Source organism: Hyla sarda, chromosome 5 (assembly GCF_029499605.1).
Source record: "Hyla sarda isolate aHylSar1 chromosome 5, aHylSar1.hap1, whole genome shotgun sequence".
Taxonomy (NCBI): Eukaryota; Metazoa; Chordata; class Amphibia; order Anura; family Hylidae; genus Hyla; species Hyla sarda.
In genome coordinates this window covers 319724289-319865918 of record NC_079193.1, presented here as the reverse complement: position 1 = coordinate 319865918, position 141630 = coordinate 319724289, and the positions used below count along the sequence as shown (strand labels likewise).

At 44.5% G+C, this 141630-nt stretch overlaps 1 protein-coding gene across 4 annotated transcripts; it reads right to left on the bottom strand.

Annotated features, from left to right (window-relative positions):
* Positions 1-23192: 23192 nt before the first annotated feature.
* Positions 23193-105143, bottom strand: LRRCC1 (leucine rich repeat and coiled-coil centrosomal protein 1). 4 transcript variants are annotated; one of them, XM_056522251.1, is made up of 20 exons: positions 105014-105139; positions 96491-96574; positions 92546-92751; positions 90549-90614; positions 87285-87452; positions 85946-86118; positions 83922-84140; positions 83614-83819; positions 82827-83022; positions 82532-82680; positions 76812-77016; positions 73307-73446; positions 63736-63937; positions 46654-46839; positions 43821-43995; positions 39941-40104; positions 37830-38038; positions 37590-37727; positions 35775-35910; positions 23194-24336 (listed from the first exon to the last, which is right to left on the bottom strand). In XM_056522251.1, exons 2-20 carry the CDS (start codon positions 96547-96549, stop codon positions 24214-24216), a joined length of 3120 nt encoding a protein of 1039 aa, XP_056378226.1. In that variant the 5' UTR covers positions 96550-96574; positions 105014-105139; the 3' UTR covers positions 23194-24213. The 4 variants fall into 4 exon arrangements, with proteins under 4 accessions (XP_056378227.1, XP_056378226.1, XP_056378228.1 ...); XM_056522252.1 differs by lacking the exon at positions 87285-87452 and having other exon boundaries at positions 23193-24336; positions 105014-105140; XM_056522253.1 differs by lacking the exons at positions 23194-24336; positions 35775-35910 and adding an exon at positions 37397-37451 and having other exon boundaries at positions 105014-105141.
* Between the last annotated feature and the right edge of the window lie 36487 nt (positions 105144-141630).

The window sequence follows — 141630 nt, the reverse complement described above, 5'->3', positions numbered from 1 at the left end:
TTTGCGCCCACATATGGGGTATCTCCGTACTCGGGAGAAATTGCATTACAAATCTAGAGGGTCTTTTTTCCCTTTTACCTCTTGTGAAAATGAAAAGTATAGGGCAACACCAGCATGTCAGTGTAAAAAATTTATTTTTTTACACTAACATGCTGGTGTAGACCCCAACTTCCCCTTTTCATAAGGGGTTAAAGAAGAAAAAGCCCCCCAAAATTTGTAAGGCAATTTCTCCCGAGTACGGCGATACCCCATATGTGTCCCAAAACTGTTGCCCTGAAATACGACAGGGCTCCAAAGAGAGAGAACGCCATGCGCATTTGAGGCCTAAATTAGGGATTTGCATAGGGGTGGACATAGGGGTATTCTATGCCAATGATTCCCAAACAGGGTGCCTCCAGCTGTTGCAAAACTCCCAGCATGCCTGGACAGTCAATGGCTGTCCGGCAATACTGGGAGTTGTTATTTTGCAATAGCTGGAGGCTCCGTTTTGGAAACAGTAGCGTACCAGACGTTTTTCATTTTTTTGGGGAGGGGGGCTGTGTAGGGGTATGTGTATATGTAGTGTTTTTTACTTTTTATTTTAGGTTAGTGTAGTGTAGTGTTTTTAGGGTATAGTCACATGGGCAGAGGTTCACAGCAAGTTTGCCGCTGGAAGTTTGAGCTGCAGCGCAAAATTTGCGCCATCTCAAACTTGCAGCACTCACTGTAAACCTCTGCCCATGGGAGTGTACTCTGTACATTCACATTGGGGGAAGGGGGCAAACATCCAGCTGTTGCAAACTCCGAGCATGCCCTTTGGCTGTCCGTGCATGCTGGGAGTTGTAGTTTTGCAACAGCTGGAGGCACACTGGTTTGGAAACACTAAGTTAAGTAATAAACTTTCAAGTGTTTTGCAACCAAACTTAGTGTTTCCAAACCAGTGAGCCTCCAGCTGTTGCAAAACTACAACTCCCAGCATGCATGGTCTGTCAGTGCATGTTTGGAGTTGTAGTTTTGCAACAATTGCAACAGCTGGAGGCACTGAGGTAGGAAACGGACAATGTTTCCCAACTAGTGTGCCTCCAGTTGTTGCAAAACTACAACTCCCAGCATGCCCTGACTGCCCAGGCATGCTGGAAGTTGTAGTTCGGCAATATCTGAAAGATCAGATGTTGCCGAACTACAACTTCCAGCATGCTTGGGCAGTCTGGGCATGCCGAGAGGTCTACAGTTTGGAGACCACTGTATAATGGTCTCCAATCTGTGCTCTTCCAGATGTTAGAGAACTACAACTCCCAGCATGCCTGGACAGACTGAGCATGCTGAGATTTGTAGTTTTGCAACATCTGGAAGAGCACAGATTGGAGACCATTATACAGTGGTCTCCAAACTGTGGACCTCCAGATGTTGCAAAACTACAACTCCCAGCATGCCCAGAAAGCCAAAGGCTGTCTGGGCATGCTGGGAATTGCAGTTTTGAAACTCCCAGAGGCAGCAGTGAGATCGCTTTACGGCGATCTCACTGCTGCCAATGAAGATGCCGCCCTGCTGCTGCAAACTCACCGCCGGGACGCACCACCTCCGGGACCGCCTGGAGGACGACGCCCGCACCGGGACTGCTCAGGACACCGCATGGCTGGGTAAGTGACGCCGGGGGACGGGTCAGGGACACTTAGCAGAGCGGTGTGTGTTCGGATCCACGTAATCCGGACTCACAAACCGCGCTGCTAAGTATTCCCATAGCGAAACGCTGCTATCAGCTAGTCAGATTTGACCAGCTGATAGCAGCGATCGCTGGGGGGGGGGGGGATGAAACCCCCCGTGGTCGCATGGTAAGATGGCTGGCTATCAGTGATAGCCACCATCTTACTGGGCGCTGCGGGATGCCGCGAGTAGCGGCAAAAATGTTCATGACGTACCTGTATGTCATGGGTCGGGAACACCTTGCCACTCATGACGTACAGGTATGTCATAGGTCGGAAAGGGGTTAAGCAATAATAACTCTGGGAGGGATGCTTTTACTTTTCATTCTGATTCCGAGATTGTTTTTTTCATGAGATATTCTACTTTATGTTAGTGGTAAATTTTTGTCGATACTTGTATAATTTCTTGGTGAAAAATTCCAAAATGTTATGAAAAAATAGAAAATTTAGCATTTTTCTAACTTTGAAGCTTTCTGCTTGTAAGGAAAATGAATATTCCAAATAAATTATATATTGATTCACATATACAATATGTCTACTTTATGTTTCCATCATAAAGTTGACATGTTTTCACTTTTGGAAGACATCAGAGGGCTTCAAAGTATAGCAGCAATTTTGCAATTTTTCACAACATTTTCAAAATCTGAATTTTTCAGGGACCAGTTCAGTTTTGAAGTGGATTTGAGGGGCCTTCATATTAGAAATACCCCATGAATGACTGCATTATAAAAACTGCACCCCTCAAAGTATTCCAAATGACATACAGTAAATGTGTTTACCCTTTGGGTGTTTCACAGGAATAGCAGCAAAGTGAAGGAGAAAATTCAAAATCTTCATTTTTTACACTCGCATGTTCTTGTAGACCCAGTTTTGTAACCCAATTTGTAACCCAATTTCTCTCGAGTAAGGAAATACCTCATATGTGTATGTCAAGTGTTCGGCGGGCGCAGTAGAGGGCTCAGAAGGGAAGAAGCGACAATGGGATTTTGGAGAGTGAATTTTGCTGAAATGGTTTTTGGGGGGCATGTTGCATTTAGGAAGCCCCTATGGTGCCAGAACAAACCCCCCACATGGCATACCATTTTGGAAACTACACCCCTCAAGGCATGTAACAAGGGGTCCAGTGAGCCTTAACACCCCACAGGTGTTTGACAGCTTTTCGTCAAATTCGGATGTGTAAATGGAAAAAAAAAAAAAAATTCACTAAAGTGCAGTTTTTCCCCCAAAATTAACCATTTTTACAAAGGGTAATGGCAGAAAATGCCCCCCAAAAATTGTAACCTCATCTCTTCTGAGCATGGAAATACCCCATATGTGGATGTAAAGTGCTATGCTGGCGCACTACAATGCTCAGAATAGGAGGAGCTTTTGGAAAGAGAATTTGTTTGGAATGGAAGTCAGGGGCCATGTGCGTTTACAAAGCCCCCCGTGGTGCCAGAACAGTGGACTCCCTCCACATGTGACCCCATTTGGAAACTACACCCTTCACAGAATTTAATAAGGGGTGCAGTGAGTATTTACACCCCACTGGAGTTTGACAGATCTTTGGAACACTGGGCTGTGCAAATGAAAAATTACATTTTTCATTTTCACGGACCATTGTTACAAAAATCTGTCAGAGACCTGTTGGGCATAAATGCTCACTGTACCCCTTATTACATTACATGAGGGGTGTAGTTTCCAAAATGGGGTCACATGTTCATTGTTCTGGCACTATGGGGGCTTTGTAAACACACATGGCCTTCAATTCTGGACAAAGCTTCTCGCCAAAAGCCTAATGGTGCTCCCTCTCTTCTGAGCATTGTAGTGCGCCCGCAGAGCACTCCACATATGGGGTAAGTTCTTACTCAGAAGAAATGGGGTTACAAATTTTGGGCGGCTTTTTTCCTATTCTCCCTTGTGAAAACGAAAAATTTAGGGTAACAACAGCATTTTAGTGAAAATTTTATTTTCTTTATTTTCTCATCCAACTTTAATGAAAATTCTTCAAACACCTGTGGGGTGCTAAGGCTCACTATACCCCTTGTTACATTCCATGAGGGTTGTAGTTTCCAAAATGGGGTCACATGTGGGTATTTATTTTTTTGCGTTTATATCAGAACCACTGTAAAATTAGCCACCCCTGTGCAAATCACCAATTTAGGCCTCAAATATACATAGTGCGCTCTCACTCCTGAGCCTTGTGCGCCCGCAGAGCATTTTACGCCCACATATGGGGTATCTCCGTACTCAGGAGAAATTGCGTTACAAATTTTGGGGGTCTTTTTTTTTCTTTTACCGCTTGTGAAAATAAAAGTATGGGGCAACACCAGCATGTTAGTGTAATTTTTTTATTTTTTTACACTAACAGGCTGGTGTAGCCCCCAACTTTTCCTACAAGGTTGAAAGGAGAAAAAGCCCCCCAAAGTTTGTAGTGCAATTTCTCCCAAGTACGGAAATACCCCATATGTGGCCCTAAACTGTTTCCTTGAAATACCACAGGGTTCTGAAGTGAGAGAACACCATGCGCATTTGAGGACTAAATTTGGGATTTCATAGGGGTGGACATAGGGGTATTCTATGCCAGTGATTCCCAAACAGGGTTCCTCCAGCTAAACTCCCAGCATGCCTGGGCAGTCAGTGGCTATCCAGAAATGCTGGGAGTTGTTGTTTTGCAACAGCTGGAGGCTCCGTTTTGAAAAGAATGCCGTTTGATACGTTTTTCATTTTTTATTGGGGGGGGAGGGACAGTGTAAGGGGGTGTATATGTAGTGTTTTACCCTTTATTTTGTGTTAGTGTAGTGTAGTATAGTGTTTTTAGGGTACATTCGCACTGGCGGGTGTTAACAGTGAGTTTCCCACTAGGAGTTTGCGCTGCGGCGAAAAATTTGCTGCAGCTCAAACTTGAAGCAGGAAACCCACTGTAAACCCGCCCGTGTGAATGTACCCTGTACGTTCACATGGGGGGGGCAAACCTCCAGCTGCTTCAAAACTACAACTCCCAGCATATAATGACAGACCGTGCATGCTGGGAGTTGTACTTTTGCAACATCTGGAGGCACACTGTTTGGAAAACCTTCAGTTAGGTTCTGTTACCTATCTCAGTATTTTCCAACCAGTGTGCCTCCAGCTGTTGCAAAACTACAATTCCCAGCATGTACTGATTTCTGGAGGGCATGCTGGGAGATGTAGTTATGCAACAGCTGGAGGTACGCAACTACAACTCCCAGCATGCCGTGACAGCTGTTTGGGCATGCTGGGATTTGCAGTTTTGCAACATCTGGAGGGCCACAGTTTAGAGACCACTGCACAGTGATCTCCAAACTGTGGCCCTCCAGATGTTGCAAAACTACAAATCCCAGCATACCCAAACAGCTGTCTGGGCATGCTGGGAGTTGTAGTTTTGCAACATCTGGAGGGCTACAGTTTAGAGACTACTGTATAGTGGTCTAAAACTGTAGCCCTCCAGATGTTGCTAGGCAACACACCGGCTTCCGTAGGATCCAGGGGGCCGCATCACCGTCCTCTTCTGCCGATCTCCGCCCGCTGCCGCCGCCGATGGGTAAGTGGACTTCGGCGCCGGTCCCCGTCAGTTTCCCCGTTCTGCCTGGCCTACTGTGGGTTGGCAGAATGGGGAAACCGAAAGTTAACCCCCCCCCCTGCCCCCGATCTGCTATTATTGGTTGTCGCTTCTAGACGACCAATAGCAGGGATAGGAGGGGTGGCACCCTGGCCACCTCACTCCTATTCCTTCAAGGGGAATGTGGGTGTCTTGGTAACCCCGATCCCCCTTATTTTCCGGGTCACCGGAGACCCGTATGACCCGGAATCAGCGCAAATCGCCGGTGTGAATTCACTGGCGCTTTGCGGCGGTCGCCGACATAGGGGGTTTCCCCCCCCCCCCCCCCCCCGAGCATTTGCACGGGGTGCCTGCTGACAGATATCAGCAGTCAACCCGATCTGGTCCCCGCCCAGCGTGTACAGGTACGCCCTTGGTCCTTAAGGTTAGTACAAATGCATATACTGTCGTACTTAATATGCGTTCTACAAACAGATGCATCAATTACTGATACAAGTAACGTAACAGACATAAAGTTAAACTAACCATAGAGTTTGTGTGTTAGATACGTGTTGTAAATGTACACACTAAGTTGTGATTCATTTATTCCAAGGTAAAACTTAATTATCCTTCTATAACAGTGGATTTTTTCCTAGTTTTTTGGCACCCCATGGCTCTCACCCAGAGTACTCCTGTCCCATTTCATGGCAGATAGTTATACAGTTCATGCTAGCAGTGGTGCCACCTCGTCTTTCTTCTTCGCCTAAAAGTATTCTAAAGTTCTTCTCTACAAGTGCCAGTCTGGGAGAAGAATACTTCTTGTCTCCTTAGAATCTATTTATGGCTGTTTACATAAGACAGATGAGAGGGCTAGTTAGCCAGTCTTGTGTATGTTATTCAAACTAACAATTAATTACCCCTTTGACTGGACAGAGAAACATTTAGTACCACACTGGAGACAGACAAGCCCCACAGACATCATTGTTTAGGCTCACATCGCTCACCCTGCACTGCGCATCTTTGGCAGAACTTATAGAGACCTGCGCTGCCGAAGTGCACCGGAGCTCCACGCGCGGGATGCACAGAACGCATACAGCTCATTACTGCTAATACCTGCCAGCTCATCTGCTCGTTCCGAGCGGATCCACTGTACTATACAATATTGGCTAAAACTGCCCAGACTACAAAAGGGTAAGAGATGTCCTAGACCTACCCTCTCTCTTTTTTTCACAAAACCCTGTTGATATTGACTATTACTTTTTATATGGTACCAGAGTTTGGCATCATTTATTGCATAAAGTATATCTACTGGCTATACATTGAAAGTAATATAGTTATACTAAACCAATATCTTTTATTATAATATGTTTTATCTTACAGTATATTAGAGGAATACTTTCATGTAATACATAGGCTATTGTGGGACGTAAGGGCCCTGCGATTCCACATAAGCTAAAACGCTATTTATGTTATATTATATTATATTTTTAATAAATATTTAATATATAACTTAGAGGACTGGAATATTATTATTATTAGGCCCCAAGAAGTCTGGGGATCCACCAGAGTTGATTGCAGAAGTGTCAGAAGTAATCCTTATACTTCTAATTTAGGGTTCCATACGTCAAGTGTGGAATGTAGGTTTAAAATCAGCTTTGGACAGTTAACCCTTAATGGTAATGATGCTAAATGCTTATGCAATGGCACCCTCTATCGTATGGGTATTTGTTATTACACGAAGAGGAAATGTATTCTGGGTATTATAGTGATGTCATAGTCATTATCATATGTGTACGCCCAATCTATATTCATTGGGGAATTCCAATTTTGGAGGGTGTCTTAACAAAATAAAAAGTCTGGTAAACCAAATGTTAGACACACAAACACACAAAGAAAAGACACACATAGAGGAAAGACTAAGGCTGCATTGACACCACGTTTTTGCAATACAGTTCCCGTATCAGGTTTTTGATGAAAAACAGATTACTCAAAACCGGACTAAACTGTATCAAAACGTGTGTAAAAATCTTAACCCGTATATGGTTAAAAACCGTATACGGTTTGAAAAATAATGTCCGGTTGCATCCGTTTTTTTAAGAAAAAAATGTATAAGTTTTAAACTTTTCACTCCATTATAAATAAATTTTCACTTGTTTGATTGAAATTCCTACAAAAAAAAACTGTACAAAGTCAAAAACCGTATGATGCAAACCGGATGGAACCATACGCACATACAGTTCTGTACGGTTCCCATTGACTCCCATGTTAAAATAAAACGTATATGGTTTAATACGGTTTTTCACCCGGACCAAAAACCGTAGTAGGCTACGGTTTTGGGTACGGGAAAAAAATTGACAAAACCGTATAAGACACAAAACGGATGCAACCGGATGCATTGTTTGGCATACGGTTCCGTACGGTTTTCACATTGAAAACGTATACGGGAACTGTACTGCAATAACGTGGCATGAACCCAGCCTTAGACAGACAAAGACAAAGAAGTCTGGCACTGAAAGATTTCCACAAGATGGAAGCCATGATATCGTAGATCCCAGCAAGCTGGATTGATCATACAGTACAGACTATGGCTACCCATGACAATGTAATGATGGACCATCCAGCTTTCCTGGGAATATAAGCGAGGTTCTTACATAGACTTGGTAAGATACACAAAAATGGTATTCCATTTAATTAAGACTAATTTGGATAATGTGGATGGAATTATACCATTTACATTGGTGAATAAATTAATAAAATAAAATAATTAATTATCTCCATATTAAGATTATATTTTTAGGATATTGTGAGACTTCATTCTACCTGCAGAAGAATCAAGACTCATAATCTATCAAAGCATTAAATTACTGCTTATACATATTGATAGAATTCCTACTTGCCAAACTAGGTGTTATAAGTAAATTTCCCACATAGGAAACTTGATTCCAGTTCTTCCTTCTAAAATATAGTCTAGCAAGGTCATAAAACTCTGCTATCAATCTTAATAATCTTACCAAAGTCCTGTGTATAAAATAGTCCAGAATGGGGTGGAAGTATATAACATTTCTTCCATGTTTATATCCTTAGATGGATTTGCCCATTCAAGGAGTCATGTGATGTGTAGTTGGTTAGAAGGGGGCGGGGAGTGTATTTAGCATTCCATATTGAGATGTCTATGATTAGATATTGCCCATCTTGATATCACGAGGTTCCTCTGGACAAAGTGATGTATAAACCTTTTTCTTATATGATATCCTAACCTAGTAGCTTTTCTTTTGATTTATTGTAACAAATTACTCACTACTCACATGTATTGTTCTACTGTTATGTAGTCAATTAACAAGCTTGTAATGTTTACTAATATATCTAATTGATATTAATTTGCATATATCATTGTGTTTATTACTAATTTATTTTTATAACCTTGTAACCAATAAATCTGCATACTTTTATAATACCTGTGTATTATTGTAGATTGCAAAACTACATCCTTAAGCATTAATGTCATCCCTTCATAAAAAGAACTTGTTGATATCTGAGGAAATAGTCGGGCTCAGATGTGAATTGTATTGATCGGCTTTGTCTACAATTCACCAGGTCATAATTTGGAAATTTTTGATAATTTTCAACATTTTAAATTTTTCATAATTAATATTTTTATGACCATAATTCATAACTGATTTATTACCACACGACAATACACATATATACTGTATGCGTATACTAAATGTGTTTATACCAGACTACACACACATATACAGTAATCAGTTGTTACATTTCAGTACCACCCTAACCATACCCTGCCATACTCTATGGTCAGTTTCTATATTCGACGCATCAATGAAAATGGACAAGAATTCTTGCAGCAAGCAAAAGAGCTATATAACCCAGACCCTGGCAAATGCCCATTCTAGAACCTGTATATCTTTCTGTGGAAGACATAGAAGTACGAATCAGCAAAATAACAGCGTTCTTCCTTTTCATTCAGATTAAGTCCAAAGGTTACGAAAATAAAACAAATTATTGACAGGCATTCGTTTATCATTCAAAATGACCCAGAACATTAGTAGTAGGAAACCCCATTTCATTCAAAAATATCAAAGCATAGGAGATTTATTGTCATATAACAAACAAGAGAAGAAAACTAATGGACAATGTCAAATTCAAAAACTTTTTATATGTTGTACATCTTGGCAAAACATTAACCTTTCTAATATACAGTGGGGCAAAAAAGTATTTAGTCAGCCACCAATTATGCAAGTTCTCCCACTTAAAAAAATAAGAGAGGCCTGTCATTTTCATCATAGGTATACCTCAACTATGAGAGAAATAATGAGGAAAAAAAATCCATAAAATCATTGTCAAATTTTTAAAGAATTTATTTGCAAATTATGGTGGAAAATAAGTATTTGGTGAATAACAAAAGTTCATCTCAATACTTTGTTATATACCCTTTATTGGCAATGAACGAGGTCAAACTTTTTCTGTAAGTCTTCACAAGGTTTTCACACACTGTTGCTGGTATTTTGGCCCATTCCTCCATACAGATCTCCTCTAGAGCAGTGATGTTTTGGGGCTGTGGCTGGGCAACACAGACTTTCAACTCCCTCCCAAGATTTTCTATGGGGTTGAGATCTGGAGACTGGCGAGGCCACTCCAGGACCTTGAAATGCTTCTTATGAAGCCACTCATTCGTTGCCTGGGCGGTGTGTTTGGGATCATTGTCATGCTGAAAGACCCAACCACGTTTCATGTTCAATGCCCTTGTTGAAAGAATGAATGGCCCCATTCATTCTTTCCTTTACACGGATAAGTTGTCCTAGTCCCTTTGTTGAAAAACAGCCCCAAAGCATGATGTTTCCACCCACATACTTCACTTTGGTTTCATCTGACCATATGACATTCGCCCAATACCCTTCTGGATCATCCAAATGCTCTCAAGCAAACTTCAGACGGGCCCAGACATGTACTGGCTTAATCAGGGGGACACGTCTGGCACTGCATGATTTGAGTCCCTGGCGGCTTAGTGTGTTACTGATTGTAGCCTTCGTTACTTTAGTCCCAGCTCTCTGCAGATCATTCACTAGGTCCCCCCCCGTGTGGTCCTGGGATTTTTGCTCACCATTCTTGTGATAATTTTACCACCACGGGATGAGATCTTGCGTGGAGCCCTAGATCGAGGGAGATTATCAGTGGTCCTGTATGGCTTCCATTTTATAATAATTCCTCCCACAGTTGATTTCTTCACACCAAGCTGCTTGCCTATAGCAGATTCAGTCTTCCCAGCCTGGTGCAGGTCTCCAATTTTGTTTCTGGTGTCCTTCGACAGCTCTTTAGTATTGGCCATAGTGGAGTTTTTGAGTGTGACTGTTTGAGGTTGTGGACAGGTGTCTTTTATACTGATAAGTTCAAACAGGTGCCATTAATACAGGTAATGAGTGGAGGACAAATAAAGTCTTTAAAAATCAGACAATGGGATTTTATGGATTTTTTTTCTCATTCTGTCTCTCATAGTTGAGGTATATCTATGATGAAAATTACAGGCCTCATCTTTTTAAGTGGGAGAACTTGCACAATTGGCGGCTGACTAAATACTTTTTTGCTCCACTGTAGTTCATTATAAAAATGATCTCCTTTTTATATAAATTACGACTTCTAAAAAAGACCACTAGAGGTTCCCATACCTTCCAGAACTTATTTCTGCCTGACTGTAGCATAATTTTTGTCCAAGCTAAAGCATTGGCAGGGACAAAGTCCAGGAAGTGAGGGCAGGACTAGCACTCATCTGTGCTCTCTCCTGTCCTATCACACGCCTTTCTGAAAACAGAAAGGGGGAGATACAGAGTAGCCTGCAGAGATTGGAAGAGACCCATCACAGCAGACTCAGGGAGGAAGATGTGTCATGTAGAGTGAGGACACACCCCCTCCTAAGCACAGGATGAAAAACCAAGTGAGCAACAGAAGGTATTTGTGAGATAAATATCGGTGCTAGACACATAAAAAGTATAATACATTATCAGGATTAGGTACTTAGTAACATATTACATATTATTTTTTGTGGGATATGAAAGGTATGATATGACTCTTTAAAGAATGTTGGCCCTAAAGGCAATGTTAAATGTGGCACCTGTACATGATGCCCCTTTCTCTGCATGGATAAAGACATATCACTGTCAGCCAAACGGAATGGTATTGTCTGGGTGCTCTTGGTGACATTTTGGGGGCTCTCAGATTGCCTACCTAGGAGATTTAGGAGTAATCTGATTCTATACTTTTCCTCCCTTGTACCACAACCACTTTTTTGCGATTTTTGTACTTGCACTGTGTTTTACTGATGTTTCTATGTATGGTTCTTATATGTAGACTGTTAAGGTTATGATCATTGACTCTGGCTTATCCATCCTTCTGGTACCAATGTACATGAATTGTACTTGTATATTTTTGTTTGTTATTTTCTTGTTTATGGTAACATTTCAATAAAATGTGTTTGGAAAAAAAACAGACATATCACAGAGTGATGGTGTCCTTTTGCACACTCTCCATTGTATCTGTTGCTGCATGACTTGCCTTGTGTTTGTAATTCTCTGCCAATGTTAATGCTTTTACATTGGCTGCCCCATTCAGGCACTAAATACCCGATTAAGGAAATGTGTATTCCCTAAAGTTGAGCCTAGGAGCACCCTGGTTGATCTCCCACATTTTTCGGCATCTAAAGGATGTCTCCAAGAGAAGGCATAGGCAAACGCAGGATCCTATTGCAAAATGAAGCCGGATGAATCTTGGTAATTTAGGTTTAAATGACAGACTAGACCTTAACGTGTCTATTTAAATACATTGTGCCAGAATTCTGTCTCATGGCGCCAGAAATGAAAAAATAAAATAAAATCAACTCTCCATTTTACTGAGAAAACCTGAAAAAGGGAAAGGGGCGTGGTCACAGAAAAGGGGGCGTGTCCCCAACATTTTCACAAAAATCCAACATATTTACTAAGGTTTCATCAGAAAATGTGGTGGATTTCAGAGGAAAACCCGACAGATCAGAGCATGTGTAAAAAAAAAAAAAAATAAAAATAAAAAAAAGGAACGTAGGGAAAAGTGCAAAATGTAGAGAAACCTTAGTAAATACAGTGGAAAAAAAATTGTAGGGAAAGAAAACTAGACTCTACTCTTAGTAAATCAGGGCCATTGTGCTCAGTCACATTTTTTTGTTATTAAAGTTTTGTAACTTTTTAAAGTGTTAGAATCTTTGTACCCAGACAGATGGAAAGACATAGTCTGATGATACACTGTGATGGTGTGAAACAGCTGTTAACTACAGCACTGCTAGCTTGGCATCTGTACCTGACCCTGCCGGTATGTTTTTTTTTACTGCACAAAGAACAAAGTATGAAAACAGCACACTGGAGGGTGAGTGCCTCTTATTTTGTCTTCTGTTTTGGGTCTTTCATTTTGTGGAGATTGAGCGCCTCAGTTTGTGCAAATACCATTTACCATTGCCGTGACTCCCTTGAACTGTGAGTTAGAGGTGTAGAGCTGATGTCCAGATTGTGTCAACTTCTGTATCTCGTGAATCAAGCAAGACATTTGGTCTGGGTTGTATATTTTTTTGTTTCTCTTTTTAATTTTTGAAAATAACTTTTTCAAATGTTTTTCATTTTTTTATTTTTTATTTTTTTGCTGCTGCAGCAGATGCTATAATGTAATTAGCAAAACAGATGCAACGCGTTTCACTGCAACAGCAGCTGCAAAACAGATGCAACGCGTTTCACTGCAACAGCAGCTGCAAAACAGATGCAAAGCGTTTCACTGCAACAGCAGCTTCATCAGGCATGCCTGATGAAGCTGTTGTTGCAGTGAAACGCGTTGCATGCTGGGAGAATAAACTACCCTTGCTTTTACCTATCCATGCTTCTTCTGTGACCTGCGCCATTGAAAGCTGGCACCTCTGTCTGAAGTCTGCCTCCATATACCTCCTGCTCAGCTGGCTGGCTGCGGACACTACATGCGCTCACCATTGTAGTGTATGTGGGTACACAACACTTCCAGGTGAGCCTCCTCTTTCAGCGCATAAGTTGCCTGACAAGTTACTCTTTTAATACACCATGGACAGCTTTGTTTTTTGTCGTTTTTAGCCTATGTATTAGGCAGGGTTCCCATCACATTTTGCCCTATGTATTAGGACCAAAAACTGTCTTGGGCAGCTTGGCAGCACAAGGTGTTAAACTGTTAAATTGATTATGTATGTACTATAATATCAGATAATATATTTTATTAATTAATTTAATTTTTGTTATATGTATATATGTTTTCCATGTGAACTGTACCTTTAAATTGTGAGCAGTCAACCCCACATGACCCTGCCAAATTTTCAGTCATAATTTGCGCCATACCTTTATATTGTTTAATCCGTAGAGAAGAGAAAAAGAAACCAGGGCAACTCACCAATTACGTAAACTTCAAGCTTCTTTATTGATCCATGAAGGGTATAAACTGTGCAAGACACGGGTGGACAGACAACAGGGGGACGTTCGTTCGGGGCTACGGTGCCGTTTCGCAAGATATGCTTCAACTGGCCCACATCGTCTTCCAGCCGGAAACACATTTAAATAACCCTCCCCTCCGTTGCCATAGAAATGAGCCAAACAAAAGGTAAGTGCAATTAAAAATGTTAAAAACAACTGTGTGATACTCCTAAGATTTTCATTTATGTTAGTAATGCACTGAGCTCAGTACGTTCATTAAGACCCAAAGGCCCCATTGCTTCTAACCGAAGAATCCATTTAGTTTCATTTTTTAACAGTATTTCTTCTTTATTTTTCCCAGCAATACCATGTTCGATCCTCTCAAGTCCGGCAAAACGGAATCCATATTTTTCTTTCGAATGAACTTCATTAATATGTTGAATAAATCTAGTGGCTCCGATGCCGGTTCTGAGGGATCGAACATGTTCGCGGATTCTGTGAAATAAGGGCCTCTTTGTCTTCCCAATATAAAATAATTTACATTTACATACCAATGCGTAAACCACATGAGAGGATCTGCATGTAATACATTGTTTCACATTAATAGTATTACCTGCTAATTCTACAACTCTACATTTCATATTTAAAGAGCAAAATGAACATGAACCGCAACTAAAATTTCCTTTCGGGCGTAATTCAGACAACCAATTCTGTCCCGTTGCGTTTTTTCCTTTTTTCAATAAATCTCCAATTGTTTTCGTTTTTCTATATGTAACGATAGGTTTCTCACTAGTAGTTATTGCTATGTCAGCATCCTCTTGTAAAATATACCAATTATTCGTAATAGCTTTTTTAACTATATTATTAATAGGAGTATTTGAAAAAGAAAAAACGCAACGTTTATTGTTAATTCTATCTTTCGTTTTCAACAACACTTCTCTTGGTACTCGATCTATTTTCTTTCTTGCATCTAGAATTAAATTAAGAGGATATCCTCTCTGTTCCAAACGATATTGTAAATCATCTGCCTGTTTTTGAAACAGTATGGGATTGCTGTTGATTCGTTTTAGTCTGACTAACTGACTGTATGGGATACTATTTTTGACCTGGGGGGGATGGGATGATTGATAATGTAACAATGAATTTTTGGCAATCGATTTTCTAAAACCAGATGTCACTATATTGCTATCCACAATATCTATCTGTACATCCAGAAATTCAAGATGTTGATCTCCAAATACATATGTAAAAAACATATTAACTCCATTCACTTGGTTGAGATATTCAACAAAGGCAGCAAATTCCTTCTCTGAACCGTCCCAAATGATAAAGAGGTCGTCCACATATCTGAGAAAAAGTTTAATTTTACCAATAAAGGGGTTCTTGGATGTGAACACCCATTTGTCTTCCAACATGGAGAGAAAAATATTGGCATAAGCACATGAGGTGGGAGACCCCATGGCTGTACCATATGTCTGTCTATACCAATCCCCTCCAAACTGGAAGACATTATTACTCAACACGAATGTAAGGGCTTCAGTAACAAATTCAATAAAGTCGGGAGACTTACCTGTTTTCCGTAGGATAGTGGTCATAGCCTCCACCCCCGAATCCAAAGGGATTCGGGTGTATAGGCTCTCCACATCCACGGAACACAGTTTAAACCCAGGTTGCCAATGAAAATTATTCAAAATTTTTATTAAATCTCCGGTGTCCCTAAGATAAGAAGGTAATTCTCTCAATAGAGGTGACACTAGCCAATCAATATAACTGGACAAATATTCTGTCGGTGACCCAATCCCAGAGACAATAGGACGTCCCGGGGGCTGGGTCACCGACTTATGGACTTTCGGCAAAATATACCAAGACGGTTTTTTAATGTTCCTAGGGAGGAGGCGTTCAGCACTTTTTCTACTGATAACTCCTTTCTCATGGAATTTTCGAAGTAACGATCTCAAATTATTAAGTATCTGTGGACAGGGATCTTTTTTTAATTTACAGTAAGTATTCTCATCTCCTAACTGTTTAAGAGCCTCTGTGTTGTAGTCAGTAGTTTTCCATAAAACAACCCCCCCACCCTTATCAGCCTTGGTAACAACAATATCTTCCCTTTTTCTTAATTCATTTAGGGCTATTTGCTCTCTATCTGAGATGTTGCTCTGGACCTTCGGGTAAATGAGGGCTTTAACTTCTTTCAAAACTGACTTCTGGAATATATCAAGTGGACTCCCTGGTGTAACAGGAGGATTAAACATCGAGGGATTACCACCTGAAAAAAACTCATCATTAGTATTCTCTGTTCTATCAGACACCTGATCATTAATATCAGCAAGGAACGTGACTAAATCCTGCTCCTCCTCATTAAATTCACTAGGTACACAAAATCCTAAAGGTCCTATTTTACAGCTTGTTTCACCTTCAAGTAAGACTACATTTTTATTTTCATTATTTCCTGTAGAAAAAACTTTTTTTAAATTTAATTTGCGGACACCCTTGAATAAGTCCTCTTGGAACTGGACATAGTCGAATTTTTCTCTAAGACCAAAGTTCAGTCCCTTGTTCAATAGTGAAATCGTGTCCTCATCTAAATCTTCATCCATGAGGTTCACTACTATATTTTCAGAAATTACTTGCGCCAAGTTACATTCTTGCGTTTGGGTATGCGTTTTCTCAGAATTCTTTGATTTTCCTCTCCCTCTTCGGGTTCTTGGTCCAAAGGGATTCCGGCAGCCTTTTGTTTGATATCCCCCACATCTCCAGTCGATTCTGTCGAACCACTGCTGTCTGTGTCAGTTGTCATAAAATCCGAACTTTTCTTTTTATTTTTATTCCTGCTTAAATTAGACTTCACCGGGATGTTTTTAGAGACTTTTCGATTAGCATTAGACTTTTTATTCCAAGTGAAGACCTGATGATTCTCAAAGTCTTTTTTGTCTCTTATAAATTTGTCCCGTTTAATAATCTTAATTTTTTCTTGTACTAGACCCAATTTTTTCTCCAAGTTATGCAGGAAAGTATTAAATATTGGTTCAGAGAGTCTTGTTCTCAATTCACATTTAGCTTTGCAAAGGTCTGCTGTTACAATTTCATATTCAGTTTTATTTCTCTCCAGTACTAACTTCTGGATCTCCAGAGAATGTAGTAAATGCAATTCGTCCCATGCTTTTATAAATTCGGGATCATCTGTATACTGTGAAGGAGTTTTGTATACACGTAATCCTCTAGGAATGCGTAAATTGGTTACATAGGCTTCTAAGGAGTTAATAGTCCAAAAAAGCCTAGTCTCTTTTTCAGCCAGGGATTGAACCTTGAACTCCAGTGCTTTAGTACTTAGTAACGAAATTTCATCTTTGTATTCACAAGACGCGAAGAACATCCCCACGTCCACCCGGCCTGCACTAATAGCCGTCTCTGAGGCATTATTAGGAGAATCCATCTCCATAATGGAATGTGCTATTATAGAGGCTGTAGCGTGCTCAGAGTTTAGAAACGAAAGTCCATAGACAATATTCAATAGTAGAAAGAAACAAACTCGGCACTGCTTCCTTAATTATTAGCACCTGACATCCAATGCCTCTGCTGGCTCAACCACGTCTGATGGTGCTCACTGGTAATAGCAAAGTCCAATGCAAATAATCCGTAGAGAAGAGAAAAAGAAACCAGGGCAACTCACCAATTACGTAAACTTCAAGCTTCTTTATTGATCCATGAAGGGTATAAACTGTGCAAGACACGGGTGGACAGACAACAGGGGGACGTTCGTTCGGGGCTACGGTGCCGTTTCGCAAGATATGCTTCAACTGGCCCACATCGTCTTCCAGCCGGAAACACATTTAAATAACCCTCCCCTCCGTTGCCATAGAAATGAGCCAAACAAAAGGTAAGTGCAATTAAAAATGTTAAAAACAACTGTGTGATACTCCTAAGATTTTCATTTATGTTAGTAATGCACTGAGCTCAGTACGTTCATTAAGACCCAAAGGCCCCATTGCTTCTAACCGAAGAATCCATTTAGTTTCATTTTTTAACAGTATTTCTTCTTTATTTTTCCCAGCAATACCATGTTCGATCCTCTCAAGTCCGGCAAAACGGAATCCATATTTTTCTTTCGAATGAACTTCATTAATATGTTGAATAAATCTAGTGGCTCCGATGCCGGTTCTGAGGGATCGAACATGTTCGCGGATTCTGTGAAATAAGGGCCTCTTTGTCTTCCCAATATAAAATAATTTACATTTACATACCAATGCGTAAACCACATGAGAGGATCTGCATGTAATACATTGTTTCACATTAATAGTATTACCTGCTAATTCTACAACTCTACATTTCATATTTAAAGAGCAAAATGAACATGAACCGCAACTAAAATTTTAATTTTAGTTGCGGTTCATGTTCATTTTGCTCTTTAAATATGAAATGTAGAGTTGTAGAATTAGCAGGTAATACTATTAATGTGAAACAATGTATTACATGCAGATCCTCTCATGTGGTTTACGCATTGGTATGTAAATGTAAATTATTTTATATTGGGAAGACAAAGAGGCCCTTATTTCACAGAATCCGCGAACATGTTCGATCCCTCAGAACCGGCATCGGAGCCACTAGATTTATTCAACATATTAATGAAGTTCATTCGAAAGAAAAATATGGATTCCGTTTTGCCGGACTTGAGAGGATCGAACATGGTATTGCTGGGAAAAATAAAGAAGAAATACTGTTAAAAAATGAAACTAAATGGATTCTTCGGTTAGAAGCAATGGGGCCTTTGGGTCTTAATGAACGTACTGAGCTCAGTGCATTACTAACATAAATGAAAATCTTAGGAGTATCACACAGTTGTTTTTAACATTTTTAATTGCACTTACCTTTTGTTTGGCTCATTTCTATGGCAACGGAGGGGAGGGTTATTTAAATGTGTTTCCGGCTGGAAGACGATGTGGGCCAGTTGAAGCATATCTTGCGAAACGGCACCGTAGCCCCGAACGAACGTCCCCCTGTTGTCTGTCCACCCGTGTCTTGCACAGTTTATACCCTTCATGGATCAATAAAGAAGCTTGAAGTTTACGTAATTGGTGAGTTGCCCTGGTTTCTTTTTCTCTTCTCTACGGATTATTTGCATTGGACTTTGCTATTACCAGTGAGCACCATCAGACGTGGTTGAGCCAGCAGAGGCATTGGATGTCAGGTGCTAATAATTAAGGAAGCAGTGCCGAGTTTGTTTCTTTCTACTATTGAATATTGTCTATGGACTTTCCTTTATATTGTTTCTTGTAGCGCCATGGCTCACTTTACATATACTTGGGCGTATGCGTCTGCAGAAAATGACATATCTACCCCATCACACATGCAACATGAAGAATTTTCAGTGATTGAGTAAAATGCTCTATGTGCATGTGCTGGCGATAGATTACGTCCTACATCAACAGGCATATGTGGCTTGTACATTTGATGATGAGGTATCCTATACTAATTTGCACACGCGATTAGTATAGACACACTAGTTACATCCCTGTCTGTTTGTGGCCAGTACATATGCACTCATATGGGTCACACCATTAAAGATATAATGGTGTGCATATATTGTCATGTACTACTTGTACTTTCCACACATCACAATGCCGGTCAGCTAATCACTGGCTGCAGCAATGTTCCGTCTATGCAAGTGAGGGGATTGTAATGCAAAGGATCTCAAAGGAGACATGCCGCTTTATATTTCACCAGGTATTTACATAAATCCTTCATATAACACTCTGTAACATCTTAAAGGAGATATCCAATGCTGAAAAACTTATCCCCTATCCTAAGGATAGGGGATAAGTTTCAGATCACGGGGGGCCTGACCGCTGGGGCCCCGGCAGCCAGCAGGAAGGGTGCGTGTTGACGACCGCACGAAGCAGCGGCTGACACGCCCCCTAAATACAACTCTATGTCTGACTCCGGCCATAGCGCCGTGCGGTGGTCGACACTAGGGATCGACCGACATTGATTTTTTAGGGCTGATACCCCCCCCCCGCAGAGGCCGCTGCAGATCAATGATTTAAAGCGGGCGCTTTAAATCAATGAACTGCAGCCGCTTTTGCGAGGCCAGAGACCGCCTCCGCCGCCACCCACTTCTCTCCCCCTGCCTATCCTGGGGTCCTCCCTAGTCCAACCACCACCGCTGCCCCATTGCCTCCCCCATCCCCGGTTTTATAATTACCTGTTCCCGGGGTCTGCGCTACTTCTGGCTCCGGCGGCATCCTGAGCTGTCACTGTGCACACTGACGGTGACGTCGCGTTGAGGACGTCACTCGTCATTGCACAGCGCACAGCAACAGCGCAGGACATCGCAGGAGCCAGAAGTAGCGCGGACCCCGGAAACAGGTGATTCTAAAACCGGGGATGGGGGAGGCAATGGGGCAGCGGCGGTCTCGGGGAGGGGGCGGGACATTATCAGCATGGTAATTGCCGATACTGATAATGTCAAAAATCATGAATATTGGCCGATAATGTCACCCAAACCGATAATCGGTCGATCCCTAGTCGACACCCTGCTATCTGGTCAGTGAGCTGGGGCCCTGTAAAGGAAATCGTGGGGGGCCCCCCAGCGGTCGGACCCACCGCGATCTTAAACTTAGGATAGGGGATAAGTTTTTCAGCACTGGACTACCCCTTTAAGCAGATGCTTTAAGGGAGCTAATATTCCTGGCCAACCATCCACAAAACACATGACATCAATAAATGAGTTGAAAATGTTTCCATGGTTAAATTTTCATCCGAACCACAAAATATCAGATCTGTTAGTTGATGGTTTTAGTGTCAGATTTATCATTGCTAGTTTTTATGGTTCAGCCTTTATGTCTGTAGATAATCTGAGTTCGGTTTCAATAGAATTCTTCAGAAGAGGATTGTAAATAAGTTACAGGCAGGTACAGTTGCTGGTTCTTTTACTGAATGGGAAATTCAGCAGAAGAATTCCGCCGTAATTTACTGCATATTGCTTTCAATGGGATTTCACAGTCCAATTCAGACAGCATAAAATTCTACCACCGCGGAATTTTGCTTTCAGCATTCCGCAAAAATATGAAACCAGTCTTATATTTTGTGGAATTCCACAACGGAATCCCAGTAAAATCAATGAGGCTTGAAATTCTGCGTAATTCTATGTTCCATCGCAATTCCGCAATTTTCAACGAAATTTTGGCGGAATTTCAGAAAATCCGCTATGTAAAGAGTGCTAAAGTTTTTTAACAGTGAAAATCAGGCACATCTCCATTGGCAATCTCCAAATCTGCCTATTGTGGATTTTCAATGGACGTGAATGGTGTCAAAACCCGCTGCAAGTTTATCATTGTGTGAACGTACCCTAAAACTGTGTTGTCTATGTTGTACACGTAAAGGAGAGGAGGATGAGGGTTTCCCGGCTGGGATGCCTTTGTCTGAAAAATTCCGACTTCTGGAGCGCTCGACCAGGGATGACACAATTCTTGATTTGTTTTTTCAGTGCTTTTTATTAATACAAACAGAAGAAACAGAGGTGGTTACAATGGACAATGCATTTTAAAGGGTATTCCCTTACTTCATCAGGTACATAAACCTGGTTTATGGAATAAGGATTTCTAAATCCAAAACCGCGATGTGCCTGCCGTGCACCACTACCAGGTGAGCAACACACTGTTCACCACTCCCTCCTCCTTCTCATAACCGTAGATAACGGCACTATAAGTGCCACTCTCTGTCTCCTTTTTATCTCCAATACTTGTCTATGTTGTAGAACACTTCAGAAGTAGCTTACTTTTAAGTAAAAAATGTGTGGCAAAAAGGTGCACTTTTGGCACATTTAAGCCTTACCCTTTTACCAAAACCACATCAACTTGCCAAACTTATTGCAAATCTCAATTCTTTTTTGTCTAATTTGGTGTAAAGATGTCTAATAACATGTGCGCCAAACTGTGCCAAGAGTTTGGTGCACACACACTTTTATTCATCTCACCGTGTTATACCCGCTTACAGTACTCTGGTATTACAATTTACAATTGCGTAAACATTTCATTTAGTTTATTTGCAGAGAAGACTGAAAGCTGTAAGCTACCTACTGGTTCTCTGCATTGTAAGAAGAGGCAGTAAAAATTATTAAGTCTACCGAGTACTATTTTGTTGGCATTTGTATAAGTTGGCATTTGTCCGGATGTGATAGAAGATCAAGTAGTAGTCTAGATAAATCTTTTTGGCTGTTTAATGGTCGGGCTATTTGGCATCAGATTTGATCTCACCTAATGGATTACAATTATTCACAGATGCTGTCTGTGTTGTGGGTTTTGGTGCTTTTTCCCAAAAGCGAATCTTGTTTTGCTTGAATTACTTGCAGTTATTGTTTCTCTTACCTTATTGGGGCAATTTTTCAGGAACAAAAGCGTTTTGCTGCCCCTTGATAATAAAGGTGTTTTATGTGCCATTGCTTATCTTCCACATGTGGTTCAGCTGTTAATTTGTTGCATCCTTTAGCTCTGTTATGTCTTCAGTTGAATGTTTGGACAAAATGAATTAACATAACTGGTTCTTTTAGAAAAGTTTTTACCATTTCAGTTTGCCAAGTTCTAAGAATTGGTGCCCCAGACCAGGATAAAAGGGAAATATTGCCCAGAGCATCTCTAGGGCTTGATATGGTCATAAAGTTTCAAGTGCGTATCTCCCTCTACATGGTCTGGATGTGTTAGACCATGGAACAGATGGCATCATTGTGCCTCAAGTAATAGGGGAGCATTGAGCCTTGGCCTTCAGCTATCTTTATTTCAGAACACTTACCGTATATACTCGAGTATAAGCCGAGGCCCCTAATTTTACCCCAAAAACCCAGGAAAAGTTATTGACTGGACTATAAGCCTAGGGTGGGAAATACATCCTCCCCCCCCCCATGTAATCACCCAGACCCCCGTCATCATCCCCCCCACTTCATCATCACCACCTATCAATCCCTTCATCAGTGATCGGCTGTCCGGGCATGCTGGGTGTTGTAGTTTTGAAACCTCTGGAGGTCCACAGGTTGAAGACCACTGTGGCCTTCGTCATCATCCAGCCCCCCCCTTTTTGTTTTGTACTCACCTCCCCTCGGCGGGAAGTTAGGGTGAGCTGGTCTGGGCCATCTATGCTGCAGGGACCGTCCGGTGGGGAGGATTAGTCGTTGCGGGCTGTCCATTTTCACTTCTCCACGCTTCGGGCCCGGCCCAGGACTAGTGACGTTGCCTTGACGACGACGCACAGGGACGTTGCGCATGAACGTCCCTGTGCGTCGTCATCAAGGCAACGTCACTACTCCGGGGCCGCCGGTGAAAATGGACAGCCCACAATGACTAATCCTCCCCACCGGACGGTCCCTGCAGCATAGATGGCCTGGACCAGCTCACCCTAACTTCCCGCCGAGGGGAGGTGAGTACAAAACAAAAGGGGGTGGGGGTGGGGGGGGCTGGATGATGACGAAGGCCACAGTGGTCTTCAACCTGCGGACCTCCAGCCAGGGGTTTCAAAACTACAACACCCAGCATGCCTGGATAGCCGATGGCTGTTCGGGCATGCTGGGAGTTGTAGTTTTGCAACATCTGGAGATTGACAGGCGGAGAGTTCACTCGAGTATAAGCCGACGGGGGTGTTTTCAGCACAAAACATCGTGCTGAAAAACTTGGCTTATACTCGAGTATATACGGTAGCTTACTGCAATATAGACAGAATTTTGGCTGGCATTCTATTGTCAATTAAGGCAAAACTGACAGTCTGTTCACCCACAATAAACCCAATACATAGCGTTATAGTGCGGGTAAACCAGACTAAAATAAGAAATCTTTTTCAGCAGGAATTCGGGTTGCCTCACAATAGATCCTGCAAATTGTTTAATGGCACTGGAAAGATACAGTCACTCCTATGCTACAGGAATATAAGGTGTGGAGTGGGGTGTCTAGAGTAAATTTGACACTGTTTGGGTGTTGTGGTTGGAATACCCCAGGCCTCGCCCTCCTTATCCTTATTTGATGACTTACATACTGTATATGGCAGAAAGGAGGTCTTAGACTAGAGAATGCTTGTTGGGCTCCCCGAGAGGTCTTGTACCTGCTTAATAGTATTTTTATTTTACTCCTGTCTATACTGATATATCTGACACAGTGATGCATTAAGTTGTCATCTTCCTTTATACCTGTTGAAAATTGATGTTTTTTCTATACCCCTTGTGCTATGTGGAGACCGTGGATTAGGAAATAGTGCACAATTCCCTAACATTTCAGATAAAGTGGCTCCAAGGGTGAAGGTTCACTTCATATTTTAGCAATTTTCACATTGTGTAGTCTATAAAACACATTTTATCAGTGTATATACACAAAAAAATACACAAATCAAAAATATCAACAGACTAAAGTTATAATTTAAAAGCAAAACAACAACAACAACAACAACAACAAGACTAGTCAAATCTAAACTCCTGAATGAGTTGAATGTGACCTAAGTTATCAACACACCTATGAACAGATGTAATACTAAATTCAGTGCCACGCTCAGTCAATAGCTACAAATCTGCTTGAATGTCACATAATGCACCAGTAAGCCGCTTGATCTTCTCTTCCATGGCTTTCTTACTGTTCGCAGTTTCTAGGAGGAGCTGGCGCATTTCTTCTTCTACTTGATAAACCTACAATAGTAAGGTGGGAAAAACATAAGTATAGAACAGACACTAAAATGAAAGCAGTATGGATGCATCATCTTATTGTACGGTAGCTATAGATATTAGATCACAGTCCTGATATTTTTTAATTTATATGAAACACATAAGGGAGTGGGAAGATGTTTTAATAAACAATGCTAGGTGTTAGCATTAAAAGAGGCAGCTTTAAAGGGGATATCCAACATAAGATGACTTTACTACTTAACTGTCAGCCAGTAATGGTCATGCTTACTAAGAATCCGTGCTTGTGTTGGTGGTGAATGGTTGGTGGTAGGGTCCTGTGTCCCCCATCATGATGCTGGCTTGTTTGTGTAGACTGGCTATTTCCGGTTTCTGCGCCCTCCCTTCAATCACCAGTGTCCTTTGTTTCTAGGTGGGAGATAAATGATTTCCCTCCCACAAATCAGTCACCTCACCCATTGCAGTACAGCTAGGCTCACTTCCATATGTGCTGTGCTTGAAACTACAATTCCCTGCAGCCCTGTGGAGAATGGTCTCCCTCTCACCCAGCGGTCACTCCACCCTATGAAGCACAGACACGCTCCCATTTTAACACTGCAACCTGGCAAAGGCCTTAGACAATACGCATTTTGTATGCTGCTAAAAATAAACATCCAGAGCAAAGATCACATTGAATTGCAAGAGCAGCCATCAAATACAGGTACAGACACAATATTATGAACTACACTAACTTTACAGCCCCTGTAGCACAGTTGAATAAAAAAAATCCTGGAATACCCCTTTGGTCATTAACCCTTGGTAAATTACCAAGGACGTGTATACACTCCCTAGTGCCGTTAATGGGGAATGGCGCGGGCTCCCAACTCGAGCCCACGTCATACCGGCTGTCCCTCAGCCGATTCTTGTGGCTGAGGGCCAATCACCGTGGCCGGCTATTAACCCTTTAGATAGCTGGAGGGCTTACCTCTGCTCCTGTTTCGGCTGCTGCGCTATGAATGATAAAGCCTGGCAGGACCAAGCACTCCTCTGTGCGTCTGATAGGACAGGAGAGAGCACAGAGGAGTACTATCAGACGCACAGAGGAGTGCTATCAGACAGGAGAGAGCACAGAGGAGTGCTATCAGACAGGAGAAAGCACAGAGGAGTGATATCAGACAGGAGAGAGCACAGAGGAGTGCTATCAGACAGGAGAGATCACAGAGGAGTACTATCAGACAGGAGAGAACACAGAGGAGTCCTATTAGACAGAAGAGAGCACAGAGGAGTCCTATCAGACAGGAGAGAGCACAGAAGAGTGCTATCAGACACGAGAGATCACAGAGGAGAACTTGCCCACCCTCACTTACTGGACTTTGCCCATGCCTGAGCTTCAGCTTGGACAAAGCCATGATTTCATAAGCCATAATTTTATAAAAAGGAAATAACATTTTCTTATGAAGTATATTAAAAAGGTTAAAGAGTACCTGTCACCAAACTAAACTTTTAATAAGTTGTTCCTTATGTAATTATAAGACACTTTGCTATTTACTTGCTGTCAAAATTCTCAACCTTTATATGTTTTTAATGTAATTGAAAAATGGCCACTAGATGGCTCTGTTCTGTTCCCTGCGCAAGTCAAACAGTTAGTTTGGTCTCCTCCCAGCTTGGCAGGAGACCAAACTCAGGAAGTGTGTGCGGGGCATGGCGAGGTACAGCTCTCACAGGCATAGTGACATCGCGCTTGCTGGGAAATGCCCAATTTCTCTTGCCGGGAGCTCACAATGTTAGCAAGGATAAAGGTATAATACAGAGCTTTTTAAAGCTCTGCATTTTTTAAGGGCAGAAGGGGTGTTAGGAGTAGTTAGGGAATATAATGTAAACTAAAACTTTAAAAGGGGTTATCCACTGAATTTTTTAATCTTTCCATTCTGCCCAGGCTACAGGAAAACAACAAAACTTTTTAAAATTTACCATCTGCAGCTCCCCCGATGCCCCGTAATCGGTCTCCTATTTTCTGGGCCCTGGTCTTCTTCAGCATTCTGGGGCCCGACACATCAGACTGCGGTGAGCTTATCGACAGCTGCAGGGATGTCCCGTCTCGGCTGGTGATAGGATGAGCAGCAATGTGATGTGATGGCCATAAACAAGGAAGAAGACCAGGCCAGTTACGTCACACAGCTGCTCAGCCTTACATCAGTCCAGTTGGGACATTGCTGCAGCCGGCGATAAGCTCAGCACAGTCTGTTGTGTCAGGCCACAGAATGCAGAGGTAGACTGGGGCCCGGAAGATGGGAGACAGATATTAACTCACAGGGGGGAGTTGGCGGAAGGTAAATTAAAGTTTGTTGTTTTGTTTTTGCAGCCTGGGCAAAATGGAAAGATAAAAAAAATTCTGTGGAGTACTCCTTTAAGACAAATAATGCCATCAATGTATATTCCAGGGCAAACCTATTCAAGGCTATGCAGACAGAAACCATATGGCTTCAGCACCACTTTATACTGATACGAGCAATATCCTGAAGTAACTATGTCAGCTGATTGGTATTTCCTCCCAAAGATTAGTTTGCCATGGCGGCCCAATGAAGGCAATGCTGGCAGGATCTAAAATATTTTTAGTTCTGCAAAGAAGTAAGATAGCAATCAGATGGCGGGAGGGGTCTGGTGTCATCAGGGGGAATGTAGACACAACAATATATGTATAAGATGTCGGGTAGCTCATAATACTGGTAATACAAAATGCTCACTGCTCCCTTTCTGGTCCAAATGCAGGAGGAACCTGCTAAAATGGAGTACCCCAGGAAACTAAACCCATAGCCCATCCTTTCCCTCTCACCAACCTATTTAATTGTCTAAAATATAAATTATTAGCTATATAAAGCAATTCCAATCTTTTAGTTGTCACAAGCACAAAATATGGAAAATAAGTCATCCAGCCATCTACTGTGTCTCTGTCCAAATGCCTCTCTGAAAGCAGCCCCCACTCTCCTGAGAGACACAGATGACAACGTTTTTGCCCTACACTGATAAGTCGTGCTCCAAATAGCTGGAAGGTGTTCGCAGCCTCAGCCAATCAGACACTGTATCTATCTGCTCACAGAGCAGGAGGGAGGGGGCTGCTCTCAGAGAGGGAGTTCTGATGATCTGGACAACAGTGAGAACAGAGTTGAAATGGCTGCGGCTGCAGGGAAATGTAGTATTCATGCTGAAGAGGAGGGAAGGGTGACAAAGAATATCAGGCAGCCAGAGAAGACAACAGGGGCCACAGGAGCCATGCATATCAGGCAGGATCATTTTCAGGGAACCTGTAGTTTGTAGTGTTTCCCCCCCCCCCCCCCCTTTTTAATAGTACTTCCCTAGTGCACCCCATTGACATGGTTACTTGCAGAGTTTGTACAGGGAGCAGGCAGATAAGGGGCATGTTAATTTATTACCTGTGACTCCAAGGATCTATAGCAGTGGTCTCCAAACTGCAGCTCTCCAGATGCTGCAAAACTACAACTCCCAGCATGCTGGGAATTGTAGTTTTGAGACATCTGGAGGGCCGAAGTTTGAAGACCACTGATCTATAGTCTACAGGCCAGCTTGAACATTTACATTGGCACCATTACATTTGAACCAGAGTGAAAGAATTAAAGGAGTAGTCCAGTATTAAAAAATTGTGTGTAGTTAACTCTGCAAACAAAAGTTATATAACATTGGCTATTACTTACATAACCGATCTGCAAAGGTAAACAGCCTTCTGCTCCTGTTTTTGCCCGAGCGGAAGTTCAGTAGTTCTATGGAGAATCCCAACAGCCCACCACCGTATTGCAAGCCTCTGCGGCCATTTTGTGGTCAGCGCGTCATGGAAGCCTGCCGAGCCGCCCACCCTGTCCATGCTCTGGACATGCCCATCTAATGAATATTCATCATCCCCCTGTGTGTGTGCGCAGTGGAGATTGGCTCTGCTGTGCTTCCCCCTCCATTCAATCACTCTGACTGCCAAGCACAAGCACAGTGCAGCCTCGGTCCGAGCGCTGGGAGCTGTGAGTAAAGGGGGAGAGTGCTAGCACCACAGGGCGTGTTTGTAATCTGCTGTGGGGTGTACATTATTGAAATTAGAAGCGGTGATTATAGCTGTGCACGGCCATGTTATTTCCTGTATAATGCGCAGAGATGTAGTTTATAGGTTTGCGCACATCGCACCCATAACCAGACATGGCAGACACATGATGGGAGCATGTGCAACAGTATGGCAAGTACTTCTCTTTTGATTTTTCAACGCTGGATATCTCCTTTAACTGCCCTTGTATGTTGAATAACCCATTCAGGAGTGGTGCATGGCATCATATGACCCAGCCTATACCCACATTATTTACATCAAGTCCCCATGAATAAACTAAGTTTACAAAACCTTTCAAGTTGGCAAATAGAGTGTTCCCGTTCAATAAAATGTCATTGCAAAGATTGCATTTCCACCCAAAAAATTTGCATCACTATCTGACTTCAAAGTCCTTCCACGGAACCGCCAGGAAGGTTTGTTCACAGCGGGAGAGAAGACTTGTAATTAAGAATCACAATGTAAAAAGAAGATCTATTTCAAGGCTGCGTTAAATATCTAAAGGCGACCGAGGCTTCCCAATCCAAATTCTTCTATTCCTCCTCATTTAGTTATATGGGATCATGGAAGGAATAATATATAAGCTGAGTACTCTCCAGATCGGTTCTATCAATCACAATATGTCTCTCTGCATAATAACTAACACTTTAGCCGAGAGTATGGCCACCTTTAGGTAGCTGTGATATGGCTGTATGTTAGCGTCCCCATTACAGGTACAATATGCAGACAGTGTCTACAATATAATCTTACAGTAGTCCAGCAGAACTGAGGGAGGTCTTGGTAATGCAGCCATAATCCAGATGTTAAAGGAAAACTGTCAGCCTGTTCACCCACACTAAACCCATTACACTAGAGTGAACAGGAGTCCAATGAGGGGTCATTTACTTAAAGTGTACTTGTCATGATCTTGTTAAATTTTATAATTCTCCCAGTTCACTGCCCCCATCACGGTAAACCCCCTACCTTTATTTTTATTATTTTTTTAGTTTTCTACCTTGATATTGCTCTGTATATTCTGCTCAGTCAGATTCACAGGCTGTGATATCATCTGAAGCCATACAGGGGAGAACTTCCTCCCTCACTCTACAACACACAGCCCAGAGCAGTTCAGTGTGAGATGAGCTATGATTGGCCAAAGCTGCACACACACCCCCGGCACATGTACCCTTGTACATTCACAACGTTGGAGGGGGGGGGGGTAAACCTTCAGCTGTTGCAAAACTACAACTCCCAACATGCACTGACAGACCGTGCATGCTGGAAGTCCTAGTTATGCAACAGCTGGACTGGTTGGGAAACACTGAGTTAGGTAACAGACTACCGTAGTGTTTCCACCCCAGTGTACCTCCAGCTGTTGCAAAACTACAACTCCCAGCATGCATGGTCTGTTAGTCCATTCTGGGAGTTGTAGTTTTGCAATAGCTGGAGGCACACGGGTTGGGAAACACTGAGTTAGGAAACAGACAGTTTCCCAACCAGTTTGCCTCCAGTTGTTGCAAAACTACAACTCCCAGCATGCCCAGACAGCCAAAGGGCATGCTGGGAGTTGTAGTAATGCAACAACTGGAGGAGAACAGTTTGGAGACCACTGTGTAGTGGTCTCCAAACTGTGGCCTTCCAGATGTTGCAAAACTTCAACTGCAAGCATTCCCAGGCACACTGGGAGTTGTAGTTCAGCAACATCTGAAGGGCAAGATGTTACAGAACTACAACTCCCAGCATGCCTGGACTGTCTGGGCATACTGAGAGTTGTAGTTTTGCATCATCTGGAAGGGCACAGTTTGGAGATCACTATATAGTGGTCTCCAAACTGTGGCCCTCCAGATGTTTCAAAAGTACAACTCCCAGCATGCCCACACAGACAAAGGCTGTCTGGGCATGATGGGAGTTGTAGTTGTGAAACTCCTAGAAGGCAGCAATGAAGATCGCTTGCCAGCGATCTTCCCTGCTGCCGATGACACCGCCGCCGATCTTCTGCACCTTGCAGCCGGTCCTCCCCGCTGACTGCTGCCACCCCTACCACCATCTTCTCCCCCGCTTAGCCCGGACTTCCAGGGGTGTGCAGAGCAGGAGATCTGAACTCTAATCCCCACCCCCCAGCTCCTGCCCTGTGATTGGACTGTCAGTCCTGACTGGCAAATCACAGGGGATAGGAGGAAGTGGCAACCCTCTCCTCCCTCCTTTCCCTCAGTGCTGTCTGAGATCGCACTGACCACCCTGATCACCCTTTTTTTCCGGCGATCGTGTCATCAGAAACCCGATCAGTCCCTAAAAGCCATGATTCGTTGGTCAGAATAGACCCAGGCGATGTCCTGGGATGGCTGCTGATAGATATCAGCAGTCATCCTGTTCCAATCACCGCCCCGTGCATCGCAGTGGACGGAAACACCAAAGGCATTCAGGTACACCCTTGGTCCTTAAGTACCAGGGAGCAAGGGCGTACCTGTACGTCCTTGGTCCCTAACAAGTTAAACAAAGTACATTAGAATTTTTTTTTATTTACCATAAGGAGTGCAATAGCTAAAATTTATTTTAATTATAGTGTCCATTTAACCCGATAACGACCATGGACGAGTATAGACGTCCAGGTTGGCGGGCGTTCCGGCACCTGGACGTCTATACTCGTCCATTATTCTCGTGGGTGCTGCCCAGTGCACCCACAAGATCGCGGCAGGGACTCGGCTGTATCACACAGCCGGGACCCTGCTGCACTGCCAGGACCGAAGTAAACTTCGGTCCTGGCAGTTTTAACCCTTACAGCCGCGGTCGGAAGTGACCGCGGGCTGTAAGTGTTATGACAGAGGGAGGGAGCTCTGCAGCACCCCGCATCGGGATCGCGGGGTGCTGTGTGTGGCCGTGGCTGGCCGGGGCCTGCTGCACTGCCAGGAGTGAAGTTCACTTCACTCCGGACAGTTTAACCCTTACAGCTGCGGTCAGAAGTGACCGCGCGCTGTAAGGAGTTCTGACAGAAGGAGGGGGCTCCCTCTGTCTCTCCTGCAGCACCCCGGAGCATCGCGGGGTGCTGCTGCATACCTGGGCAGCCGGGGGTCCTACTAAGATCCCCAGGTCTGCCCTGGGTATTGCCTGAGGCACGTCCTAATATGCTGCCTGCTAGTGAAAACTGGTAGGCAGCATATAACTGCAATGCTTTGGAATACTAAGTATTCCAAAGCATTAAAAAGTGTAAAATAAATAAATAAATAAAATAAAAGTGTAAAAATAAATAAAAATGTAATAAAAGTGTAAAAAAATATATATATATATTAAAAATACATTTATTAAATGAATCTAATAAAAAAAAAAAAAAGCATAATGTGTAGGATCGCATTGGCGGACATCCGCAGCATGTAATATGCTGCGGATGTCCACCATGTGATTCTACACATTATGCAGCAGTCACGGTAATGAGCTCCCTGCTGCGGCTGGGTAGCTTTGTGTGTCCACTCATAGCGGCGGATTTCCCGCCGGCAGTCATGAGCGGACACACTGAGCTACCCAGCCGCAGCAGTGATGGATATATTCGCCATGAGCGGGTGCTTATTCCCACAACAAGGCGGATATATCCATCAGGAGCCTTAACTGTCACAGACAGACGCGTTATACTGCCAGCCGACCAAGGACCAATCAGAGAGGTCCCTGGTCCAGCCAATAACTTGTAGGGGTGTGATAAATAAATGGGGCCACTTGTGGGGGTGGGGGTACTGTTCTGCCCTGAAAGCCAAATGGCGCTCCTCTCCTTCTGAGTCCTACCACGCGGCCAAGGAACCATATATGGCCAAAGCGGGGGTATTTCCAAACACGGGCCGAGCAGCTAAATAAAATATAGGGTGCATTTCTTTCAATATCAGAAGTGATGTACAAAAAATATGCCCCCCAAATGATGCATTTGTGAAAAATTGCAAATTTCACATTTTTTACACTGACTTTGTAATAATTCCTGCCAAAAAACTATAGTGTTAAAATACTCACTGTACCCCCTAGCGAATACCATGAGGGGTCTAGTTTTTAAAATGGGATCATTTGGGGGGGTGTTCCTATGTTCTACTATCTTTTAATTTCTGCAAACCTTGCATAGCACATAAAAAAAGATGTACTTTTCAAATTTTCAAAACTTCAAGTTAAATTGTTAGGCTTCTAACTAATTTAAAATGTTAATTAAAAACAAAAAAATGACGTCAAAATAAAGTAGACATCTGAAAGTATAAGTTTCATAAACTATTTGGTCAGTAAGTATAAATATATGCAACCTATTAGTGTTAAATAATCGGTGGAGGTTAGGGCCGATAACTTATACCGATATTCCGTTATAAGTTATCGGCTATTTATCCCCCCTCGACACCGCTGCAGATCATTGATTTAAAGCGGGCGCTTTAAATCAATGCACTGCAGTGGCTTTTGCGGTGCCATAGGCCGCCGCCACCACCCGCTTCTCTCCCCCTACCTGTCAGGGTGGTCGGGCCATCCATCCTTCCTGTAGTGTCCGGCGGCATTCCGGGTGGAGGGTGAACCGGTCCGGGCTGTCCTTCTCCGGGGGTCATCTTCTCCAGTCCGGGCAGGCTCCGGCCTAGTACGCTGCATAGACGCCGCAGCCCAGTGACGCCCGTGCGCAGCTACGCACCCGACGTCACAGAGTAGCGGCGTCTATGCAGCGTACTTGGCCGGAGCCTGCCCGGACTGGAGAAGATGACCCCCGGAGAAAGACAGCCCGGACTGGTTCACCCTCCACCCGGAATGCCGCCGGACACTACAGGAAGGATGGATGGCCCGGACCACCCCCATTACGGGTAAGTTTAATTTTTTTTATTGACTCGGAGGGTGGGGGAAGGGCCCGACCGGTATAGCGGTATGGGCAAAAATCCATATCGGTATACCGCCCAGCACTACGGTGGGGGGTGCGACGCGGTGCGGTGGGTCGGGTGCAGCGGGTTGAGGGGGGGACGTTCGCGGTGCGGTGGGCGGGGCATTATCGGCTTATCGGCAAGGTAATTGCCGATACCGATAATGCCAAAAATCGTGATTATCGGCCGATAATTTCGGCCATACCGATAATCGGTCGATCCCTAAAAAAAACAATGTCAGAATTATCGTGATTGGCAAAACGTTACCAGAGTTGTTCTCTAATAAAGACAGACATCCCCGATTTGAAAAAACAGGCCTGGTCTTTCAGGGGTGTACAGGTTTATTTGTATTGGTCCTTAAGGGGTTAAATATGTCCAGTAGGTCTGAGAAATGTCCCCCAGAAGATCCTCTGCTGAATTCAGTGAATCGCTCACAGGAGGTGGGGCTTCGCCGGATCAATTTACATATTCACTGTCTGTGACTCTACATCCCTTTGGGGTGAAGGTTAATATCTGATTTACAATGCACCTAAAGAGCGGCCATCTGAAAGTAGCTTTCAGCAGAGTTTACTAATCAGGGTGTTTTAACCAATTTTGTCACATTTTAGTAATATAATAAAAGTTAAGTTTTAGGGGAGTTTTTTCCAAAAGGGTTCTCTGGGTTCTGAGCTGCTGCTAAGGGTTACTGTGTTTATTGATTAATAAGAACCCTAGATTATCCTTTTTAGGGGCTATTATTGTGGAGCCTTCTCAGGGTGTGAGATCATTTTTTTATTGTACAGATTTTTTCATGTAGAGTCTTAGCCATCTAAAGAATCCTCATTCCAGCAATGAAGAATACCTGATATTCACTAAAAGGTGTCTATGATGAGCTGTGCAGCCAATAGGTAACCGATTACCTCCAACAAAGACTAGAGCAGACAGTATTAACTCATTTTCCCCAACATAACCACACTGTAAAAACCACCCGAGCTCAGCTGCTAGAAACAGAATTACAAGAGACCTCTATAAAGATGAGAAAGGAGGAAAAAACACACGGATGGTCAGGAATAAGCCACATATTTACAGATAAGCCTGCGTGTAAGGCTCCACAATGAAGCTTTAGTCTCCATTATATCCAGATTAAAATAAGTCCCTACAGCAAACTCGGAGGACAGGTATATGCAGCATTAGTGACAGGACAGATTTTCTGATGCCACAGTGCCCCCCAGTGACAGAACCTGGGACTTTGAGGCTCTCATGTTAAAAAAAAATTAACTCTGGTTTCTGTGGGCAACAAGGCACTTTAACCTTGAGACAGTTTGATATATTTCACAAACTAGGATATGTAGTCCATAGCAACTAGAATAATGACAGATAGATAACTATTGATAGGAAATACTTGTTATTTTGATAGGTTGTCATTCAGGAGGCCCATTTAAGTTGTGTTATGATTTGGAAACCTTTATGTCAAAATATATTAAAGTTAACATCCCAAAGGAAAAAAAAAGAAAGGAACTGGCACTATGCATTCCTTTAGATCCAACATGAACAGCTGCAAGACTTACGGGGGTACGGGGTATTCAGCAAGACAAAGACCCATCAGATGCCCAGTCCAAATACGTATCTAGAAGAAGGAATATATTGCCACACCCACCCACAGGAGTAGCATACTTAGCATTTATTGAGTACACATGGTCACAGGGCGACAGCAGTTTCATGCAGAGGCCTGAGAAAGTATGCAGAGCTGCATGAAACAGCTGTTGCCCTGTGGATTATGACTGCGTCTTCAACCATGTGTACTCAATAAATGCTGTATACTACTCCTGTGGGTATGTGCTGCAAGTTATTCCTTCTTCTGGATATGTATTTTTACATTTAACCCTTCAAGAGTCTCAAAAACAAATGAGTGAACAATAAGGCAAAATCCAAGGCACCTTCCTTCTCGTATTGTTTAGTTCTTTCTGTTTAAAGGAGTACTGCAGTGTTAGACACTGCTGGGTCCCCCCGCAATCTTCCGTATGGGGACCCGGCATTGCCGCGGCTCTGCGCAGTTAGTGTGCATGTTGTCGACCTCATTGAGGTTGATAACACGCCCCCCTCCATACAGCTTTATGAAAGAGGAGGGGATGCACGAATGCTGCATCCTCGTCTCTACAATAGAGATACATGGAGGGGGCGTGGTGGCCGCGGCGTCATGCTGCGGCTGACACACCTCTTGCACGGAAGAGCCACGGCAGAGCCGGGGCCCCGTACAGGAGATTGCGGGGAGTCCTGCATATAGGGGCTAAGTGTCTATGGCTGCAGATCTCCTTTAATATGCCTCATTCTATTGTCATTTTTATTGTTAATTCATTTCAGCGATGACAAATCATTCACTGCACTCAAATCATTCAAATCATTTGTGCTTCTTTACATGACCATAACACAATCCAACAGGGCAAAATCCAAAAGCACCTGGATTGTGTAAACCTTAAATTTTCAAGAACGCCTCTGGAGAGCAGGTCGCCGTTCACATTGATTGGGGGATAAAATGCACAACTACTTACTTTTTCATTGGCTGCATCTATTTCCTTTTGCTTCTCACTTGCCACTTTAACAAGCTCTGCCTGGTGAGCAGCCAAAATGGATTCTAATTGCCTCCGGAATGCGTCATCCACAGAATGAAGCTTTTCCATCACAACCCTGTGCACCCAGAAATCAATAGAGAGGTGAACTGCCAGCATGTAAACGTCACATTTTAGTATTATTCAATAGGAAATGTCTGACTAGTCAAGGAGTTGACGCAATGCCCCAGATTTATCAAAATGTGTCAGATTTGTATCTCAGACAGATAGAAACGAATCACAGCTCATTATGAGCAACACAAGCAAATTGTGATCTGTTGCTTTCTGTCTAAGACAAAAACCGCATACATTTTTGTCTCAGACAGATTTATAAATCTGGGCCAATATATTACTATGTTTGTAGATGGTGGTCTCTTGTAATCGAAATTTATTGCAGAAATGTCTTACAGCAGCCTTTTTCCAAACAGTGTGTCTCCAGCTGTTGCAAAACTACAACTCCCAGCATGCCCGGACAGCCTTTGGCTGTCCGGGCATGCTGGGAGTTGTAGTTTTACAACAGCTGGAGATGAACTGTTTAAAAAACACTGTCTTAGGCCATGTTTACACGGCGGAATTTTCAATGGAACTTTGCTGTAGAATTTCCGAGCGGAATATCCCACGGAATTCCACTCGAAAAAGTCTGCTGCAGCAAAGTCCCATTGATTTCAACAGGATTCTGCCGCACTGGCCACACGGCGAAAATTTCACGGAAATTCTGTTTCCGGAAACCACAGAAAGAACACACTTGTCTATTCTTTTGTGGAATCCGTGCAGAAATGCATTGCTGTTTACATAGACAGCACATTTCCGAACGGTCCTAGCGCCGCCCCCCATTTGCGGAATGTCAGCCCGGTAATTTTCTGAGAAGACATTCTGCCGTGTGAACAAAACCTTAGACCGTCTCTGAAATAATGGATGGAAAAGATTCTAAATTGTAGAAAGGTCTGCAAAGTGTCGGTTGTGTGTGAAAGAGTACTAGTCACCAAATAAAACTTTTAATATAGTGTTCCTTGTGTAATTAGCAGACACTTTCCCATTCATTTGCTTTTAAAATTATCAACATAAATATGTTTAAAATGTAATAGAAAAACCGACCACTAGGTGGCTCTGGTCTGTTCCCTGCCACAATTAATACAGTGAGTTTGGTCTTCTCCCGGCCAGACAGGAGACCAAACTCAGGAAGTGCTTCTCTGCACTGAGCTTGATTGACAGCTGCACAGAGCCTCACTGAAAGCTGCAAAGAGCCTCATTGAAACATGCATAGAGCTTGAGGTCTTCTATTCATCACAGCACTGCAACGATGTGAGGATGGAAGTGGTCCCCCAGCAGGCTTCAGTGATGTCATGCCCACTTTCTCCTGCTGGGAGATTGCACTATGTGAGCAAGAATAAAGGTATGATACATAGCTTTTTAAAGCTCTGAATTTTTTTTTTTTTTTAGGGGTCGGAGGGGTGTTAGGAGTGGTTAGGAAATGTTTATTTGGTGACAGGTACTTTTTAACAATAATCGTGTGGCACCAAAGGAAGAAAAACATAAGAAACAAAGACCCAACTTTCTAATAAAACATACCATACCTGATATTATTGTTCTTCCATTGCGTTGCCATTTTGTTGTAGCCCACTTTTGCAGCATGAATGATACGTATACATGATAGACAGTCATTAGACATCAAACAGGGTTACCAACCATTTAGATAAAAAGGAGGGTTTCACTGCCTCTTTACAAAGTTTCTTTAAAGCAAAATAGGTTTTGACTTACTTATGGTTTTGAAGGCTTTTGTCTCTCTCTTCAATCAGCTTCTTTTCCTTGGCATCGAAATTCTCTTTCATCTTCCTGACTTGTGTTTCAAGCTGGCTTAGTAATTCTGCTTTATCCTGCCACTTCTTATTCATTGCACTACGAATAGAAAGAGCAAATGCCTGAAATGAGCCCAGATTCGACATCAAACAGCACAAGTTACATTTAGTAAAACCTCTGCTCTGGCGGCTGCCTAATCACCTGTAAGCTTTCTTCACATCCAGCAGCTCGGCCTCCTTCTCCTCCAGCTCAAGCTTGAATTCCTCCTTTCTGCCAGTCTGCTTTTCCAGCTTCTCTTTCAGCTCCTGCAATTGTGTTGCCCTTTCATCGTTTTGCACCCGAAACGTCTTCTCCATATCCAAATTTTCTGCACGTAGTTTTCTTATGCGTTCATCCCTTTCCTGCAATCCCTGTCAAGAGAAAGCAGAGAGAGAGAGATGTAGTGATCCAAGTTATAGGATTTTGTTTCCTAAGGCAGGGTTCCTGTTATATGTCATGCTGACGTGTCCATTGATTTCAGTGGCCCAAAGGTAGTCAGCTAGTGAATACATTCAGGGCATTTTCCTAGTGTATACGTGCATCTCTTTGACTCAAAGGTGCAGTAAAACATGCTTTTGAGTTTGAGAAAAAACACAGATATGCTCAGAAAATGACCCGAATGTAGTCACTTCCTTCAGGCCGCTGAAATCAATAGGGCCCGTTCCCGTGCATGGATACATCGGTAAAATTATATTTCGTAAACGTATTCATGCCATGAAGGGCAAAAATGACGAAAACCTACCCAATAATTACCTGTACACGTTTGACATCTATTTTTGCTTGTTCACTACTACAACCTACTTTACAGTGGATGATATAGATAGAGCACCCAATCCTTAAGAGAACAGATGCTTTCAACTTACCAGATGTCTACATTTTTATTACCATATGGACCAGTGATCCTACGTCCTCCTATTCAGTCAAGGCAAAATAATGTCCTCTGATCACTGGGATATGACCAGATACATATAAAACGCCTAACTCCTCTGATCACTAGGAGACATGCATTCTAAGCCAACAACAGTAACCACTGCAAAAAAGCGCACACCAATTATGAAAAAATATGTATACTTTATTGAATTGTATCATAACATTAGAAAAAGAGCAAGGCTAAAATCACTTAAAAAAACTCTATGAACTAGAGTACACAACATGGGAGAGGGGCCATGACTCGGGCATCCCTGGCTCTGGCATCCCGTCTGGTACTAGTATAGGAATTCTCTGTCTGTGGTTGTGGCTCATGCCTTGTTTATTATTGTCAACTCTTATATATATTGTGTATTGTGCTTAAGGAGGGTCACTGGTTATTTATTTAGTGATTGTTTTATGCTTATTTGCTTCCACAGTCAGTATTGTTTATATATAACCTGTACCTTGTAGACGGGATTGTGTGGAGGGGGGGTTCATGGCCCCTCTCCCATGTTGTGTACTCTAGTTCATAGAGTTTTTTAAGTGATTTTAGCCTTGCTCTTTTTCTAATGTTATGATACAATTCAATAAAGTATACATATTTTTTCATAATTGGTGTGCGCTTTTTTGCAGTGGTTACTGTTGTTGGCTTAGACTGTGTTTTCAATTATTGATTAGCAGCACCCATAGGATTCTTACGAATAGGTTGAGCCCTCCCCTATACACTTTTTTCCAGAGTTTAGGAGACATGCATATCTACATGCCATATCAGTCATAGTCATATGTCTTTTCTGCATTCTATGCCAAAACTCATAGGAACTCCCGACAAATGAAAAGGACTGAGCTGCAGATTTGAAGTTGTGTTCAGTCAATTAGTTTACATTGAAATCTGCAGCATAAAATCTGCAGCTTCAAATCCTGCACATTAAATATTCACAGGATACTGTACGTGTGAATACACCCTGAAGGGAACATTAAAAGGATACTCCGCTGCTCTGCGTTTGTAACACACTGTTCTGAATGCTGGAGTCGGCGCCGGGAGCTTGTGACGTCATAGCCCTGCCCCCTCATGACGTCACACCCGCCCCTCAATGCATGTCTATGGGAGGGGGCGTGACGACTGATGGTAGAGGTATGCCAGTTGCCCCTGTATCAGTTAGCAGAGCTCCACAGACCTATACTGTTTCTCCATTCATTCGGCCCTGACGATGCTACGCAAAGTATTGTCCTAATTGTAGAAAATAAATAAATTCAGCCTCCCATTAATTTGGTGAAATCAGACGAAATGATGGACCAATAGAGCTCTACAAAAGCCACATAAAATAAAATCCAATCCAAAGTAATACATACTAGAATGTACTCACTTCTTTGAGTTTCCGGATGGTTTCAGTTTGATCATCCACCATTTTACTTTTGATTCTTAGAGCATCATTGTCTCGTTCATTTTGCTTTTTCAACGTTTCTATCTCTGTAGAAAGGACTTCTATTTTTGCCTCCAGCCTTCCTCTGTCCTGGGCCAATGCAACACCTAAAAATATTTTATTTTCAAATATTTATTTTACAATTAATGCTTTCTTGTGCACATTTATGAGTTTCAGTTTTCAGCTTTTTAAGATGTGTGCTTACTAGAATCCAATGAAAACCTTTTTGATGATCCTCATTTGATGCACTCATTGGTAAAACAGGGAACAGCACAGTTAGTATCATCTTATGAATAGAGGCTATAATATTTGTGTAAATCCACTCACTTACCTTGGTTGGGCTCGTCCCCAGTGATCCTTAATTCATTTTTTTTAATATACACTTAGTACTACTCAAAGCAATGATTGCGTCAATGCTGCCTCATATTACAGAGTATCAGAACATATTTTATTCAAGTAGAAATCTTTTTTTGACAGGTTAGTACACAATGCAACTCAAGCTTGAACCAAGTTCTTTGACAAAATTAACATTAGAGATATGGCTCCTGCTCCTATATCATAGTTCACAAGAGGGGCATGATCTTGCAGGGGTATTTCGACTTAAAGGGGTACCCCGCCCCCTCAATGCAAGTCTATGGGAGGGGGTGTGACATAGACTTGCATTGAGGGGGGCGGTACGTGACGTCATGAGGGGGCGGGGCTTTGACGTCACGAGCTCCCGACGCCGGCTCCAGCATTCGGAACAGTTTGTTCCAAACGCTGAGCAGCGGAGTACCCCATTAATGAAAGAGCTGAGCCTGCCTAAAAACATTAAAGAAAAGCATTTACCTTTCTTGCTACCGTCATCACCATGAGGGCTGACCCTGCTGCCCAGTACCTGAGCATGCAGTGAACATGGCAGCCCCAATCAACGGTTGAGGCAGGAAACCACTATGGCCACCTGATTGGCTTGAATACCCCTTTAAAGGTATGTTCAAACTAAGGAAAAAACTAGGAAATAAAGAAGACAATTTCCTTGTTGACATTTTGAAGCTGAAATCCTCTACTTCTCCATGCAAAAGCCGAGGCACACTAAGGGTGCATTCACACCACGTTTTTGCTATTTGGCTGCAAGATCCGGCAGGGGAATTCAAAAACCGTCCGCTGCCAGTTTTCAGCCAAGCAACAAAACTGGATACGGTCGAAAAATGAGCCGACCAGAATCATTATCTGACGCCATCCGGCTCATTCAAATAATGGGATGCTGCGCGGGTCCAGCAGCCTAATTGCAAAAATGTGATGTAAATGCAACCTAAGTAATTTGAGGCAGATTCCAACAGAACTTCGATATAGATTCTGCCTGAAACCCTCCTGGAATCAAAGCTACATTGATGTCGGTGGTCCCGATAAGGATATACTCTTGGCTTCAAGAACTGAGGGTCCTCCCCGTCCCCTTATGCCCTGAGACCCTGAAGCCAAAACAACTAAATAGGCTGTTTTTACCAGTCTGTGTAGCTCCTATAGAGGTCCATAGGAGTTGTGCAAACAGCTTAGCTCACAATGCTACACTGTTAGCGCAACTCCCATTAACCCCTTAAGGACTCAGCCCATTTTGGCCTTAAGGACTCAGACAATTTAATTTTTACGTTTTCATTTTTTCCTCCTTGCCTTCTAAAAATCATAACTCTTTTATATTTTCATCCACAGACTAGTATGAGGGCTTGTTTTTTGCGCGACCAGTTGTCCTTTGTAATGACATCACTCATTATATCATAAAATGTATTGCGCAACCAAAAAACACTATTTTTGTGGGGAAATTAAAACGAAAAACGCAATTTTGCTAATTTTGGAAGGTTTCGTTTTCACGCCGTACAATTTATGGTAAAAATGACGTGTGTTCTTTATTCTGAGGGTCAATACGATTAAAATGATACCCATTATTACATACTTTTCTATTATTGTTGCGCTTAAAAAAAATCACAAACTTTTTAACCAAATTAGTACGTTTATAATCCCTTTATTTTGATGACCTATAACTTTTTTATTTTTCCGTATAAGCGGCGGTATGGGGGCTCATTTTTTGCCCCATGATCTGTACTTTTTTTTGATACGACATTTGCATATAAAAAACTTTTAATACATTTTTTATAATTTTTTTTAATAAAATGTATTAAAAAAGTAGGAATTTTGGACTATTTTTTTTTTTTTCGTTCACGCCGTTAACCGTACGGGATCATTAACATTTTATTTTAATAGTTCGGACATTTACGCACGCGGCGATACCAAATATGTCTATAAAAAAAATTTTTTACGCTTTTTGGGGGTAAAATAGGAAAAAATGGACGTTTTACTTTTTTATTGGGGGAGGGGATTTTTCACTTTTTTTTTACTTTTACTTTTCCATTTAAAAATTTTTTTTTTTACATTTGAATAGTCCCCATAGGGGACCATTCATAGCAATACCATGATTGCTAATACTGATCTGTTCTATGTATAGGACATAGAACAGATCAGTGTTTTCGGTGATCTTCTGCTCTGGTCTGCTCGATCACAGACCAGAGCAGGAGACGCCAGGAGCCGCACGGAGGAAGGAGAGGGGACCTCCGTGCGGCGTTATGATCCGATCATTCATTCAAATCGCGCACTGCCGCAGATGCCGGGATCTGTATTGATCCCGGCACCTGAGGGGTTAATGGCAGACGCCCGCGAGATCGCAGGCGTCGGCCATTGCCGGCGGGTCCCTGGCTGCGATCAGCAGCCGGGATCAGCCGCGCATGACACGGGCATCGCTCCGATGCCCGCGGTTATGCTTAGGACGTAAATGTACGTCCTGGTGCGTTAAGTACCACCGCACCAGGACGTACATTTACGTCCTGCGTCCTTAAGGGGTTAAAGGGGTATTCCAGGAAAAAAAACTTTTTTTAATATATCAACTGGCTCCAGAAAGTTAAACAGATTTGTAAATTACTTCTATTAAAAAATCTTAATCCTTCCAATAATTATCAGCTGCTGAAGTTGAGTTGTTCTTTTCTGCCTGGCAACAGTGCTCTCTGCTGACATCTCTGTTTGTCTCGGGAACTGAACAGAGAGGAAGAGACATTTGCTATGGGGATTTGCTTCTACTCTGGACAGTTCCTGAGACAGGTGTCATCAGAGAGAACAACTCAACTTCAGAAGCTCATAAGTACTGAAAGGATTAAGATTTTTTAATAGAAGTAATTTACAAATCTTTTTAACTTTCTGGAGCCAGAGTAGGAAAAAATCCCCATAGAAAACATATGCTGCTCTGGACAGTTCCTAAAATGGACAGAGATGTCAGCAGAGAGCACTGTGGTCATGATGTCAGCAGAGAGCACTGTGTTCCAAAAAGAAAATAATTTCCTCTGTAGTATTAAGCAGCTAATAAGTACTGGAAGGATTACGATTTTTTTAATAGAAGTAATTTACAAATCTGTTTAACTTTCTGCCACCAGTTGATTTAAAAAAAAAAGTTTTCCACCCTTTTAATCTGAATGGCATCCAGGTAATACAAAATATCCTCTGCACTGTCCACACAATATACAGTCAGACACAGCTTCCGTCATTGAAAACTGATCTCTATATACCCACCTTGTTGTTCTTATGTCTACATTATATGATTGTAACACAAGATTATGTATAACATGTTCTTTTGCTTGTTAAAATCCAATAAAATCCTATTGAAAAGAAAACTACAGATCACTGGAGGCTAAGTCTCAGACTTGTGGCGATCAGCTGATTCCTAGAACAGATTCTATTTAAAAATGTTCTGTTTCTGTAAGATGCCTTTAAGGACAAAATGAACAAACAGAGTCAATGCTTTCACCTTGCTGAGTTAGCTCTTGTCCCCAGATTTTCCTTTCGGCTTTTAATCCATCGATCAGGGACTCTTGGGCTGTGAGCTGTGAAATAAGTTTGGATTTCTCTTTCTTCAGCAGCTCAATCTGAACAGTTTTCCGTTTTTCTTCCTCCGCCACCATTTCCAGGTTGTGTATTTTGCTCTATAGTAAGATAGGAATTAACAACATTAACCAATTGCACAATTGCTGTATAAATAAAGTTATAGATAAATCATGGAAATAGATCCATGATGGGTCTACATGATAACCCTGCTTACAATAATACATTAAAGCAGTGTTTCCCAACCAGGGTGCCTCCAGCTGTTGCAAAACTACAACTCCCAGCATGCCCGGACAGCCTTCAGCTGTCCGGGCATGTTGGGAGTTGTAGTTTTGCAACAGCCGGAGTCACCCTGGTTAGGAAACACTGCATTAAAGAGTACCTGTCACCAAATACAACTTTTAATCTAGTGTTCCTTGTGTAATTAGCAGACACTTTCCCATTCACTTGCTTTTAAAATTATCAACATAAATATGTTTAACCCCTTAAGGACCAAGGACGTACCGGTACGTCCTTGGTCCTGCTCTTCTGATATATAACGCAAGGTTACACAGTAACCCCGCGTCATATCACGGCGGGCCCGGCGTCATAGTGAAGCCGGGACCCCCCTCTAATAGCGCGCAGCGCCGATCGCGGCGCCGCGCGCTATTAACCCTTTAGCCGCGCGCTCAGAGCTGAGCCGCGCGGCTAAAAGTGAAAGTGAAAGTTCCCGACTAGCTCAGTCGGGCTGTTCGGGATAGCCGCGGCTAATCGCGGCATCCCGAACAGCTGACAGGACAGCGGGAGGGCCCCTTCCTGCCTCCTCGCTGTCCGATCGCCGAATGACTGCTCAGTGCCTGAGATCCAGGCATGAGCAGTCATGCGGCAGAATCATCGATCACTGGTTTCTTATGAGAAATCAGTGATCAACATAGAAGATCAGTGTGTGCAGTGTTATAGGTCCCTATGGGACCTATAACACTGCAAAAAAAAAGTGAAAAAAAAAGTGAATAAAGATCATTTAACTCCTCCCCTATTAAAAGTTTGAATCACCCCCCTTTTCCAATAAAAAAAAAACAGTGTAAATAAAAATAAAAATAAACATATGTGGTATCACCGCGTGCGGAAATGTCCGAATTATAAAAATATATCATTAATTAAACCGCTCGGTTAATGGCGTGCGCGCAAAAAAAATCCAAAGTCCAAAATAGTGCATTTTTGGTCACTTTTTATATAATTTAAAAATGAATAAAAAGTGATCAATAAGTCCTATCAATGCAAAAATGGTACCGTTAAAAACTTCAGATCACGGCGCAAAAAATGAGCCCTCATACCGCCCCATACACGGAAAAATAAAAAAGTTATAGGGGTCAGAAGATGACAATTTTAAACTTATTAATTTTCCTGCATGTAGTTATGATTTTTTCCAGAAGTCCGACAAAATCAAACCTATATAAGTAGGGTATCATTTTAATCGTATGGACGTACAGAATACATACCAGGTGTCATTTTTACCGAAAAATGTACTACGTAGAAACGGAAGCCCCCAAAAGTTACAAAACAGCGTTTTTTTTTCAATTTTGTCGCACAATGATTTTTTTTCCCGCTTCACCATAGATTTTTGGGAAAAATGACTGACGTCATTACAAAGTAGAATTGGTGGCGCAAAAAATAAGCCATCATATGGATTTTTAGGTGTAAATTTGAAAGAGTTATGATTTTTTAAAGGCAAGGAGCAAAAAACGAAAATGCAAAAACGGAAAAACCTCCGGTCCTTAAGGGGTTAAAAAGTAATAGGAAAAACAGCCACGAGGTGGCTCTGTTCTGTTCCATGGCACAATTAATATAGTGAGTTTGGTCTCCGCCCGGCCTGGCAGGAGTCCAAACTCAGGAAGAGTTTCTCTACACTGAGCTTGATTGACAGCTGCACAGAGCCTCACTGAAAGCTGCAAAGAGCCACACTGAAAGCTGCACAGAGCCTCCCTGAAACAAGCATAGAGCCTCACTGAAAACTGCACAGAGCCTCACTGAAAGCTGTAGAGCCTCACTGAAAGCTGCACAGAGCCTCACTGAAAACTGCACAGAGCCTCACTGAAAACTGCACAGAGCCTCACTGAAAGCTGCACAGAGCCTCACTGAAAGCTGCACAGTGCCTCACTGAAAGCTGCACTGAGCCTCACTGAAAGCTGGACTGAGCCTCACTGAAACATGCGCAGTGCCTCACTGAAAGCTGCACAGAGCCTGAGGTCTTCTATTCATTACAGCGCTGCAACCATGTGGGGGCGGAAGTGGTCCCCCAGCAGGCTTCAGTGATGTCATGCCTGCTGGGATACGCTCACTTTCTTCTGCTGGGAGATTGCACTATATGAGCAAGAATAAAGGTATGATACACAGCTTTTTTATAGCTCTGAATTAATTTTTAAGGGTGGGAGGGGTGTTAGGAGTAGTTAGGGAACATAGCCTGGGTTAGTTTAGAAAAGTTTATTTGATGACAGGTACTTTTTAATGCTTAGCCAACTGGACATGTTGTGCAGTGACATCATGGTGGATCTTAGTAGTGCCATGACCTATGGAAGCATTTTTCACTGGTAAGGCTGGGTGGTTTACAAGTTAAAGCCTGAATGGAAAAAGTCTGGGAGCCTGTCCACCTGATCAGAACTCTCTGTCCTTGTGAAGAATCTCCTTCTCGCAAAAGAGACCTACATCTATAATACCTTAGATGTGAAATCGGCACCTGCTCCAAAATTTTAAATAAGAATAATATTAAAAGCAAAACTTACTTTCAGTGAGCCGATAGTTTCTTGCTTGGCTTTAGTGATGTTTGCTATTCTGGTCTTCTGCTCTTTTACCATGGTGGTGAGCTCCTGAATTAAACTTGCAGACTGCTTCTCTTTGAGGCGGCTGTGAGAGAGTGCTTCCTTATGCTCTGCTAGCTCTGAGGTGACAGTATCAAAGCCATCTTTAACCTATTGAAACAAAAAACAGACAGTGCTCCGTAGTGTGATACCGTTGTAACACAAAGGGGGCTCAAGCAGAGGTGGCGCTTACCACAACGGGTTACACTCCGCTAAGTGCAACAATGGATTAAGGCAATATTAGCGAGGTGACTGCAGCCGCTCCACGTCCAAATCGATACAAACAAAAGAACTTGACCTCCAACGTGTCGACGGGATTCAAGGCGCTGGACACACAAGTAAAGGGATCTGACGTTTAATCACCCATGATGCAACGTGTTTCACAGTAGGACTGCTTCATCAGGCGTCAGATGCACCTAGATGCCTGATGAAGCAGTCCTACTGTGAAAAGCATTGCATCATGCGTGATTAAACGTCAGATCCCTTTACTTGTGTGTCCAGCGCCTTGAATCCCGTCAACAAGTTGGAGGTCAAGTTCTTTTGTTTGTTTCTTTAACCTATGACATTGATATCATGTTAAAACACGTTCATGTGTGAAAACTGATCTAGAAATACAGTGATCATACTAAATACCCACTATTTAAAAAGTTGGCTTTACTTTACAAATTCTTCTACAGGCTGGGCCATTTATATGGATACCCCTTAATAAAATGGGAATGGTTGGTGATATTAACTTCCTGTTTGTGGCACATTAGTATATGTGATAAATGCCCCTTCCTGTAGAAGTCGATGGGATTGGCTTCTGTAGATGAGGATTTCCTGCACAGGTTGAGATCTTAAAATCACCCAAAACATTATAAAGCTGTAAGGTTTTCATATACATATGTGTCCATCCATAGGCTGGTTTTACCAGTTAGGGTGAGCTGGTCCGGGCCATCTATGCTGCAGGGACCGTCCGGTGGGGAGGGTTAGTCATTCCAGGCTGTCCATTTTCACCGGGGGGGCCCTCTCCTCCGCGCTACGGGCCTGCCCCGGACTAGTGACGTTGCCTTGACGACGCACAGGGACGTTAATACGCGTCCATGTGCGTCATCGTCAAGGCAACGTCACTAGTCCGGAGCAGGCCCGGAGCGTGGAGAAGAGGGCCCCCCCCCCGGTGAAAATGGACAGCCCAGAACGACTAACCCTCCCCACCGGACGGTCCCTGCAGCATAGATGGCCCGGACCAGCTCACCCTTCCTTCCCACCAAGGGGAGGTGAGTAGAAAACTAAAGGGGGGCCTGGATGATGAAGAAGGCCGCAGTGGTCTTCAACCTGCGGACCTCCAGAGGTTTCAAAACTACAACTCCCAGCATGCGCGGGCAGCCGATGGCTGTCAGGGCATGCTGGGAGTTGTAGTTTTGCAAAATCTGGAGGTCCGCAGGTTAAAGACCACTGAGAAGAGATTGACAGGAGGAGAGTTCACTCGAGTATAAGCAGAGGGGGGCGTTTTCAGCACGAAAAATCGTGCTGAAAAACTCGGCTTATACTCGAGTATATACGGTATATAAGGCCTTGTTCACCTCCGTTTCGGAAGTTCTGTTTGTTGATGTCATGCATTCTGACTAGTTCTAGATCCTGGCAGCCATGTTTAAGCAGATGCATTCAAAAATTAACCCTAAATACCAAAATGATAAATATGGAGGGGCAAGCTGTGCATAATTGGCTTGCCCCCTGACTGGTGAGCAGTTAAGGGGTTAAGAAATAATACAGGCAAGGTTTTTAGCCCCCTTCCCGCCTATAAAACTTGTCGGTAAATATAGTGGTATGTCCCATGGGTGGGGGGGAAGGAGTGCACCAATCAGGGGTTCAATAGTTTCCCGGGCTTTCAGGGGCCCTCCGCTGGGTATTTATAGCTTTGGTGCCTCCCTTCCCCCCTCAATCTGCCCAGGACCCCGAGTTTTGACCTCCCTCCCTCCCTTTTAGTATCTCTGTTTATTGTAAGTCACAGCTTGGCGGTAAGAAGATGGTGAAAGCGGGGTCAACCCGGGGTAGACCTCCCCACAGGACAATGTGGCAGCACCTCTCGGGTTGGCAAGAAGCCAATCGGTGTCTTTGTTACAGTTAAATTGTTATTTATATAAGTAATTTTATAAATAAAGCTGTGGCCGATCTCCACCCACGGAAAAGTTAAATTGTTGTTGTGTTAGTTATTATTTAATTAATTATTGTAGTATGGGTGAGGGGAAGTTATAGCCTGCTAGGAGCTAATTAGGTCTCAACAGTCTTTAATTGAATATCAAATGGTGAATCACACAGACATATTCACACTCTGTATAATATTAGCTGTACGCTGTATCAGCCATAACACGTTATTCTAACATTTAATAGTTGCACATAGTTTTGGTTATACTATTTGTTCCTCATAAATATTCCCCTTTGTCAGGCTTGTATTTAAAGGGGTACTCCGCTGCTCAGCGTTTGGAACAAACTGTTCCGAACGCTGGTGCCGGGAGCTTGTGACTTCATAGTCCCGCCCCTCATGATGTCACGCCCCATAGACTTGCATTGAGGGGGCGAGGTGTGACATCATGAGGGGCGTGGCTATGACTACACGAGCTCCCAGCGCCGACTCCAGCATTTGGAACAGTTTGTTCCAAACGCCGAGCAGTGGAGTACCCCTTTAAGTACAGCATAACAGCTGCCATTTCAATGGATCAGTAATTATCCACACTAACCTCTATTCTCATAAACATTTCTTCACAACAACAAAATGTTCTCAAACACCATATCAGCATTGTTTGGGGTATCTCAGCTACAATGCCCTTCATAGTCAGACATTAGCTATAAACAATATGATGTTGATTGATATATGATGATGTTACGGGATTAACTTTTCTAATATTTGGTTAAAACAAAATGTAACCACTTATTAGTCATGTTATGGTCACGGGCAGGATTTATGGTGTCATAGCGCCACCTAAAATGAATTATTGTCACTACCCCAAAGGGGGGGCTGTCTATGTCCCTATTGGTCAAGAGACAATAAGCCTTCCCCTGGACGTTACCTGAGAGGCCATGAGGAGCCCGAGAGGTTCTGTCATATGACTGTAAGGTAATTATATACAAGGGTCCTATGATTACACCTTCTTCTTCTCTTTCCCATTACTTAAAGTTAGAGGCCTCATATTTATCTAGTAGTTTACTAGTTTTTATTTGATTGTGATTCTTTTACAATGTGGTTGAAAATGATACCAATTAGTACGTATGGTGAAAGATCCTTCCTAATCTCGAGTTTTGAGATGATATGTTTTAAATTAGGGAAAATTCTCCCTTCTTCTGCAGAGAACGGGGCGTGTTCTGTGCATATTAATGCAGACATTTATTGCATATAGCATAGTCTTATCTTTCACCATCTAATTGACATAATACAAATATATCCACAAGGAAACTTATTTAAAGTGTACCTGTCATCAACAAAAACGTTTGATATAATGTAGATAATACCATGATATGTATATTTGTAATATACATTGGTTAAAAAATGTGTATATTTTTAGGTAAACAAAAGTACTATCCTTGCAGCTATTGCCTGTGTGTCTCTATGAGGAGTCCAAACACAGGAAGTGAGAGTAGGACAAGCAGGGCTCTGTGCAGGCTCCTGGCTTCTCAATCATCCTCATGTGGGAGTCCATAGCAAGTCAGAGCCTCATTGCACAGAGCCCCACTTGTCCACCATCACTTCCTGTATTTGGACTCCTCATAGAGACACACAGACAATAGCTGCAGGGACAAAAATATACATATTCTTTAACCAATGTATATTACAAATATACATATCATGGTATTGTCTACATTATATAAAAAGTTTTTGTTGATGACAGGTACACTTTAAGTATTTCTCCAAATGTATTAAAAGTAGTAAGAAGATAAATATACCTAAAGATGTACACCAAATATTTACTCCAAATTTAGTACCATCTGTACTTAAATATGTCCTACCAGATATGTATGTTTAGTTAGGGGCTGGAGGGTTCATACAAGACACCTCCATTTAATATATCCAGAGATTAGATATTGACCCATCATTTGGTCATATGATATTGAACTAACCATTGTTGTAAAATGAAACTACTTTCTATGATGTAGTTGTTCCTACTAAGGCTGGGTTCACACCACATTTTTGCAATACAGTTTTCGCATACCTTTTCAAATTGAAAACCGTACGGAACCATATTGAAAACCATATGCATTGACTCTCCATTGAAAACTGTATGCCAAAAGATGCATCAGGTTGTGTCCGTTTTGCATCCTTTACTGTTTTGTAAAAATTTTTTCCCGTACCAAAAACCGTAGCCTACCACGGTTTTTGGTCCGGGTAAAAAACCGTATTGAAACCGTATACGTTTTTTTTTTTTTAACATCGGAGTCAATGGGAACTGTACAGAACTGTATGTGCGTACGGTTCCATTCGGTTTGCACCATCCGTTTTTTTACTTTGCACTGTTTTTTTTTTCTTGGAATTTCAATGAAACAAGTGAAACTTTATTCATAATAGAGTGAAAAGGTAAAAACGTATACTTTTTTTTTCTTCAACTGGACAAAATTTTTCAAACCATATATGGGTTAAAATTTGTACACACGTTTTGATACAGTTTAGTCAGATTTTGAGGAATCCATTTTTATCCAAAAACATGATACGGGAACTGTATTGCAAAACCGCGGTGTGAACCCAGCCTACGACAAACTTAGTATGCTTCATTAATGTTCTACGTATATAATCCTATCTCTTTAAGAATTTATAGATGTAAATTACTAACATTAGCTATAATGCTTTACTAATATTTTATATAAATGATCATAAATGATTGGTGAATTATATATGCATTTAATCATTGTTTTATATACTCATGTAAATGTATTAATCATGGCCAATAAATCTGCATATTTTAGAATACTTGTATATTGTTTTATGATGTTGAAAAGGTACCGCTAAGCGCTAATCAATGAACTAAACAATTCTGGGTAAATAGAGACATGAATTGCATGATTTATATATTTTGGCAATTTATCAGGTCACATATTTTGCATGTTGGTGACGTCATACTGACATCATGGCCTAGTGCTATTAGCAGCACAATTAAAGGGCTCCACATATCTGGAGGTCCCTTAGTGGCGCAAAAAACGGGGAAAGTTATTGGTGGTCCTGTGCCGTAATGATCGCGACAATAATGATGGGACTTGAGAGGAAAAAAATATTTAAAAATACTACATATGCAGTAACTTTATTCTGCTTAAATCCTGCAAAACAACGGACATCAGGTGAACACTAGACGGACCCTATTCAGAGCCAATGGGACTCGTCAGGATCAGTCCAGCTCCATTATTTGCGTCTGTAATGGAGCTCCCTAACGTTGATATGACCCAGTCTAAATTTCTTATTGCAGTACTTGTACTGATCCGGAGAATAGAGTTATGTTATTTTTATCACACTGTTAACAGCATTAATTTGAGGGGAAAAATGTTGTAAAATTATCCCACTTTCAAAAAATAGATCAATACGTTTTATCTACCCCAAAACTGTGCTATTAAAAAGTACTTTGTCGAGGGAAAACATTTAAAAAAGTTAAACAGGCACTGCTAGTGGCGAAAACTATATATGTATTCGTAATAGAGAAGGCGGAGCTACTGAATGGGTTCTTTTGTTCTGTATACACTATGGAAAAAGGAGCTGACATTGGCCAGGTCAGTGCTGGTAACACATCATGTAATGTACTGAACTGGCTTAATGTAGAGATGGTACAAGGTAAGTTAAGTAAAGTAAATGTAAGCAAATCTCCAGGGCCGGATGGACTACACCCAAGAGTTCTTAGAGAGGTAAGTGCAGTAATATCTGTACCTTTGTTCATTATATTTAGAGATTCTCTGGTGTCTGGTATTGTGCCAAGGGACTGGCGCAAGGCGAATGTGGTACCAATCTTCAAGAATTGCTCTAGGTCTTCGCCAGGCAATTATAGACCGGTAAGTCTAACGTGCATTGTGGGTAAATTGTTTGAAGGACTTATAAGGGATTACATACAGGAATACATAGGGGATAATAGTATTATAAGTGATAGCCAGCATGGGTTTACTAAGGATAGAAGTTGTCAAACCAATCTAATTTGCTTTTATGAAGAGGTGAGTAGAAGCCTTGACAGAGGAATGGCTGTGGATATAGTGTTTCTGGATTTTGCCAAAGCGTTTGATACTGTCCCTCACAGACGTCTGACAGGTAAGTTAAGGTCCTTGGGCTTGGAAACTTTAGTTTGTAACTGGATTGAACACTGGCTCATGGATCGTACCCAGAGAGTGGTGGTCAATGATTCGTACTCTGATTGGTCCCCGGTTATTAGTGGTGTACCCCAAGGTTCAGTACTGGGCCCGCTGTTGTTTAATTTATTTATCAATGATATAGAGGATGGTATTAACAGCTCTGTTTCTATCTTTGCAGATGACACCAAGCTTTGGGAACTCTGGGAACGAGCAGGGCTCCGCACTCTGGGAACGAGCAGGGCTCCGCACTCTGGGAACGAGCAGGGCTCCGCACTCTGGGAACGAGCAGGGCTCCGTACACCGAGGACCAGCAGGGCTCCGTACACCGAGGACCAGCAGGGCTCCGTACACCGAGGACCAGCAGGGCTCTGTACACCGAGGACAAGCAGGGCTCTGTACACCGAGGACAAGCAGGGCTCTGTACACCGAGGACAAGCAGGGCTCTGTACACCGAGGACCAGCAGGGCTCTGTACACCGAGGACCAGCAGGGCTCTGTACACCGAGGACCAGCAGGGCGCTGTACACCGAGGATAAGCAGGGCTCTGTACATCGAGGACAAGCAGGGCTCCGTACACCGAGGACAAGCAGGGCTCTGTACTGCGGTTATCAGCCACGCCCCTTGTGGTGTCACGGACATGCCCCCTCAATGCAAGTCAATGGGAGGGGTGTGACAAGAAGGGCTCTGTACACCGAGGACAAGCAGGGCTCTGTACACCGAGGACCAGCAGGGCTCTGTACACCGAGGACCAGCAGGGCTCTGTACACCGAGGGCAAGCAGGGCTCTGTACACCGAGGGCAAGCAGGGCTCCGTACATCGAGGACAAGCAGGGCTCTGTACTGCGGTTGTCAGCCACGCCCCTTGTGGTGTCACGGACACACCCCCTCAATGCAAGTCAATGGGAGGGGTGTGACGCCCCCTCCCATAAACTTGCATTGAAGGGGTGTGGCCGTGAGGCCACAAGGGGCGTGGCCGACCCCCGCAGCGCGAAAACTGGCCATTGGCATACCCCTTTAACACCACACAATAGCCTACATTTTAAATAATTCTGTTTGGGTAAATTATGGCCTGTTTGTGACCATATTCCAAAATATCGCCTACTGCACCTCTGCGCGTTGTGACAATGGATGAAATTTACAACAGCCAAGAAAATGTTGTGTGCGGTGTTTTTCTTCCCATTGTCCCATCCATACTGTGCTCCATTGAAGTCATCATTCCATTTTCTTCTATGCTGAAGGACGCTGCTGTTTTTGAGATGCTGTTGGCATACAATGAACAGACCTTGGCTTGATTACTGTCATTTTCTAAAGTACAAGAGTGGTAGAATAGTAAAGGATTTGTGAATGATGTTACATAGCGAGTGTGATTAAATGCACTGTCTGTGGTAATGGCCGGTCTTAGCACCCTGAACAATAACCCAACGCCTCATATGAAGGCAAGTTTAGGTCATCCTTTATAGAAAAGTTATATTGAGAGTCATTTACCAAGCAATTTTCACAGTCTATAAAAGCTACAAAATATGAAGAGTCATAAAATGCATGATGTCACATGTGCCATTTTAAGTGACTCTTAACCCCTTAGCGACCAAATCAGTATTTGTGTTTTTTGATTTATGGTAACATTATATGTATATTTGTGTTGCACATTGGTAAAATTTTTGTCCTGTCCCTGCAGGTATTGCCTGTGTTGTCTCTGTTTGGTAACAAAATACAGGAAATGTGGACGGGACAAGCTGGACTCTGGCCAGGCTCCTGGCTGCTGTGTGTGCAGGGGGGCGTGTCACAGAGCCCTGCTTTGTCCTCAGTGTACAGAACCCTGCTTGTCCTCAGTGCACAGAACCCTGCTTGTCCTCAGTGCGCAGAGCCCTGCTTGTCCTCAGTGTGCAGAGCCCTGCTTTGTCCTCGGTGCGCAGAGCCCTGCTTTGTCCTCGGTGTGCAGAGCCCTGCTTGTCCTCGGTGTACAGAGCCCGGCTTGTCCTCGGTGTACAGAGCCCGGCTTGTCCTCGGTGTACAGAGCCCGGCTTGTCCTCGGTGTACAGAGCCCGGCTTGTCCTCAGTGCACAGAACCCTGCTTGTCCTCAGTGCGCAGAGCCCTGCTTGTCCTCAGTGTGCAGAGCCCTGCTTTGTCCTCAGTGCGCAGAGCCCTGTTTGTCCTCGGTGTGCAGAGCCCTGCTTGTCCTCGGTGTACAGAGTCCTGCTTGTCCTCGGTGTACAGAGCCCGGCTTGTCCTCGGTGCACAGAGCCCTGCCTTGTCCTCGGTGCACAGAGCCCTGCTGGTCCTCGGTGCACAGAGCCCTGCTCGCCCTCGGTGCACAGAGCCCTGCTCGTCCTCGGTGCACAGAGCCCTGCTCGTCCTCGGTGCACAGAGCCCTGCTCGTCCTCGGTGCACAGAGCCCTGCTCGTCCTCGGTGCACAGAGCCCTGCTCGTCCTCGGTGCACAGAGCCCTGCTCGTCCTCGGTGCACAGAGCCCTGCTCGTCCTCGGTGTACAGAGCCCTGCTCGTCCTGGGTGTACAGAGCCCTGCTCGTCCTCGGTGCACAGAGCCCTGCTCGTCCTCGGTGTACAGAGCCCTTCTCGTCCTCCCTGTACAGAGCCCTGCTAGTCCTCAGTGTACAGAGCCCTTCTCGTCCTCAGAGTACAGAGCCCTGCTTGTTCCCAGAGTACAGAGCCCTGCTTGTTCCCAGAGTACAGAGCCCTGCTTGTTCCCAGAGTAAAGAGCCCTGCTTGTTCCCAGATTACAGAGCCCTGCTTGTTCCCAGAGTACAGAGCCCTGCTTGTTCCCAGAGTACAGAGCCCTGCTTGTTCCCAGAGTACAGAGCCCTGCTTGTTCCCAGAGTACAGAGCCCTGCACCCCAAGGACAAGCAGGGTTCTGTACACTGAGTACAAGCAGGGCTCTGTACACTGAGAACAAGCAGGGCTCTGTGCACTGAGGACAAGCAGGGCTCTGTGCACTGAGGACAAACAGGGTTCTGTACACTGAGGACAAAGCAGGGCTCTGCACACTGAGGACAAGCAGGGCCCTGTGCCCTGAGGACAAGCAGGGCTCTGTACACTGAGGACAAAGCAGGGCTCTGTGACACGCCCCCCTGCACACACAGCAGCCAGGAGCCTGGCCAGAGTCCAGCTTGTCCCGTCCACATTTCCTGTATTTTGTTACCAAACAGAGACAACACAGGCAATACCTGCAGGGACAGGACAAAAATTTTACCAATGTGCAACACAAATATACATATATTGTTACCATAAATCAAAAAACACAAAAACTGATTTGGTCGCTAAAGGGTTAAGATTCACTTAAAATGGCACATGTGACATCATGCATTTTATGACTCTTCATACTTTCTAGCTTTTATAGACTGTGAAAATTGCTTGGTAAATGACTCTCAATATAACTTTTCTATAAAGGATGACCTAAACTTGCCTTCATATGAGGCGTTGGGTTATTGTCCAGGGTGCTAAGACCGGCCATTACCACAGACAGTGCATTTAATCACACTCGCTATGTAACATCATTCACAAATCCTTTACTATTCTACCACTCTTGTACTTTAGAAAATGACAGTAATCAAGCCAAGGTCTGTTCATTGTATGCCAACAGCATCTCAAAAACAGCAGCGTCCTTCAGCATAGAAGAAAATGGAATGATGACTTCAATGGAGCACAGTACGGATGGGACAATGGGAAGAAAAACACCGCACACAACATTTTCTTGGCTGTTGTAAATTTCATCCATTGTCACAACGCGCAGAGGTGCAGTAGGCGATATTTTGGAATATGGTCACAAACAGGCCATAATTTACCCAAACAGAATTATTTAAAATGTAGGCTATTGTGTGGTGTTAAAGGGGTATGCCAATGGCCAGTTTTCGCGCTGCGGGGGTCGGCCACGCCCCTTGTGGCCTCACGGACACACCCCTTCAATGCAAGTTTATGGGAGGGGGCGTGACAACCGTCACACCCCTCCCATTGACTTGCATTGAGGGGGCGTGTCCGTGACACCACAAGGGGCGTGGCTGACAACCGCAGTGCAGAAACAGCATTCAGAACATTAAGTTCCGAAAACTGGTCAGTGGAGTACTCCTTTAACCCCTTAAGGACGCAGGACGTAAATGTACGTCCTGGTGAGGTGGTACTTAACGCACCAGGACGTACATCTACGTCCTGTGCATAACCGCGGGCATCGGAGCGATGCCCGTGTCATGCGCGGCTGATCCCGGCTGCTGATCGCAGCCAGGGACCCGCCGGCAATGGCCGACGCCCGCGATCTCGCGGGCGTCCGCCATTAACCCCTCAGGTGCCGGGATCAATACAGATCCCTGCTGCTGGGATCCGATCATTCATAACGCCGCACGGAGGTCCCCTCTCCTTCCTCCGTCCGGCTCCCGGCGTCTCCTGCTCTGGTCTGTGATCGAGCAGACCAGAGCAGAAGATCACCGAAAACACTGATCTGTTCTATGTCCTATACATAGAACAGATCAGTATTAGCAATCATGGTATTGCTATGAATAGTCCCCCATGGGGACTTTTCAAGTGTAAAAAAAAATGTAAAAAAATGTAAAAGTAAAAAAAAAGTGAAAAATCCCCTCCCCCAATAAAAAAGTAAAACGTCCGTTTTTTCCTATTTTACCAAAAAGCGTAAATTTTTTTTTATAGACATATTTGGTATCGCCGCGTGCGTAAATGTCCAAACTATTAAAATAAAATGTTAATGATCCCGTACGGTGAACGGCGTGAACGAAAAAAAAAAAAAAAAGTCCAAAATTCCTACTTTTTTAATACATTTTATTAAAAAAAAATTATAAAAAATGTATTAAAAGTTTTTTATATGCAAATGTGGTATCAAAAAAAAAGTACAGATCACGGCGCAAAAAATGAGCCCCCATACCGCTGCTTATATGGAAAAATAAAAAAGTTAGAGGTCATCAAAATAAAGGGATTATAAACGTACTAATTTGGTTAAAAAGTTTGTGATTTTTTTTAAGCGCAACAATAATATAAAAGTATGTAATAATGGGTATCATTTTAATCGTATTGACCCTCAGAATAAAGAACACATGTCATTTTTACCATAAATATTACGGCGTGAAAACGAAACCTTCCAAAATTAGCAAAATTGTGATTTTCGTTTTAATTTCCCCACAAAAATAGTGTTTTTTGGTTGCGCCATACATTTTATGATATAATGAGTGAAGTCATTACAAAGGACAACTGGTCGCGCAAAAAACAAGCCCTCATACTAGTCTGTGGATGAAAATATAAAAGAGTTATGATTTTTAGAAGGCGAGGAGGAAAAAATGAAAACATAAAAATTAAATTGTCTGAGTCCTTAAGGCCAAAATGGGCTGAGTCCTTAAGGGGTTAAATAATGGTCAGCTTTGTTTCCTTATGTCAGCAGCTGGTTATACATGTTTTGATGCACTTTCAACAACCTATTTATGATTAAAAAAAAGAAAAAAAAAGAAAAAAAAGATACTTAGTTCATTCTGGTAGTGTCATGTCTGCAAAAAAGTTAGAATTATCTTAATGCAAGAGGGGATCACACATTTAACCTTATGCTTTTTTGATTTCCTGGTGGTAAATTTAAATGTGTTGGGAACTTCATTACCCACCCCACTGGGATTTCTGTAAAGCTACGTTGGATGGGCTCCATAGACTTAAAGGGGTACTCCGCCCCTAGACATCTTATCCCCTATCCAAAAGATAGGGGATAAGATGTCTGATCGCGGGGGTCCCGTCGCTGGGGACCCCCGCAATCTCTTCCCCTGCATCGCCCGTCATCAGCCACAGAGCGATCCTTACTCTGTGCAGCTGAGAAATGGCGGTGCCGCGGGACAGATCGCGGGGGTCCCAGACTTCTCCCAGCAATATCTCCAGATCAGACACTGAACAAATTAAAACCACATCACTTGATGACAATGGCAGATCCATGGCATGTTTTCTTTAGATATTCTTCTTTTTCTTCTTATGTAAATAAAGAAGCATGGTGCACACCAGCATCCTCATAGTAACACGCTTCTATTGCGTGCAGACCCTCCTCCACAGAAAAATGGAGCTCCACTCTGCATCCACCCACCTCTCCGCTGTGAAACCTCTCACAGACTATATATTGTAAAACCTCTCTGCTTGCGAGAGAGAGGGCTCTAGATGCATTGTGGAGCTCTATTTTGCAGTGGAGGAGGGCGTTACTATGTGGATGTCGTCCGGATGTCACAGTGCACATGGGCCTTTGGAAAACCCAGCACCCACCATGATCCTTCATTTGCATAAGAAGAAAAAGAAGAATACAGTGACCCCCCGACCTACGATGGCCCCGACATACGATAATTTCAACATGCGATGGCCTCTCAGAAGCCATCGCATGTTGAAGGCAGCATGAACATACGATGCTTTTGTATGTCGGGGCCATCGCATAAATGGCTATCCGGCAGCGCGGACTACTTCAGCTGTCACCGGATAGCCGTTTACAGTGCCCCGTGTGCTCCGGTTATGGTCTCCTACCTGTCCTCGGGGCTCCGGAGCGTCATCTTCGCATCCTCACTGGATGGCAAATTGCAATCCACTGCAATGCACCCCGGCGCTCTCCATCGTCGTCATCGCGCGCACGCCGTCCCATCATTCAATAGGAGCGGCGTGCGCGCGTAGTGACGTGATGACGGCGACGGAGAGCGAGGATCCCGGGGAAGCAGAGACGTCCGGAGCGTCGGGGACATCACGTGGACGCGGTGGCAGCGATGGAGGGCGACATCCAGGGCAGCGGTGATGGTCCGGAGCGGCGGGGACAGGTGAGTACAGCTTCCTATACTTTACATTGCACGGATCCCTCAACATACGATGGTTTCAACAAACGATGGTTCATTTGGAACAGATTAACATTGTATGTTGAGGGACCACTGTACTAGAGTAAAGAAGCCACGGATCTGCGAAGTACCACTGTCATCAGACACATTCCCTTTAAAGGAGTAGTCCAGTGGTGACTCAGTGGTGAACAACTTATCCCCTATCTTAAGGATAGGGGATAAGTTGCAGATCGTGGGGGGTCCGACTGCTGGGGCCCCCTGCGATCTCCTGTACGGAGCCTCGACAGCCTGCGGGAAGGGGGCGTGTCGACCTCCGCACAAAGCGGCGGCCGACACGCCCCCTCAATACAACTCTATGGCAGAGCCGAAGCGCTGCCTTCAGCAATCTCGGGCTCTGCCATAGAGATGTATTGAGGGGGTGTGTCGGCCGCCGCTTCGTGAGAGATCGCAGGGGGCCCCAGCGGTCTGACCCCCCGCGATCTCAAACTTATCCCCTATCCTTAGGATAGGGGATAAGTTTTTCACCACTGAACTACCCCTTTAAGTCAAAAAAAATTTTTATGACAGAAAAACATTAACATATTCCATTCTAAAAACTGTGAGAAATCAGCACTATTTGCAGCTGCAGATTTACCAGAAAACATTTCTGTCTCATCTGGCCTTAGGGTACCTATCACTTTGAAAAATTTCTGACACATTATAGTAAGATATCAGAAGTTTTGTTTGGGAAGGATCCAGGTGCTGATACCCCCACCTATGGCTAAACTGGGCAGCCAGAAGCCCTTAAAGGGGTACTCCACCTCTAGACATTTTATCCCCTATCCAAAGGATAGGGGATAAGATGTCTGATAGCGGGGGTCCCGCTGCTCTAAACGAATGCCAGATGCAGCGCCGGAGGCTCGTGACGTCACGTCCACTCCCATAGACCTGCATTGAGGGGGCGTGGTCATGACGTCACAAGTGGGGCGTGACCGTGACATCACGAGCCTCCGCCCCACTTCGCCAGTCATCCGGCACGGAACGAAGTTCGCTCTGTGCACCGGATGTCTGGGGTGCCGCAGCAGAGATCGTGGGGGTCCCCAGCGGCGTGACCCCCGCCATAAGATGTCTAGGGGAGGAGTACCCCTTTAACCGAGTGCTGTGTGTGTACATTTCTGTTCTGATAGAAGGGGCATTGTAAAGCATTTCTATAGCCTTTACATAAATCAGCTCACAGCTCATGCAGTTTTTTGAGCAAAAACACATTTTGTTCATTTTCACATCCATCATTAACAAAAATTCATCAAATATCTGTGGGGTGTTAAGGCTCACTATACCCCTTGTTACGTTCCGTGAGGGGTATAGTTTCCAAAATGGGGTCACATGTGGGTATTTATTGTTTTGCCTTTATGTCAGAACTACTGTAAAATCACCAATTTAGACCTCAAATGTACATGGTGCGCTCTCACTCCTGAGCCTTGTGCACCCGCAGAGCATTTTACGCCCACATATGAGGTATTTCCGTACTTGGGAGAAATTGTGTTACAAATTTTAGGGGTCTTTTTTTCCTTTTACTGCTTGTGAAAATTAAAAGTGTGGGGCAACACCAGAATGTCAGTGTAAAAAATAAAAAACTTTTACAGAAGCATGCTGGTGTAGACTAAAGATGAGCAAAGTTACAGTGATTCGATTTGTCACAAACTTCTCGGCTCGGCAGTTGATGACTTTTCCTGCATACATTAGTTCAGCTTTCAGGTGCTCCAGTGGGCTGGAAAAGGTGGATACAGTCCTAGGAGAGAGTGTTCTAGGACTGTATCCACCTTTTCCAGGCCACCGGAGCACCTGAAAGCTGAACTAATTTATGCAGGCTAAAGTCAGCAACTGCCGAGCCGAGAAGTTTGTGACGAATCGAATTACTGTAACTTCGCTCATCTCTAGTGTAGACCCCAACTTTACCTTTTCATAAGAGGTAAAAGGAGAAAAAGCCCCCCAACATTTGTAGCGCAACTTCTCCAGAGTACGGAAATACCCCATGTGTGGCACTAATCTGTTGCCTTGAAATATGACAGGGCTCCAAAGCGAGAGAGCGCCATGCGCATTTCAGGCCTAAATTGGGGATTTGCATCTGCTACCAAAATACCCTACGGCACTGTTTCCCAAACAGGGCGTCTCCAGCTGTTGCAAAACTCCCAGCATGCCTTGACAGTCAGTGGCTGTCCGGCCATACTGGGAGTTGTTGATTTTAAACAGCTGGATGCCCCATTTTGGAAACAGTGTCGTACGGGACATTTTTTTTATTTTTTTTTATTGGGGGGGGGGGGGGGGGGGTAACTGTTTAGGAGTATGTGTATATGTAGTGTTTTACTTTTTATTTTATTTTGTGTAGTGTAGTGTTTTATAGAGTACATTCACACGGGCGGGTTTACAGCGAGTTTCCGGCTGGGAGTTTGAGCTGCAGCTAAAAATTTGCCACAACTCAAACTTGCAGCAGGAAACCCACTGTAAACCCACCCGTGTGAATGTACCCTGGGGGGGGGGGGCGCAAACCTCCAGCTGTTGCAAAAGTACAACTCCCAGCATGCCCTTTGGCTGTCTGTGCAAGCTGGAGGCACACTGATTGCAAAACACAGTTTGTTACTTAACTCAGTGTTTCGCAACCGGTGTGCCTACAGCTGTTGCAAAACTACAACTCTCAGCATGCACTGACAGCCGAAGGGCATGCTGGGAGCTGTAGTTATGCAACAGCTGGAGGCACACTACTACATCGCCCAGCATGCCCTTTGGCTGTTTGTGGATGCTGGTTTTTGCAGTTCATAGAAAAAAAGTGCCTTCAGCTGTTGCATAACTACAAGCCCCAGCATGCACAAACAGCCAAAGGGCATGCTGGGAGTTGTAGTTTTGCCAACAGCTGTTGCAAAACTACAACTTCCAGCATGCCCTTTGGCTGTGCAACAACTCACCTCCTGCTGTATCCTGCTCCTCCACTGAGGATGCTACTGCCGCCACCGCCCGGGGGCCTCCGCCGACGACTCCAGGGACCCCTGCCTGCCCTGATGGACAGGTAAGGGACCCATGATTTGCCTGATTGCCGCCTGATCACCTCCCAGCAGGCTCGGTGATTGTTCGGTCGTCCGGACTGATTAATCCCGCGATTGTGCCACCTCGCTCATGCTGGTAAAGGGTGATAGGTGGCATCTCGGACGCCACCTATCACCCTTTTTTTCCGGGTCACCGGAGACCAGACTGACCGGAAATCGCCGCTAATCGCTGGTCTGAATTGACCAGCGATTTGCGGTGATCGCCGACATTGGGGGGTGTCAGGACCCCCCCAGGGGTTTGCATGGGGTGCCTGCTGAACGATTTCAGCAGGCATCCCGGTCCGGTCCCCGCCTGGCGAACGTCAGGGACTGGAATTTCCACGAGCGTACAGGTACGCCCTGGGTCCTTAAGTACCAGGGCATCAGGGCGTATCTGTACGCCCTGGGTCCCTAAGTGGATAAAGGGAAACTGTCATCAGTGTCACTTGCACCAACCTGTGGATACAGGTAGGTAGTGCGGGTGACACCGATTATAACAATATTATGATCCCTGGTTCCGTTTGTCTGTTATGCTGCTTATTCTGGTGGCAGGCTTGGTGCACGCTGAGATTACCGCTGCTGTTTCCCCAGGCCTGCTAGCAACAGGAACCAGTGCAGAAAAGCAGCAGTAAAGTCATGCCGTGCACCAAGCCCGATGCTGAATTAAAGAACATAGCAAACAAATGGGACCCGGACTATTTGCCTGTACCAACAGGTTAGTGCAGGTGATACTGAGGAAATTTTCCCTTTAGGGCTTCCTCACAGCCTGCCAAGGTTTACACTATCTTGCTCTTTCAAAGTTCCTCATCCAAAAAAATGTCACCTTCCATTAAGTTTGTCTGTTCATTCATCACATTGCAGTACCTCTTTAAATCTTCCTGATTCAATAATAAGAGCGGCACGAAATTCATCTTCTAGATCCTTATATTGTTGTGACAGCACATTCATTTTCTCCTGAAACTCCTTCATCTGCTGATTATGGAAACGTTCCGCTCTGGACACCTCCTTGGCCACAGCTTCTTGAAACTCAGGCCCATTGAGTGGCACTCTTGTATCAAACTCTTTTCTAGAAATGAAGAACACAGGTTGTGATGTAAGGCTGCATGTCCAGAAATTGGTAATGTATGCAAGAATTCATGACCTCTGAATATCTTAACAGATCTGAACGACTGGGGTGTGATATGCCATATCCCCTTAGGATAGGGGATAAGTTTCAGATCACAGGGGTCCGACCACTGGGACCCCCCACGACCTCCCCCCGGCTCTACGGCCAGAGAGCGCGTGTCGACCACCACACGCGGTGGCGGCCGACAACCCCCCTTAATACAGCGCTAAGGCAGAGCCGGAGATTGCTGAAGGCAGCGCTTCAGCTCTCCCATAGAGTTGTATTGTGGGGGTGTGTTGGCTGGCGCTTCGTGCGGTTGTCGACATGCCCCCTTACCGCCCCCTTTCCGTACGGGAGATCGCGGGGGGTCCCAGCGGTCAGACCCCCCGCGATCTGAAACTTAGTATAGGGGATAAGTTTCTTAATACTGGAGATCTCCTATAACATAAAAGTAAGGCCTGTGACTGACAATGACAATGCAAGCAAGGAAAGCAATTCAAAGTGTCTACAGTCATGCTCCACCTGGGCTAACCCATTGTAAATCCATAGCTCCCATTAGTGGTGGAGGCCAGCAGCCAGAATAGCACAGTATAATTTATAAAGCCAGACTAACAGAAGCTTCCTAATATAGGTACAATTAAAGGGGTGCTCCAGGGAAGTTAAGAAAAATAAAAATTCCCCAAAGCCACCACAATACCTGTTCTATGTCCCCTGTAGTTATCCTTTTGATTTTGCCTGCTCCTGTGGCCCCTGTTGTTGTCTCCTGAATATTCTTTTTCCTTGCTTGCAGCCCAGACTACAACTCCCAGCAGTCAGTGCGGCTCTGTGTAATGGCTGCCAGCCAATTGCTTTTACTATCTGTGTGCATGCTGTGTTGTTGTAAACACACTGTACATGTCTTTTCTTTCAAACTATCCTCCCCCCCCCCCCAGCAATAAATCATACTATGCTCTGAATGGCAGCAGTCAGTGATTAGATCTACAGGGTAAGGGAGGTGTGGCTGTAAAGCTAGACCCCCAGACAAGACAGAATTCTTGTGGTGTTTGTCTTCCAGGAGGGTGGGGGCTACTCTAAGAGAGGGCTTTGCACAAAGACAAGGTTTATCTGAAAATCATGTCTTTCTCTCACTCCCTGCATTTAAGTGACAGCTGAAAGAGGGGAACTGCTTTATAAAGCTAATGAATGATATCTAGACAGATAAATAGGTTAGTGAGAGGTAAAGGATGGGCTATGGGTTTACTGCCCCAGAGTACTTCTTTAAATGAATCGGACAGAGTTACTGTATGGTTGCACTCACCCACTGTAACTTCCACATGAAGATTAAGTCATGGTCGTGATTTAATGAACGGCCACAGGATGTGTTTTGTCTGTACCCGGATGCAGCATTGTGTGTGTGTGTGCATGATATCGGAGAGCATGATATCGGAGAGCAAAAAATGTGAGTTTTGCTTTGACAGCAATTTTTCAAAACTCGCTACTATTTTAGTTTTGCAGCAAAATACCTTGCAGCAAAACCTTTATGTAAGGATTTTGATGGTGTTTTTCTCAAATGGTCAGATTAAGGAAGCATTAGGGTAAATATTGCGATTTCAATATTCAATTGCGATATAATAAACATATGGTGAAATTATATATCCAATCTCCCCCATTTGACATCTATCCCCCCATTTCACGTCTACATCCCATTTTTCACATCACCCCCCTCCATGTCACATTTCTCCCCCTCAATGTCACATTTCTCCTCCCACCCTTTATCAGATTGATGGGATCAAACTACTGGAACCCTAGCTGAACAAATAAATGTAAGGAATACTTCACTTTGTTTACCTGGCACAGCGTCACACTTTTGGTTGCCAGACCTGGTATTGCAGCTGGGAATTGGCAAAAAAAAAGTACGCAATCGTGCCTGGTAAATGACCTTTAGTCAGTTTATCACAATGGGTGCAAAGAGCCCCGACCAATCTGACTTCAACAGCCTGTCCTTTGGATAGTTGATCAGGTTATAGTCATGGAAAATCCCTTAAAGGAGAACTGCAGCCAAAATTAACTTATGGAGGACAATGGACAGGTAGCTGATCACGGGGGGGGGTCCAACAACTGGGACCCCCCACAATTTCTGGAACGGGACCCATGCTCTCTCAGTGAGAAGCGCATGTCAGCTACAGGTAGACCGTACTTGCTCTTCTAATTTCTATAAGAGCGCTGTACTCGGGGCTTTTTGGCGCTCCCAAATAAATGAATGGAGCGCATGCCAACTACTGCAAAAATGAGCCAATCGGAGTCACTGTTTGATTCCAGTTGGCTCAGTCAAATGAATGAGTTAAGGGCCGGGAGCACCCGGTTTTCACTCCCCCCAGCCGGATCCAGTTCCCGTAGAATGAAATCATAGTGTGAACCCAGCCTTAGACACAAGTTCTGGCTGCATTAAATATATAACTCAATCAGTGTTTCCAAATCAGGGTGCCTCCAGATGTTGCAAAACTACAACTCTCAAGCCTTTTGGCTGTCTGAGCATGCTGGGGGTTGTAGTTTTGCAACGGCTGTAGGTACCCTGGTTGGGAAACACTGATCTACAGCTTACTAAGGGTACGTTCACACTACGGAATTCCCGCGGAATTCCACGGGCGGAATTCCGCGGGCGGAATTCCGCGGTGTGAACTTAACATTAACAATTCTGCCGCTGAAATTGTTCCGCGCAAAGAAAGAACATGTTCATTCTTTGCGCAGAAGTCTGCGAGCACTGCATAGCTGTCAATGGTGACGGTGCAGTGCCGTGCGGCCCTACCGCCGCCGCCTGCCTGTCTGAATCTCCGCTCGCTGAATTCAGCGAGCGGAGATTCCGTTCACACTCTGTAGTGTGAACATACCATAAGAAGGGGTTATCGTTTAAACCCTAGTAATAAAGAAAAAGGAGATTTTTTTACACTTACCGTAAAATCTTTTTCTCAGAAGCTCCATTGGGGGACACAGGAACCGTGGGTATATCTTGCTGCCACTAGGAGGCTGACACTAGGCATAACTGAAAAAAAGGTTGGCTCCTCCCAGCAGGATATATCCCACCTACTGACTTAGAGACACTCAGTTTTAGTCCCAAAGTAATAGGAGGAACCGAAAAAGTACAGAGTCCGGAGGGAGCCCAGTCAAAACAAATGAACCAACAGACTGACAGGCGACCGACTCTCAGACCACAACTAAAACACTGGGTGGGAGCTGTGTCCCCCAATGGAGCTTCTGAGAAAAAGATTTTACAGGAAGTTTAAAAAATCTCCTTTTCTCATTCAGCTCCATTGGGGGACACAGGAACCATGTGACATACCAAAGCAGTCCCCGTGGCGGGAAAACAACCCGCAACCAGAGCCACAGCTGCCTGCAGCCACAGCTGCCTGCAAAACCTTACGCCCTAAACAGGCGTCGGCGGATGCAGAAGTGTACACTTGGAAAAACTTGGTGAACGTGTGCACCGAAGACCAAGTGGCCGCCTTACAGGGCCGAAGCCCTGTTAAAGACCGCCCAAGAGGCCCCCACAGAGCGAATGGAGTGAGCCGTAACCTGGAAGGGAGGATCCTTCCCCTTGAAATGATACGCTTCAGAAATGGCGGACCGGATCCACCTGGAGATCGTGGCCTTAGAAGCCAGCAAACCTTTGCGTCGGCCCTCCGGAAGGACAAACAGCAACTCCGACCATCGGAAAGAAGAGGTGGCCGAAATGTAAACTCGTAAGGCCCGGACCACATCCAGATTGTGGAGAGAATGCTCCCATGGATGAGACGGAGCAGGGCAGAAGGAAGGAAGAACAATATCCTCGTTCAGATGAAAGGACGAGACCACCTTCAGTTGAAAAGAAGGAACCGGCCGAAGCACCGCCTTGTCTTGATGAAGAATTAGGAAAGGAGGTTGACAAGAGAGAGCTGCCAATTCCGACACCCGTCGGATCGAGGTCACAGCTACCAAAAAGACGACCTTCCAAGAAAGGAAACTAAGAGAAATGTCGCGGATAGGCTCGAACGGGACGGATTGCAAGGCGCTCAGGACCAGATTCAAGTCCCAAGGGGGAGTAGGAGACCTGTAGGGAGGAATCTCATAAGCTACTCCCTGAAGGAAAGTGCGAACCGACGAGTCGGAAACTAGAGGCCGCTGAAAAAGAATAGACAGCGCCGACACTTGACCCTTGAGAGAACTAAGAGTCAAATACGTTTCAAGACCCGACTGCAGAAACGCCAGAAGGTTCAGCAGAGAAAAATGAACCAGAGAAAGAAAGCGGGCCTCACACCACCGAAAATAGGCCCGCCAAGTCCTATGGTAAATCCTAGCCGAGGACGGCTTACGCGCCCTGAGCATAGTGCGAATAACCCCATATGAGAAACCGCGAGCCTTCAACACCGCGGTTTCAACCGCCACGCCGTCAAACGCAGCGGCTGTGAATTGGGGTGGCAAAGAGGACCCTGAGAAAAAAGATCGAGTCGATCTGGCAGCCGAAAGGGAACGTCCGCCACGAGCCGAACCACGTCGGCGTACCAAGAGCGGCGGGGCAAATCTGGAGCGACAAGGTTGGCCGATACTCCTTCCGCCTTGAGTTTCCTGAGCACTCGGGGAAGGAGGGGAAGTGGCGGAAACAGGTACGGGAGAGTGAACCGAGACCAGGGAATGACGAGGGCGTCTGCGTCTGCGGCCAGAGGATCTCTGGACTTTGCCACGAAGGTTGGAACCTGCCGGTTTAAGCGGGACGCAAAGAGGTCCACGTCCGGAATCCCCCAACGATGGCAAATGGACTAGATAGAACACCTCCGGGTGAAGGGACCACTCCCCGGGATCGGGAGAGGAGCGACTTAGAAAGTCCGCTTCCCAGTTGTCCACCCCCAGGATGTGGACCGCTGATATGGAGGGAACCATGCGCTCCACCCAGATCAAGATCTTGGACACCTCGGTCATGGCCGCACTGCTGCGAGTGCCCCCTTGGCGGTTTACATACGCCACGGCCGTGGCGTTGTCCGACTGAATGCGAACTGGGTGACCCCGAAGAAGAGACTCCCAGTGCCGGAGACAAAGGAAGATTGCCCGGATCTCTAGGACATTGATAGGAAGCCTGGCTTCCTGAGGGGACCATCAGCTCTGGACCGTCCGGTCCAGGAGAACACCCCCCCAACCGAGGAGGCTCGCATCCGTCGTCAGTACCAGCCAGTTCAATGGTAGAAACGAGCGACCGCTCCAAAGGAGAGGAGAGCGGAGCCACCAAAGAAGAGACTGGCGAGCCAAGGTGGGCAGACGGATCCGGTGATCCAAGGACAGGGGGGGGATCTGTCCCAGAGGGACAGAATGGCCCACTGAAGTGGGCGGCAATGGAACTGTGCAAACGGAACCGCCGCTATAGCCACCACCATTCTGCCCAGTACTGCCATGCAGGAACGAATGGGACACTGGACGCGGGCGTCTCAAGTGACGAACACCGGACAGCAGAGCACTCCGCTTGTCCGGGGGGAGGAAAACTCGGGCGCTCCCGGTATCGAACCGGAGGCCCAGAAAAAAACAGAGACCGGGAGGGAGAAAGGTTGGATTTCTCCTCGTTGGTCAGCCACCCGAAGCTGGTTAGGGTCAGCAGGGTGATGTGGAGACTCTCCTCGTTCTGGATCTGGGACGGGGCCTTGATAAGCAGGTCATCCAAGTAAGGAAGGACTGACACCCCCCGGGACCTGAGAATGGCCATGACAGCCGCCAGGACCTTGGTAAAAACCCTGGGGGCTGTGGCCAGGCCGAAGGGCAGAGCCACAAACTGAAAGTGACCCTGCGGAACGGCAAAACGTAGAAAACGTTTATGAGGAGGAAAAATCGGGATGTGGATATACGCATCCCGAATGTCCACTGTAGACAGGAATTCGCCCTGATCCATGGATGCAACAATCGACCGTGGCAAAGTCGTAGATGTCGATTGAGGAGTTTTAGGTCCAAAATCGGACGGACCGAACCCTCCTTTTTGGGAACAATGAAGAGGTTTGAATAGAAACCCTTGAAACGATCCTGAGATGGAACGGGCACAATGACACCCTGCTGCAGCAGAGTGCGAATGGCAGAGTGAAAACCTGCAGCCAGGGCGGTGAACGAGGAGGCCGTGACCGGAAAAAACGATCCCGGGGAAGAGAAGCAAACTCGATTCGGTAACCGTCGGAGACGACGTCCCGAACCCAGGAATCCTGGACTTGTGCAAGCCAGACATCCCAAAAGAGGTAGAAGCGACCGCCCACCCGAGAGGAAGTACCGGGTGGGGGCGCCCCTTCAGGCCAAGGTAGGCTTGCGAGTTCCCGATTTTGCGGAAAACCGGTTGGAGCGGCCATCCTGCTTCCAGGAGGGGCGGTTTGAAGGACGGGCCCTGCCTATCTTGCGAGGAGCCCGATTTGTCCTGGCGCCCAGGGGGCGAAAGGAGGTCGCCTTGCGAAAAACCCCACGAGCCGCAGGGCGGCGCGCCTTGTTTTGGGGAAGCAAAGAACTCTTACCGCCCGTAGCCTCAGAGATGATGTCGTCCATCCGTTTCCAAAAAAGGCGGCCACCAGTAAAGGCCATTACCGTCAGGGATTTTTTGGAAGCCAAATCAGCGTTCCAAACTTTCAGCCACATAGAGCGGTGAATGCTGACTAGGTTGCCGGACGCGACGACCACACAGCGAGCTGACTCCAAAGAAACCTGGCATAAATATTCACCTGCCTTTGAGATCTGGAGAGCAATCTCTACCGGATCATCAGGGGAGGTCCCGGACAACAGCCCTTGGCGGAGCTGTGAAGCCCACACCGATAAGGCCTTTGAGACCCAGGTCGATGAGAAGGTTGGGAGCAGAGAGGAGCCCACCGCCTCAAATGCGTACTTGGCAAAATTCTCAACCCGCTTGTCGGCGGGATCTTTGAAAGAAGCAGCATCCGCCAACGGTAAGGTGGTGGATTTTGACAAACGGTACACTGGGGGGTCCACTGATGGTGGAACGGTCCATTTAGAGATAAGATCCTCAGAAAACGGACACAGAGTCTTCAACCGTTTAGTGCCTTGGAAGAGCTTCTCCGGAAGCTTCCAGGCGGTCTCCAGAATACGATCAAACTCCTTATGAGGATGGAAGACCTTGGGAGAGCGATGAGAACGAGTAAAGGAAACTTCAGGAGCAGGGTCCGAAGTTCCAGGGTCCTGTAAAAGGAAGGTGTCCCTGACAGCTGACACCAAGCTGTCCACCAAGTCAGACATGGATGACAGCTCTTCCGAATCCGAATGCGGAACCGAGTCTGATTCCGCTAGTTCACCCGGAGACTGGGAACGGTTAGTGTAGGCTCCTGATCTAGGTGATCTGGATCTGGTAAGGCGGGCCGAGGAATGGGAACAGCCCCTAGGAGAGCGGCTGCGGGATAGAGGACGCTGCCTAGGAGCGGGGGACCTGGAGTGCGAGCGGTGTCTGTTCTCAGGAGAGGAGTCAGAGTAAATGACCCTGGGACGTCTGCGGGAGCGTCGACAGTCCGAAAACGCTGCACTCGTCTCCCGAGGGGAACGCAAGGAGGACTGCTTTAAGGCCGTAGCCACCTCCCTGGAAACCTGCGCCAGGTCCGAAATCGTTTTGGAGAGGGAAAATACCCAAACCGGGGCAGGGTCAGGAACCACATGCTCCGAAGGGCTATCCTGGCTAGGGGGAGTAGAGCGTGAGGAAGAGCAGGCAGAACAAGTGGGTTCAGCCGAACCCCCCGAAAATTAAACCTTACACCCTGTACAAACATAGTAAGTGACCGAAGCAGGGGCCGCCTGTCTGAAAGAAGATTCAAAACTGGGGGCGGACATTGCCAAACACAGCAACCCAGTGACAGAAGAGAAAAATGGAACAAGCTCACCCAGGTTCCTGTACTTACGTCCCTGTAGTCTTCAGGAGGGCAGGACAGCTGTCTGGATCATGAAAAATCGTGGTTGAAGCTGCCGACGCAGACATGCAGCAGCAGAAGAAAAATAGGAGACCCACAGGAGCAGAGTGCAGCAGTGTCTGTGAGGGAGCAGTGCTGGACTCCGGAGCCACGTCACGTGATCCCTTAGGGGGAGGAGATTCCACAGCGCGTGCTAGCACGGGAGAGGCTGAAAAACGCCTGCCGTGCCCACGCTGCCTCAGGATAGGCAGAACATGCCCTCCCCGTGCGTGTGCTCAATTGGACGTGCAGTAAGCGTGAAAATAGGGGGCGGGGCTACGCGCGGCCGGGACCAGGCCAAAGCCGCGGACTAAAGTAGCGACCTGGCCCCGAGCCAGACGCTTCGAAATGGTCTCCCACTGTGGGGACGCTGCCGGAGATATTAACAGCCGCGGATTAAGTAGCGGGCAGTTCCCAGGCTATGTCGGCCGGGGAAAGGAGAAAGCCGGCAGCGGTCTCCTAAGTGTGGGGACGGCTGCCGGAGATACAAACCTGCCGCAGTAGCCGCCAGATGTTGAAAACTGTTGAAACTGCTGCAAGCCCACAAAAAAGACCCCTCCACACAAGTTTAAATAAAGTGTAGTCCCATCACTAACCCCTGAGGGCCCCCAGGTTGGAGGTGGGGTGGGGGGCAGGGGGGGAGAGAGAAGGAGCATACTTACCAAACTGTGGAGGTATACTTACCTCCCTAGAAGTCTTCTCCCCAGAAATCTTCACCAGTCTAGGCCAACTGCATCATGCCAGGCTTCAATAAGCGGGGCGAGCAGAGGCAATAGGTGACCCGGACCCAAGGTACAACCTAGTGCTGGTCGTTGGCAAGGAAGGGTTAACGGACCATACTCTATGGACCGTGCCCTTCAGTCGCATGTGGGGAAATCAGGCAGCGCCATGCTCCTGTCGCCCCCTACCTAGGAAAAAACGAAAAAGGAGAAAAAATCTAAACTCTAACACTAGAAAATAATAAAATAGACCAGGTCTGGAGAAACCCAGACCTGTGTTGCCTCCTAGGACACTAAGCTAAAACTGAGTTTCTCTAAGTCAGTAGGTGGGATATATCCTGCTGGGAGGAGCCGACCTTTTTTTTGGTCATGCGTAGTGTTAGCCTCCTAGTGGCAACAAGATATACCCACGTTCATGTGTCCCCCAATGGAGCTGAATGAGAAAAAGAGGAGTTAAAATGAGTTTATTTTTACACTTCCTCCACATGTCTCTCTGACATTAGCTCTGCAAGACAATATCCAGCCCGTGTTTCAAGCTTTCATAGTTTCGGCAGCTCGAGTTACCTTTCAACATGATTCTCTCAGCAAGAGGTAGAGCTAACAAAAGTAAATGTGATGTAAGCTCCGTAATTCCTGTTTGTTTGCTTTCAGGCAACTAACTATAATGTCTTCAAGTGGTTGACAGTCACACGTACCTGTGCGCCTGCTCCCTTGAGGTAAGAAGGTCCTGGAGCTGCTGCACTTTATCTTTGTGCTGACGTAAAGATGCTCGAAGCAACTCATTTTCTCTTTGGGTGGCAGACACTTTCCGTTCAGTTTCTTGCATGTGTTTCATCTGTGCTCAAAAAAGAGAAAAAATGTCTAAAAACTTTTATTATATATTACCACAAAAAAAAAAAAAAAAGCAGTTTGTGCAGTGGTCACTATAAGTTGCCTAGCCAGCACAACTAACCTAATACACGGGTGCATGCTGCTGTGTCAAATACAGAGTATACAAAAAAGAAGGTTGCAGCAGCACTCTTGGTCAAAAATGGAGACTCTTAGCGCACTTTTTGATCAAAAAGTACGCTAAGAGCCTCCATTTTTTTATTATGTTTCTTTTTGCTGTGCAATTTAGGGGGAGTGGCAGCCGTGCATCCCTCCCTTTTTCACAGGAGATTTTTTAAGCCAAGGGCTGTAGGGCATGCTGGGAATTGTATTTTTGTTATAGCTGGAGACACATAGATGTAAATTTTTTTTACTTCTAGACACCGATCAATGCTATGCTATAGGAGCCTATAACATAGCACTGATCAGTGTTATCGGCGCTCCATTACTACAGGCTGCTAAGGCCTGCATTATTGGAGCGCCCATTAGAAAGGAGTGATGAAGGTAGGGAGCCTCTGCCTGTCCTCTCAGCTGATCAGGACCCCGCAGGTGTCCTGGTCAGCTCCACTGAGCTACCGCAGATTGTTTTTGGCATTTTAGACTTTGATTGCGGCGTCTAAAGGGTTAATGCCGGACATCACATGGGTCAGTGATGTCCGGCATTAGCCAGTATGAAGCGAGCTCAGCTTCTGAGCTCTCTTCATACACCCGCCGCACGGCTGCGCCGTATACACATGGCGGTTAACCATGTAAGGGTTAAGTCACCTCCTCCCAGCATTCAGCACTGCTGGGAGGAGTGACAGTGGGCCCGTAACGGAGGGCCTGGACCGCGCCGCATGAGCCTGGAGGGGGGGGGGTATTCTTCTGTATCTCCCAAGCAACAGTTTATCTTGGCCAGCCCTGATGGATCTGGAAAATGGAATACTGCCTGCCCGAGTTCCCTCCCATGGCACAGGGAGTAGCAACGGTGTGAGTGCCGGTGTGCAGTTCTGGACCACACACAGGAGAGAGTATAAGTTGAAAGCCACGCCCCTATTTTAGGCCACACACACTGAAATTATCGGCAGGAAATCCCCTTAGCAGAAAAGGCCAAAAGAGGCATTTTCAGACGATAATTTTTGGCGGCCGAAATTTAGGTGCATTCCTACTTGTGATCTACTTATGGTCAAGGGACATGTTTAACAAGTAGGTATTGAGCAAAGCAGAGAACTCCTTTAATATGAAACCTCAGAAATCTAAAACAGCACATGACTACCTACTGCTTTCTATCAGTGTCATAGAGGTCTGTATGTAACAGGACAGGGCACACAGTACAAAAATCGGAACAGGTAATGTCATCAGAATCTCTTGTGCAGTTTTGCACTTTTAGCCTATTATTTCAAGGAATAATTCTTAATATAGAAGTAAAAATATAAAACACAGATTTCACATTTTGCTGCACAATAAAAGGTATATGTTCTTCTATGACGCTTTTTGACATCTTGAAGTTGTATATATGTATTTATCACTTATACAAGTGGCTATTTGTGTTTAATAAAATTTGCCATATCTAACAAAGGAAGAAATATAATGGATGAGTCAATGAACTAGTTATTTCTCTGGACATGGATCACTTTGCATCACTCCAGAAAGATCCTGTGATATCTTGCAAACATAACCGGATCTTCCTGGAAAAGTCCCTCTAATACTGTCCATGCTCAATAGTCTGAGGGGATTATGTGGAGACCACAGAGCCACTTTAAGGAGTCTTGGAATGCTTCATGGGAAAATAACTTATTATCCAGTAAACTAGTGCTACCTATTGGAGGTATCTGCCCTGTGAGTCAATGTTCAACACATTAAAGCCCCTTCAAAAGCTAAATCAGAATATTTTCCAAAAGGAACAGACACTCATCTGCAAACAGCTGTTTATTTCAGGGTTCTTGCCCCTCAGTATAGAGCAGGGTGCTGGCTACCTGGTAGAGAGACCTTGTGGGTCTTCAATGTTATACAATAAAACACAAAAATTTCAAGAGGATGCTTTAATAGGCTTTGTATATGATATATATGGTTTAAAAGAAGGTAAGAAATTACAATAACACCATATAACAAGTGCCATAAATATGCTAGTCTTGCTTGTATACTCTGAGCAGTAGAGTACAAACTAAATAACGTTTCTGAAATAATAAGGCGGCCACCAATGGGCCATAGACTGTAAGGCTTGAATGCACAAGTAGTAAACCTAGTTTTATAGCTCTCAAAGCCCTTCCCACCCAGCTCCAACTTTTTTGTTCCTCTGTATGGACTTTTATGTGATACAGTAAGTGAGCCCATAAAATGATCAGGTGCAGTTATAAACCAGAGTCTGATGAAACACCCAGAAAGGGCGTGAAACAATTGTCACTGCACCTGTGCTCCTGCAATGGCGTCCTGCGGATGCTGTACTACTCCAACCCTGAACTAAAAATAAAGAAAACTGCTGCACCGTGAAACCTGAGTGCCTCCTCATTCTCTGTTTCTTATTTACGGATGTTGCACTGTATGCTCTGGAGGATTGAGCACCTCGTTTGGTTCCAGCCAGTTTATTGCTTTGCTACAGCACTGAGTGTTTTTGGCAGATAGCCAGAGCCTGCTAGAGACTGTTTAAGGCCATAGACGTCAGTGCCGGTCTTTGTCTACCTTTCTCATGCAGTTATAAACCAGACATGATGTCTGTGTCTCTAGTGTGTCCTATGAGATGCAGCTTCACCCTGTCATGCTTGTAGAAGCTGACAGGACACAGGCTAAAGCTGCATCTTGTATAACGCTCTACAATGCGAGTTAGATAAGACCGTCTGCCTCCTATAACTTAATGCACGTGTATAGGATTCAAAGCAAGAGCTATAAGAAATGGGATCATGGGAAATATAGTATGCAATCATAGTAGGCCACAAAGAAACCCCCTAGGTGGGTCAGGGATCCCACTAATATATATCACACAAACCCGGGGCCTAAGCCCAGGGTACAAATCCCTTTAAGGTGAACCCCCCCAATTAAAGTAAAATATAACTTTTATTCTATTATCATGTAACATGATAATAGAATAAAAGTTATATTTTACTTTAATTGGGTGGTTCACCTTAAAGGGATTTGTGTCCTGGGCTTAGGCCCTGGGTTTGTGTGATATACAATCATAGTAGGAATTTAAGATGGCAGACAATCTACGCATACCAAGTATATAGGTATACACATGTGCCTCTACTTTATTATTTTATAATATGCTGCACTATATAAGCAAAAAAAAAAATCCTTGGTGCTTCTTTAATTTTCATTAGTGCATGATGAGAAGTTCGTAGGTTACAGGACAGTCCGTACCTCTAATGCTTCTTGTTGTATTCCTCGAGTTTCTAGTTTGGACATTGCATCTTCCAACTTTTTGACTGTTCTTTGGTAGTCATCTTCCCTACTAGCAAATTGTTTTATCTCATCCGCCAGCCTTTCATTCTCCTCTTTTAGTTGGTGAATAAGCGCTTGCAAGGTACATTTGGCAGTTTTTTCCTTTAAAAGTATTTCTTTAATTCTGCCAAAAAAATAAAGCATGATCAGAATAAAAAGGTCCAATTACTTTCTCTGCTTGTAGTGTTACAAAGACATAGTAATCCAACATTTCATGTTCCCTTAAAGCACAACTGTCACGGATATTGTACCCCCCCAGACTAATAACATGATAGCATAGATGATAACACTTGTAATGCAGCTATACCTTTGGCTGCACTTTATCACACTTCATTAGCCAGAAAATAGTTTTATTGTGCGGTCAGCAACAGTCGGATAGGCGTGGCCGGGGTTCGCAATTCCCCACCTCCGCCACACCTATTCCCTGTAAGTGAGCGCTGGGACCGCTGTGTGATTGACACACAGGTTCCCAACGCAAGCGCCCCGAACTCCTCTTCTTTCTTCTCCTGGTGCCGGAGACGCGCTGCTTCTGCTTTCACTAGAGGCCCAGAACTCACCCCTGCCTCTAGCACTGGACAGGCGCATGGCGCTGGTGGCAGACAACGGGAGTGAGCGCTTTCTCTCTGCCAGAGACGGGAATGAGGGCATTCTCTCTGGCAGAGAGAAAGCGCTCACTCTCATTGTCTGCCACCAGCGCCATGCGCCTGTCCAGTGCTAGAGGCAGGGGTGAGCTCTCGGCCTCTAGTGAAAGCAGAAGCAGCGCGTCTCCGGCACCAGGAGAAAAAAAAAGAGGAGTATGGGCACTGTATATCATAAAGGTGCACATAATATGTAAAGTCTCAGTGGAGTCACGGCCCGCAAATCATGGACATCGGGGCGCTTGCGTTGGGAACCTGTGTGTTAATCACACAGCGGTCCCAGCGCTCACTTACAGGGAATAGGTGTGGCGGAGGTGGGGAATTGCGAATCCCGGCCACGCCTATCCGACTGTTGCTGACCGCACAATAAAACTATTTTCTGGCTGATGAAGTGTGATAAAGAGCAGCCAAAGGTATAGCTGCATTACAAGTGTTATCATCTATGCTATCATGTTATTAGTCTGGGGGGGTACAATATCCGTGACAGTTGTGCTTTAAGGTTTCTCTAATGGTTATATAACAAGACCTCTCTATGGAAGAGGGAATTCAGAAAAGATTATGAAATTCTGACATTTCTCTTTGTTAGGGCACATAAGAGGATCTCGCATCTTTTGTTTATTTAAGCTAAAACTCTATTTCATGTCCGCATTAAAATGTAGGTAGATTCTGGCAGGAGGCTGTGTGTGTGTGGCGGGGGGGGGGGGGAGAGGGGAAGGGGGTCAGACAAGGTCAAGAGACAAGGGGTCCTGAAAAATGTCCAACAGCGTCATGTGAAAATAATGTTTATCTTTTTTTTATTGATGCTGTTTTGGTAGACAAAAAGATAAAACTAAAATGTTAAAAATCAAAAAAAATTTAATAAAAAAAATGGCTTTTGCACGTGGAGTTGGTACAATCGAAAGTAAATTGCTTTTCTTTACACAGAAAAATAATGTTTGATCTTGTCCTGCCAAAAGAACTTTGCAGAAATAGAAAAATGTATGCAATTCATAAAGACCACAGGACTCAATTTGGAAAAGTAGAGCAGTCAAAAAAGTGGAGGTGGTTTCCACAGCAACTAAACAGATTTAAGGTCACAATTTTCTAGCACAGATCGACTTGCTTCAAGCAACTGCCCCACGCTTTGTATGCACTGGGGACCCTGAGCTGTCTTATACAAAGCAAAGTATTTTTACCAAATACAAAAAAGATGAAAACAATAAACCCAGCTTTTGGATTCCAATGGTCCTCAGAACAGATGTAGACTCATTTAGGCTGACCCTTACAGCTTATGAATAAAACCTCAAGATGGAGAGTCGCTGTTAGAGCAGCGTCTGCATGGGCGAACCTAGCCTGTATGTATATTACATGGTGGGCTGTTCACAGGAATGTCTGGTGTCTAATGCTGAATAGACTGGCACAGCTTTCCATGGTGATAACAGCGGACCACCAGGAGTTAAAGAAGCCGGTTTTGTAGGATCAGCAGAGAGTGGGCCCCTAAACTTAAACTAGCGTATCGCTGCTGCTGTGACACCAAGCCCACAGGGGGAATGAACCAGTGACCAAGCAGCCACACTTCTGCCGGATCAAGCCCCTGGCTATGGGCTACACCGCCCCACAGACAAAGCACCACAGCCACAATGGCCGCCACACAGCACCATATCAATGTGAACACCTACCATATGCTCAATTTATAATTAAAAGATGAGTCCATGAGATACAGGATAAGTGTCTGATCAGTGGGCGTCTGTCTTCTGGAACTCTAATCACACCAAAACCACGAGTCACAAGAATAAATCCACTGCTTCAATGATGCAGCAGTTGATTATGAATGCTGTCAATATGGCTGTGGACCCCAGTTCTCATGAATCCAGTTGTTGGACACCCACTAGCCAGTTGATAGGTGAGGAGTTGTCATTATAGAAAATTCCCTTTTAGTGCTAAATGCTAAACAACAATACTTGTGGGGCTCGTTCACACTACAGAATTCAGCAGGGAAATTTTCTTTGTGAATTCCTCTGTGCATAAGCGTTCTTTCGAAATATACTGAATCGGCACTTATCCGCAAAAACAACTTCAAAATGTAAACTTCCATCTTCCGCTAGAACCTAAATCCTTGTTGGAAGTTTGTTGCAGAACTTCTGCTGTGTATCCCAAATTTATTAGCGTAAATCTGGAGAGAAAAAAACGGCAGAGCTCCTCATGGGACGAGTATCGTTTGATACACAGTATATGCTGCCATGTTTACCTGACGAAGGAGCTCCAAAGCTCTGAAATGCGTTTTTTTTTTGGCAAATAAAATTCTTTTGAAGAAACTGTAACCCATCCTTGGTGGACTGCTCCGAAAACCTGGTAAATTTTTATTCTCATATCTATCATTCACTAAGTTATTAGGCACGGAAATGTATTTAACCCCTTAAGGACACATGACGTACTGGAACGTCATGTGTCCACTCCCGATCTATAACGCGGGGCCACGGCGTGGCCCCACGTCATAGCGGGTCGGGCCCGGCCTCTAACAACGGCCGGGACCCCCGGCTAATAGCGCGCGACATTGATTGCTTTGCGGCGCGCTATTAACCCTTTAGACGCGGCTTTCAAAGTTGAACGCCGCGTCTAAAGTGAAACTGAAAGCATGCCGGTTAGCTCAGTGGGCTGTTCGGGATAGCCGCGGCGAAATAGCGGCATCCCGAACAGCTTACAGGACAGCGGGAGGGCCCCTACCTGCCTCATCGCTGTCCGATCGGCGAATGACTGCTCAGTGCCTGAGATCCAGGCATGAGCAGTCAAGCGGCAGAATCATCGATCACTGGTTTCCTATGAGAAACCAGTGATCAATGATAAAGATCAGTGTGTGCAGTGTTATAGGTACCTATGGGAGCTATAACACTGCAAAAAAAAAGTGGAAAAAAAAAGTGGATAAATATCATTTAACCCCTTCCCTATTAAAAGTTTGAATAACCCCCCTTTTCCCATATAAAAAAAACACAGTGTAAATAAAAATAAACATATATGGTATCGCTGCGTGCGGAAATGTCCGAATTATAAAAATATATTGTTAATTAAACCGCACGGTCCAAATTCCAAAGTCCAAATTGTGCATTTTTGGTCACTTTTTATATCATGAAAAAATGAATAAAAAGCGATCAATAAGTCCTATCAATGCAAAAATGTTAAAAACTTCAGATCACGGCGCAAAAAATGAGCCCTCATACCGCCCCATACACGGAAAAATAAAAACGTTATAGGGGTCAGAAATGACAATTTTAACCCCTTAACGACGCAGGACGTATATTTACGTCCTGCGCCGGCTCCCGCGATATGAAGCGGGATCGCGCCGCGATCCCGCATCATATCGCGTGGGTCCCGGCGCTAATCAACGGCCGGGACCCGCGGCTAATACCACACATCGCCGATCGCGGCGATGTGCGGTATTAACCCTTTAGAAGCAGCGGTCAAAGCTGACCGCCGCTTCTAAAGTGAAACTGAAAGTATCCCGGCTGCTCAGTCGGGCTGTTCGGGACCGCCGCGGTGAAATCGCGGCGTCCCGAACAGCTGATCGGACACCGGGAGGGCTCTTACCTGCCTCCTCGGTGTCCGATCGACGAATGACTGCTCCGTGCCTGATATCCAGGCAGGAGCAGTCAAGCGTCGATAATACTGATCACAGGCGTGTTAATACACGCCTGTGATCAGGATGAGAGATCAGTGTGTGCAGTGTTATAGGTCTCTATGGGACCTATAACACTGCAAAAAAAAAAGTTAAAAAAAAGTGTTAATAAAGGTCATTTAATCCCTTCCCTAATAAAAGTTTGAATCACCCCCCTTTTCCCATAAGAAAAATAAAACAGTGTAAAAAAAAAAAAAAATAAACATATGTGGTATCGCCGCGTGCGTAAATGTCCGAACTATAAAAATATATCATTAATTAAGCCGTACGGTCAATGGCGTACGCGCAAAAAAATTCCAAAGTCCAAAAAAGCGTATTTTGGTAACTTTTTATAACATTAAAAAATGAATAAAAAGTGATCAAAAAGTCAGATCAAAACAAAAATCATACCAATAAAAACTTCAGATCACGGCGCAAAAAATGAGTCCTCATACCGCCCCGTACGTGGAAAAATAAAAAAGTTATAGGGGTCAGAAGATGACATTTTTAAACGTATAAATTTTCCTGCATGTAGTTATGATTTTTTCCAGAAGTGCGACAAAATCAAATCTATATAAGTAGGGTATCATTTTAACCGTATGGACCTACAGAATAATGATAAGGTGTAATTTTTACCGAAATATGCACTGCGTAGAAACGGAAGCCCCCAAAAGTTACAAAATGGCGTTTTTTTTTCGATTTTGTCGCACAATGATTTTTTTTTCCGTTTCGCCGTGCATTTTTGGGTAAAATGACTAATGTCACTGCAAAGTAGAATTGGCGACGCAAAAAATAAGCCATAATATGGATTTTTAGGTGGAAAATTGAAAGGGTTATGATTTTTTAAAGGTAAGGAGGAAAAAACCAAAGTGCAAAAACGGAAAAACCCTGAGTCCTTAAGGGGTTAAACGTATTAATTTTCCTGCATGAAGTTATGATTTTTTTCCAGAAGTACGACAAAATCAAACCTATATAAGTAGGGAATCATTTTAACCGTATGGACCTACAGAATAAATATCAGGTGTCATTTTTACCGAAAAATGTACTGTGTAGAAACGGAAGCCCCCAAAAGTTACAAAACAGCGGGTTTTTTTTCAATTTTGTCTCACAATGATTTTTTTTTCCGTTTCACGGTAGATTTTTGGGCACAATGACTGACGTCATTACAAAATAGAATTGGTGGCGCAAAAAATAAGCCATAGTATGGATTTTTAAGTGCAAAATTGAAAGAGTTATGATTTTTTAAAGGCAAGGAGCAAAAAACGAAAATGCAAAAACGGAAAAACCCCCGGTCCTTAAGGGGTTAAAAAAAAAAATACATAAAATCTGCTCCTTCAATACTCTACAACCCCAATATACTGAGGTCTGCTCACCGGTCAGTAGTGTACATGGCCATGCTGTTAATGTCTTTCTCTTCCTTCGCCTGGCTTTGTAACTCTTTGATATTCTCTGTTAACTTCATTACGAGTTGTTCAGTTTTCCATCTTCGCTCTCGCTCCTGATCCAGTTCCTGAACGAGTGCCTGCAGAATAATATTAAATGTGAGTCATTATCAATATTTAATGCTTATTGTCCCTTTACAGATAGAATGCATGGCAGCGATCTCCAAACAGTGTATCCCTTGCTGTTGCAAAACTACAACTCTCAGCATGGGAGATAACCACTTACCCTGTATGTGGATTCCTCTACTGGTTGAGTACTGGATATTGCCGTATCTCTTATCCTCACTGGAGATCTTGAAGATCTTGAAAGTTTGGTCTTGATGGCTTCTGTGTTGTCTACTCTGTCTGAAGACATGCTGCTTGGATTTTCATCTTTCCCAAGTGGACTTTGCGCTTTCCTTGCGATGTTATACCGTGGTACACTACAAAACAGCAGAAAAAAAAGCATTATTCAGCCTGCCTACTAAGTGTCTATTTAGCTCACACAATGGCTCAAGTCCAGAGGGAGCAGCAAATGAACACAGTTAACCATATCATAGGTCAATGAAGCACATCCCACTTATGGCTATACAGTGACCCCCCGACCTACGATGGCCCCAACCTACGATCATTTCAACATACGATGGCCTCTCAGAGGCCATCACATGTTGAAGGCAGCATCAACATACGATGCTTTTGTATGTCGGGGCCATTGCATAAACGGCTATCCGGCAGTGCAGACTGCTTCAGCTGCCACCGGATAGCCGTTTACGGTGCCCCGTGTGCTCCGCTGACGATCACTGGTCAGTTGCCAAGGATAGGGGATAAGATGTCTTAAGGCCGGAGTACCCCTTTAACTTTCCACTATGACGTGTATAAAAATCATATGGCGACAAGGGGTTAATATTCTTTGGACAGTACAACAGACTATACCACAGACTCAGAAGGTGTGGGAGACTGGAAAAAGTATAGAAGATCCCAACAATATAAATAAACAAATACATTTAAAATAAAATAAAAAACTAGCAGTATACCTGCTTACAGACTTCGTTATGCTTTTTGGACGATTCTGGCTCTTCACAGCATGGCTGTTCTTTCGAGAGCTAGGAATTTTGCTCCTTTTTGTAACAGACGTCTTCATATTTTCTTTGCTGCTTTCACAGTCGCTTTCTGTAGTCAGGTCAGTGTCTCTCTTAGGTTTCAGTATCTTTTCTTCCCGATCGGTTTTGGAATTGGAAGACTGTACAAAATAAAACAACACATAATAAAACCTAATCTTCAGCCTTAAAAGATAAAGAAAAGAAGTAGACGCTATGCAGCATAATAAATTCTACTTTGAAACCTTCTTCAGAAGTTCTGATATCTGATCTTCTAACTTCTTAATCCTCATTTCTCGCAGCATGTTAATGGCAACTTGATTCTGAATAAATTCTTGCTCAGAGGACGAAGTTACATCTGTACAAGTGCTTTTATATCCCGAGCCAGAGGTAACAGGTAGTTTTCGGTACTGGGATAAAACCTTATCAATTTGAGGTGTTGCAACTGGAACACTTGTAGAATCCTAATAATACAAATAAAACATGGTACTATAGGAGTTTATCTAGAAGAGTCTTCTTACATGTACATATGATACATCATCACAAAGGGAAAGAAAACAGCACCTGACACTAAGAGGCACAGTATTGGCACACAAATACCAGCTGTTCTCTTATTGATCTTCCAACTGTGATGGCAATTTGGTAGAACTGTATATTGTACTGTATATTTCTACCATTGGGAGATACAATCTTAGGGTATGGGGGCCCTATACTTTATATATTTCCCAGAGTATTTTGGTCACTATAATACCATGATGTGCCCTATAGTTTATATTTACCTTTTTCCACTCACTACAGTACCATGATCCTATACAGCTGTCATTGTAAATTACATAGATAATTCCTGTATAAAAGGGTGTATTCCTATAATTTAACGTTATCCCTTACATATAGGAAAAAAGGTAACTAGGTGATCCATGAGGGGGACCCACACAGATCTCTAGAATGGAGAAATGTTCCCCAAATTATAGTGTACCTGTTATTAACAAAACACTTTTAATATAATGTAGTAAATAACATTTTATGTTTATTTGTAATATGCCTTAATTTAAAAAACGTGTATATTTTGGTCCATGTAGCTACTGCCTTTGTGTATGTCTGTGACAAGACCAAATACAGGAAGTGTGAGTGGACAAGCAGGGCTCTGTACACCGAGGACATGCAGGGCTCTGTACACTGAGGACAAGCAGGGCTCTGTACACCGAGGACAAGCAGGGCTCTGTACACTGAGGAAAAGCAGGGCTCTGTGCAGTGTGGACAAGCCGGGCTCTGTACACCGAGGACAAGCAGGGCTCTGTACACCGAGGACAAGCAGGGCTCTGTACACCGAGGACAAGCAGGGCTCTGTACACCGAGGACAAGCAGGGCTCTGTACACCGAGGACAAGCAGGGCTCTGTACGCCGAGGACAAGCAGGGCTCTGTACGCCGAGGACAAGCAGGGCTCTGTACGCCGAGGACAAGCAGGGCTCTGTACGCCGAGGGCAAGCAGGGTTCTGTAAGCTGAGGACAAGCAGGGCTCTGTACAATGAGGACAAGCAGGGCTCTGTACACCGAGGACAAGCAGGGCTCTGTACATCGAGGACAAGCAGGGCTCTATACACTGAGGACAAGCAGTGCACTGAGGACAAGTAGCCCCTGGCTCACACAGCAGGATGATTGACAATTCGGGAGCCTGCAAAAAGCCATGCTTGTCCTGCCCTCACTTCCTGTATTTGGTCTTCTCACAGAGACATACATGTACTATTTTTGTTTTTGTTAAAGACAGGTACATTTAAAAGGAGTGGACCACACAGAGAGCCAAATTAATACTCAACCGAGTGGCACTTGCCAATCTTTCCGAACTTTACCAAGAGCCACTCTGTAAAGAATGAATGGAGTGCTCCCCCTGCAGTCTGGTCTAGTTTTTACATTCTGGGGGACATTTTCATGATTATCAGGTTTCCCAGAAGTTAGCCCACCGCCAGTCACCCAGTAATCCTGTATCCAACGGAAATTGTGGGACTTCTCCTTTAAAGAGTTTTTCTATAATCACACACCTTATCACCTATCGACAATGTAGGTAAAAAGTGCTTGATCATTGGGTTTTCAATCACAGGGATTTCCAATGATCACCACAACAGAGGTCCTGTCACCCTTCCATTTAAATGGAGCAGCGATCCAGAATGAGCATTGCTGCTCCACTCTGCGGAAGATAGTTGAATTAATACATTAAAAAACAAAAAAAGAAGTATGTTTTATGTGGGGAATGGCAGAATTCAGCATAGTTACCTTTAGGTCTTTGTCTACTGTGTCACTGTCACATGAAATCAGATATTCCAGGAACTCCAGATTAGGCAAGTCTACTGAATCTATATCTAATCCAATAACAGATTCACCAGATCTACTTATACCATCAAGGGCTTTTAATTGTGGCAAGTTTCCAAGAATTAAATCTCTGTATCCTATATAGAAAACAATAGGTTATTGCGAGCATGAAAGCTTCCAAAAGAAGACTAAGCCTGTTTAAAGGGAAAAGTTAGAATGGAAACTGGACAACAGGTTATTTAATGATGACAATAAATTTATGTCATAAAAAGGTTATTGATCACAAGTTACATTCTGTAGAGCTTCATTCCCAATTCTTCATATCTTAAATCTACCTGCATTCTCTGCTGTTACTCAGTTTGCCCAGAAATTGTCATTCTGGGGTGCACACCCTCTACATCGGGCACAATAAAAAAAAAAAAAATTATGGGGAAAAACCTAATTGTCCCACTATATTACAACAGCTTTATTCTGTAAAGAGGTTTACTGACTGTTTTCAGCTAAATGCAGCTCAGGGCTACAATACTCACTGTAATTCTGGGTCAGAACTATGGCCCACATTTATCATTGTCTTTATACTGTTTTTTGTGTCTAAAAAGGAGCAAAAAACTGCAAACAGGGTTTATTTGTGCCTTTTGGTTTACACATTTCTGCTGATTTTGAGTTGCAATCCACTGATTTTGGCAATACACATGATATGGACGGGTTTTAGCAACTGCACCTTTTTGTGAAAAAGAGCAAAAAAAGCGCAAAGCCACTGAAAAGTCTCTAAAACTACACCAGCCCAGACCTGGTGTAGCTTTTTGGTGTATGTGAAGAGAGAAATTTATCAAATGCTCTTTGACCATTTAATAAATTTGGCGCTCCTACACATTACCAGCACACAAAAAAAAAAGGTGTAAAAAATACTTCACTTACACCTACAATGATAAATGTGGGCCTATGTACCATAGTGTCAGGTATTTACAACATTTACAAAGGTAGATTTTCATAAGCTGGTGCATCAGTAACCCCTTCTCCCCACATGTCATTAATAGTAGTGTACTGTGTAAATCATACCCCAGCACAGTGCCAGCTATTCCCCTGCATTTTTAGCAACACTATGTTATGGTATGACATAGCAGTGTGGAATATGTGCTGTGCTGTGACTGGTCAGGGAAGTAAGGAAGAGGAATTTCTGGGTGTGCAAACAGCCCAGCTCTGGTCCTACTCCTTTTAAATGTAGAGAATGAGAAATAGCTGAACAGCATAGAGTGGGGTCTCAGAGGCAAAAGTCAATCAAAATAAAAATATGAAAAAATACCTTCTGTATAACAAACAGGGTTGTTTTTACCATCCTGCTCTAATGTAAGGTGTGCTAAGGAGTGCAATCCCATCATGCTGTGTATTACTTGGTCTATGCTGCTAATGCAGTTGCTATGGAGATACAAGTGACTAAGTTTGTGATTCTGTCCATGAAGAAGAACTAATCCTGAAAGACAAAACCAACATATGACATGAGTGTTAACAGCCAATGGCTACAATGCACAAGCAACGTACTGAGGGCGCCCTGAAAAGTAAACTGGTGATGAGGAGAAGTGTCGCTACTTTTCGGATCAGTGGGTCTGGAATGTGACGGAAAGAAAATTGGGTGCCTTCTCAATGGTCAAAATAGACTGCCTGCAAAGAAGCTGAACCTCTAAGGTTGTTTTCATTGTCTATGCCAGTGGTCTTCAATCTGCGGACCTCCAGATGTTGCAAAACTACAACTCTCAGCATGCCCGGACAGCGTCCGGGCATGCTGAGAGTTGTAGTTTTGCAACATCTGGAGGTCCGCAGGTTGAAGAACACTGGTCTATGCCATGTGGATAAAACTCTGTCCTGGTCATGTGATGTACACAGAAGTGATGGCTCATAAGGGTATGTTCACACAACATTTTCTCCATTTTGGAGTATTTTGGGACTGAACACATTGGTCATAAAGCCCATCCCATTGACACATGCTATAGTTCACACGGTGTGTATTTTTAGACTGCAAATTTTAAATACATGTCGCTCTTTTGCTACAGTCATGGCCGTAAATGTTGGCACCTTTGTACAGCCCAGTGTCAGAAAGATTGATTTGTGTCCGAAATCTTGGGTCTTCCAGCAGGACAATGACCCCCAAACATACGTCAAAAATCACCAGCAATGGATGGCAACAAAGTGCTGGAGAGTTCTGAAGTGGCAGCAATGAGTCCAGATCTAAATCCCATTGAACACCTGTGGAGAGATCTTAAAATTGCTGTTAGGAAAAGGCACCGTCCAATAAGAGAGACCTGGGGCAGTTTGCAAAGGAAGAGTGGTCCAACATTCTGGCTGAGAGGTGTAAGAAGCTTATTGATGGTTATAGGAAGCGACGGATTTCACTTGTGCAACCAAATATTAAGATAAGGGTGCCAATAATTTTGTCCAGCCCATTTTTGGAGTTTGGTGTGACATTATGTCCAATTTGCTTTTTTTCCTCCCTTATTTGGTTTAGTTCCAATACACACAAAGGGAATAAACATGTGTATAGCAAAACATGTGTTACTGCAATCCTTTTCTGTGAGAAATACTTCATTTTCTAGAAAAATTTCAGGGGTGCCAACATTTACGGCCATGACTGTATGTATTTCATACAAACTGGTCCAGATTTATTAAACTGTAGAAAAACTGGAGTGATTCACAGCAGCCAATCACAGCCCATTAAAATAGAAAAGCTGCTGCGGGCAAATCACTCCAGTTTTTCTTTCATACAGTTTGAATACGTCAAATACGTATAGGAATACGTCAAAATATGTGCTCAATAATTAAAAAGCACTTATTTTTCAGCCTCCTTTTATATGTGACACAAACATATAGTAATGTAAACAATGCTGTATCTTTACCAGGACATATTTCAATCTCCTTCAGATTAAGGGTATGTTCACACTGCGGAATTCCGCAAGCAGAGATTCCGTCAGGCGGAAGCCGAAAACTCTTTGGCGGTAGGACCGCGGGGCACTGCGCCGTCACCATTGACGGCTATGCAGTACTTTCGGAATTCCTCGCAAAGAATGAACATATTCTTTCTTTGCGCAAAACAATTTCAGCGGCGGAATTGTCAGCCGCTGAAATTCCGCAATGTGAACAGGTCTCGAGGAAGACCCATTCACACTGATGGTAACGTTCAGTGAGTGGAATTCTACTCGCGGAATTCCGCAGTGTCAACGTACCCTTACAATGAAAGTTCCTAGTCAATGACAGAAAATCTGAAAATAATAACAGAAAATTGTTAAAGTGTACCTCCAGTTCTGTATAAAAAGTGATCATAGTACAGAATTGTGCACTATAATTATGTTTCTGAATCGCTTTCACCTTGGTCCCGGCCACACATAACCAAGCAATAGGAGACAATGAATCCTGCTGTTTTTCTAAGGGACCTGTAGTAGAGATGAGCGAACTTACAGTAAATTCGATTCGTCGCAAACTACTCGGCTCGGCAGTTGATGACTTATCCTGCGTAAATTAGTTCAGCCTTCAGGCTCTCCGGTGGGCTGGAAAAGGTGGATACATTCCTAGGAAAGAGTCTCCTAGGACTGTATCCACCTTTTCCAGCCCACCGGAGCACCTGAAAGCTGAACTAATTTATGCAGGAAAAGTCATCAACTGCCGAGCCGAGAAGTTCGTGACAAATTGAATTTACTGTAAGTTCGCTCATCTCTAACCTGTAGTACCAGGCCCAACGCCATATATTTTACCTATTTAGAAGCCGAATTGAAAGTAAAGGGATTTAGAAAAATTATTATAGTGCACAGTCCTGCACTACAATTATTTTTTGAGATACACGTTAAAAACTCTCGATTACATAAAGCAGTGTTTCCCAACTGGGGCGCCTCCAGCCGTTGCAAAACTACAAATCCCAGCATGCCCGGACAGCCTTTGGCTGTCCGGGCATGCTGGGAGTTGTAGTTTTGCAACAGTTGGAGGTACCCCGGTTGGGAAACACTGACATAAAGAATAAAACGCATTTGCTGAATTTAGTAATCTGTGCTGCTAAGAATCTGCAATACAATGGCCACTTGTAAGAGCATCTGTCCCCGAAGAACCGCCCATGATAGAATAGCTCCCGTTCATGAATGGTTGGTCACTGGCATGCTGGGGCACAGGAGAATGTTCTCACCTATACAGCGATGACAGATTCTCTTTAATGTAAATGCAAATGCAGGTCCTTTTTATGTTGGCCTGTCTATGCTAAGAGCTAAATCATGTCGAGAGCTGATGCCAGAGAATATGAGTTTGTGCATCCACTCTCCTGTTCAGGAAGCCTCAGATTTCATAGGCCAATAAACTGAAATGTTAATTTGTAAAACAATTTGAAAAACACTCGGCAGTTCTTTATTGTGTACAAAGTGATATTATCATAAAGATGTTACTGTCACAATCCATTACACAGGTGGAGAAGATGAAGCCGACGGCTGCATTATCGCGCCTCGCTATAAATGTCTGGTCATTAATAAAACCTCTTCACAGGCAATTCAACGTCTAGCCAGGGAAATGAGGAAACGGGGGTTAGATACCCACTTACCACTCAGGTCATGTATACGATTATAGGAGACGTTCACTTTCTTCAGATTTAATAAGTTCTGCAGCCCTGAGGAAAACATTTTGTAAGAATCATATTTAATAGTAGGCAAATAACTAAACAACAATGAAAACAATCTACATAAGAAAATATAGACTCAGCCTATAACTGTGCATTTGGTTTAAATATTGAGGGGACTATTAGAAGACCCATAGCCCTTCTTATATCTTTTATTGGTGACTAACAACCCCTTTTGGGAGAAAATGTAACAGGTTGTCACCACTTTGACCCTCTTTCTAAGGCTGCATTCACACTGCGGTTGGAGCTCCCGTTGAACCGTACGTTCCCGTACCCGAGCCTGACCGGCGCCGAACTCCATTGACTTTAATGTGCCCACCGGAGTCAAACAGTGACTCCGGTCGGCTCATTTCTGGCCCGTATCCGGTTTTGAGACCGGACCTAAAACTGCAGTAAACTACGGTTTTAGGTCCGGTCACAAAACCGGATATGGGGAAAAATTAGCCGTCTGGAGGCACTGTTTGACTCCAGTCGGCTCATTAAAGTAAATTGAGTTCGGTGCCGGTCCGGCTGGGGTACGTAAGCACACGGTTTCCCCCTCCCCCAGCCGTACGCTTCAACCGCAGTGTGAATGCAGACTTAGACTTCATTAAACAGTAATACAATCACTCTTTGGACACATATATATGAAAATAAATAATATATGTACACTGGGGGAGATTTATCAAAACCTGTCCAGAGGAAAAGTTACCCAGTTGCCCATAGCAACCAATCAGATTGCGTCTTTCATTTTACAGAGGCCTTTTTAAAAATGAAAGAAGCGATCTGATTGGTTGCTATGGGCAACTCAGCAACTTTTCCTTTGGACAGGTTTTGATAAATCTCCCCCACTGTGTAAGAAGGCCAATTATCCCAATAGCATTCATTAAAGGGGTATTCCGGGCAAAAACATCTTATCCCCTATCGAATGGATAGGGGATAAGATGTCTGATCGCGGGGGGGCGCCGCTGGGACCCCCCGCGATTTTAACTCCTAACTGTCCCTACCTAATCCGATGCTTTCCCCGACTGCTTTCTGTGCCAAGGGGCCACAGAAAGGGGGCACTTTTTTTTTAACTGAGGGGGGAGATGGAAGCACTGGGCTCTGTCCGGCACTCCAGATCTCACAGAAATGGTGGGCAGAACAGAGAAAAATGCTCCTACACCCACCTCCCCCCACCCCATACTGCTGTGATTGGTGCGGTCACTACAGCCGCCCAATCACAGCTGTACTGGGGGGTGCCACCCTCCAGAACTGTACCGATGATGATTGGTGGTGTATGTTACTTATCTGGGTCATGGGGTCACATGTGACCCAGGTGATCCGGAAGCGCCGCAGTCCGCCAGTATTTACCAGCGATGTCCCGGGATGCCTACTGAATGATTTCCCACGGACGTTGCCATGCGCCATTAAGTACTCAGGATGCAGGGCATATGCATACGCCCTGCGTCCTGAAGAGGTTAAAACAAATTTTTGTAACTGCACTCCTTGTGGTAAATAAAAAAAATTCTAATGTTCAGAATTTTTTTAAAATTTGTGTTTAAAAAAGCTGCCACTGGGTGTCTCCCTACTTGTTCAGAGCACATGTCTTGCACAGACTTTGGACTCCTTAGCCAACCATAGCTCATCTCACACTGGACTGCTCTGGGCTGTGTGTTGCAGAGTGAGGGAGGAAGTTCTCCCCTGTATGGCTTCAGATGATGTCATGCCTGCTGGGGAACACCCCTTTCCAGTCTGTGAATCTGACTGAGACTGAGCAGAAAATACAGAGCAATATCAAGGTAGAAAACTAAAAAACAACAAAAATAAGGGCAGGGGTGGTTTATCATGATGAGGGCAGTGAACAGGGAGGATATAAAATTAAAAATGTAACAAGATCATGACAGATACCCTTTAAATCTGCATGTAACACAGAGTCCTGTTGAGCTGCAATGAGCACTGACCTTCTATTGACGTGAGCCTGTTACAGGACAGATTCAAGCTCTGCAAACTTATCAGAGAGTCCAGGCCTTCAATTCTGAAGATAAGGTTGGATGACAAGTCCAGATGCCGTAACCTGTGGAGGTGCGAGAGTCCCTCGATCCTGGAGATCTGATTGCAGTGCAGATTGACTGACATAAGGTGGGTATTCAGGATAATATCCAGCAAACTAAAAACACAATAAAGTGAGACAAGTAAACACTAATACATTTAGAAAATATATATTCTGTATAACATAGGAGAAACTGGGCAAGCAATCCATCAGCAGACTATGCTGCCCAGTAAATAGGGAATCTGTTATCAGGTTTTACAGTTGAATATTCTGTTCCCTACTGTGTAAGGATGTCTTGGTTGCAGTCAGTGATTTGAAAAAAAGTTCTTTCTAATATACTTCATAAGAAAATTTTATTTCCTTTTTATAGAAATCATGGCTTATAAAATCATGGCTTTGTCCAAGATGAAGCACAGGCATGGACAAAGTCCAGTAAGTGAGGGTAGGCTAGAACTCCTCTGTGATCTCTCCTGTCTGATAGGACTCCTCTGTGCTCTCTCCTGTCTGATAGTACTCCTCTGTGCTCTCTCCTGTCTGATAATACTCCCTTTGTGCTCTCTCCTATCTGATAGCACTCCTCTGTAGTCTCTCCTGTCTGATAGCACTCCTCTGTGCTCTCTCCTGTCTGATAGTAGTCCTCTGTGCTCTCTCCTGTCTGATAGGACTCCTATGTGCTCTCTCCTGTCTGATAGCACTCCTCTGTGTTCTCTTCTGTCTGATAGCACTCCGCTGTGCTCTCTCCTGTCTGACAATACTCCTCTGTACTCTCTCCCGTCTGATAGCACTCCTCTGTGCTCTCTCCTGTCTGATAGCACTTCTCTGGGCTCTCTCCTGTCTGATAGCACTCCTCTGTGCTCTCTCCTGTCTGATAGCACTCCTCTGTGCTCTCTCCTGTCTGATAGCACTCCTCTGTGCTCTCTCCTGTCTGATAGCACTCCTCTGTGCTCTCTCCTGTCTGATAGCACTCCTCTGTGCTCTCTCCTATCTGATAGCACTCCTCTGTGCTCTCTCCTTTCTGATAATACTCCTCTGTGCTCTCTCCTGTCTGATAGCACTCCTCTGTGCTCTCTCCTGTCTGATAGCACTCCTATGTGCTCTCTCCTGTCTGATAGCACTCCTATGTGCTCTCTCCTGTCTGATAGCACTCCTCTGTGCTCTCTCCTGTCTTATATTACTCCTCTGTGCTCTCAGAGAGCAGAGAACCCCCACCAGCAGGACAGTAAATAAATTAGCATATTCATGAGAGAGGTGGCCTGGGCAGTGAATATGAAGGAGGCAGGGGGGCTCAACTAGCTGGCTCCCCGTCTCCATTGTGCACAGGAGCGCAATAGATTCAGAAACTATGTCCAGAATTCTTGGGATTCAGGGTGGGTGAACTAACTAATTTCTCTTTAATGTCACAACCTAAACAGCTGTTTTCATGTGACCAGAATCTCTGCAGAATATTCCAGCAGAAGCTCTGAGCAGACAGGGGTCCCGACACACCATGATATTTATGGCTATCCACCTACTTGCTCTACAGAGGTCAAAACTTATTTATTTGACCAGGTATGAAAGCAACACATGTGAAGTAAAGCCAGTACACCTTCAAAAGCTGGCAAGATACTTGTTTGACCCCCTCCCCCATACACATGGAAGGGAAATGCTGCTGTCAGACTCTTCTGATGGTGGCTTACCTCCCTTTAGGACAGAAGAGTCGGACACTGAAACTCAACTTACTCAATATTTTTTGTTCTCCAGACATTTTTTTCTCCAGACTCCAGAAGATTCTGCACAACCCCATACATACAGACAATCGGAAGTTGGCTGCCTGGGCATGCTGGGAGTTGTAGTTTGGCAAAATCTGGAGAGCAACAGTTAAAGGGGAAAAAATGTTTTTAAATCAACTGGTGCCAGAAAGTTAAACAGATTTGTGAATCACTTCTATTAACCTTTTAAGGATGCCGGGCATATGCATACGCCCTGCATCCCGAGTCCTTAAGGACGTGGGGCGTATGCATACGCCTGTGGGAATTCCGGTCACGCCGCTAGCCGGTTGGGGACCGGACCAGGATGCCTGCTAAAATCATTCAGCAGGCATCCCGGCACATTGCCGAGGGGGTTCCTGAGATTCCCCCATGTCGTTGATTGCAAAAAATCGCATGTCAATTCAGACATGCAATTTTCTGCTATTCCGGGCTGATCGTTTCTCTGGTGACCTGATCACCCGGAAAATAGGGATCAGAGGTGTCAGTGACAGACCTGATCATCCTGAGGGATAGGAGCGAGGTCGCAGTGCTGCGATCTCCTCCTATCCCCTGCCATTGGTCAGAACTGATTCTGACCAATGGCAGGGCAGGGCAGTGGGTTGCCATGGCAACCCCCGTTCTGCCCACCCCTGGATGTCGAGGGGAACATGGGGAGAAGATGGAGGCTGGTACCTGGAGGAGAAGATACCTAGTTACCCCCGATCGTCGCTGGAGACTGCTAGATCCTGGCTCAGGTAGGGAAACTACGGTGGGGGGGGGGGGGGGGGGAATGAAAGTGAAAGTAAAGTAATCTTTACTGTGGCAACCACTAGGAAGGCCAAACTGCAACTCCCAGCATGCCCAGACAGCCAAAGGCTGTCTGGTCATGCTGGGAGTTGTAGTTTTGCAACATCTGGAGGGTCACAGTTTGGAGACCACTGTTACAGTGGTGCCCAAACGGTAGCCCTCCAGATGTTGCCAAACTACAACTCTCAGCATGCCTAGACTGCCCAGGCATGCTGGGAGTTGTAGTTCTGTAACATCTGTCCCTTCAGATTTTGCCATTTCCATGAAATTTTTTAAAATTGCTGCTATACTTTGAAGCCCTCTAATTTTTTCAAAAAGCAAAAATATGTCCATTTTATGATGCCAACATAAAGTGGACATATTGTATTTGTGAATAAAAATAAAATTTATTTGCAATATCCATTTTCCTTACAAGTAGAGAGCTTCAAAGTTAGAAAAATGCTAAATTTTCATGAAATTTGGGGATTTTTCACCAAAAAAGGATGCAAGTAACGCCGAAAATTTACCACCAAAATAAAGTAGAATATGTCACGAAAAACCAATCTCAGAATCAGAATATTCGGTAAAAGCGTTTTCGAGTTATTCATTCGTAAAGCGACGGTGGTCAGAATTGCGAAAAAGGGCTCAGTCCTTAAGGGGCTAAAAAATCTTTACCATTCAAGTACTTTTTAGCAGCTGTATGCTACAGAGGAAATTATTTTCTTTTTTTGAATTTCTTTTTTTGTCCACAGTGCTCTCTGCTAACACCTCTGTCCGTGTCAGGAACTGTCCAGAGCAGCATAGGTTTGCAATGGGGATTTTCTCTTGCTCTGGACAGTTCCTGATACAGGCATCAGGTGTCAGCAGAGAGCACTGTCGACAAGACAAAAAAGAAATTCAAAAAGAAAAGAATTTCCTCTGTAGCATACAGCTGCTAAAAAAGTACTTGAAGGGTAAAGATTTACAAATCTGTTTAATTTTCTGGCACCAGTTGATTTAAAAAAAAAAAAATTTCCCACCGGAGTACCCCTTTAAGAGACCAATGACTTAGAGGTATCCTCTTTTAGCACTGATCATTGCAAGTCAATGAGTCATGGCAGGGTGGGGGAGAGAGGAGGCATGCATCTAATGCAGTGTTTTCCAACCAGGGTGCCTCCAGCTGTTGCAAAACTACAACTCCCAGCAGGCCCGGACAGCCTTTGGCTGTCCGGGCATGCTGGGAGTTGTAGTTTTGCAACAACTGGGGGCACCCTGTTCAGGAAACACTGATCATTGATACTTGAGCTCTAATCAAAATCTGGAGCTGACTGACTCACTTTAAGGTGCATCCTTGGAGCTCTTACCTTGTGATCTGTTTATCCATCAAACTCAGTTCCCTGCTATCTTGATCACCGGCCGCCATCTTTACTTGGAGCAATGGCCAGACCCTAAACACAAAAAGGGGAATTCATCAATGATTGTGTGATTGAGTTCTTTTTAAAGACATTTGCCTGGGCAGACAAATTCACAAATAAAACCAATCCAATACTCCTACCACATGTAGGAAAAGGTTTTTTCTTGGTTTTGGGGCCCAACACGTAAAACTACTGGTGGCAGTGTGATGTAACGGGCCCGCTCACCAGGAAGAAGCCTGGGCCCATTATATGACACTGCATCTTAGGGTGCGTTCACACGGCCGTCTGTCCCTGTCTTTTTTTTCCCTTTTTAGGTTCCGTTGTTGCTGCTTGTAAACGGATTAAAAACGGTTGTAAAATAATCCCATTGATGTCAATGGGATTTTTTTTACAATCCTTTCACATCCGTTTGCGCTCATTTCTGTTTTTTTTTTTTTACGAGAGAAAAGACGAAACATGCAGTAATTTTTCTCCCGTCGAAAAAAAAAAAAAACGGAAGAAAAAACGGATACAGTAAATTTAACATTGAAGTCTATGGAATACGGATGAGCCTTTAATGTCATCCGTTTGCATCCATTTTTTCAATCTGTTTTTTGATCAGTTTTTACTTCTCAGCATGCTCAGAACAAAAACGTTTTAGTTTTGGTTTATTAACTGAACAATAATGGATGCAAATGGATACAAACAGATAACATCCGTTTGCATCCGTTATTGTCCATTTTTATTTTTTGAAAGTCAGTTTTTATTTTTGACGGGAAAAGAACGGGACGGGTCTAGACGGCCGTGTGAACGCAGCCTTAGCCAATCACCGGCCAAGGCAGGACAATGTCCCATTTGGCATTAAAGGGTACCTTTCATCAAAAAAACTTTTGATATATTATAGATTAATGTATGCAGAATAACTTTCCAAAAGAATGTTATTAAAAAATATGCTTCTTTCTATTTAATTTTCCACTTTGAAAAAATTACCACTAGGGGTCTCCCTACCAGTCCTTTTTTTTTATAGATTTCAGACTCATGCAGGAGTCCTAAATCTCAGACTGCAGCTGGGACACAGACAAGAACAGCACAGCTCCCTGGCATGGAGCAGTGCTGAGTTAGTCTGTGTTCCGGCTGCAGTTTGAGATTTAGGACTCCTGCATGAGTCTGAAATCTATAAAAAAAAAAAAAAAAGGACTGGTAGGGAGTGGTCATTTTTTCAAAGTGGAAAATTAAATAGAAAGAAGCATATTTTTTAATAACATTCTATTGGAAAGTTATTCTGCATACATTAATCTATAATATATCAAAAGTTTTTTTTGATGAAAGGTACCCTTTAAGCTGACCCATAGTGTTACATGTCAGGCCCCAAAACCCGGAAGAGGACCAGGGCCAGTATAAATAAAACATTTGGCTGGAGTACCACGTTAAGCAATTTTCTACGGCTGGTAGAGGCTGCCAGTGAATTACGCAAAAAAAAAATTAACTCTGTGCAGCAAAAGATGCGATAATTTAAAATTGTCGCTAATGATAAACTGGCAACCCTAAGAAAGAAAATACTCTACGCTATAATGTTTTGAAGAAGGAACAAAGAACGCCAGAAAGGTGCAAGTGTAAAAGTCATATTTTTTATTTTGCGCAACTGATCACTTGCACAAAATATGCACCATGGTTCTGCTGAAAAAATAAATAAATAAATGAGCGATGATAAATTACTTTCAGAGTATTTTTATTAACAAACATTTTATAAGGCTGCGTTCACACAGCCGTCTAGACCTGTCCCGTTCTTTTCCCGTCAAAAATAAAAACTCACTTTAAAAAAAACGGACAATAACGGACGCAAACGGATGTTATCCATTTGTATCCATCATTCTGTGCAGAAAAATTGGATTATTTTACAACCGTTTGTAATCTGTTTACAACCAGTAACAACGGAACCTAAACGGGGACAGACGGCCGTGTGAATGCACCCTAACTTAAAGGGTACTCCCCTGGAAAACATTTTTGTTAATCAACTGGTGCCAGAAAGTTAAACAGATTTGTAAATGACTTCTCTTTAAAAATCTTAATCCTTCCAGTACTTATCAGCTGCTGTATGCTCCAGCGGAAGTTCTTTTCTTTTTGAATCTCCTTTCTGCTGACACCTCTGTCCATTTTAGGAGCTGTCCAGAGCAGGGGAGGTTTGCTATGGGGATTTGCTCTTACTCTGAACAGTTCCTAAAATAGACAGAGATGTCAGCACAGAGAACTGTGGTCAGACAGAAAGGAAATTCAAAAAGAAACGAACTTCCTCTGGAACATACAGCAGCTGATAAGTACTGGAAGTGTTAAAATGTTTCAATTTACAAATTAGGGCTGCACGATATATCGCAAAAGCAATCGAATCGCGATTTTTGCTTTTTGCGATATGGCGATACGGCCCCCGGGAAAACATGCAATTATCTGCTTGAGCTGGCTCCCGTAGCGGGGGCCGGCCAGAGCAGGTAAAAACGAATTTAAATACTAAAAGTCAGTGTTTCCCAACCAGGGCGCCTCCAGTTGTTGCAAAACTACAACTCTTAGCATGCCCGGACCGGCAAAGGCTGTCCGGGCATGCTGGGAGTAGTAGTTTCACAACAGCTGGAGGCATCCTGCTAGAAAAACACTGAGCGAAGGGCGCAGGGAGAAAAAAAAAAAAAAACTTGTGACAAGGGGAGGGGGGGGGGGATGTCACAAGGGGAGGGGGGGGAGTGTGACAAGGTGGGGGGGAGTGTGACAAGGGGAGGGGGAGAGTGTGACAAGGTGGGGGTAATGTGACAAGGGGGGGGAATGTGACAGTGGGGGGAGAATGTGACAAGGGGGGGGGGAATGTGACAAGGGGGGGGAATGTGACAAGGGGGGGGGAATGTGACAAGGGGGAGGGAATGTGACAAGCGGGAGGAGAATGTGACAAGGGGGAGGAGAATGTGACAAGGGGGAGGAGAATGTGACAAGGGGGAGGAGAATGTGACAAGGAGGAGGAGAATGTGACAAGGAGGAGGAGAATGTGACAAGGGGGGAGAGAATGTGACAAGGGGGGAGAATGTGACAGGGGGGGAATGTGACAGGGGGGGAATGTGACAGGGGGGGAATGTGACAGGGGGGGGAATGTGACAAGGGGGAGGAGAATGTAACAAGGGGGGAATGTGACAGGGGGGGGGGGAATGTGACAAGGGGGAGGAGAATGTGACAAGGGGGAGGAGAATGTGACAAGGGGGAGGAGAATGTGACAAGGGGGAGGAGAATGTGACAAGGGGGAGGAGAATGTAACAAGGGGGGAATGTGACAGGGGGGGGGGAATGTGACAGGGGGGAGGGGAATGTGACAGGGGGGAGGAAAATGTGACAAGGGGGAGGAGAATGTGACAAGGGGAGGAGAATGTGACAAGCAGGAGGATAATGTGACAAGGGGGAGGAGAATGTGACAAGGGGGAGGAGAATGTGACAAGGGGGAGGAGAATGTGAAAAGGGGGAGGATAATGTGACAAGCGGGAGGATAATGTGACAAGCGGGAGGAGAATGCGACAAGGGGGAGGAGAATGCGACAAGGGGGAGGAGAATGCGACAAGGGGGAGGAGAATGCGACAAGGGGGAGGAGAATGCGACAAGGGGGAGGAGAATGCGACAAGGGGGAGGAGAATGCGACAAGGGGGAGGAGAATGCGACAAGGGGGAGGAGAATGCGACAAGGGGGAGGAGAATGCGACAAGGGGGAGGAGAATGCGACAAGGGGGAGGAGAATGCGACAAGGGGGAGGAGAATGTGACAAGGGGGAGGAGAATGTGACAAGGGGGAGGAGAATGTGACAAGGGGGGGAGAATGTGACAAGGGGGAGGAGAATGTAACAAGGGGGGGAGAATGTAACAAGGGGGGGAATGTGACAGGGGGGGGAGAATGTGACAAGGGGGAGGAGAATGTGACGGGGGGGGTGACAAGGGGGAGGGGAATGTGACAAGGGGAGGAGAATGTGCCAAGGGGGGAATGTGACAAGAGGAGGGGGGGATGTGACAAGGGGAGAAGATGTGACAAGGGGTGGTGTGACAAGGGGGGGGGGGGATGTGACAGGAGGAGAATGTGACTGGTGACTGGGGAGGAGAATGTGATGGGGTGGAGATGTGACAAGGGGGAGATGTGAAATAGGTGGTGGGCATAAAATGGATAGATAGATGTGAAATGGAGGCGATTGGACATGAAATGGGGGGATTTCACCATTTTTTTTTTAAATTATATCGCATCACATATCGCAATCGCAATATTTAGGCCCAAAATCGCAATCGCACATTTTCCCCATATCGTGCAGCCCTATTACAAATCTGTTTAACTTTCTGGCACCAGTTGATTTAAAAAATATATGTTTTCCAGCGGAGTACCCCTTTAAGGTCAGTGGTCTCCAAGCTGTGGACCTCACAGTTTCGAGGCCATTGCTATGAATCTGTGCATAACCTGGGAGCATCATCATTGTGGATGTGGACTTGTAGTGCCTCAGCTCCTTAAAGGAAAACTGTCAGCTTGCTCCCATCCGCACTAACCAGCGGTACAGGCTGGTAGTGCAGGGGACGCTGATCAGTTTGGTCATTACCGTGCCTGGATACGCCGCGCCGTTTGGCCGTAATCTTCGATTTTCAGTATATGCTAATGAGGTGCTAACTGGCACCGGCAGGGCTAACTGGCACTCTGATATCAGCGCTGCTGGCCGCATCGCCACCCAGCTCATCAATATTCCTCCCCTCCCTCCACCTCTCCCCGCTCTGTGATGAAGAGAGAGGGGAGGAATATTGATGAGCTGGGCGGCGCTGCGGAAAGCAACACTGACATCAGAGTGCCAGTTAGCCCAGCTGGTGCCAGTTAGCACCACATTAGCATATACTGAAAATTGAAGATTACAGCCGAACGGCGCGGTGGATCCGGGCACGGTAAGCATGAAACTGATCTTTTCACCTATAAGCATCGCACCTCAATGCCTACAGGTAAAATGTAATACAGTGTTTCCCAAGCAGGGTGCCTCCAGCTGCTGCAAAACTACAATTCCCAGCATTCTTGGAAAGTCAAAGGCATAATTTATATTACGCAATTTAATACAGTGTTTCCCAAGCAATGTGCCTCCAGCTGTTGCAAAAACTACAACTCCCAGCATGCCCAGACAGCGAAATGCATGACTGGCAAAAATGTTCACAAAATGTTCTGTAATCTAAGGGTGGGTTCACACCACGGTTTTGAAATACGGTTTCGGCATACGGTTTCATAAAAAATAATAGAAAAAGTATGCAATCGTACAGAAAACCGTGCCCATAGACTTCCCATTCAAAACCGTATACACCAGAATGTATTTTTTTTTTTCCGGACAGAAAACCGTAGACTACAATGGTTTTTGGTCCGGGTGAAAAACCGTATGTGCGTACGGTTCCATCCGGTTTTCACCATACGGTTTTGGACTTTGCACAGTTTTTTTTCTTGGAATTTCAATCAAACAAGTGAAACTTTATTCATAATGGAGTGAAAAGTTAAAAAGGTATACTTTTTTTTTTCTTAAAAAACTGATGCAACCGGACATGATTTACAAACCGTATACAGATAAAAATTTGTACACACGTTTTGATACAGTTTAGTCAGGTTTTGAGGAATCCGTTTTTTTAATAAAAAACCTGATACAGGAACTGTATTGCAAAAACGTGGTGTGAACCCAGCCTAATACAGTGTTTCCCAAGCAGGGTGCCTCCAGCTGTTGAAAAACTACAACTCCCAGCATGCTGGGAGTTGTAGTTTTTCAACAGCTGGAGGAACCCTGCTTGGGAAACACTGTATTAGATTACAGAACATCAGTTATGCCTTTGGCTGTCCGGGCATGCTGGGAGTTGTAGTTTTTCAACAGCTGGAGGCACCCTGCTTGGGAAACACTGTATTAGATTACAGAACATCAGTTATGCCTTTGGCTGTTCGGGCATGCTGGGAGTTGTAGTTTTCCAACAGCTGGAGGCACCCTGCTTGGGAAACACTGTATTAGATGACAGAACATCAGTTATGCCTTTGGCTGTCTGGGCATGCTGGGAGTTGTAGTTTTGCAACAGCTGGAGGCACCCTGCTTGGGAAACACTGTACAGTATTAGATTACAGAACATCAGTTATGCCTTTGGCTGTCCGGGCATGCTGGGAGTTGTAGTTCTTCAACACCTGGAGGCACCCTGCTTGGGAAACACTGTTTTAGATTACAGAACATCAGGTTTGCTGCTGGCTGATCGGGCATGCTGGGAGTTGTAGTTTTTCAACAGCTGGAGGCACCCTGCTTGGGAAACACTGTATTCGATTACAGAACATCAGTTATGCCTTTGGCTGTCCGGGCATGCTGGGAGTTGTAGTTTTTCAACAGCTGGAGGCACCCTGCTTGGGAAACACTGTATTAGATGACAGAACATCAGTTATGCCTTTGGCTGTCTGGGCATGCTGGGAGTTGTAGTTTTGCAACAGCTGGAGGCACCCTGCTTAGGAAACACTGTACAGTATTAGATTACAGAACATCAGTTATGCCTTTGGCTGTCCGGGCATGCTGGGAGTTGTAGTTTTTCAACAGCTGGAGGCACCCTGCTTGGGAAACACTGTATTAGATTACAGAACATCAGTTATGCCTTTGGCTGTTCGGGCATGCTGGGAGTTGTAGTTTTCCAACAGCTGGAGACACCCTGCTTGGGAAACACTGTATTAGATGACAGAACATCAGTTATGCCTTTGGCTGTCTGGGCATGCTGGGAGTTGTAGTTTTGCAACAGCTGGAGGCACCCTGCTTGGGAAACACTGTACAGTATTAGATTACAGAACATCAGTTATGCCTTTGGCTGTCCGGGCATGCTGGGAGTTGTAGTTCTTCAACACCTGGAGGCACCCTGCTTGGGAAACACTGTTTTAGATTACAGAACATCAGGTTTGCCGCTGGCTGTCCGGGCATGCTGGGAGTTGTAGTTTTTCAACAGCTGGAGGCACCCTGCTTGGGAAACACTGTATTCGATTACAGAACATCAGTTATGCCTTTGGCTGTCCGGGCATGCTGAGAGTTGTAGTTTTTCAACAGCTGGAGGCACCCTGCTTGGGAAACACTGTATTAGATGACAGAACATCAGTTATGCCTTTGGCTGTCTGGGCATGCTCGGAGTTGTAGTTTTGCAACAGCTGGAGGCACCCTGCTTAGGAAACACTGTACAGTATTAGATTACAGAACATCAGTTATGCCTTTGGCTGTCCGGGCATGCTGGGAGTTGTAGTTTTTCAACAGCTGGAGGCACCCTGCTTGGGAAACACTGTATTAGCTTACAGAACATCAGTTATGCCTTTGGCTGTTCGGGCATGCTGGGAGTTGTAGTTTTCCAACAGCTGGAGACACCCTGCTTGGGAAACACTGTATTAGATGACAGAACATCAGTTATGCCTTTGGCTGTCTGGGCATGCTGGGAGTTGTAGTTTTGCAACAGCTGGAGGCACCCTGCTTGGGAAACACTGTTTTAGATTACAGAACATCAGGTTTGCCGCTGGCTGTCCGGGCATGCTGGGAGTTGTAGTTTTTCAACAGCTGGAGGCACCCTGCTTGGGAAACACTGTATTCGATTACAGAACATCAGTTATGCCTTTGGCTGTCCGGGCATGCTGGGAGTTGTAGTTTTTCAACAGCTGGAGGCACCCTGCTTGGGAAACACTGTATTCGATTACAGAACATCAGTTATGCCTTTGGCTGTCCGGGCATGCTGGGAGTTGTAGTTTTTCAACAGCTGGAGGCACCCTGCTTGGGAAACACTGTATTAGCTTACAGAACATCAGTTATGCCTTTGGCTGTTCGGGCATGCTGGGAGTTGTAGTTTTCCAACAGCTGGAGACACCCTGCTTGGGAAACACTGTATTAGATGACAGAACATCAGTTATGCCTTTGGCTGTCTGGGCATGCTGGGAGTTGTAGTTTTGCAACAGCTGGAGGCACCCTGCTTGGGAAACACTGTTTTAGATTACAGAACATCAGGTTTGCCGCTGGCTGTCCGGGCATGCTGGGAGTTGTAGTTTTTCAACAGCTGGAGGCACCCTGCTTGGGAAACACTGTATTCGATTACAGAACATCAGTTATGCCTTTGGCTGTCCGGGCATGCTGGGAGTTGTAGTTTTTCAACAGCTGGAGGCACCCTGCTTGGGAAACACTGTATTAGATGACAGAACATCAGTTATGCCTTTGGCTGTCTGGGCATGCTGGGAGTTGTAGTTTTGCAACAGCCATCAGTTATGCACATGATGACTTATAGGTAAAAATATCAGCCCATAGAGTTATAGTATAGCTGCTGTATTTTCAAGAACCTGACGCACTACAAGTCGCAGAACAACCAGCCGGGCTGCCCATGTAACATGCACATCTATAGTTGCTGGGTATGATGCAGCATGTTAAACAATAAAACGCCATACAGCTGCCGTAGTGTGAATTATATCCGGTAGGTAACGCAGGTAATACTCACCCGGGTGTGTATAGGGATCAACAGGAATCCCGCTGCATGAAGGCGGCACGCGACACAAACCGGAAGCTGTTAGTGACATGGCAACCGTACGCTGCCACCGAATAGCCCCGCCCACCTCCTGCTTTACAGCCAATCACTGTGAGAAATCGGAATGACGTTGTTGTTTGTTTGTATATAAAATGCGATGTTTGTGGAAGCGAAACGGGCGGGTTTGCACGTGACCGGGGACGGGCTGTGGGGACTCTATGGGGACTCTATGGGGACTCTATGGGGACTCTATGGGGACTCTATGGGGACTCTATGGGACCACTATGTGACATATGTAGACTTGTGAATATTTGGGCGAAAAACTACTCAAATACATTCAATTTCAAGTTTATGTATGAAAGTCAACATTAACCCCTTAACGACACAGCCAGTTTTAATTTTCGCGTTTAAAATGTCCGCCCCTTCCTCACCTTCTAAGAGCCATAACTCTTATTTTTCCATTCAGAGGCCCATATTCGGCTTGTTTTTTGGCACAGCCACTAGCGTTCATTTTACCATAAAATGTATGGCAAAACCAACAATTATTATTTGAAGGGGATAATATTTTTATGCAGGGGTTTCCTTTTTATGCAGTGCACTTTATGGTAAAACTGAAACGTTCTCTTTATTCTGTGGGTCAATACGATTAAAACGATACCATGGTCACATGCTTTTCTATTAGACTACTTTTATACTGCCGCTGGGCTCCACCACAAACAGCCATTAACCCCTTAAGGACCCTTGACGTATGCGTACCCCGTGCCGGACGGGGATCGGACCGGGATGCCTGCTGAAATAATTCAGCAGGCATCCGTGCAAACGCCCAGGGGGGGTCATCAGACCCCCCCATGTGGGCGATCGCGGCAAATCGCAAGTGAATTCACACTTGCAATTTGCGAGATTCCTGGTCATTACGGGTCTATAGTGACCGGGTGACCCGGAATATAAGGGGGATTGCGGTTGTCTAAGACACCCAGGATCCCCCTGAAGCGATAGAAGTGAGGTGGCAGGGGTGCCACCCCTCCTATCCCTGCTATTGGTGGTCTAGACGCGACCACCAATAGCAGATCGGGGGTGGGGGGTTTAACTTTCGTTTTCCCCGTCCTGCCCACGCACAATAGGCGGGGCAGAAAGGGGAAACGACGGGGACCGGCGCCGAAGTCCACTTACCCATCTGGGCGGGCGGTGGAGATCGGCGGGCGGCGATGACGTGCGGCTGGATCCGACGGAAGTCGGTGAGTTGCCTAGCAACATCTGGAGGTTGAGACCACTATACAGGGTACATTCCCACGGGCAGGTTTACAGTAAGTTTCCTGCTTCAAGTTTGGGCTGCGGCAAATTTTTCACCACAGCGCAAACTCCTAGCGGGAAGCTGACCGTAACCCGCCAGTGTGAATGTACCCTAAAAACACTACACTACACTAACACATAATAAAGATTAAAACACTACATATACACCTCCTTACACTGTCCCCCCCAATAAAAAAAAAAAACGTATTGTTAAACCCCCCCCAAAAGACGAGGGGGCACTCCCTCCGTCTGGAGAAGAAAAGGTTTAGTCTAAAGGGGCGACACGCCTTCTTTACCGTGAGGACTGTGAATTTATGGAACGGTCTACCTCAGGAACTTGTCACAGCAGGAACAATTAACAGCTTTAAAACAGGGTTAGATACATTCCTGGAACAAAATAACATTAATGCTTATGCAGAATTATAAAACTACATCCCTTTCCCTTATCCCCTTACACCCTTCCCTTCAATCCCCTGGTTGGACTTGATGGACGTATGTCTTTTTTCAACCATACTAACTATGTATGGCAGTGTTTCCAAAAAGGAGCCTCCAGCTGTTGCAAAACAACAACTCCCAGCATTTCCGGACAGCCTCTGACTGTCCAGGCATGCTGGGAATTTAGAAACAGCTGGAGGCACCCTTTTTGGGAATCACTGGCATAGAATTCCCCTATGTCCACCCCTATGCAATCCGTAATTTAGTCCTCAAATGCGCATGGCGCTCTCTCACTTCTGAGCCCTGTCGTATTTCAAGGAAACAGTTTAGGGCCACATATGGGGTATTTCCGTACTCGGGAGAAATTGCACTACAAATTTTGGGGGTCTTTTTCTCCTTTTACTCCTAATGAAAAGGAAAAATTGGGGTCTACACCAGCATGTTAGTGTAAAAAAATGAAAAATTTAGTTAGTGTAAAAAAATGAAAAATCCCCATAGCAAACCTCTTCTAAACTGGGCGTTTCCCGAGACAGGTGTCATGAGAGAGGACTTAGACAGAAAAGAACAACCTTAACTTCAGAAGCTCATAAGTACTGAAAGGATTAAGATTTTTTAATAGAAGTAATTTACAAATCTGTTTAACTTTCTGGAGCCAGTTGATATATATAAAAAAGTTTTTTCCTGGAATACCTCTTTAACCCCTTCCCGCTATTGGACGTATGCATACGTCCAGGCGAATTACACGTTCGCGCAAATGGACATATGCATACGTCCAAGCGATCTCCTGCTCTGCCGCGGGCAGCGCAGGAGATCGCGGGTGGGACTCAGCTGTCAATCACAGCCGGAGACCCACCGCAGCTGCCGGGGCCGCGATCGCGCCGGTCCCGGCAGCATTAACCCCATAGATGCCGTGATCAGTCTGATCACGGCATCTATGGTGTTTGCAGGGGGAGCGCTCTCCCCCTGCCCATCAACGGCGGCGCCGCGATAAAATAAGGGGGATCGGGGGTGTCCAAGACACCCTCGATCCCCCTTGAAGAGATAGGAGTGAGGTGGCAGGGTTGCCACCCCTCCTATCCCTGCTATTGATCGGCGGAGCGGCCGACCAATAGCAGACTGGGGGCGGGGGGGTTAAAGTTCGGTTCCCCGCGCTATGCCCGCCCATCGGTGTCCGGGCACAGCGGGGGGAACCGTGTAGTAGCGACGGCGGCGGCAGCGGCGGTCACTTACCCGGCGGCAGAGCTCAAGATGACGGCGGCGGCTGTGATCACGGCGGCGGTGGAGGTGAGTATGACGCCGCGTGTCCAGGAGTCTGTTGCCTAGCAACATCTGCAGGGCGACAGTTTAGAGAGTGGTCTCTAAACTGTCGCCCTCCAGATGTTGCAAAACTACAACTCCCACCATGCCTTGACAGCTGTTTGCTGTGTTGGCATGCTGGGAGTTGTAGTTTTGCAAGATTTAGAGGGGTTCAGGCTGGGCATCACTGACAGTGGTCTCTAAACTGTAGCCCTCCAGATATTACAAAACTACAACTCCCAGCATGCCCAGACAGCAGTTTGCTGTCTTAGCATGCTGAGATTTGTAGTTTTGCAACATCTGGAGGGCCACAGTTTAGAGACCACTGTCAGTGATCTCCAGCCTGAACCCCTCTAAATCTTGCAAAACTACAACTCCCAGCATTCAGGAACAGCAAATGGCTGTCTCGGCATGCTGGGAGTTGTACTTGCGTGCCTCCAGCTGTTGCATAACTACATCTCCCAGCATTCCCTTTGGCAATCAGTACATGCTGAGAGTTGTAGTTCTGCAACAGCTGGAGGCACACTGGTTGGGAAATACCGAGTTAGGTAATAGGTTCTATTACCTAACTCAGTATTTTCCAACCAGTGTGCCTCCAGCTGTTGCAAAACTACAACTCCCAGCATGCACGTTCAGTCAGTGCATGCTGGGAGTTGTATTTTTGCCGCCCCCCCCCTCCCATGTGAATGTACAGGTTACATTCACACTGGCGGCGGATTACAGTGAATTCCCTGCTTCAGGTTTGAGCTGCAGCAGCCGCAGCTCAAACTCCTAGCGGGAGACTCAGTGTAATCCGCCGTCAGTGTGAATGTAACCTAAAAACACTACACTACACCAACATAAAATAAAGAGTAAAACACTACATATACACACGTACACTGCCCCCCCCCCCCCACCACCACCCCTTCCCCCCCAATAAAAATGAAAAACGTATCCTACAGCAGTGTTTCCAAAACGGAGCCTCCAGCTGTTGCAAAACAAAAACTCCCAGCATTTCCGGACAGCCATTGACTGTCCAAGCATGCTGGGAGTTTAGCAACAGCTGGAGGCACCCTGTTTGAGAATCACTGGTGTAAAATACCCCTATGTCCACCCCTATGCAAATCCCTCATTTAGGCCTCAAATGCGCATTGCGCTCTCTCACTTTGGAGCCCTGTCGTATTTCAAGGCAACAGTTTAGGACCACATATGGGGTATCGCCGTACTCGGGATAAATTTGGGTAAAGTTGGGGTCTACACCAGCATGTTAGTGTAAAAAAAAAAACATTTTTGTACACTAACATACTGGTGTTGCCCCATACTTTAAAATTTCACAAGCGGTAAAAGAAAAAAAGCCTCCAAAATTTGTAACGCAATTTCTCCTGAGTACGGAGATACCCCATATGTGGGCGCAAAGTGTTCTGGGGACGCACAACAAGGCTCAGAAGGGAGAGTGCACCATGTAAATTTGAGGTCTAAATTGGTGATTTGCACAGGGGTGGCTGATTTTACAGCGGTTCTGACATAAGTGCAAAACAATAAATACCCACATGTGACCCCATTTTGGAAACTACACCCCTCACGGAATGTAATAAGGGGTACAGTGAGCATTTAGGCCCAACAGGTGTCTGACAGATCTTTGAAACAGGGGTCTGTGAAAAGGAAAAATAAAATTTTTAATTTGCACAGCCCACTGTTCCAAAGATCTGTCAAATGCCAGTGGGGTGTAAATTCTCCCTGCACCCCTTATTACCTTCCGTGAGGGGTTTAGTTTTAAAAATGGGGTCACATGTGGGGGGGGGGTCCACTGTTCTGGCACCACGGGGGGCTTTGGAAATGCACATGGCCAAATTCTCTCTCCAAAAGCTCAATGATGCTCCTTCTCTTCTGAGCATTGAAGTTCGCCCCCAGTGCACTTCATGTCCACTTATTGGGTATTTCCATACTCAGAAGAGATGGTGTTACAAATTTTGGGGGGTATTTTCTGCTATTATCCCTTGTAAAAAATGTAAAATTTGGGGGAAAACAAGCATTTTAGTGTAAAAAAAATATTTTTTTTTTACATATGCAAAAGTCGTGAAACACCTGTGGGGTATTAAGGTTCACTTTACCCCTTGTTACGTTCCCCAAGGGGTCTAGTTTCCAAAATGGTATGCCATGTGTTTTTTTTTTCTGTCCTGGCACCATAGGGGCTTCCTAAATGCGGCATGCCCCCAGAGCAAAATTTGCTTCCAAAAAGCCAAATGTGACTCCTTCTCTTCTGAGACCTGTAGTGCACCAGCAGAGCACTTTTCATCCCCATATTGGGTGTTTTCTGAATTGGGAGAAATTGGGCTTCAAATGTTGGGGGGTATTTTCTGCTATTACCTTTTTTAAAAATGTAAAATTTTTGCTAAACCAAGCATTTTTGGTAAAAAAAAAACCATTTTTTTTTTACATATGCAAAAGTCGTGAAACACCTGTGGGGTATTAAGGTTCACTTTATCCCTTGTTACGTTCCTCAAGGAGTCTAGTTTCCAAAATGGTATGCCATGTCATTTTTTTTTGCTGTCCTGGCACCATAGGGGCTTCCTAAATGCGACATGCCCCCCGAGCAAAATTTGCTCTCAAAAAGCCAAATATGACTCCTTCTCTTCTGAGCATTGTAGTTCGCCCGTAATGCACTTCAGGTCAACTTATGGGGTACCTCCATACTCAGAAGAGATGGGGTTACAAATTTTGGGGGGTATTTTCTGCTATTAACCCTTGCAAAAATGTGAAATTTGGGGGGAAACATTTTAGTGAAAAAAATTATTTTTTTTTTTACATATGCAAAAGTCATGAAACACCTGTGGGGTATTAAGGCTCACTTAATTCCTTTTTACGTTCCTCAAGGGGTCTAGTTTCCAAAATGCTATGCCATGTTTTTTTTATTTGCTGTTTTGGCACCATAGGGGCTTCCTAAATGCAACATGCCCCCAAAAAACCATTTCAGAAAAACGTACTCTCCAAAATCCCCTTGTCGCTCCTTCGCTTCTGAGCCCTCTACTGCGCCCGCCGAACAATTTACATAGACATATGAGGTATGTGCTTACTCGAGAGAAATTGGGCTACAAATTCAAGTATAAATTTTATCCTTTTACCCCTTGTAAAAATTCAAAAATTGGGTCTACAAGAACATGCAAGTGTAAAAAATGAAGATTTTGAATTTTCTCCTTCACTTTGCTGCTTTTCCTGTGAAACACCTAAAGGGTTAAAACACTTACTGAATGTAATTTTGAATACTTTGGGGGTGCAGTTTTTGTAATGGGGTCATTTATGGGGTATTTCTAATATGAAGACCCTTCAAATCCACTTCAAACCTGAACTGGTCCATGAAAAATAGCGAGTTTGAAAATTTTGTGAAAAATTTTAAAATTGCTGCTGAACTTTGAAGCCCTCTGGTGTCTTCCAAAAGTAAACACTTGTCAATATTATGATGAAAATATAAAGTAGACATATTGTATATGTGAATCCAAAAAAAACAATATTTGGAATATCCATTTTCCTTACAAACATAGAGCTTCAAAGTTAGAAAAATGCTAAATTTTAAATTTTTTCATCAAATTTTGGGATTTTTCACCAAGAAAGGATGCAAGTTACCACAAAAATTTACCACTATGTTAAAGTAGAATATGTCACGAAAAAACAATCTCGGAATCAGATTGATAAGTAAAAGCATTCCAGAGTTATTAATGTTTAAAGTGACAGTGGTCAGATGTGCAAAAAAGGGCTGCGTCCTAGAGGTGAAAATGGGCTGTGTCCTTAAGGGGTTAGGGCTCTTTTTTTCCTTTTTTTCCTTTTTTCTCTTTTTTGCCTTTAGGGTACGTTCACACATACGCAGATTTGATGAGCAGGATTTTCTGCTGCAGATTTCAGTGTAAACTAAATGACTGAGCACAGCTTCTTATCGGCAGTTACAAAACCTGCGCATCAAATCTGCGCAGGATCCTGGATGTGTGAACGTACCCTTAACAGCCGTTAGTGTGACAGAGCCCCACAGGAGGCATAACGGTCACTGAGGATCGCATTCACTTGAATGGGGTTTTCTGACAACCGTTATTGAGGAGAAAAAGACGGCACAAGCACAAAATTTTCTCCCGCTATCTTTTAACGGCCGTCACACTGCCGGGCACTAACAGAAGTGTGAAAGGAGCCTAATTGTACTACTTTTAACCTCTTGAGGATGAAGGGCATACCTGTACGCCCTTGTCCCACCCCCTTCTATGACGCGTGCTCAGGAGCTGAACATGGGTCATAGCGGGGTGGTCCCAGCAGCTAACTGCCAGCGGGACCCGTGGCTAATGCCGGACATCATTGATCAAAGATCTGATGCTCCAGCCAGCCATGGCAGACTCAAGCAGCAGAGCACCGATAATACTTATTAATGCTGTGGCATAGCATTGAACAGTGTATACAATCTGAAGATTTCATGTAATATGTCCCTATGGGGACTATAAATTTGTGTTAAAAACTAACAACTGAACAACCCTATTCTGATTAAATTTCACCTGAAGTACACTTTCAGTAGCTGTCAAACAAACAGTCATTCTTTCATTCACCACATACATGTAAACATTCGATACATTCGAAGCTTTTAGGATTCCTATTTATAGCAATCCATTTTAAACCGGAAATAAAAGACATAAGTTTTATTGTAAGATGGTAAATGGAGAACTGCTTTTTCTTGTCTAAAAATGTACCAGATTTAGAAATAGCCTGAACCACTCTATTAAATGTGGCACATTCTTAGAGTATGAAAAAGATATATAGGCGACACCTACGAATCATGTCAAAAAATTTACATATCACCCTTTACTTACCGTATATACTCGAGTATAAGCCGTCCTGAATATAAGCCGAGGCCCCTAATTTCACCCCAAAAACCCAGGAAAAGTTATTGACTCGACTATAAGCCTAGGGTGGGAAATACATCATCCCCCCATGTCATCATCCAGACCCCCGTCATCATCATCCAGACCCCGTCATCATCACCCCGTCATCATCCCCCCCCTTCATCATCACCGCCTGTCAATCCCTTCTCAGTGGTCTTCAACCTGTGGACCTCCAGATGTTGCAAAACTACAACTCCCAGTAACTCCACAACTCCCAGCCATCGGCTGTCCGGGCATGCTTGGAGTTGTAGTTTTGAAACACCTGGAGGTCCGCAGGTTGAAGACCACTGCCTTCGTCATCATTCAGACCCCCTTTTGTTTACTACTCACCTCCCCTCGGTGGGAAGGAAGGGTGAGCTGGTCACGCTGCCTTGACGCCACTGCACAGGGACGTCACGCACGGACGTGCCTGCGCGTCGTCGTCAAGGCAACGTCACTAGTCCGGGGTCGGCCCGGAGCAGAGAAGAGGGCCTCCCGGTGAAGATGGACAGCCCAGAACGACTAACCCTCCCCACCGAACGGTCCCTGTAGCATAGGAGGTCAAATATGGATGGCCCGGACCAGCTCACCCTTCCTTCCCACCGAGGGGAGGTGAGTAGAAAAAAAAAAGGGGGTCTGGATGATGACGAAGACCACAGTGGTCTTCAACCTGCAGACCTACAGATGTTTTAAAACTACAACTCCCAGCATGCCCGGACAGCCGATGGCTGTCCGGGCATGCTGGGAGTTGTAGTTTTGCAACATCTGGAGGTCCGCAGGTTGAAGACCACTGATTGACAAGCGGAGATGGACGGCCGGGACCATCCCCTCACAGCTAAAGCCAGAAAAGTTTTTTTGTTCACTCGAGTATAAGCCGAGGGGGGCGTTTTCGGCACGAAAAATCATGCTGAAAAACTCGGCTTATACTCGAGTATATACGGTAAACGGGCACTCTCATTAAAACACATTTTCGCACTCCTTTGTTTAAAAAATGAAGTTTTCAATGTTTTATTTGTGTTTAATAAAGCTGCCACTATGTGTCTCCCTACTTGTCCAGAGCACATTCCCCCCCCCCCCCCCTCCATCTTTTGCACAGACTGTGGACTCCTGCTGGCCTGGCAGAAGTCCAAAACCAGGAAATACAGTCTGGAGTGCTGAGTGGGGTGTTTACAGCCTTTTCCTATCAGAGCTCATCTCACACTGAACTGCTCTGTGCTGTACATTGCAAAGTAAGGGAGGAAGTTCTCCCCTGTATAGCTTCAGATGATGTCACGCCTGCTGGGGAATGCCCCTTCCCAGTTTGTGAATCTGACTGAGCAGAAAATACAGAGCAATATCAAGGTAGAAAACTAAAGAATAATAAAAATAAAGGCAGGGGGTGGTTTTTCATGATGGGGGCAGTGAACTGGGAAGATTATAAAATGTAACAAGATCATGAGAGGTACTCTTTAAACATTTAAAAAAATCTTCAGTGTGCGCAAAAAAAGATTTATGACGTCCCAAACCAACACTTTTCTAGCTCTAGAGCAGCTCCTTGGTTTAGGATGTCATATATCTTTATTTGCGCACACAAAATGTTTTTTAAAATGTCTGCATTGCGTACATACCTGGGGCCTGGACCAGCATCTATTAAGCTAGGTTCACACTACGGAATTTCCGCCTGCAATTCCGCTTTGAAATGAAATTGCAGGCAGAAATTCCACTTACTAAAATGTATAGTGTAGTGAATGGTTTTCCGTTCACAAATTCACACTTCAGAATTTGTGAAGCGTAATTTGTGAACGGAAAATCCGCTTGTAAATTTCCGCCTAAAGAATGGGAGGAAAAGAAGAAAAGATGCGGGGCGCTCTCTGGCGTAGTAAGTTTTGAACCTCTTGATGATGAGAAGAGAGATAAAAATAACCCCACCACACCTGTGCAGTGGTACTGACCTCTGAGAGCTATGCGACGTGTATGGCGCGGCTCTGGAGTTGTGTGGGCTGAATTGTTACAGCTTGCTGCTTGGTACCCCCTTCTTGTCTGTTATACCCAGGGCAGGGCAACGGAAAAAGCTATATAGGAAGGAAATACAGAAAATGTGGGGGTTCATTATCCCAAGCACTACTGTTAGAAAGATACACTAGGCCTATAGGTACACAGGATGCTTTTTTATTCGTACATAAAAAGTACAGCTGGACAACGCGTTTCGGCGTGCTCTCACGCCTTCATAAGGTCCACAACATAAACTTCTGTAGATTGCGCTGATCGCCCGACGAGTCCCAGTCCCTGGGCAGAGGGTGCGCTGCTAGAGACTCGGCCGTCTCAGATGTGCAGCGGCAGCAGTGGGCTCAGTCCGTGGATACTGCAGCGGTTCTCCATTGTATTCTTGTGGAAAAGGTTGATGTGGCACTTGGGTTGTTTGTGGTTGAAGCTGGATACGTTTCAGGTCCTCCTTAGGACCTTTCTTGAGCAGTTGCTCATTCTTCAGGTGGAAATACTTGCAGAACACATTGCAGTCTATTGGAGACTGCAGTGTCCGCACAGTCCTAGCGCCAACTGATTCAGTAGGCACTGGTCGCACTCGGAATCCACAGTGTGAACCTAGCCTTACTGTGCACCTGCACAGACATTGGAATCCATACAATCCTTAGGGACTGTTTGCTAAGGAGTGTTTTATTACCAAGGAATGCTTTAATATCTTTTATGGCATTCTTAGACTGTTTATCTATCTAAGAATTAGACAGTTATTTCTCCCACATTGTTCAAAAGATTCCATGAGCAAAATGTTTTGCGCAATCTAAAAGACATATGTAATATTCAATTGTGGGACAACTCTTTTTCCATATTATTTGGCAAACCAAAAATTAAATATTGTACCAAAATTCTGAAGGTTTAAAGGGGTACTCCGCCCCTGGCATCTTATCCCCTATCGAAAGGATAGGGGATAAGATGTTAGATCGCCGCGGTCCCGCTGCTGGGGACCCCGGAGATCGCCGCTGCGGCACCCCGCCATCATTACAGCACAGAGCGAGTTCACTCTGTGCGTAATGACGAGCGATACAGGGGGCGGAGCAGTGTGACGTCATGGCTCCGCCCCTCATGACATCACGGCCCGTCCCCTTAATGTAAGTCTATGGCAGGGGGCGTGACGACCGCCACACCCCCTCCCATAGACTTGTATTGACGGGGGCGGGCTGTGAAATCACGAGGGGCGGAGCCGTGACGTAACGATGCTCCGGCCCCTGTACTGCCCGTCATTACGTGCAGAGTGATCTCGCTCTGCGCAGTAATGATAGCGCGGTGCTGCAGCAGCGATCCCCGGGGTCCCCAGCAGCGGGACCCCGGCGATCTGACATCTTATCCCCTATCCTTTGGATAGGAGATAAGATGTCTAGGGGCAGAGTACCCCTTTTAGAATCAAGCCATCTAATATTTGGTGTTGACTTAGACTAGAAAGTCTAAAGATGTGCAAGATTTATCTAACAGCCTGAGCCACTGTGATAAATCTGTCTAGTCTAAGTTTACTTTTTCTGAAAGACAGTTTTAGTAAATATGGGCCACTGAGCTCTCATATGGAAACCACACAGAGCACGGAATGCAGAGTTAATGAAAGAAGCCTAAAGTACATAAATTACACCAATAAAATGCATATTCATGGCTGTATCCTTATGAATAGAAACAGTAGATCACAAGCCCTGATAGGTCCTTGTTTTATGTATGAGAGGCAGAAGCCATAATTTGCCTAGAAGCACATTCCAAATAATACTGAAATGTGAATGATCATTACTTCAATTTTTCATTCCGCTGTGGAACACTTTTCATCCTTAATTTATGAATGGCAATTATTTATTTGCTACAAATTAAAGAAATGAGATCTCCTGACGGAGATGGAGCGTAATCTCTGTGTTTCATTGTAAGTGATAAATGGGTGTTCTGTGATTAATTCATCAAATCAGGTGTAAATTCACGGGGACAGTATTAATCGCTAGATCCTACTGCATTCATCATCTACAGGGGATTACACAATCATGTTGCACATTTCATTTTACATATCTCATTTATCACTGTGTGTACAGTAAATATGGCTGTAATATTAAGTGCTATGTGCCTCTCATTTAAAGGGACAGTAAGTTATATCTGTTTAATCTCTATATCATTCAAATATCAGTTCCTAATGCATTTCAGTGTCTTCACTTCCAGTTTGGAACTTCAATGTTTATTTCCAGGAGATGAAACAAAAAACGATGCTGGATCATAGACGTTTTCGGCTCCTGACAACAGTATAATCTTCCGAGCTGTGTCTTGTATTGGCCTAAACTGTTAGTGTTTGACCTATTTTCATTAGTAACATTGAGCAAGAAATGACAGACCAAATAGAAAATAATAATTTAGAAGATACACTAAGGCTGTGATATTTATTATCGGTTACCGATTCCTTAATTAATATCTACCTCAAAAAGGTTGGAACCAGGCCAACAATCAAACTATTTCCACATTTTAGGGCGGCAGTCAAACCCACAGCTCACAGGAAAATCCACCAAGATGAACAAACCAAGTAGATATAGGAATGTTTTAATTCCTGAGGGTACGTTCACACGTGTGGATTTACATCATATTTTACACTGAAAGACCTCTGTAAGATGCCCTTAAATGTGCCTCCTCGGAGCGGCAATATGCCACTCCGAGCAGACACACTGCGATGTGCGAGTCGCTGCGCATGCGCGGTGTACTCGCACACATCGCGGCTGCTTCCCCTGCTCAATGTGCTAGGCCGAGAGCTGCCGCGATGTGCGAGTATACTGCACATGCGTGCGGCGATTCGCACATCACAGTGTCTGCGAGTAGCGGCGTATTGCCGCTCCAAGCAGGCACATGTAAAGCCAGCATATAGAGGTCCTTCAGTGGCGGATCTGCAGCGTAAAATACACTGCAAATCCGCTCGTGTGAACGTACCCTTAAGAAAGTTCTGGTACGACTGAGCCGAATTGTGTTATGAAATTAATAAAAAGAAAACTTCCTGTATGGGTGGTGTCCCAGTACAGGATGTTGTTCTGGTGAAGTTCAAGCCTGGAGGTAAGCACAACGCTCCGGGGAAAAAATAATCTTCAGTCAGTCAGTATAAAGTCTCTAATTCAGCGTGGGCTGTCATTAATCACAAGTCTGCAGTTGCAGCAACTACAAATTCCAGCAAGGAGACAGGCTTCCCAGGCTTACTCTGCACTTCCCCCTGCACCAAATCTGTACTGTGAAGGATTTAACAATATTCCTGCCTCAGTAAAGATATTTTTCCGTAACCTTGCATCATGGTCATCATTGTCCCTGCACCTGGCCCAGGAGAGCTATCTCAACCTTGGAACGTGTAGGTTAACGTTGCTCCGCCGTCACCAACTGTAGATTATACCATCCACACCCTGTAGACACCACATATACACTTGGTCCATTCATCTTGGTGGATTAGCCTGTGAGCTGTGGGTTTGACTGCACCCTGGAATGTGGACATAATGGGAAGATTTATCAAAACCTGTCCAGAGGAAAAGTTGCTGAGTTGCCCATAGCAACCAATCAGATTGCTTCTTTCATTTTTCAGAGGCCTTTTCAAAAATGAAAGAAGCGATTTGATTGGTTGCTATGGGCAACTCAGCTTTACACCTGACAGTAATACACAAAGAGGCACACCTACTTTTTGTTATGCAGGTAATTAAAGTCTATACATGAGGAATAAATAGCAAATGGTATAAAGGTTTAAAGGGGTACTCCAGTGGGAAAAAAAATCAAATTAACTGGTGCCAGAAAATTAAACAGATTTGTAAATTATTTCTATTTAAAAATCTTAATCCTTCTAGTACTTATCAGCTGCTGTATACTACAGAGGAAGTTATTTTTGATTTTTTTTTTGTCTTACCGCAGTGCTCTTTGCTGACACCTCTATCCATGTCAGAAACTGTCCAGAGCAGGAGCAAATCCCCATAGCAAACCTCTCCTGCTCTGGACAGTTCCTGACAAGGACCGTGGTGTCAGCAGAGAGCACTGTGGTCAGACAAAAAATAAATTAAAAAAGAAATGGGCTTCATGTGGAGCATACAGCAGTACTGGAAGGATTAAGATTTTTAAACAGAAGTAATTTACAAATCTAAAAAAGAGACTGTGTGTGCAGCTCACAACCTGGGATATTCGAGGTTAATGTGGATAAAAATCTTTCCCCACTGATCAAATAATGAAAAATCAAGTATGCAAATTTAACCACACCTCAAGAATATCACTCTACTGGGTACACAATGAATAAAAAATTAGACAGATGGTTTCCGAAAAAATGTGAATTTTAATAAAAACAGAAATATCAATATAAAATAGCAGTTAAAAGATCAGAGCATTAGTAATAGTAAACTGTCATTGGGCCCTAATGACAGATAGATGTCGAAGCAACTACCTAAACAATTCTAGGATAGTCCATGGATATTGATCCGAATTGGACCGTTAGTCCGGCAAAAAAAATACAGTAGATGTTTCAATGATGGCACAATTTTTAAAGTGGCATTAGATGAATTCGCTCACAGTTTGTATAGAATGAATGGAACAGTCTCACCCTGGCTGCTGGTTCCGCACTGCGGCGGGCCAATGGAAACAAGTGCTGTATTCTCTGCGATGCTCTCGGTGTGAATGCCTTGGCAGCTGGAGGGTTCCGGCAAGGAGCTCCCTCGTAAGCGGTCCGTGGTGTCAGCAAACACCGATGTCGGTAACGGACTCACACTAGAAGCAGTAGACTTGTGGTAGGCTCAGAGAGCGAGATCAGTAGTTAGTGCAGCAGGTGGTTTGGGTTGCGAACTTCCGTGCCGGCTAAAGTTCAGATGTTGTTGGTAATTAAGGTAGTGCTTGTATAGTGCTCTGTTCAGATGAAACGGCCTAGACGCGTTTCAGGGTGCTCAAATTGACCCCTTCTTCAGTAGGCAAGTATAGAGAATAGTACCTATGCATCCTTTATATGCTGGATACACATGTGTCCTTCATTAGTGAGGCAGAGAAAAACTGTGGAATAGACTTGGAAATAAAACCTGGCTAGTGGATTTTTGATGACTACCTTTATATGGATATAAGACTTTACTCAATCTCTCTATATAAGTAAATATTGGATATAACCACACAATAGATATCATAATATCTTTCTTGATAGTTGATCCTTATCAAACACATTTTTATATAGATAGAAACACAAACGAAATACACATATTAAAACTGGCTCAGACATCAACAAATAAAACGCATGAGGAATCCGAGGTGTGAATAGGGGCCAAAAAATTGTATTATGAAAGTTGCAAAAGTTGCCTAAAACCCATAAAAATCCAATAAATCCACCGGGTAGACCGATCGTCTCTGGGATAGGTTCTTTAACATCTAACCTATCCCAGTACGTAGATAAATTCCTTTAACCTTTTGTACAACATACCAAATTTTATTTAAAAGATACCTCTCAAGTAGTAGCCATGGTTGAAGCCTTCCCTTGGGAGGAGCATCATATCATGGCTACACTCGATGTATCTTCCCTCTATACCATAATACAACACAATCAGGGTATAGAAGCGGTCAAAAATATTTTATTGGGAGGAAACATCAAGTTAGAACAAGTGGAGTTCATAACACGGGCAAGCTATTTTATTCTCAATCACAATTATTTTTATTTTGAAGGTGATTATTATTTACAGCAAACCTGTACCGCCATTGGCACCAGGTTCGCGCCGAGTTACGCCAACCTATTCATGGTGGCTTGGGAGAACACTACCATCAGTCCCAAACTTGGCGCGAACCTGGTGCTCTGGCGGCGGTACATTGATGATATTTTTTTTTATTTGGCAGGGGTCTTTAGAAGATTTAAATCACTTTATTTTGGATTTAAACACTAATTCACACAATTTAGTTTTCACTTCCACAATCAGTAATTCTCAAATAGAATTCTTGGATTTAGAATTTGGGCCACCATAGGTGGCCTTAAGTGCAATACTTATAGAAAACCTACAGCCAAGAACAGCTATATTGATTTTGAGAGTTGCCACCTATCTAGGTGGCTACTTAATGTCCCTGGTGGACAGTTCTGTCGACTAAAAAGAAATTGCACTGATAACAACAAATTCTTGGAAGAAGCTGAGGAACTAACTGGCCAGTTTCGGGAGAAGGGGTATCCACAGGCTGTCCTACAAAAATCATTAGACAAAATCAAAAGTTTGGATAGGAAAGATTTTTTCATTCCCAGAGAGTCAGCCACAAAATCATCAATCCCAGAGTTTAGATTAGTTTTACCTTTTAATACCACCCACACAAAAGTAGAAAACATTTTAAGAAAACATTGGAAAATTCTAAAACAATATAAAATAATAGATGAAACACTGCCTCAACATCCGCCAATTATATATACACGAGCTCCGAATTTAGCCATTACAATAGCCCCGTCCATCAAACCCCCAACCAAATCCATCAAACCCCAATCCTGGATGGATTTGAAAGTTTTTTTTTCGATGAAGTACTTGCACTGGGTGTACCACATCCAGGGATACAAGAAAGACAACTATTTTAAATTCCACAGTAAGCGAATTTACGTGGAAAATAGATGAATGTATTACATGTAATACAAAAGGGGTTTTATACATTTTGGAATGTGGTTGCCGTAAACAATATGTGGGAAGGACTAAGCGACAATTAAAAGCCAGAATAGCAGAACATATTAATAATATAAAGAAGGGAGAACATAAGCACCCCTTATCTGCTCATTTTACGAAAGTACACCAAAAAGATCCATCTAGCTTAAAATTCACAGGCTTCCAAACTATTAAAAAAGATTGGCGGGGAGGGAGCTTTATGTTAAAAATGTCAAAAGCAGAGAGTAAAAAAGTCTTTGAATTTGACACCATAGAGCCCAAAGGGCTGAATTCCAGCGTTGAATTGTTTGCTTTTCTTTGAGAGACCCGCTAGGGCACCGGCACCCGCAGCTTTTAAATTGTGCGGTGGTTGCCGATGCCTATGGGGGTCTCTCATAGATGTCTGCCAATGTTTTGAAAAAATACGAAGGAACAAGAATTTTTTTTTATTTTTTTCATATATTTTGCTTATTGTATATAACAATCTTTTACTACAAATAATTTTCTATGATTTGAGTCTGTTGAAATTCAGTTGAATCCATTATCCGTAGATCTAAATAGTGTCCTATTTCCACATACTTTTAGTATTTCAGATCAATATGATTAACACCAATTCACATTCTGTATTCATATCTTATTTTTATTAATTTATTTCTTTATTATTCTTTTCTTTATAACTATTTTCTATTTTTTTTATTCATTCCTACCACTCCTTACGTTCAAAACCACATTAGATTTATTTCATAACAACACATTTAAATAGATTCCCAGTCAGCACTGTGTTAGTTTCTTTTCTGATTATATCCATAATCATAGTTAGAATTATACTGGATTTCGACACTAGTATCATTCAACAACTTCAACTAATCACAACTACAATTGTTCTCCTATTCATATACCACTTTTGCAACTTTTATAATACAATTTATTGGCCCCTATTCACACCTCGGATTCCTCATGCGTTTTATTTGTTGATGTCTGAGCCAGTTTTAATGTGTGTATTCCGTTTATGCTTATATCTATACAAAAATTTGTTTGATAAGGATCAACTATCAAGAAAGATATTATGATATCTATTGTGTGGTTATATCCATATAAAGGTAGTGATCGAAAATCCACTAACCAGGTTTTATTTCCAAGTCTATTCCACAGTTTTTCTCTGCCTCACTAATGAAGGACACGTGTATCCAGCATATAAAGGATGCATAGGCACTATTCTCTATACTTGCCTACTGAAGAAGGGGTCAATTTGAGCAATCTGAAACGCGTCTAAGCCGTTTCATCTGAACAGAGCGCTATACAAGCACTACCTTAATTACCAACAACATCTGAACTTTAGCCGGCACGGAAGTTCGCAACCAAAACCACCTGCTGCACTAACTACTGATCTCGCTCACCGAGCCTACCACAAGTCTGCTGCTTCTAGTGTGAGTCCGTTACCGACATCGGTGTTTGCTGACACCACGGACCGCTTACGAGTCAGCTCCTTGCTGGAACCCTCCAGCTGCCAAGGCATTCACGCCGAGAGCATCGCAGAGAATACAGCACTTGTTTCCATTGGCCCGCCGCAGTGCGGAACCAGCAGCCAGGGTGAGACTGTTCCATTCATTCTATACAAACTGTGAGCGAATCCATCTAATGCCACTTTAAAAATTGTGCCATCATTGAAACATCTACTGTATTTTTTTGCCAGACTAACGGTTCAATTCGGAGCAATATCCATGGACTATCCTAGAATTGTTTAGGTAGTTGCTTCAACATCTATCTGTCATTAGGGCCCAATGACAGTTTACTATTACTAATGCTGTGATCTTTTAACTGCTATTTTATATTGATATTTCTGTTTTTTATTAAAATTTGCATTTTTTCAGAAACCATCTGTCTCATTTTTTATTCATTGTGTACCCAGTAGGGTGATATTCTTGAGGTGTGGTTAAATTTGCATACTTAATTTACAAATCTGTTTAACTTTCTGGCAGCAGTTGACTTGAAAAAAATTGTTTTCCACCGGAGTACTCCTTTAAACCCTTATACCATTTGCTATTTATTCTTCATGTATATACTTTAATTACCTACAAAACAAAAAGTTGGTGTACCTCTAGGTGTATTACTATTAGGTCTAAAGTGGTTGTACAAAATCTTTGTTTTCCCAATGATGTTCCTATTCTTACTAAAAACATTTTTTAAGGAATACCTAACTTAGTGTTAGAAGTTGGGGACATGGCCCTACACTGTCTCAGGCCATTCAATCAAAGATCACAGTAGGGACATGTTCCTAACTGATAAAACTCACTAGGCCATTCATATGTTCTTTATTAAGAATAATAGAGAAACAATGCAATACGAAGCTAATGGAAGAGACATTCCAAAATTTCATGGTAAATATTTTTTTTTCTTTAAATAAAGACAGGTCCTCCTTGAGCCCAAATAACCACAATCATTAAACACTTTAAAATGTCCTGCAAACAGCAAATAATCACATGAAAGAACAAAAATTGTAATGCAGCAATCCTCAGGCCAATCCCGGGATTATAATATGAGCCCTTGGTAGACTGCTGACCTCACTATTATTGTTCTCTTACATATAATAGCCAAGGCGAACAATCGGTGTTCTGGCTGGACCCTGTCTGTCTCCCTGTGGACTGATACAACGTTTGTAATTAGGTGATGCACAATTAAATTACAATCAGGATGTAAGTCGGGCCTAATGCTACTGTAATTGCCCACTGGCCCCTGGCCATGTAGGTTAGTGTTAGGTCCCGTGTCACTTCAGAAACCTTGGCGTTGGTGTGCGGGCTCTGGTATGTCCTTCATCTAAGGATATACAGTAACCCCCTGACCTACGATGGGCCCGACATATGATAAAATCGACATACGATGGCCTCTCAGAGGCCATCGCATGTCGATGTCAGCATCGACATACGATGCTTTTATATGTCGGGGCCATCGCATTAACTGCTATCCAACAGCGCAAAATGCTTAAGCTGCTGTCGGATAGCAGTGTAATGTGCCCCAGCAGGTTCACTTACCTATCCCCGCTGCTCTGGGTCCACTTCGCGATCCTCCAGTGTCTTGCGCATCTTCTCCAGGGTCCGGGCCTCGCTTTCCGGCGTCGTTATTATGTCACTACGCACGTCGCGCCAGCGCAGCAGCGTAATAATGTCACCAGAAAGCGAGGCCCGGACCCTGCAGAAGATGCGCAAGACACCGGAGGATCGCGAAGAAGACACCGGAGCAGCGGGACAGCATCGGGAGCCCCTGGAACAGCAGCGGGAGCGGTGAGGACCTGGTGCGGAGCGGCGGGGAAAGGTGAGTACAGCTTACATTGCACGGATCCCTCAACATACGATGGATTCGACAAACGATGGGTCGTTTGGAACGAATTACCATCGTATGTTGAGGGACCACTGTACTGGCGAATGTCTCAATTTTAACATCAGTGTTGAGGGATTAGCCAATGTCATTGTATACATCTACCACAGTAGTGCACCTAAATTCCTGTATTGTTACACATCCACACCGTTTATCTGGTGTAGGATGCCGTCTGTTGCAGGCATCCTCCATTGTATGCATTTTTATGCTAGGGATCACCCTTAGCAACAGACCACAAGGGCAGGATCTGCTCCCCCAGTATAAATGCACATCTGCATTTGGGGTTGAGCACCTCCTGCCATTTGAGACCACGTCTTTGTTGTTGTGATGCACAATTAGGAAAGTCCTTGACATTGGGATGCACTATGGTGAGGCGTCTGGGTGGTTCTGGAGTAGCCATCTCAGTATGTGTAAATGATTTTATCCAGAGATGTGGGTAACTTTTTTAAAACAGGAATAACTATTTGAAATCCTCTCTGCACACTGATGCAGCACAAATTCCTTAATAAATTAATACATTTGCAAAAATATCTAAAATGATGTTTCTACTTTGTCTTTGTGAGGTATTAAAGGGGTATTCTGGTGATAAACATTTTTTTTTTATATCAACTGGCTCAAGAAAGTTAAACAGATTTGCAAATTACGTTTATCAAAAAATCTTAATCCTACCAGTACTTATCAGCTGCTGAAGTTGAGTTGTTTTTTTTCTCTGTCTGACCACAGTGCTCTCTGCTGACATCTCTGTCCATGTCAGCAACTGTCCAGAGCAGGAGAGGTTTTCTAAGGGGATTTTCTCCTACTGAGACAGACAGAGGTGAGACAGAGACAGACATAGGTGACAGCAGAGTGCACTGTTGTCAGACAGAAAAGAACAACTCAACCTCAGCAGCTGATAAGTACTGGTAGGATTAAGATTTTTTTAATAGAGGTATAATTTACAAATCTGTTTAACTTTCTGGAGCCAGTTGATATGAAAGAAATAGTTTTTCACTGGAATACCCCTTCAAGTGCAGAATGATTTTTTTTTTTAATTTTTGCACAAAGCTGCAACATATCAAAATAATTGAAAAAAGTGAAAGGGTCTAAAGACTTTCCGAATGTATTGTACGCCCTTGTGTGAGGACCCTAACTCAGAAAAATGTAATGGGGTCTTTGAAAATACTTATATTAGTAAGTAATCCATGAATGTATCATCACTTCTTCTTGACCCAATATCATGACACAACAGAGAAAAGAACTTTCTGAAAGTTTCTATAACTGTGTACTTTTGCCCTCTGGGAAATAATTACCAGCGTTCAAGGAGTCTTTGCCATTATACATGGCTTTTGACATTGTTCCACAATCTGCTGGACTTCAGAACTGTACAGCCTCTGTGTATTATATATCCATGTCTGTTGGATCCTCACATTGCAATAATAAGTCAGAGTTTCAGCCCGGAGACACAGAGGAGCTTCTGCTGAAAATAGATTTAAGAGCCCCTGTGGATCAAATCATGACAAATAAATATAGTTTGGTGTATCGCTGAAAAAATATATTTCTGGCCTTTGGCCTTTATTAGATACACTGGCAGAGAAAGCTTTTGCCATATTAGCGATGGGGACAGTTTCCTTTTTATTAACCATTTTATTTGTAATTATCCTATACAGTGGTCCTCAAGTTACAATATTAATTGGTTCCAGGACGACCATTGTAAGTTGAAACCATTGTATGTTGAAACCATAACTCTATGGAAACCTGGTAATTGGTTCTGAAGCCACCAAAATGTCATCCAAAAATAGGAAAAAGTGAAGATTAAAGATAAATAAGTAGATAACTAATATAGATAAAGCAAATCCTTACATATAAAAGTAGAATCAAAAGCGAATGACCAGGGAGTCAGGAGTTTGTCTGGCGCAGAGAGGAACCATCAGACAGCCGAGTAAAATCAATGGATTTATTAGATGCATCTTATAAATCCATTGATTTTACTCGGCTGTCTGATGGTTCCTCTCTGCGCCAGACAAACTCCTGACTCCCTGGTCATTCGCTTTTGATTCTACTCTTACCCAGGAGGGCTGCAGTGGACCTTCTTCCATATCTCTTCTGTTCTTAACCTTGTTGTGTGTGGGCGCACAACCAACTTCGGTAAGCGGCTTGGGAATTACTGTCCCCTACCCCCACCTGCAAGATCTACTGATCCCGCACATGAGGCGCCTTCCTTTCTTTCTCTAGATTACATATAAAAGTAGGAAAGATCTGCTGGGAGCTGTAAATCACTGTCTACTTCAGTGTTTGCCAACCAGGGTGCCAAAGGCTGTCCGGGCATGCTGGGAGTTGTAGTTTTGCAACAGCTGGAGGCAACCTCTTTGGGAAACACTGGTCTATGTAGAGGACAGAAGCTTCTTCAGGGTCTTGTACAGAACACACAATGTCCTAAAAAAAGGAAAATGGAGCCGCCCTCACCTGGTGTCCAAAGGAAAAGCTAACCCTGGCACAGGTAAAGAGTACAGACCATGCAATGCCTCCCTGTACTGTAGGGGGTGCTACCAGATACCAGTCAGTGCATACACTTCAGTAATACAGATAAAGAGTACAGAACATGTAATACCTCCCTCTACTGTAGGGGGCGCTACCAGATACCAGTCAGTGCATACACTTCAGTAATACAGGTAAAGAATACAGAACATGTAATACCTCCTTCTACTGTAGGGGGTGCTACCAGATACCAGTCAGTGCATGAACTTCAGTAATACAGGTAAAGAGTACAGAACATGTAATACCTCCCTCTACTGTAGGAGGCGCTACCAGATACCAGTCAGTGCATGCACTTCAGTAATACAGGTATAGAGTAGTACAGAACATGTAATACCTCCCTCTACTGTAGGGGGCGCTACCAGACACCAGTCAGTGCATGCACTTTAGGAATACACGGGTTTTACCAGTGAAATATCCATTCTGATTGGTCGGTTCTTCGAGTTTCAAGTTACAATGGTCCAGAAAAGACCATTGTATGTTGAAACTATTGTATGTTGAGGCCATTGTAAGTTTAGGGATTACTGTATTTAATGATAACCAATATTATAATAACAATCAGCAATAAGGAGCTTACTTCTGTCTGGATTTTAAAGTAAATGTCATCCCTTTTATTTAAATACAGTAGGTTTTCTAAATAATTTTGTATTCATTTCTTGATCTATTTTATAGTGGTCACAACATTATTTTTCTGATACAATTCAAATCAAATCATCAGCATAAACACCTATTCAAAACAGCAGTACAGAGAAGGCTTAGGGCCCATTCACACTATGGAATTTCCATAAAAAAAAATTCCACAAGGGGAAATCAATGGGATTCTGCTGCTAAGTCTGGAAGTTCCAGAATTTGATTCTGGCAGAGGATTGAACATGTTTAATCGTCTGACAGAATTCTCCAGAGAAGTCCCAGCACTATGCTGTAATCACTTAATGAAGGGCTAGTTTACACTATGGAAATTCCGTAGTGTGAACGAGCCCTCAATTAGGTGATACATGTGTTTAGAAAGGGGTCCCAGCAAAAAAAAAAAAAAACTGTTCAAAATCGATGTCACCGGTCAGGCGCCTTTCACACTATACATTCATCTATTTTTAAAGATCCGTTATATGTTCCGTTATGAAAACCCTAAAATGTGGATCCTCTAACCTGTGTGGCTGATGACACGGACCGCATCGGGAAGCGGAGTCTAAGGTGCCGCTGGTCTTCAAGAGAGCCCGCCACAAGGCAGGATGAGCTTGCTGCGGGAGGTGACACCCAGGTCGCTACCCCCAACACGGCTTGACCACACAGGTAGCTGGGCAAGGCGAGGTACCAAAGGATAAGGCAGTAGCGTAGTCAAACATAGCAGAAGGGTCAAGGCAGGCAGCAAAGGTGCAAGTTTAGTATCTTCTCTGAACTCTCTCTAGAGTATCTATATCCTTCTGGAGATACGGCCTCCAGTACTGCGCACAATACTCCAAGTGAGGCCTCACCAGTGTTCTGTACAGCGGCATGAGCACTTCTCTCTTTCTACTACTAATACCTCTCCCTATGCATCCAAGCATTCTGCTAGCATTTTCCTCTGCTCCATTGTCTTCCTACCTTTAAGTCTTCTGCAATAATGACCTATACTGTGGTCGAGTACAAAACACAAACAGGTCATACTGTAATACAAGTCAGGATACAGGTTCAGGTAACAGATACAAACTAAACAGGATAAAACAGACTATATGAACAGACATATCACAAGACAGACAGGACAAGGCTAAAAACTAGATAAACAGGTTGAAACTACAAATCCATGGCTAAATCAAACTACCATTTCAGAACTGAAAAAAATTATTAACTAACGCCTAAATGTCCAGTTTGCAACATGCAACAAAGCTTTGTCAGGTGCAAGCATTGCATCCTTGTAAGCATCATCCGCACTATAAGCTGGTACCAACAGGTTGGGGGTGGTAGTGACAGATTCTCTTTAAATTGAATGGTTCACTCAAAAGGGTGTATCCATCTTAGAGTTTTTATGCCATAAATATATTAGAATTGGAACCCACATCTGTCATATGTCCAAACATACATTGGCTCTGATTTACTATTGTAAATCTGACATGTTTTGTCGGGTTGTGCACAGATTCTGTCTCATTGCATCAGAACTCTGTCTCATTGCACCAGAATTCTGTCTTGTGCCAGAAAAGAAGAAAACCCGACCAACACTCCATTTTACTGAGAAAACCCAAAAAAAGGGGCGTGGTCGTTGGGAAAAGGAGCGTGGTCACAGAAAAGGGGGCGTGTCCCGATATTTTCATAAAAACCCAACATTTTTACTAAGGTTTCCACAGAAAATGTGGTGGATTTGAGCTAAGGAAAACCCTACAGATCAGAGTATGTGTAAAAAAAATGTAGGGAAAAGTGCAAAATGTAAGGAAACATTTGTAAATACCGTGGAAAATAATTGTAGGGAATTAAAACCCACAAAGAAAACCAGACTCCAGTAAATCAGGGCCATTGCCTTGAATTTGCCAAGTTGCAGTACCAGACAGAGCAATGTTCTGAATGTTGCTGTGCTTGGGCCATGGTGCATCAGTAGGAGCCATCTCCCTTCATTCTGTTATAGGGGTACTCCGGTGGAAAACATTTTTTTTTAAATCAACTGGTGCCAGAAAGTTAAACAGAATTGTAAATTACTTCTATTAAAAAATCTTAATCTTTCCAGTTTTTTTTAGAATCTGTATGCTACAGAGGAAATTCCTTTTTTTATTTTTTGTCTTGTCCACAGTGCTTTCTGCTGACACCTGATGCCCGTATCAGGAACTGTCCAGAGCAGGAGAAAATCCTCATAGCAAACCTATGCAACTCTGGACAGTTCCTGATATGGACAGAGGTGTCAGCAGAGAACACTGTGGATAAGACAAAAAAGAAATAAAAAAAACAAAGAATTTCCTCTGTAGCATACAGCTGCTAATAAGTACTGGAAGGATAAAGATTTTTTAATAGAAGTAATTTACAAATCTGTTTGACTTTCTGGCACCAGTTCATTTAAAAAAAAAAAAAAAAGTTTTCCAGTGGAGTAACCCTTTAATTGATGAGGCTTGGGGTTGGACACCCAATGATCATACCTTAACGACTTGTCCTAAGATAGGCCATCAAATGAGAAACCTGGAAAACTTCTTTACGACTTTTTAGTATTTTTGTGCACCCAGGAGGACTGACACCAAACTTTACCAAGCAGCGTTCTTCATTTCCAGTTTTGATGACATGTTCTTTTAATTGCATTTTGTAAAACTGCATGCCATTTATCTGCTATAATTCCTTACTTCATATATATCTCAGAATAAATTCAGAAACTGGAAATAGTCGCAGCGTTGATCATTAATGATTGACGTTTTTGTTGGAGACAGTTGTTGGATTTGTGACAAAATGGCTATTACCAAGTTGCCAACCATTTCAGCGGCAGAATCATCATCAATTCCCATTGTCTCCATAGATGAGAACACCGCCTGAAGCAGCGGAGGATTGTTTGATTAATTTAAAAGTGACAACTCATTCTGTGTGATTGATCTGTTATTTTAGAAGCTTACACTGTATCCATTTGCTGGAGAGAGTAGAAAAATGGTTGAAGAGACAGATAATATCTATAATATAACTTCATGTATTGCTTTATAGAGCTTGAAGTCATTGAGCCTGCGACTTTATTTCATCAAAATCTTTTTGGCATCTTCAAGTCCGCGCTACAACAGCTCTCAGTAAATGTCAGCGGGTTATAAATTATTAAGACACTCTAAATACTATTTGCTAAATAGTTGTTTAGGACAGAAGACGTATTTATAGCTGAAGGGCATGATGAAATGGTTCAGGAGAATTTCTGTTCTATCCGATAATTATAGGACTTTGTAACGCTAAGTCTTTTCAAAGTGAAGGTATAATGTATAGTAATGGGTAGGTTCATTTGTTATCTGCGTGTACATGATATGACAGTTGATGTGGACAACCACTTTGGTAAGTTTATAAAAGCTTCACAACAAAGAAGATTATAAAAAAAAATCAGCTTTTCTCTTTAAAATACATCAAAGTACTGTCCAATGCCTGTGTTTGGCATTTCAATATAGCCCCATTTATGTTAATAGGGATGTATTCTTGTCCACATGCACATCCCATGAACATGAGTCCATGGACAATTTGAAAGTACTTGCTTTACCCGCAAAAGCCTAATTTCAAAATCGCATTGTGGTAAAAACCCTTAAAGGGGTTCTCCGGCGCTTAGACATATTATCCCCTATCCAAAGGATAGGGGATAAGATGCCTGATCGCAGGGGTCCCGCCGCTGGGGACCACAGTGATCTTGCACGCCGCACCCCGTTTATAATCAGTCCCCGGAGCGTGTTCGCTCCGGGTCTGATTACCGACGACCACAGGGCCGGCAGTGTGTGACGTCACACCTCTGCCCCCGTGTGATGTCACACTCCGCCCCCCTCAATGCAAGCCTATGGGAGGGGGCATGACAGCTATCACGCCCCCTCCCATAGGCTTGCATTGAGGGGCGGAGCGTGACATCACACGGGGGCGGAGGCGTGACGTCACACGGCGCCGGCCCTGTGGTCGTCGGTAATCAGACCTGGAGCGAACGCGCTCCGGGGACTGATAATAAACGGGGTGCGGCATTCAAGATCACTGGGGTCCCCAGCGGCGGGACCCACGCGATCAGGCATCTTATCCCCTATCCTTTGCATAGGGGATAAGATGTCTAAGCGCCGGAGTACCCCTTTAAAGAGTACCTGTCACCATCAGGTGTGACATCATCTGAAGCACTTCCTCTTTCACTCTGCTTCATACAGCCAAGAACAGTTTGTGTGAGATAAGCTATGATTGGCTAAGGCTGCACACACAGCCCTCAGCACTACAGACTGCATTTCCTGATTTTGGAAAGAGATGGGGAAAATGTGCTCTGGACAAGTAGGGAGACACCTCATGGCAGCTTTTTTTTAAACACAAATAAAACAGAGAAAACTTTTTTTTTTAAACAAAGTACATTAGATCTTTTATTTACCATAAGGAGTGCAATTGCAAAAACTATATTTAATGACAGTGCCCATTTAAAGGGGTACTACCGTGCTGACAACTTATCCCCTATCTAAAGGATAGGGGATAAGTTGCCTGATCGCGCGGGGTCCCGCCGCTGGGGACCCGCCGCTGGGGACCCCCGCGATATCGCACGCAGCACCCCGCTCTCATCATGCCCCGGAGTGAACATCCGCTCCGGGTCTGATGACGGGGTCGGTGATCGTGACATCATAGCTTCGCCCCCGTGTGATGTCACGGTCCGCCCCCTCAATGCAAGTCTATGCCATAGACTTACATTGAGGGGGCGGAGCCGTGACGTCACAATACTCTGGCCCCGTGATCGGCAGTCATCAGACCCGGAGCGATGTTCGCTCCAGGGCCTGATTAGAGTGGGGTGCTGCGTGCGAGATCATGGGGGTCCCCAGCGGCGGGACCCTGCGCAGTCAGGCAACTTATCCCCTATCCTTTAGATAGGGGATAAGATGTCAGCACGGTAGTACCCCTTTAATGTATTGCCGTGCAGTAATATGCCATATAGCAAAAAGAGAGCACCCTTAGCCTAAATGAGCACTGTCAGTGGCAAAAACGTTTTATATAATGTAGATAATAACATGATATGTATATTGGTAATATACGTTGGTTAAAACTGTGTATATTTTTGGGTGAAATTTTTTTTAATTTGTCCCTGTTGCCATTGCCTGTGTGTCTCAGCTGGGATAAAATACAGGAAGGGAGGGTGGGACAAGCAGGGCTCTGTACACTGAGGACAAGCAGGGCTCTGTGCACTGAGGACAAGCAGGGCTCTGTACACTAAGGACAAGCAGGGCTCTGTACACTGAGGACAAGCAGGGCTCTGTACACTGAGGACAAGCAGGGCTCTGTGCAGTGAGGACAAGCAGGGATCTGTACACTGAGGACAAGAAGGGTTACTAAGGACAAGCAGGGTTCTGTACACTTAGGTCAAGCAGGGCTCTGTGCACTGAGGACAAGCAGGGCTCTGTGCACTGAGGACAAGCAGGGCTCTGTGCACTGAGGACAAGCAGGGCTCTGTACACTAAGGACAAGCAGGGCTCTGTACACTGAGGACAAGCAGGGCTCTGTGCAGTGAGGACAAGCAGGAATCTGTACACTGAGGACAAGAAGGGTTCTGTACACTTAGGGCAAGCAGGGCTCTTTGCACTGAGGACAAGCAGGGCGCTGTACACAGGACAAGCAGGGCTCTGAGGCACTGAGGACAAGCAGGGCTCTGTGCACTGAGGACAAGCAGGGCTATGTACACTGAGGATAAGCAGGGCTCCGTGAACTGAGGAAAAGTAGGGTTCTGTACACTTAGGTCAAGCAGGGCTCTGTGCACTGAGGACAAGCAGGGCTCTGTGCACTGAGGACAAGCAGGGCTCTGTGCACTGAGGACAAGCAGGGCTCTGTACACTAAGGACAAGCAGGGCTCTGTACACTGAGGACAAGCAGGGCTCTGTGCAGTGAGGACAAGCAGGAATCTGTACACTGAGGACAAGAAGGGTTCTGTACACTTAGGGCAAGCAGGGCTCTGTGCACTGAGGACAAGCAGGGCGCTGTACACAGGACAAGCAGGGCTCTGAGGCACTGAGGACAAGCAGGGCTCTGTGCACTGAGGACAAGCTGGGCTCTGTATAGTGAGGACAAGCAAAGATCTGTACACTGAGGACAAGCAGGGTTCTGTTCACTTAGGGCAAGCAGGGCTCTGTGCACTGAGGACAAGCAGGGCTATGTACACTGAGGATAAGCAGGGCTCCGTGAACTGAGGAAAAGTAGGGATCTGTACACTGAGGACAAGAAGGGCTCTGTACACTGAGGACAAGCAGGGCTCTGTGCACTGAGGACAAGCAGGGCTCTGTGCACTGAGGACAAGCAGGAATCTGTACACTGAGGACAAGCAGGGCTCTGTACACTGAGGGCAAGCAGGGCTCTGTACACTGCGGACAAGCAGGGCTCTGTACAGTGAGGACAAGCAGGGCTCTGTGCACTGAGGACAAGCACGGCTCTGTGCACTGAGGACAAGCATGGCTGTGTACACTGAGGACAAGCAGGGATCTGAGGATCTGTCACATGCTCCAAGCTCACACAGCAGGCTAATTGAAAAGCCAGGAGCCTGCACAGAGCCCTGCTTGTCTTGCCCATACTTCCTGTATTTAACCAATGTAAATTACAAATATACATATAATGTTATTATCTACATTACATACAAAGTTTTTGCAAATGACACGTATGCTTTAACCCCTTAACGACGCAGGACGTATATTTACGTCCTGCGCCGGCTCCCGCGATATTGAAGCGGGATCGGGCCGCGATCCCGCATCATAACGCGTCGGTCCCGGCGCTCTTCAATGGCCGGGACCCGCGGCTAATACCACACATCGCCGATCGCGGCGATGTGCAGTATTAACCTTTTAGAAGTGGCGGTCAAAGCTGACCGCCGCTTCTAAAGTGAAAGTGAAAGTGACCCGGCTGCCCAGTCGGGCTGTTCGGGACCGCTGCGGTGAAATCGCGGCATCCCGAACAGCTGACAGGACACCGGGAGGGCCCTTACCTGCTTCCTCGGTGTCTGATTGGCGAATGACTGCTGCGTGCCTCCGTGCAAAAAAATTCCAAAGTCAAAAAAGCGCATTTTTGGTCACTTTTTATACCATTAAAAAATTTATAAAAAGTGATCAAAAAGTCCGATAAAAACTTCAGATCACAGCGCAAAAAATTTGTCCTCATACCGCCCTGTACGTGGAAAAATAAAAAAAGTTATAGGGGTCAGAAAATGACATTTTTAAACCTATAAATTTTCCTGCATGTAGTTATGATTTTTTCCAGAAGTGCGACAAAATCAAACCTATATAAGTAGGGTATCATTTTAACCGCATGGACCTACAGAATAATGATAAGGTATAATTTTTACCGAAATATGCACTGCGTAGAAACGGAAGCCCCCAAAAGTTACAAAATGGCATTTTTTCTTTGATTTTGTCGCACAATGATTTTTTTTCCGTTTCGCCGTGCATTTTTGGGTAAAATGACTAATGTCACTGCAAAGTAGAATTGGCAACGCAAAAACTAAGCCATAATATGGATTTTTGGGTGGAAAATTGAAAGGGTTATGATTTTTAAAAGGTAAGGAGGAAAAAACTAAAGTGCAAAAACGGAAAAACCCTGAGTCCTTAAGGGGTTAAAGGGGTACTCTGCTGAAAAACATAAATTTTTTTAAATCAACTGGTGCCAGAAAGTTAAACAGATTTTTAAATTACTTCTGTTTAAAAATCTCAATTTTTCCAGTACTTATCAGCTGCTGTATGCTCCACAGGAAGTTTGTCTGACCACAGTGCCCTCTGCTGACACATCTGTCCATGTCAGGAACTGTCCACAGTATGAGCAAATCCCCATAGCAAATCCATCCTGCTCTGCATAGTTCCTGACATGGACAGAGGTGTCAGCAGAGAGCACTGTGGTCAGACAGAAAGGAAATTCAAAAAGAAAATAACTTTCTGTGGAGCATACAGCAGCTGATAAGTACTGGAAGTATTACCGGTAAGATTTTTAAATAGAAATTACAAATCTGTTTAACTTTCTGACATCTGTTGATTAAAAAAATATATATATATGTTTTCCAGTGTGCGTAGTACCCTTTTAAAGCTAAGGGCATTCAAGGCCAAAAGTAGTAAAAAGCATTCTCAGTTACCTAGTGGTTTGTTTGAAGTACAGTTTGGAGTTTTTTTTTTTTTTTTAAATATCATATTCATAGACAGAACAATATCAACAATTGCTTTCTTCTACTCCAAGAAAACCTCATTATGCTGAGTAGTGTTTTTTTTTTTTTTTATATTAAATTAAACTTGCAACTTGATTGCATAGTTCTGTCATTTTAATTGAGCTGTCGGCTTTCATTTTTCTGGAATATTAATAGTCACTCTTCGCCGTTGATAGCGCTGGCTTTTAATTTCCCCAGGTGAATGTAAATATAGGTACAGAGATCTTTGATGCCATTCAGCTTGTTCATTCACCATGAAAATAGAGAATGCAAATGACAAAACACATAAGTAATGAATGAGAATAAAGATTTTACATTCATCACAAGGAATATCTATAGAACCATGAGACTAATTTGCTTGGTGATTCCAGTTTTTCTAGTGACCATTGTGTTGTATAGGTTGTTGGGAATTTTAAGTTTGTTATATTCATCACAACAGAAACTTAAGGTCACATTCTGTATGTAATGTAAAAGAAAATTATCTATCTATCTAATCTATAGCTGTCCATCTCATATCAATCTATTTATATTTCATATCTACACAACCAATAAATATCGGCTTGATAACCTCATCAATTGCAACAGATTTTTTTTTTTTACTTGTGCATAGTACATATTCCGAAAAAAAGGGGCCAAAAAACTAAGTATTAACCAAATATTGTATGAACAATTACTTTATTTAGAAATTCAGATTACCACCCTCAACTACCCATATGGTATCAGCCAATCACCGGCCGCAGCGCAGTCCCGACTCGGCCGGCGATAGGCTGAGCGGCAGTGTGACGTTTTTGGCCCCGGCAGCAGGTCGGGATTTCGCTGCGGCCGGTGATTGGCTGAGTGCAGTACGACTCGCCGACCACCGGCAACCAGGAAGAGGATCGCGGCGAAGACCGGAGTGGGTTACCGGAGGAACCGGGGGAGCGAAGGAAGGTATGTATCTATTTAATACAAGAATTGTGGTGCACTACTGTGGTAGATGTGAACAATGACATTGGCTAACCCTCAACACTGATGTTAAAATTGAAACATTAGCCAGTATATCCTTGTATGAAAGACATACCTGAGCCCCAACGCCAAGGTTTCTCAAGTGGCACGGGACCTAACACTAAACCTACCTGTGCATGATAAGCAAAACCAGCATTAGGCCCGACTCACAGACCGCTCCTGTGTTACCTCCAGTGTGGCTGAGCACACATACAATGGGAGGAGGGAGGCAGACTACAATCCCCACCTAAGTTGGCTAATATAGTTGCCGGCCTCACAGCTGCACCTTAATGCTGCCTGGAAGATGTTCAAGGCCCATTACATATGGAGTTTACACACCTCCATGTATAAAGTTTAAACAACTGCTCCCCTAGCATAAATGCACAACTGCATTTGGGGTTGAGCACCTCCAGCCATTTGAGACCACGTCTTTGTTGTTATGTTTCTATTTATTTTTTTACTGCTGGCAGTATTGAGGACAATTTTTCTATTCTGGAGTTCTCCTTTAAGGGTGGTTGTTACACCGAGCGCTCCGGGTCCCCGCTCCTCCCCGGAGCGCTCGCTTCTCTCTCCCCGCGGCAGCGCTCCGGTCACGTCCTCTGACCCGGGGCGCTGCGATTCCGCTGCCAGCCGGGATGCGATTCGCGATGCGGGTAGCGCCCGCTCGCGATGCGCACCCCGGCTCCCCTACCTGACTCGCTCTCCGTCTGTTCTGTCCCGGCGCGCGCGGCCCCGCTCCCTAGGGCGCGCGCGCGCCGGGTCTCTGCGATTTAAAGGGCCACTGCGCCGCTGATTGGCGCAGTGGTTCCAATCAGTGTGTTCACCTGTGCACTTCCCTATATCACCTCACTTCCCCTGCACTCCCTTGCCGGATCTTGTTGCCTTAGTGCCAGTGAAAGCGTTCCTTGTGTGTTCCTTGCCTGTGTTTCCAGACCTTCTGCCGTTGCCCCTGACTACGATCCTTGCTGCCTGCCCCGACCTTCTGCTACGTCCGACCTTGCTTTTGCCTACTCCCTTGTACCGCGCCTATCTTCAGCAGCCAGAGAGGTGAGCCGTTGCTAGTGGATACGACCTGGTCACTACCGCCGCAGCAAGACCATCCCGCTTTGCGGCGGGCTCTGGTGAAAACCAGTAGTGGCTTAGAACCGGTCCACTAGCACGGTCCACGCCAATCCCTCTCTGGCACAGAGGATCCACTACCTGCCAGCCGGCATCGTGACAGTAGATCCGGCCATGGATCCCGCTGAAGTTCCTCTGCCAGTTGTCGCTGACCTCACCACGGTGGTCGCCCAGCAGTCACAACAGATAGCGCAACAAGGCCAACAGCTGTCTCAACTGACCGTTATGCTACAACAGTTACTACCACAGCTTCAGCAGTCATCTCCTCCGCCAGCTCCTGCACCTCCTCCGCAGCGAGTGGCCGCTCCTGGGATACGCTTATCCTTGCCGGATAAACTTGATGGGGACTCTAAGTTTTGCCGTGGCTTTCTTTCCCAATGTTCCCTGCATCTGGAGATGATGTCGGACCTGTTTCCCACTGAAAGGTCTAAGGTGGCTTTCGTAGTCAGCCTTCTGTCCGGAAAAGCCCTGTCATGGGCCACACCGCTCTGGGACCGCAATGACCCCGTCACTGCCTCTGTACACTCCTTCTTCTCGGAAATCCGAAGTGTCTTTGAGGAACCTGCCCGAGCCTCTTCTGCTGAGACTGCTCTGTTGAACCTGGTCCAGGGTAATTCTTCCGTTGGCGAGTATGCCGTACAATTCCGTACTCTTGCTTCAGAATTGTCCTGGAATAATGAGGCCCTCTGCGCGACCTTCAAAAAAGGCCTATCCAGCAACATTAAAGATGTTCTGGCCGCACGAGAAATTCCTGCTAATCTACATGAACTTATTCACCTAGCCACTCGCATTGACATGCGTTTTTCCGAAAGGCGTCAGGAACTCCGCCAAGATATGGACTCTGTTCGCACGAGGCGTTTCTTCTCCTCGGCTCCTCTCTCCTCTGGTCCCCTGCAATCTGTTCCTGTGCCTCCCGCCGTGGAGGCTATGCAGGTCGACCGGTCTCGCCTGACACCTCAAGAGAGGACACGACGCCGTATGGAGAACCTCTGCCTGTACTGTGCTAGTACCGAACACTTCCTGAGAGATTGTCCTATCCGTCCTCCCCGCCTGGAAAGACGTACGCTGACTCCGCACAAAGGTGAGACAGTCCTTGATGTCTACTCTGCTTCTCCACGTCTTACTGTGCCTGTGCGGATGTCTGCCTCTGCCTTCTCCTTCTCTACAGTGGCCTTCTTGGACTCTGGATCTGCAGGAAATTTTATTTTGGCCTCTCTCGTCAACAAGTTCAACATCCCGGTGACCAGTCTCGCCAGACCCCTCTACATCAATTGTGTAAATAATGAAAGATTGGACTGTACCATACGTTTCCGCACGGAGCCCCTTCTTATGAGCATCGGATCTCATCATGAGAGGATTGAACTTTTGGTCCTCCCCAATTGCACCTCGGAAATTCTCCTTGGACTTCCCTGGCTTCAACTTCATTCCCCTACCCTGGATTGGTCCACTGGGGAGATCAAGAGTTGGGGGTCCTCTTGTTCCAAGAACTGTCTAAAACCGGTTCCCAGTAACCCTTGCCGTAACTCTGTGGTTCCTCCAGTAACCGGTCTCCCTAAGGCCTATATGGACTTCGCGGATGTTTTCTGCAAAAAACAAGCTGAGACTCTACCTCCTCACAGGCCTTATGATTGCCCTATCGACCTCCTCCCGGGCACTACTCCACCCCGGGGCAGAATTTATCCTCTCTCTGCCCCAGAGACTCTTGCCATGTCCGAATACGTCCAGGAGAATCTAAAAAAGGGCTTTATCCGTAAATCCTCCTCTCCTGCCGGAGCCGGATTTTTCTTTGTGTCCAAAAAAGATGGCTCCCTACGTCCTTGCATTGACTACCGCGGTCTTAATAAAATCACGGTTAAGAACCGCTACCCCTTACCCCTCATCTCTGAACTCTTTGATCGCCTCCAAGGTGCCCACATCTTCACTAAATTGGACTTAAGAGGCGCCTATAACCTCATCCGCATCAGAGAGGGGGACGAGTGGAAAACGGCATTTAACACCAGAGATGGACACTTTGAGTATCTGGTCATGCCCTTTGGACTGTGCAACGCCCCTGCCGTCTTCCAAGACTTTGTCAATGAAATTTTTCGTGATCTGTTATACTCCTGTGTTGTTGTATATCTGGACGATATCCTAATTTTTTCTGCCAATCTAGAAGAACACCGCCAGCATGTCCGTATGGTTCTTCAGAGACTTCGTGACAACCAACTCTATGCCAAAATTGAGAAATGTCTGTTTGAATGCGAATCTCTTCCTTTTCTAGGATATTTGGTCTCTGGCCAGGGACTACAGATGGATCCAGACAAACTCTCTGCCGTCTTAGATTGGCCACGCCCCTCCGGACTCCGTGCTATCCAACGCTTTTTGGGGTTCGCCAATTATTACAGGCAATTTATTCCACATTTTTCTACCATTGTGGCTCCTATCGTGGCTTTAACCAAAAAAAATGCTGATCCCAAGTCCTGGCCTCCTCAAGCAGAAGACGCCTTTAAACGACTCAAGTCTGCCTTTTCTTCGGCTCCCGTCCTCTCCAGACCTGACCCTTCCAAACCCTTCCTATTGGAGGTTGATGCCTCCTCAGTGGGAGCTGGAGCTGTTCTTCTACAAAAAAACTCTTCCGGGCATGCTGTCACTTGTGGTTTTTTCTCTAGGACCTTCTCTCCAGCGGAGAGGAACTACTCCATCGGGGATCGAGAGCTTCTAGCCATTAAATTAGCACTTGAGGAATGGAGGCATCTGCTGGAGGGATCAAGTTCTCCTGTTATTATCTACACCGACCACAAGAACCTCTCCTACCTCCAGTCTGCCCAACGGCTGAATCCTCGCCAGGCCCGGTGGTCTCTGTTCTTTGCCCGATTTAATTTTGAGATTCACTTTCGTCCTGCCGATAAGAACATTAGGGCCGATGCTCTCTCTCGTTCCTCGGATGCCTCAGAAGTTGAACTCTCTCCGCAACACATCATTCCACCTGACTGCCTGATCTCCACTTCTCCTGCCTCCATCAGGCAGACTCCTCCAGGAAAGACCTTTGTTTCTCCTCGCCAACGCCTCGGAATCCTCAAATGGGGTCACTCCTCCCATCTCGCAGGTCATGCGGGTATCAAGAAATCTGTGCAACTCATCTCCCGCTTCTATTGGTGGCCGACTCTGGAGACGGATGTTGTGGACTTTGTGCGAGCCTGCACTATCTGTGCCCGGGATAAGACTCCTCGCCAGAAGCCCGCTGGTTTTCTTCATCCTCTGCCTGTCCCCGAACAGCCTTGGTCTCTGATTGGTATGGATTTTATTACTGATTTACCCCCTTCC

Excerpts from the sequence above, each read along its gene's own strand:
- LRRCC1 (XM_056522251.1), bottom strand. The coding sequence starts at position 96,549 with ATGGCGGCCGGTGATCAAGATAGCAGGGAACTGAGTTTGATGGATAAA. Across the intron at positions 92,752-96,490 it reads ATGGATAAACAGATCACAAG|TTTGCTGGATATTATCCTGA; the intron begins GTAAGAGCTCCA and ends TTGTGTTTTTAG. Across the intron at positions 77,017-82,531 it reads GCCATGTACACTACTGACCG|AATTAAAGAAATACTTTTAA; the intron begins GTGAGCAGACCT and ends TTTTTTTGGCAG.